General features: G+C 34.8%; 3 protein-coding genes across 3 annotated transcripts; 1 reads left to right on the top strand and 2 right to left on the bottom strand.

The window, feature by feature from the left end:
* Positions 1 to 13,456: 13,456 nt before the first annotated feature.
* Positions 13,457 to 15,049, bottom strand: LOC131164064 (AT-hook motif nuclear-localized protein 24). Its single transcript, XM_058121006.1, has one exon. It carries the CDS (start codon positions 14,545 to 14,547, stop codon positions 13,636 to 13,638), a length of 912 nt encoding a protein of 303 aa, XP_057976989.1. The 5' UTR covers positions 14,548 to 15,049; the 3' UTR covers positions 13,457 to 13,635.
* Positions 15,050 to 57,251: 42,202 nt separating this feature from the next.
* On the bottom strand, positions 57,252 to 114,145 carry LOC131163489 (uncharacterized). The gene is made up of 4 exons (XM_058120085.1): positions 114,047 to 114,145; positions 101,177 to 101,439; positions 100,946 to 101,087; positions 57,252 to 57,739 (listed from the first exon to the last, which is right to left on the bottom strand). The coding sequence occupies exons 1-4, from the start codon at positions 114,143 to 114,145 to the stop codon at positions 57,674 to 57,676; spliced, it is 570 nt and encodes a 189-aa protein (XP_057976068.1). The 3' UTR covers positions 57,252 to 57,673.
* On the top strand, positions 58,594 to 62,980 carry LOC131164063 (protein DETOXIFICATION 56). The gene has a single exon (XM_058121005.1). It carries the CDS (start codon positions 61,206 to 61,208, stop codon positions 62,673 to 62,675), a length of 1,470 nt encoding a protein of 489 aa, XP_057976988.1. The 5' UTR covers positions 58,594 to 61,205; the 3' UTR covers positions 62,676 to 62,980.
* Positions 114,146 to 144,179: the final 30,034 nt, after the last annotated feature.

Genomic DNA, 144,179 nt, shown 5'->3' with positions numbered 1-144,179 from the left:
AGACTGTGGGAGGGAGATAGTCGATTGAGCTTCAGTGTAGTGCAGGTGCCCTTTGACAGTTCGGACTAGGCTGGGCAAGCCAATTGTACTTACAGACTTACAAGTTTGACCTAGCGTCATAGGCCAGCCATTAATAGGTCCCGCTTACAGGCTGCACAATCCAGTCTTGTGGGAGTAATACATGACATCAGCTAGCTATCCATCCAGGGTGTGATTTCAGTATTATACAGATATAGAAGATGATTTTTATGTATATAGAAATTTAGTATGTCACAATATGTTATATGAAATATGATTTATTCAAATTTATACAGAATAGTTTTTATTGGCTTTATCAAATGCAGTTGAATTATGTACATGTTTTCCTTATTTAACAAATATAATATACCATGTATAGTATATGTTTATAATACAATGATACTCATGTTGCCACACACTGATATTAGTTTATCTCCCTTACTGAGAGGTGTCTCATCTTAGTATTTATAAATCCAATTAGACAAGCAAATCAGGCTCGAAGTTAAAGGAGACCCTTGTACTGCCTTGTCTATAGAGTCAGTGATTTAGGGAGATGAATTTTTTGAGTAGTTCCTAGGGGTTTTGGTGGATGATTTTGGAGAGATGTGTATGTATGTTTGGAATTACTGAAACTCTGGTATTGTAATTTATGGTGATGTAAATTATGTTTTTTCGCTGCATAGGTGTTTTGTTTTTATGAACAGGAATTCTCGATATCCACTTTGAGTCTGAGACATTATAGTATATTTTATAAGGGGTATCAGAGTAATATAATTTTACAGTCTATATATATAGGAAAAAATGGTATGAATTTTGAGTCGTTACAATTTGGTATCAGAACTTAGGTTGCTAGGTTTTATAGACTATAGTGTACAACTAAGAACAATATCAGAGTATAAAAATATATTTGGGAGAGGATGGAAATTGGGATAGATCATAATTTCAGTAATTTAATGTTGGGAAGTTAAGATGAGAAGTTAGGGTTTTGTCTCGCGGTTTGGAGATAGGAACTTCGGCGTGGTTTATGTGATTTTCATGGGTGACAATTCTAGGAAAACCATAGTAAACTATCGTTAGTTTCTATTTTCGGATGGTAGGACTGAACCTTAAATTATAAATAAGTGGTATGAGAATATCTTAGTTAGATAAAGGTATTAGTTATATTATGAAAATAGGGTCCTCAGACTATGTTTTCTAATTTCAGGATGGACCCTAAGAACAGCAACATGAATAGTGGAAGTAGTGGTTACGTGGAGGCTTCCAATGTGGGTGACAGTGACTTTGAACAGGTGCTGCGTAATGCAGGCCAACAGGTCATGGTAGGGATTGTGCAAAATTTTAGGGGACATAATTGCTCACTAGATGACCTGAGCTACTCTATTAAGCAATTTACTTGTATAAATCCCCTGACTTTTACGGGAGGAGCCGATCCAATTATTGTGAAGGAATGGATCCAAGAGATGGAGGGTATATTGGCAAGTCTCCGCTGTGCACACGAGCAAAAGGTTTTGTATGTTGTTTTTAAAATGACTAGGGAGGCCAAGCGTTGATGGATGTTGGTGAAGTTACTCAAAGAATAAAAGCTAGATTCAGCAACCTTGACATAGAACCATTTTAAGGAAATTTTCTATGATCGATACATTTACGCTTCCACTAGAGATGCCCAAGCGGAGGAGTTTATGAACTTGAACCAGAGGAAGAGGCCTGCACCTCCGGGGTTCCAGGTAGGGTCCAGCCAGGGCCCTTGGAGTGGAGACAGATACGGAGGAGTTCAAAGGCAAGAGACTGGGAGATGGGAGGTTCAGGGCGAGTAGGCTTATCCACTTTGTTCAACATGTGGAAAGAGACATAAGGGAGAGTGCCGAGTGGGGAGAAATGTCTACTACCGATGTAGTGGACAGGGTCATGTAGCATAAGACTTTCGGCGCAGTACAATACTGCTTCTGCACCCAGACCATTTCGAGGAAATATTTAGGCACCCCGTGGAGGCCAGCAGAGGAACACAACCCGGCGAGGGTTTATGCATTGATGCCAGGAGACGCCAAGGTTGCAAGTGATGTTATGATAGGTATTCTTATTGTTTTATCATATAAAACTGTTGTTTTATTTGACTCAGGTGCCACTCATTCTTTATTTATGTAATTATGACCGTTTAATTGGCTTAAATGATATTTTAGAGAAAATTACGTATATTTAATTATATGCGTGATCTACAGTTTACAAATATAATTTTTAATAAAGTAAAATTATTGAATATATTTTTATACTGTAAAGCTCATGTTAGCTACACACTGATAATAATCTTGTCTTTACTTATTGAGAGGTATCTCATCCAATTATTATTCAATATTTTACATACCTTGAGGAGCATAGCCGAAATCAGAGTAGCGCAACGGAAGCGTGGGTGGGGTTAGAAAGAGCAGTTTTGATTAAATATTAAAATTGTTATTTTTGGTATATCTTAGAATTTTTAAGGATGTATTAAATTTGATATTGGAGATATTGTTTTAATGAGGTTATTAAGTACTTTGGTATAATAAATTTGAGATCTTCCGCTATATAAAATTATTTATAGGTTCGGGTTACTACAAGTATCACCTTTTTCTATATATACGTTGTGATTGCTTAATAGCAATAGCTCAAACAAATGATAATACCTATAATGGCAAAAGTAGACATATGCACCTAAGACATAAAATAGTGAGAGAATTCATCTCACTTGAAGTGATCACATTGAGTTATGTGAAATGAGAAAGAAATTTAGCAAATCCTCTAATGAAGGGACTAGTTAGAAAGCTAGTAGAATAAATATCGAGGGGGATAGGTCTTAAACCGTTAACATAAACTATTAAGTACGTTAACTCAACGTATGTGATTTGAGGTCCCATGAATTAGGTTCAATGAGAAATAACAAGTCATTGAGTATTTTGCTAAGCACTATTATTTGCTTGACCTTATATTTTTCTTCTTATATATGTCACAAGAGGCAATCATCATAGACACACTATTGCATGCCATTAGCTAGAGAAATGCATGAAAACTAATTAATATTAGCTTTTTACAAGTTTTTTGAAGTTGATACTTATGGGAGCATACATTTTATTTTTGTATCTTACTAATTAAATACTCCTCAAGTTGCGAGGTTAAGTTTATCTTTAACAAATTCAGAACCTTTTTTAGGTGGTGTGTTAGTTGTAATTACACACTTGATGGATTCACCTATGCGAGTATGGATGTGGGGTCGCTTCATATGAAAGTTTAGTGGGCTAAAATTTTCTAGAGCATTCGTGAAAATTCAAGTATTGTGCATGACCTCTTCGTACCAACCTGAAGGAGTCTTGTACTTTGAAATGTCATGTGGGTTGTGTGTTTAGAGAGGATAACACTAAAAGAAGTTGGTTCAAGAATATAAAATTCATCAAGTTCTTGTAACTCATAGTACACATTCTCTAAGTGCAATTCAAACCAAAGGTATTGTCACCCTTTGCATGACTTTTCATGGTTACCCAAGTTCTATCTTTATTTTCTTTTTTTATTTATTTAGTTTCATAATTTGAAACATGTAGGGGATTATGGGAGATTTTCAAATTCTCCCAATTTTTCCTGGTTTATTTTCTAATGGCAATAGTTTTTTTTTTTTTTCTTTTTGTGTTACTTCAGTAGTTTCTTTTTTTCTTTTTTCTTTTTTTCAAACATAGGTAACATGTTCCTAGCTACCTAGCTCCTTCTGCATATATATTGAAAATGTGCTTAAGACGTCAGAATTGTATACATGTAAATGGTGGGTATCAGCCTGCTGCTGGCTTTCTACGGATACGGTACGTAGCAATAGATGGAATTTAGCCATTTCTTGAGCTCTGGGTGATCAGTCTGCTTTGGTCTTAGCGATTTTAACCTGTGTAAGTGGTTATATATGAAGATGAAATATATATTCTAATCCCCACAAGAAGAGAGAGAGAGAGAGAGAGAGAGAGAGAGAGAGAGAGAGAGAGAGAGAGAGAGAGAGGTATGTATAAAATTTTAATCAAAGGATCTGGGCGGATGAAGACACAATTTGTTTGGAGGCAGTGATCTTTGGATACGGTTTTGAAACTCACCCAATTGCTGTGATGTTGCTGCAGGCTGCGGCATATGCATTACAGAAGAATATGGGCTTCTATATATGTTTGGAGGAAATTGAATATGTGCATGAAAGTGGGGCTTTCCCCTTGGATATTTTTGGGATGCTGCTTAATTTGGGACCTCATGATCACGCACATATAAATGATATATATCTCATCTCATCATGTCATGCCATATCTAACCAACAACATTGCAATCAGACTGACAGGGCAGCCCATCCCCATTAGCATGGCACCCTCCCTCATTCACTGCATGCCTTTCAAATTATAGATACACTTCTTTCTTTTTTGTGATCTTATTTCACTATAAAGCCAACCAAAAGCTTAATGGAGTGGTATGGACTTGAGCAATGTTATTGTTTTTTTTGAAAGACTTAAGCAATGTTATTATTGGCCAAAAGCAACCAATAGAATTGAACAAAAGGTAGTTTAGTGATGATGGGAACTTTTTAACTCTCATATATATATATATATATATATATATATATATATAGAGAGAGAGAAGGAGAGAGAGAGAGAGAGAGAGAGAGAGAGAGAGAGAGAGAGAGAGTAGGTAGTTGTGTGATTGGACTTAATTACCAGCTCATGGCATGGTCCCTTGATCTTGAGTGACCTTCATTGATTATTTATCATTATATTCTGCCAATTTAATTCAATTTGAAAATAAATACAATTAATTATTAAGTTGGTGATCTAAAGTTTATACTTTTGTACTTTTGAGAATAGAAATTTATCTGATTCGGACCAAATTAATTGTAAGGAGACCAACTACCCACCTAATACCAAACAAAAGCCCGTAGATTCTTTTTTTTTTTGGGTACGTCCGGGTATCCACCTACCGTCAACGACGTCCGTTTTACGGTCCGTCGCACCGGCCAGTGACTAATCCCACGCCCCGTGGATCCGGCCCCACATCACCACGAGGAGGGTAAACCAGGAGCCCAGGGGAGGAATCGAACCCGGGAGGCGCATTGCTGACCTCGTGAGAGGCACACCCAGAATTCGCTCGACCACCTGAGCTACGCCCTGGGGGCAAAAGCCCGTAGATTCTTGTTAGTATGTGAAATGTATGTACTCTTCTTACACATGTTGTTGTATTTACATAAATAGTAGGTTTTTAAAAATTTTCTCTTGCATTTTTCCATGATAAAACTACTTGTCATTAGATCCATACTATTAAGCATATCTATAGAGATTAGGATTATACATTGTTGATCAGTGGTTGTTGTTTATTAAACAATCTACAACATGTCTCATATATATATATATATATATATATATTTGAACAAATTATAATCTATAAGAAAATGACCATGAGTTGAATGGGGATAAATTAGAACAATGATAACCTAACAAGAATGATTTGTCAATTTTTAGACTTGAAATGTAATTCAAACTTTTAAAAAATGGAAGACCAAATGCAAACCCTATTTGGGCTTTAGTTTGAAGAGGTTGGCCCACCACCGCAATTACAGCTTGGTTTTGAAGTTAATCCTTCTATAATATTAATATGTTGAAAAGGATACTTATTACGCATTTGATGTGAGTTAATGACACATAATTATTAATATTTATGCTTTGCATGCTTAAAATTTTGATACATGGTAAATAAGTCCTTTTTCCTCACATTATTTAATCTATATTAGTGTTATGATATTATGTGTGAAAATTTTAAGCATGCAAAACACTGGAGTGTCATGAGGTCGTGCTAGAAAAGGATTTAGAGCCATTCTCCCCATTGCCAAATCCCTCATATGCTACATTTGTTGGGAATTAACAACAAATTCCTGATACCTGTGAGAAACAAAATAAAGAAAGAATACACACTAAATAAAAATCAATCACACGCACAAGACAGTATTTACGTGGTTCAGCAATTTTGTCTACATCCATGGAGTTGCAGGAATTTCACTATTATCATGAAGAAAATATAGAGAGTGCGGTGGTACAATACTCTCTCTCTCTCTCTCTCTCTCTCTCTCTCTCTCTCTCTCTCTCTCTCTCTCTCTCTCTCTCTCTCTCTCTCTCTCTCTCTCTCTCTCTCAGTGTGACGGCTTAACCTAATCACTCAAAAAATAATCATTTTATATGTTGTGCACAGGGTTCCAAATGGGCTACAAAACGGGCCCAAAAAATGTTCCTAACAGCGTTGCCCCCGGACCCCCATGAGTACGGCTTACGACTCAAGCCGTAGCACTCATGGACTAAGCCTTAGGATAGAAATCTCTCATTAAAGAAACGTTGGGTCATCATCTAGATTGAACGCAATTAGGCTCCACAAAGCCTAACAAATCTCCCACTTAGAGACTAGTTCAATCACCAATATTAATCACAATCCTCCAAATGAACAATCCATCATCCTTGCAACTCATCCTCCCGTCCTTAAGTTAGAAGACCAACTGAAGCTGCACCGAACTTTAGCTTCTCAATAGTGACACCCTTAGTTAACATGTCTGTCGGGTTCTTAGATCCACAGATCTTCTCAAGTATTACCAGCTTATCTTCAACAAGCTAATAGATAAAGTGATATTTTTTCTATATATGCTTCAACTTTGAATGAAAAGCTGAATTTTTAACAAGAAAAATGGCACTCTGACTGTCACTGTGTAGAATTCTCATCTTCTGCTTCTTACCCAATTCGTCTAAGAAACCATGTAGTCAAATCATCTCATTTCCAGTTTTAGTTGCTGCAACATACTCGGCTTCTGTAGTAGACAAAGTAACAATCCTTTGCAAATTTGAAGCCCAAGATATAGTTGTACCACCCAGAGTAAATACAAACACAGTAGTATTCTTTCTACTATCATTATCACCAGCAAAATCAGCGTCTACATAATCCTACAATTTCAAACTTGCACAAGTGAAGCAAAGACATATATCTAATGAACTCCTCAGATATCTTAGAATCCACTTGACTGCCACCCTATGTTGCTTTCCTGGCCTACTCATGAATATGCTCACAACTCCGACGGCATTTGCAATGTCTAGCCGTGTACACACCATAACATACATCAAGTTGCCAATAGCTAAGGCATAGGGCACCTTGCTCATATGGTCCCTTTCTTCTTCTGTCTTCAGTGACTGTTCTTTGCTTAGTTTGAAATGACTATCCAAGGGTGTGCTCACTAGTTTAGCTTCATTCATATTGAACCTACTAAGAATTTTTTTCACATGCTCTGACTGTGAAAGGTTCAATGTACCATTAGCCTTATCTTTAATGATTCTCATTCTAAAGATTTGCTTTGTAGCTCCCAAATTCTTCATTGCAAACTATTTTGACAATTGCTTCTTCAGATTATTAATCTCCTCAACATTAGATCCTACAATGATCATATCATCTACATATAACAGTAAAATGATGTAAGAATTGTCAAAGAACTTAACATAACAATAGTGATCAATTTCACATCTCATGAACCCAATTTTATGCTTCAAACTGTCAAATTTATTATACCACTGTCTTGGAGCTTGTTTCAGACCATACAAGCTCTTTCTCATTTTGCAAACTAAATTCTCGTTCCTAAACAATGAACCCTTCTAGCTAAACCATGTAAATGTCTTCCTCCAAGTCATCATGAAGGAATATCATTTTCACATCTAACTGCTCAAGATATAGATTTTTTGTAGTCACCATTCTCAGTACCAGTCTAATTGTCAACATCTTCACAACTATAGAAAATATTTTTATGAAGTCAATGCCCTCCTTATGCTGGAACCCTTTGAAAACTAATTTGGCTTTGTAACACTTGCTACCATCATGTTCATTCTTTATTCTGTATACCCACTTGTTGTGCAAAGCCTTCTTCCCTACTGGTAATTCAATCAGTTCCCATTTCTGATTCTCCAATAAGGAATCCATCTCATCCTTCATGGCTAACTCCAATTTGCTTGAATTTTTATCCTACAAAGCTTCAACATAATACTCAGGCTTAACACCAGATAATTTAAAGTAGGTTAATAACGTTATGGAGGTCTAATGGTCCTGGAAGATCTACGGACTGTAGTTACAGGTGTACTCTGATTTACCTGTGATTCTACATTCTCCTTATCCTCTTCACCCCTTTCCTAAACAGTACTTTCAGTCAACTCATCTAAGTTAACAAACTCAGATTTCTTTTGATCTATCTCTATAACATCTGACACTACAGTTGACCTGTCCGTGTACATAACCTATTCATTAAATATCATATTTCTACTTCTGATGATTTGCCTATTTTGTTCATCCCAAAACCGACAGCCAAATTTCTCATCACCATAGCTAATGAAATAACATATTTTAGACTTTGTATCAAGTTTACTATGAGCATTAGAATCAATATGAACATAAGAAACACAATCGAAAATTTTTAAGTGAGAAAACTTTACCTCTTTATTGCTCCAAACCTCATCAGGAAGTTTGAACTCCATGGGAACTGAAGGTCCTTGGTTTATCAGGTAAGCTGCAGTGCTAATAGCATCAACCCAGAAAGTTTTTGGTAGTCTAGTATGCAACCTCATACTCCTAGCACGCTTATTGAGAGTTCTGTTTATGCGCTCATTCACACCATTTTGCTGTGGTGTCCTAGGAATGGTCTTTTCTATTCCATGTGAAGCACAATACTCTCTGAACCCTCCATCTATGTACTCTCCTCCATTGTTCGACCTCAAACACTTTACTTTCAAACATGTCTCTATCTCAACCATAGTCTACCACTTCTTAAAAGTTTCAAATACATTAGATTTATTTTTGAGAAAATAATCCATACCTTTCTGCTAGAGTCATCAATGAAAGTAACATAGTACCTTGAACCTCCAAGGGATGCAACGGGAGAAGGTCCCCACAAATCTGTGTACACTAACTCTAATTTTTCAACCTTCGGTGTCCTACCAATTTATAAGAAACTCACCATTTTCTACTTTCCTAAGATGCAGCTTTCACAAGTCAATATTAACGGATTTCAATTCTGGTAGTTTCCATTTTGACAGTAGCATCTTCATCCCTTTCTCACTCATGTGACCAAATCTGCGGTGTCATAATCTTGTATCAGTACTTGCTTCAGCAACTGCAATTGTGTCTCTTGGACTTGAAGTCATGTATAGAGTACCAGATTTCTTTCCACAAGCCAATACTCTGGCTTCCTTTGTAACCTTTCATGTGCCACCAACAAACAACATTGCATGCCCTTCATCATCAAGTTGTCCGAAAGAAATCAAATTCCTTCTCAGGTCAGGAATATGTCGTACCTTCTCCAGTAACCAAATAGACCCATTGGGCAACGACGTCTAGACGTTTCCCATATCCACAATATCCAAGGCTATACCATCAGTCAAATACACCTTACCAAAATCTCCTTCTATATAGTTCTGTATGATTTCATGGTGTGAAGTGGTATGAAACAAAACTCTTGAGTCCAAAACCTAATCATCAAGTGGATTGTATGCTGCAAGAAGTAATGCATCTAGTACCTCTTCTATTACAGCATTAGAAAAATCATCCTAATTCTTCTTCTTAAGACTTTTGCATTATCTCTTAAAGTGATCCATTTTCCCACAGTTTCAGCATTATCCTTTTTGGCTAGATCTAGATTTATTTCTGCTCCGATTATAATTTTTGGATTTTGATCAGCCCCGATCTGAATTTCGGTCATTACCTCTACTTCTTGTCTCAAGGTTTAGGGTAGAACCGGATCCTGAGGTTTCACCCGCATCTCTTTTGCAAATCTCCTCAACAAAAATTAAATCTTATATATCATTGTACTTCAGTTTTTCTTTTCTCGTAGAGTTGGTTATTGTCATCCTAATTGCCTCCCAACTGTTTGGCAACGAAGTCAAAATGATCAGTGCACGAATCTCATCATCAAAATTAATTTCTACAGACAACAAGTGATTTTTTATAGTGTTAAACTCATTCAGATGTTGTGTTACTGATGCATTCTCTGCCATCTTCAAATTAAACAGTTTTTTCATTAAATGTATGTTGTTATTTGCTAAAGGTTTTTCATACAGACCAGACAAAGCCTTTATCAGATCTTCAATAGTCTTCTCATTGACAACGTTGTTTGCAACACACCTAAACAAAGTTAATCTGATAACTCCTAGTACCTGTCTGTCAAGGAGAATCCATTCCTCGTCCTTCATAGTAGTAGGTTTTTCTCCTAAAAGTGGTGGATGTAACTTCTTTCCATTAAGATAATCCTCCAGAATCCAAACCCTGTGCCATCAAACTTTTATATTCCAAATGCCTTTCTTGCTTCCTCAGCCATTGCTCCCACTTGAACCTAACCTAGCTCCTATGCCAGTTGTTGGGAATTAACAATAAATTTTTGAAAACCTGTGAGAAACAAAATAGAGAAAGAATATATGCCAAAGAAAATCAATCACACGCACAATACAGTATTTACGTGATTCGACAATTTTGTCTACATTCACGGAGTTACAGGGATTTTACTATTATTAGGAAGAAAATATAGAGAGTGTGGTGATACAATTCTCTCTCTCTCTCTCTCTCTCTCTCTCTCTCCTCTCTCTCTCTCCCTCTCTCTCTCTCTCTCTCTCGCGAAGTGTGATGACTTAACCTAATCACCCAAAAAATAATCGTTTTATATATTGCGCACAGGGTTCCAAATGGGCTACAAAATGGGCCCAAAAAATTTTCCCAGAGGCAACCCCTACAAGTACGGCTTATGGCCCAAGTCGCAGCGCTCATAGATTAAACCTTAGGATAGAAATCTCTCATTAAAGAAAAGTCGGGTCATCATCCAAATCGAACACAACTAGGTTCCACAAAACCCAACAACATTAATTGTTGCTCTCTCTCTCTCTCTCTCTCTCTCTCTCTCTCTCTCTCTCTCTCTCTCTCTCCTCTCTCTCTCTCTCTCTCTCTTCTATACTCCTACCATGTTTCATATATACATCCCTTAAATGTGTCATTCAGAGCAAACAATGTGAAATGGATATAAAATTGCAATATTTGAAGGCTATAGCTCATCCTCTACTTTGTGTGAGTAGGGACAGAGGTGATTTGCATGCTTAAATATAGACAACATAATAATAGCAAGATAATAATATGGACCGAGTGTTATAGAACTCTTTTGAATGAGATCTTTTTACCTATTATGCAACGAAATCAATCTTAACTTGCAAAGTATCATGCCGCCATGCAGGAATCTAATGACATCTTAAAAATAGAAAAAATTATTGTTTTGTTGCCATGCTAAATAGCTCATAGACAATTATTGATGTTAGTGAATTTTTGAATATATTTATGTATAAATTCTTTGCTTGTCAATGTCTTGAATAGTGTGACTATAACCATAAAATGTAGTGTAATGTTACAAATTTTGCTACCCAAAAATCTATAGAATTATAGAAAGAACTAAAGTAATTAATTAACGGTTATTTTACCTGGCAAATATCATTAGGCAAACAGAAATTTCCCACCTTCTATGAAGCATTATGAAGATGACCCAAATACCATGGATCGAGTGGCCGAGCACCCTTTTGCAGAACAACCTAGCTAGCTAGCTCCACAGTAGTACTCTAAACCACCATGCATGGTGAGTACTTAATCAACACAAATGAATATATTTAATTATCATATTACGTATATGACCAGTCCATATATATCACACACAAACACACGCACATAAATATAGAAGAAGAAGAAGAAGAAGAAGAAGAAGAAGACCCAAAAGAAAAGGAAAAAAAAAAGAAAAAAAATAGGAAGAACAGAAAACAAAGTGTACAAATTATTCAGCAGAGATAAAAAAAAAAAAAGGCAAAGTCAATACGTGTATGCATACAAAATAAATGAAGGACTTAGCTAGCTTTAAGAAGCTACCTGATCAGATTGGGCGCAGCTGGTATAACTGATGGATGGCCAACAATAGGAGAAGAGCAGAGAAGGTATAAAAGATAAAAAAGCAAAAGGTAAAAAACACCTAGAAATATCCAGATTGGGAGAAGGAAGAATTCGGATAAGCATAATGGGCTGTACATGAGAGAGAGAGAGAGAGAGAGAGAGAGAGAGAGAGAGAGAGAGAAATACTGGGGTTGGGGGGGAAAGGACAAGCAATGGGGGAGTGTAAAAAGGAGTTTCAGTGCAGAGAATCTGAGCTGGGTTTGCGGCCTTTTAGCTTGAATTTTGCACGGTTGGCCAGCCCCTCTTACCCCCAAAGTCCTGCAGACTGCAGAGAGAGAGAGAGAGAGAGAGAGAGAGAGAGAGAGTTATAAGGCAAGAGCCCACCTTTATCATGGTTTTTGCCTTTTTATGGAAGTGTTTGGGGGGGTTTGCCTCGAAAAGGAGCTTGTTCAGAGCAGTGCACGTGTAAACCAGCACTCTCTCCCCGCCCCCACTCCAAAATTGTATTCATTCAATTCATTCGTATTCACGCACTCAAGCCACTTCATGTATCCAAACCCTAGCTACCCTCACTTATACTAAAACACTACTCTGATCAGTCTTCAAATACGATCTCTGGTCTAAAGATAGAAAACATGTTGAAGCCCATACCCCCAGCCCCCGGGCGCATTACTTTTCTTTCTCGTAAATGAATCAATGTGGGGGGTTTGCCAGCTCCTTTCCAATCCAAACCCCCCCATCCATCCAAACCGTATTCTGGCGCTTTAATGGACCCCCTTTTCCTCATTTTGGGGGGGGGGAATATTCGTCCCCTTGTCAACGACCCCCACATACATGCTATTTAATTTAATCCCCTCTTACCCAAAATAAGTGTCACCATACAATATCATTAGTATACCTTGACTTCTGCCAAACATATTTCGTGTGAAATGAGCTGTGAATGGCCAAATATGAGGAGAGAAAAAAGAGAGAGAGAGAGAGAGGGAGGAGAGAGAGACTGAGAGAGAGAGAGAGAGAGGAGACAGAGAGAGAGGAGACGAGGGCGACGAGAGAGAGAGAGAGTTTTTCCCGCCGATTCTAACGCTTGCTGATCAGTGGGGGGTTGGGGGTTTTTAATTTCCTCTACTAATCGAAGAGGGTGCTTCCTATTTTAACGCTAATTACTGATAGCGGGCACAGAAGTGAGCGATCAAAGTCGACATTTGGAGTGATTAAGAATAACATTAATGTGAATAAGCTTCAATCTGCTTGACCAAAACAAAATAAAGACAAAAAAAGCTTCAACCTGCATCAGAAACCGTAAAAGCTAGCTAGCCAGGCACAGAGAATACTATAAGTTCTTCAAATGTTTTGGATCTTGCTTGACCTTCTGCCTCCTTTCCAAATGCTACAAATTACTTATTAAAATAAAACTCACCCGGGAATTCACGAATTTACACAGCTAGCTCTTCAATCAACAGCCACTGCAAGCATACCACCACCACCATCATCATCTGATCATAATCAAACGTGAATTAAAACAAAAAAAAAACAAAGCAAAAGAGAATCAAAAACCCCAATGTCCCATCACCCCAAATTCCTCTACCTACAAATTAAGTTCCTAACACTTCTCATCCATCGACCCATCGGTCTACCAAATCAAATGAAGTTGGTCAATTAGTAAGGTGGGCGACCAGTTGCCCAATAGGCCTCGTGAGCAGCCGCTGGTAATTGAATTGAGTTTAGAAGGTTCGGCGGTATCCCATGAAATAAGGAAGCGTTTGGATCTCCACCCAAAAGTTGCTGCTGCTGCTGCTGCTGCTGTTGTCCAACTCCTCCCGGCGACCCCATCGACGACCCGCCTTGTATTGGAAGGGACGGATCTTCTTCCTCCAACGGCAGCCTCTCGTACGCCGCATTGCTGAACGAAGCCGCCATTATCACCACTGGTCCCGCCGCCAGAAGCGTCCCCACCACGCTCCCCCCTACCACCTGCCCTTGCCCCCCCGCCAAGTATATGGTCAGCCCCGTCGCGGCCGGTGGTGCGGGAGGTGGCAGAAACGACCCGGACAGCGACAAGATCTCGAACCGCCCGTGCAGGGTCACAATTGCACCGGGCGACGCAGGCTGACGCAGCGTCACGTTGGTGACGGTGCCGGTGCCGCTGAGAATGCAGACCCCTCTCTGGCGGCGCCGCGCGAAGGTGGAAACGCTCTCGACGACGTCGCAGCCGTCCGCGACCTCCATGACGTGGGTGCGGAGGGCGTTGGCGCTGTCGCGGGTAATGATGATGGGGGGCTTAGGCTTGTTTTTGGATCCGGCGGGTCGGCCGCGGGGTCTGCGGGAGATCTCGCCTTCTGCGGAGGAGATGGCAAGGATGTCGCGGCCTTCGGAGCCGTTGTTGGGGTTGTCATTGATGTTGGGTTCATCGCGGTCGCGCTTCTGGCCCTTGTTGAGGCCGCTGCCGCTGCTTTGTTCGTCTTCTGAATTTTGGTGGAATTGGTGTTGGGTGTGGTGGTGAAGGTGGAGATCTCTGGTATGGAAGGGAGGCGGGAGGGAGTGGCCGTGGGCTGTTACTGATGGATCCATTAATTAATGTTCTGCTCCCCTTATCTCGATCACTTCACTTCTTCAAATGCACAGAATATGATACGACCAAAGTGTAATGAATCCGAGAAATAATAGAAAGAGAAAGGAGTAAAGGAGCAGCAATTACTCAAAAACAAAGAAGGTAGCACTTCTGGGTCGTGTCCCTCTATTATTGTATTTTCCCAGCTTGCTTAATTTAGCAGTCTCCACCATCAAGGGTCAAAGGGGGGGGGGGAGAAGGAGGAGATTTAGGGTGTGAAGCTAGGGGCACAAGATTGTGAGGTGAAGGAGCAGTAGTACTCTTTCTTCCATATCCCTTAATTGGGGAAAGCTAGGTAGCTATGAGAAGTTTGTGCGTGTCGAGGTTTGTGAAGGAAGATTAGCTTCATGGGGTTGCAGGTGATACTGTTGAGGGTTTGGGGGAGGAGGAGGAAGAGAGGGGGGGGGGGGATACTGGTGGATGTGGGGGATGTTAAGTTCATCTAGGGGTGAGTGTTGGGTTAGGGTTAGATCGAGAAATAGATTGATGATGGGTTTGGTTTCGGTAACACTGCGTGCGTATGGGCGGTGGATGGGTCCCCCGCCCCCCGTCTCTCTCTCTCTCTCTCTCTCTCTCTCTCTCTCTCTCTCTCTCTCTCTCTCTCTTTCATGCACTGTTTAACATAAAAATTTATATTTAACATTATTATAAAGTGCGGAGTTCGATGTCATTTTCCCCGAATTCAACTTCACTCTCCTCTCTTCTCTCTTCATTCACCCTCTTCTTCTTTCCATCTGATCTTCTCAAAATTTGCTTTTTCTTGCCAGCAAATTAATCATAAATTTAATTTCATATACATATATATATATAAATAATATGATCGAGATGCAGAAAGAATCAACAGCAGCAGGGCGTGTACATTAATTAACATTGCAGAACAGAAAACATGGGCCAATGATAACCCAAATTAAGAAAAAGAAAACAGAGGCTTCTTTTTTAATTGATATATATACATATATCTTGTTCTAAAGAAATATATGTGTGTGTGCGTGTATATATATATATATACATATTGATGGGTTAAAAAGTCAGATTAATCCATGAGGTTTCCACAGTTAACAGACATATAATTATCAAGGAATGCTTGGACAGAAGCACTAAGTAGTGATTAATTTAAGCTAAGAATGCATTAATATAATGTGTAATGTACGGCTGGAAAGTGCATTAAATTAATTAAAGTCTTGCATTTATATATAAGAAGAGAGACGGAGAGAGGCAGAGCCGGCCATTTTGCTGTTGATGATGATCATCGCGGATCATACATCCTTAAGAGCCGGCCGGCAGCAAACACCACCATGGGCCATGGCATACATAAGAGTCGCAGTGGCATTTCTGTTAATTTTAACACTCACTCTCTTATTTTATTTCTCCTTTTCTTTTTACAACTTCAATTTAGTCTTGGACTCCCGTATAACAAGAGAGAGAGAGAGAGAGAGAGAGAGAGAGAGAGAGAGAGAGAGAGAGAGAATTTTGCAGGGACTCTCTCTCTCTCCTCAATGTTGACGTTAAAGGTCCACATAATGCTGTAAAAGTGCCACGTGTCTGCTCCCCAGCTGCCTCGGGTCTATTCTATAAACATTTTTTTTTTTGATTCAGCAAAATTTTCCTGGATTTCTCTATTGATAAGCTGCATTATTTAAAAATAAAAAATATAATAAAGATATACGAGCTTCATTTTAATAGCCAAATAAACTATTTTTTTAGTCGTATGTGATTTATGGTTTCTTCTTTTAGTTGTTAAATTACGTAATACTGCCATAGTTATAAAAAAAGAGATTATAACAACCGTATTATTATGTAGGATAAGGTTTTATCTCCATTATTGATTTTCTGATTCGTTAAAAAAATTAAAAAAAAAAATAGATGTCCATTATTTTAACAATATGTTACCAAAATATTTTAATATTTAAAATTAAATTTAATGAATTAAACCATTTTCGTTATACAAAATTTTTAGTTAAAATTATAATTAAATGACCTTATACTTTTAAAATATAGTAAAAATAAAAATATTCAAAAAATTGTGATATAATATGTAATATCAATTCAAAATTATATATTGGTAAGCAATTTTATTAAAATTCACTAATATTTCTAAATTTAATTAAGATGAAAAACAATTGCATGAAATTAGAAAGTATAAATCCTTAATTGCACTAATAAAAAGTATAGGGAGTGAAACAAATTTTATTTATGTTGTAATTTTAAAATATTGACAAAATAGGTTACTTGTTTTAAATTTTTAACTTTTATTTTTGGTTTTTAGTTTTTGATTATGGTTTCATTTTTATAAATATTTTTTTGCTATGATATCAAAAGGTTGTTATATCTATAAGCGCATAAATTGGACAATTGTATAAACAAACTTGATCCACAATTTTTCTTACTTGATGCATTTTTAATGCAAGCAAAATAAATTTGGGTAACACCAAATAGGGCATCACAAAATATACAAATATAGGCCTTGGTTGTGTGTATCCACCGACCACTGACTTGGCTCCAGCTAAAGCAATTATGTGGAGAAACGCCAATTTGGAGTGCGCAAGTATCCTCCTATACTTGGCGAGCATTTAATGCAACAAGTAACAATTATTGTGCTAGTGCAAGCTGGGAACAATAAATCACCCCACGTTAGTCACCTACTTTCCAAACTCGGCATCCATACCAAAAATGTAAATTGGACAACTATACAATGATAATATAGGTGCATGTAAGAGAGACCCATACTTTTTCTGCTTACTCATCCATCGCTCATATACTAACTTAAGTGTTCACGAAAGAGAAAAATCTTAAGTCTATTTGATCCTTTGATCTAACAACTTTATGCTATGATAGGACTTTTCCACTTAGATTCAAGGTTCACCAATCTAAACTAGTGATATGACAAATTCCTACAATGAAAATTTGCATCATTTGTGGGAAGAAAAGCACAACCGTGGTAATTCTTTGTTGGGGCAATCATACACACGCCCTCTCATCCCAACTTGACACTAAGGAGGAATCTTTCTCATAAAAAAAAATTAAAAATCAAGGTTGGACTCTGTAGCAGTCACCTACTTTCCAAACTCGGAATCCATACCAAAAATGTAAATTGGACAACTATACAACCATAACATAGGTGCATGCAAGAGAGACCCATACTTTTTCTACTTTTTTTTTTTTTTTAAAAAAAAAAAAGGGCCGCACCTCCATGTATTTATTGATAACCTCTCACTTTTGGCGGAGGAATACCGTGGTTACAAGACAATTTATGGGAGATAACAAAAGACAGACGTTAAAAATCTCTCAAAGAACAACATCAACATCTAGCCAAAACCGGATTACAAGTCCAAACAAAACGAAACAAATCAAGACCTATGAAACAAACCTCACACAACAAAAGAAAACAAAAGATAAACAGCAAAGAGTATAAGTAAAAACCAAAAGAAAATCAGTTAAACATACCTCATATAAGTCATACCCATCTTCGCCAATTTATACAAACCATACTTTTTCTCTTAACTCATCCATTGCTCATATACTAACTTAAGCGTTCATGAAAAAGCAAAATCTTATAGGACTTGTCAACCTAGATTCAGCATTCACCAATCTAAAGTAGTGACATGACTAATTCTTGCGATGAAAATTTGCATCATTTGTGGGAACAAAAACACAATCTGTGGTAATTCTTTTGTGGCAGGAGGGGGTAGGCAATCATACACAAGCCCTCTCATCCCAAGTTGACACTGAGGAGGAATCTCTCTCGTTAAAAATAAAAATTAAAAATTAAGGTTGGACTCTGTATCAGGTGTTGGCACTTTTGGATAATGTCTTGGTGCAAGCAAACAAAACAAATAACCATCTAAGATTAAGTCAAATCTCCATTGAGAGATATCCAAACTATATATGCATGCTAAAAGCAATTAGCAAAACACTATTCACCAAAAGCAAAGTTGTTGAACCTTGCGATGTAGGAGATGACAATGTTGTTTTGACTGACACAAAGACTACCATTTTGCATATCACAGATTCTATCTAGTCAAATTCTAGAGCAAAATGAGGTACATGCCAAGAATATGACTATTATCAAAATAAATAATCCTAATAACGCTAGTTTGATTGATTTAATCAGCACTTTGAAACGTAAGTCACTTTAATTGCACTACATTCGTAGGGAGGATAATTACACAAGGAAAGGTTATCAAGTTGATCATAACATTACCAACAGAGCATATCCATCATATAGGTCATAAGGAAGAAATAGCTAAGGGAGAAGTAGAAAAATATATAATGGAACATGCAATTAGGCTAGTGAGACCTGTTATCATAGGTTGCTCCCCTTTACTAAAATTATTTTGGAGGAACCACTTTCTAAAGCTTGCAAACAATTGCTGATGGAAAGTTCTGTATATGATGGTGTTAAGAAGGATACTAAAGATTTTATAAAGAGCTTTCATTATAACACTGCATATGATCTTGGATGAAATTATATTTGTTCCTATCTTGTATTATAGTGCATTAATTAAGGTGCAACTTTTTCACAGAACCTCCACATCCCCTTACCTCAATTGGATATTTGACCAGCTCAATGAGTTGTTTAATACTCTTTCTATTACTAGCCAAAACCATAGGAAGATATTACTTGACTCAATGGTGATCAAGAAGTATGATTATGAGTCTCTTAAAGGTTATTAGGTTTAGTAGTTCAACATTGAATCCTTTTAAATCCCTAATTTCAACTAGGAAGTGAGAATACTATCGTTCATATATGAGTAAGTTGATGGACTTGAAGTTTGCCAACTTTCAATCCTCTCCCAATCATCCTTAAAAGATAAAAGCATATCTATTCAAATAGACAAGTAAACAATTTCCAAGAGAACCTTAAAGGCTTGATAGGAGGCAAGATAATAAAAAGAGCAAAAATAAGAATGTCTTGAAGACAATGCTTCAATCTTGATTAAGGTCAAAAGAGCAAGGGATTAAGAATAGGACAATGGACAAGAAGCCTTGGTTCAACAGTTACACCTCTTGGTCCAAACATATTATCTTCTTTTGCATTTGAAAACACATTATTTCAATTTTTTTATTTTCAATATCATCCAATCTATCGCATTTGACCAAGGAAAGTAGTTTTTTTGAAAAACACTATACATGTGATGTCATTTTAGTTCTACATTGCAAAACCTAAAATGAAGTTGTTGTATGGTCTATGCTTTTAAAAATATAAAATACGAATCTCTGCCCTATCCAATCATCTCCCTATGTTGTAAAACACATCTTAGAATTATGCTAACACGTGTAGAAAATTGAAATAGTAAACGAAAGAAAGCAAGAGCAACATAATGATTTACATGGTTTGGTAGTGTGCAAATTTCAATAGACCTTCTGCTCAGTTTCCACTAATTGTCAATATACCTTAGGATTTAAATTATATGCTACCAGTATGTGTGTCTATGTGCGCATGCACATGTATGTATCTATTGTATTATGCATGTCTATAGCCCATATGAGAAAACTCAAAAATACACTCATACAACAATACGAAGACACTACTCCTTGACTCGAAAAGAATATTATATTGTTGGGGAGTTATGGTCCCTTGCACAACTAACACACTCCTGCTAAGTATTCCCTATCCTTGGGATCGTGAAACCTTTAAGTGAAACCTTCCATTTATAGCATGTTCCATGTGGATAACCTTCTAAAGATAAAGTCACAACTCAATAATTTCCACATTGGCAAATATTCACCCCTAAGGCTTTCAAACCTATACCTCCATCTCAAGTTGTTGATAACTAATTTAGCAACTAGCAAAGTTGCTAGTTTCAGTAGTTGAATCTCATTAGTAGTAATCAACTCTCATATCTTGTCATAATTTACTGAAACATGTTTTGCTATGGCATGATAAACCTAACTCGTTGCTAAATGAATGGATTTCTAATTGTCAAAATTCAAATGATTGAATAGCATGTTGCTTATTTATACCAAGTATAATTACTAATCCTTTCAACTATATAAAAATGTAGATGATTGAATAGTCTATTGCTTATTTGTACCAAGTTCAATTACTATCCTTTCGACCATATAAAAGTGCAGATGATCAAATAGCCTACTGCTTATTTGTACCAAGTATAGTTACAAACCCTTTCAACCATATAGCCTCCTTTGCGTCATCTGCTATTGCCATATATTCTGTCTCGATGATAGGTAATACAACAATTGACTACAACTTGGATCGCTAAAAAATTGGTCTGCCTACCATAGTTTAGACATATTGTGGTGGACCTCGGGTCATCCACATCTCCTATACAATCTATAATAGCAAACCCCTTAATTAAAGCTAAATTTTGTTATGTATCAATTCACAAAGATGTTGAGTTACAACAAATAATTTATCACAATGAAAGATCTACAATTTGAAGTACAAAACTAATTAACTCTTAAAGAAATATGCAAAAAGAGCACAAATAGGGTTTGAGAGAGAGGAAAGTGTTTGATTTTTTGACAATTCAAAATAGATAGCCTAATTGATGTTTCTTAGACTTAAAAGAACATATTTTAAAAAGTTACGAGTAAAATTAACCATTTTCTATTTGTTAAGTGTTGGTTTTCTCCTCAGATTGGTCGATCAAGTATTAATTGTTTAATTATAAAATTGGCCGTTGGAGTCTTTCAAATTTTGAATTTTTCGACCATTTACTTCGACCAATTGACCAAAATTTTTCTATTTAGGTTGGTCGATCTGTCACAATGGAGCAATCGCTTAGTTGGCCATTTTTTCTGGACCACTCTAATGCTCCTAGAAATAGCTCAATAGAGTCCTTTCCTGTGTTTGCATTTCTCAATTTGAATCCATTAGTGTCATGATCTAAGTATTCCACAAATATACAATGTAAAACTCAGTTCATTTAATAGAAATAAAAAATAAATAAACAAGAAATAACCACTTCAAATTTTCTTAATTCTTAAATGCTTAATGACTTGAATAGTTGAATGACAACTTTAAACATAAATCCCATAGTCCAAAATAGTTTGTTATTATCAAAATCAAATTAATAAAATAGCAGGATTAGCAAAATTAAGTACTCCTGTTAGTAAGTAAGTGGTGTTTGATTACTTATTTCAAAAAATATATAAATATATTTTTAAAATAAATTTTTTTTTAAAAAATACTTATCTAAAAAATTACTTATAATAAATAATTTTAAAATGCTTTTACATAAGTATTTTTTAAAACAAATACATTTTTAAAAACATGCTTCCAAATCAGTTCTCATCTATCACAAGATGAGGAATTAGAAAGTGTTGAAGAACCGATTAATAGGTGGTGATGGAAGGAGGAGAGAGAATGTTAGCTCTTCCCATGGATGTGAAACAAGAAATTAATTAATATTATGAAAAAGTAAAAATTGTACGTCTTTCCCCTGCGCTATCTACTTAATAAATAATAATAATAATAATAATAATAATAATAAGTCCACAAGCCAAATGTATGATATGATTAATTAAATGCAATATTGGATTTAACTCGGCTTACAACTAATTAAGGCATATCCTAAAGAAAAGCATAAACAAGGAAAATAATAGTATTTTTATTTCAATACTAAGCCGTGAACACTACATACTTTAGAAAGGATACAAGCATAAGTGTTTACAGAAGATGAATGATACGGTTGTGATAATTTGAATTTAAAAAATTTGGCTCCTTGAGACTCCTTGAAGATTGGAATCAGATTTTCAATAAGTGTGTAACAATGGTTTGAATGTTTGAATTCTTCTTTACTTGGTGAGAAATTTGCTGAAGTTTTTTCATGGATGGAATTGAAGTGCTTTCATGAGTGAAATTGATTTTTTCATGCGGCTAGAACTGAAGTGTCTTCATGGGTGGAATTGTTTGAGAGGAGTGTGTTGCTAATATCCTCTTGCAAACTTCGTCGGAGCTGGAGGAAAAGTTTGTTGCGAAATATAATGAAGAGCAGCCTTTGAGGGTGTGGAAATGTTCAACTATTGTTGTCTGATCTTTTTTCCGAAGGTAGTTGATGACTTTTACATCTGTAATTAAGTCATGTTATGATGTAGCATTGAGATGTAGTATACATAATGGTGATATGGATAATACAATGTTGGGTTTTTATTTTTATTTTTTTTTGACATAGTGTTCACAATGGCTCTGATACCATAAAGAATAGCATAAACACAAATATCAATAAAGTTTTTCAATTTTGTAAAAAAAAATATAAACACAAAGAACAATAGTATTTTTATTATAATATTAAGTCGTGAACACTACATACTTTAGAGAGGACACAAGCATGAGTATTTGTGAGGAATGAATGATACAGTTGTGCTATTTTTAATTTCAAAAATTTGGCTCCTTGAGACTTTTTGAAGATTGGAATCAGATCTTCAATAAGTGTATAGCAACAGTTTGAATGTTTGAATTCTTCTTTAATTGGTGAGGGATTTGCTGAAATGTCTTCATGGATGGAATTAAAGTATCTTCATGGGTGGAATTGATTGAAGGGAGTGTATTGCTAATATATCCAAACATCAAACCATTGCTGCAAATTATCTATTCATTAGATTTGGAAATTCTTTGCCCCCAATTAGAAATAGAATTTGTTTGCATGGGAAGTTGCTATAGCTTTGATCTACCTTTTCTTTTGTTTAATAGAATCAGCTAGCCAAGTTGACAAAGCTTTTAGCTTGGAATAATTCAAATAATATTAAAGAATGAAATAATTCAGCAAATAGTCATTGGGAAAAAAAATTATTGTGAAAAAATACACCCAATTAAGAAATTAAACCAACCTTTTTTGAAAACAAAACACAATGATTCTATGTTTAGAGAGATCTTAAATTTGACTTTATATTAAATTTAGATAAAATATAATATATAATTATATTAAATTTATCTAAATTCATTATATCTGAATCCAAAATTTAAAATTTATGCTCCCAAATCTACCTTCACGCAGTATTTAATAGCATAAATTTTATACATCAAATATGAATTTTAGTAAATTTAGATAAGTTTCACTTATCAGTACCACTCATTCCCTAAAAAATAAATCAATCAACCAATGATGGAAAAGGTAATCATCAAATAAAATTGTAAATAGGATGTTAATAACATAAAGTGCATTTATTACTCCTCAGGTAAAAGAATGATAACTTTCACAGCCACCCTGTCGTTATTACAATGGATATGAAAGTTTGAGAGAAGAGTCAAAAAAGCACACACTAGAGTGCATGAAAAAAAAAAAAAAAACAAAAGATAGATACTCCAGCTTCTATAATTGAGGAATTGACTTGAGCAATAAAAGAATCGTCATATCGAAACTATATTAAGAAATTATACTTTTGCTCTTTTTAAGGTTACTATGCACTTATGGAGCTATACTTCAAAACTAACTTCTTGTTAATACCATTAAATTTAATATAGAAGTTCACCTCAAATTTTTTTTTTTTTATATGTATTACAAAATGAGAGGAGTAGGATGATTTTTTATGACTATCATTACTAGACTTTTGAAGCAATGATTTTTCAAAACTATCATTATTAGACTTTGAAGACACGACTTCATATGATTAGTAGTGAGCAAAAAAAGCAAGATAAAGAAGACAACAACAATGACTAGAGAAAAAGGAGGAAGCTAGAATAGTATATCTAAAAATTAAAGGAAATGAAGAGAATGGAATAGTGTAGCTAGAGATAAATATAATTGAAAGAAAAGTAGAAAAACAAATTTCAAAGATGTACTAGACTTAGAAAGAGTACTACAATCTCTTAGGGATATTCCATTTAAAGTTAGGAATTTTATGCACATGGTCTTATGTTTGAATCTTGAAAAGAGACACAAGGGTATGGATGGCAAATGGATTACCTAACCTATCTCCACTTGTATAACCCAAGCCTAGTGTGAGCCAAAAGGTTTAATGGTATTGAAAATTTAAAAGAAAGAAAATTTGACCTATGAATATGTACCCTAGACAACCAAGATTGAATTAATATATGATAAATGAGATAAAAGGTCACTAATCATGAAATGCAACTATTATAGCAACACTAATGTAATTGAAGTTTATTTTAAATATGACGACTGCCACAACACCAATCTAACTAGTGCACTAAATATTGATTAAGCATTATTTATGGGAAGAGGTGAAAGGTAAAAGGAAGTTTTATTGGTGCTCTTGGAAGGAAATTTGTAAACCCACCTCAGAAGGGGGTATGGGCTTGAGAGATCTTAAAGAAGTCCAAAAATCACTTCTCATGAAATTTGCCTTTCAACTGCTTACTTCTAACAATTTATGGTCAAGTTTTTTCAAAGCTAAATATTGTAGAAATGATCATTTATTAATAAAGAATGGGAGACCAAATGTTTCTCTGTTCTAGAAATCAGTGATGGCCATCATTCTGAAAGTTATAGATAATGTTAAAATTTTGATGAGAGGTGGGAATTCTTCTTTTTGGTTCGATAGGTGGCTTACATCAGGCCCGTTAGCAGTGTGCATTGAGGATATTTTGAACAAGAAGTTGTGTATTAAGGATTGCTAGTTGAATAATAACTGGAACTCTGATTTATTAATGAAATTGGTTGGGGCCGACAGAACAATGGAAATCTTGCATAATGTGTCAACTGGTAAAAATGGTCAGGATATATTCATCTGAAAGCTTGCCCCTGACAACAATTTCTCTACAAAGAGGGCATGGGAGGCAGTGAGGAGCAAAAGTGATAATTTTGAATAGAATGACTAGTTTTGGCATTCTCTATTGACTAGAAGAATCTCAATGTGTTTATGGAAAGTCTGATTTAGATGATTGATAGTAGATGATAGAATTCAGGCAAAAGGAATATCGATGGCTTCGGCTTGTGATTGTTGTATGCAGAGAAGATAGGAAAACACTTATCACATTCTTTCTTTCGACGAGGTAGCTTCAGAGGTTTGGCATCAGGCTAATGTTGTGTTGGGGATTCCTTTCCAACGGTTCCTTCCCTGGAAAAACAGAATTGCAAACTGGTTCCACTATGCTCAAAATCATCTATTAAAGGTATTTTAATCTGTCTGATTGTGTTTGATTACGTGGTGCCTCTAGAATCGAAGATGCAAAGTGAGAATGGAAGGAGTTTACTAAAGTGCGGATCAGACGTGGAGAAGTGTTCGATACTGGGTTATCTTGTAGTAAACTCCTTCAGGGCGTTTACACCAGGCCTGCAGAAATTATCTTGTGGGTTGAACCTCCGGCAGGGTGGATAAAACTTAATTGTGATGGGAGTTGTAGGGGCAATCTGAGTACTTCAGGAGGTGGAGGAATCATTTGGGACTTCCATGGCATGGTAAAAGCAGCTTTTTCAAGGTATTTTGGTAATGTTACGAACAATAGTGCCGAATTAAAAGCAATCCGAGAAGGAATTCATTTATGCAAACGACTTCATTATTTTAATGTGATTAGTGAAAGTGACTCGAGAATTGTTGTTGATTGGTTTCGGAAAGGTAGATGTACCTTGTGGTATCTTTGAGATTTTTGGGAGGACCTCGTGGCGGAGCTAAGAGGAGTGAACTTCATGGTGATCCATCAATATAGGGAAGGCAATAGTGCGGCTGATTTTCTCACTAGAGAATGAGAAATGGGAAACAATGTCATCTACGAAAAGCAACATCTTTTACCACGTTCTCTGAAAGGTATCCTTTTGATGGATAGGTTGGGTCTCACTTCCCTTCGTCATTAGTTCATCCTCTCGATTTTTGTTTAGTTGGTTTAAATTATTTGCTTTTAGTTTATTTTATTTTGTTTGTTTTTTGCTAGGCTTGTTTAGATTTGTTTCTTATTTAGCTTTGTTTGGATTTGTAGTCCTGTTTTGGTTGGTTGTTGGAGTTGTTTTTGGGAAGCCTTTAATGTTTTTTTTATCGGTCATCTAACAACGCTTGTCTTGTAATCACGATATTCCTCCGCCAAAAGTGAGGATATATCAATAAATAATTGGAGGTGTCGTCCCCCTTTAGTTAAAAAAAAATATTATTTATAAATGCTTAAGTTAGGTAGTGAAACACCAAACACCTCCATGCTCAAGCCTTTTGTTTCTTTCAAAAATGCAAAACCACAACTATAAATATAAGAAAAATATAAGAACATACTTACAAGACCTAAAAACCACTACAAATTGTCTTCTCTCTGTCACAATTCACTAGTGTTGTGTTTTTCTAGCTTTTATATATACTTTATGGAGTGCATAAACAAAGGAAGAAAACATATTTGAAGACACTTGTGCAGAGCAGTAGCAGGAAATTGTCGTGAATTTGTCGACTAAAAGATACCGAGAGTAGATAAAATTTAGTCTGTCTGAATTCATCGATGAATTGACCCAAATCATCAACAAATTGACCCAACTCATCGACGAATTCACTTGAGGCTATGAGGATGTTTTCAAATTTTGAATATGAACGTTAAAACGATTGGGTGCAGTTTGGAGGGAAGCCTCCATGGTGTTTATAAATATATCATTTTGGGTATATTCAGAGTGTGGATAGATTATTATATTGATTGTATTGTGTACTTTGAGATTTTCATAATGAAAACCTTTGCCAATTTCTCTCGTGGATGTAGGCTTTGCCAAATCACGTAAATCTTTGTGTGGATTATCATTGCTTTCAGATATACTCTGTGTGTGTGTGTGTGTGTGTGTACGCGCGCGCGCGCGTGTGTGTTTTAATTTGGTTCTTCATTGTTTGTTGTGTTTAAATTCCGTTGTGCAATCCCAAGTTCTTTCACAGAAATTTGTATTAGAGCGTTGTTGTTATGGCATCGACACTTCATCAACAAAGTTTGATGTTATCAAATTTGATGGAATCGGAGACTTCGATTTATGGTAGAGGAGAGTGAAAGATTTGATTGTGCAGCAAGGGATGGTGAAGGCCTTGTATGGTATTCAACCGAAAGGTATGGATGAGGCAAATTGGAGGAAATTAGAGGCAAAGGTTGTTGCTACAATACGATTGTGTTTAGCCGACGAAGTGCTCTATCATGTGATGGAGGAAGATTCTCCTACGGTTATTTGGCAAAAGCTTGAAAGTCGGTACATGTCCAAATCCCTTACTAATAAATTATTCCTTCAACAGCATCTTTATTAGCTTAAGATGGTTGATGTTTCGAACTTAAATCAAAACATCAACGCATTTAATCAAATCATAAGTGATTTAATGTGTGTTGATTTAAAATTTGAAAAGGATGATAGGCATTGATGTTACTAAATTCCTTGCCAGCAACTCATACATATGAAAATTTAGTTACCACTCTTACATGGGGGAAAGAGACCCTAAACTTGGAAGAGGTGACAAGTGCCTTGTTGGATTTTCATCAAAAGGCTGAAAATCTGCGATGAAAACTCACACGAAGAAGGACTTGTGGTGAAAGGTAACTTAGATCGTGGGAAAAGAATATTCAAAAATGGATCGAGTCAAAAATCTCGTACTCAATCCAAGAAGAAAAAAACTATCCGGTATTATAAGTGCGGTAAAAAGGGGCACGTTAAACTGGAGTGTCCGTGTAGTAACCTGCATAATTATAGAAATTGAATAACAAAGAAATGAGAGAGAAAAGAATTTTTCAAGGAGGCTTTGCAGGGGCACATTGACAAACACATAGAGTTTGTCAATGAACAATCTTCTTGGGCTCATCGACATGGACACGTGTCTCGTCAATGAGAACTTACTAAAAGGATTGATTTCAAGGCTTGAAACTCGTCAACGAGGGTTGAGTGTTCATCGACGAACTCCCTTCCTGGACTTGTCGACAAGGTGTCTTGCCTCATCGACGAGGCCACGTGGCTAAAGGTCTATAAATAGCCGAAAATCACATTTCAGCGAGGCAAAACATTTTTCTCTCTTTTTTCTCTCTCTCTCCAGTTCGGTTCCCTCCCCTTCTCTCTACGTTTCTGGCTCCATTTCTCCCCGTTTCGACGATTAGAAGCTGCCACGTTGATCCTAGGGAAATTCTCTACAAGTCTGTTGGTGTAGATTGTTGGTTTAGGCAATTTGGGCACCATCCCAAAATTAGGGTAAGAAGATTATTTTGATATTTTTAGTATTATCAGGTTTATCTGAGCCTAAATTTTGTATGGTATGAGGATATACTAGAGTTTTGTGAAGTAACATTGGGGTGTTGTATTTTTAGGATTAAGGTATTTTTGGGACCCTGCAGGTATGGGTTAAGGACCCCAACGGGGATCTTTCTAGGAGCCCAAGTAAATTATAGTTTAGAAATTTTGGATATGTGGAGTTGGGAAAAATATGAATGTGATAATTATTATAGTAAATTTAGTTGTGTGACTTGGAATTATATAGGTGTTATTTCAGGGTGTTGAAAATTATGAACGCCACATGCATGAGATTATAAAATAGTATCTAGAGCTAGATAGTCAAGAAAGGGGAATACATGTTATGCCAGCTTTTTTAGACATTTTACCAGTATAACATAGTATTTGATCAAAGCATGAAATTATATAGCTTTACAGAATATATTTATAAAGTTTTATTTAATTGTGTGGCATGAGAAATAGTAGAATAATATAGAATATTTATACAGATTTACAGAAACATGATTATATAGTTTTTACAAAGTTATGAGATACAACTTATACAATTTTATTTATAGGGCTACGGCCATATCAAGTTTTATAGATTTACAATTACATGATTAAATATGTTATGTTTCAGAGCATGATTATACAGTGAATTATAGAACATGATGATACAGTATTTTTATAGAACCATGATTATATAGTAATTATACAGTACCATGATTATATAGAACATAAAACCATGACATACAGAATTACAAAGTTACAAAATATACAAATATACAGTCATTACAGCGTCATGGCTATATAGTGGATACAGAATCATGGTTATTACAGAAATACAAAATCATGGTAAAACAGCTAGATTTATATAGAAAAATTAATATACAATATTAGACCCCGATAGAACACAACAATTTACAAAGCATGATACCGTTGCTATACAGTATAGACAATGCAACCATATGTCTTAGATAGAGCATGGTGTAGCCGATTGTGCCCTCGGGTGGAGTTGTGAGCTCCCTGGCGTCCGGACCAGGTGGAGCGGGTCTTTCGTGTTATAGGCATACAGATATGCATACAGTTAGGCTAACACTAGAGGGCCAACCAGTGTTTAGTCCCGCCTACGGGCCGCACAACCTAGTCATGAGAGGGTAAGTCGTGACATATAGCCATCTAGGGGTAATTTTACAAATTTATGTATATGTATAGTGCACATAGAAAGCAAAAATTACTTATTATAGATAGAAGTACTTTCGGATAGATAACTCAAAAATTTTCATATTCTAAAGGACATAAGCATGTGTTATTATACAGATGTTTTTCTTTTTGACGTCAATTGAGAAGCCAATGGAGATTCCTTTTTTATGTCAAAATCCTTGGTCCACTTGAACAACCGCAAAGAATTGTCTTCCATAGTTTTACCTTCCCTTGCCCACCCATGCAAAAAATCACGTTCATTTTTCATGTGAATTAACATATGGTAATGATCCATGACACTGATCGTTGGAATTTTCGTCAAGCCCCATATTTTCACAATTGACAACCGAATTTTATCAATGGATGGTCAATTCCTCATAAATTTCATCACTAACGCAAAATGAAACTCTTCCTCAGCCTTAACCATCTCCGCTTCTGAGAAAATAAATCTCAATTCACCATTTATATTAATTGGCAATCTCATAGGAATTTTAAACGCAGGTATCTCCACTTTTTTATTCACGACTTGCGCATATGACTGCACCCTAGAACTAGCCTAGACGACATTCCCCGCCGACAGTGAGACCATCAGAGGGAGGACAACACCTTCCCAACAAATCTAGTGTAGAGACCCAAAGAATTTATAGTAATTAAATAATAAGAAAAGGGAAATTTCACAAAAAAAAAAAAAGGACAAGGTCATGTCAACAAACGCTTCTTAGAATCGTCAATGTGGATGCGTGTCTCCTCGACGAGAATTTACCAAGAGGCTATTTTTAACGTGGCCTTCATAGACTCGTCAACGAGGCGACGTGGCTCATCAACGAGGTCACATGGCCAGCCATCTATAAATATGCAAAAATGAGTTTTTCAGAGAAAATTTTTTCTCTCCCTCATTTTCTCTCTCTAGAAAATGGTTTCTCCCACTTCTCTCTAGATTTTTGGCTCCAATTCTTCCCAATTCAATGATCAGAAGCTACCACGATATCTTGGGGAGTTTCTTAACAACCTAGCTGGAGCAGAAATTCAATTTGAGCAATTTGGGAACCATCCTAAAATTTGGGTAAGTAGATTTTTAGGTATTTTCAGTATTACCAATATTATTTAGGGTCAGATTTTGTATCCTATAAGAATATACTAGTGTTTTGTCAAATAAATTTGGGATGTTATATTTTCAAGAATAAGGTGTTTAGGGCCCCTATAGTCATGGGTTGAGGACCCCAACAAGTATCTGTTCGGGAGCCAAGTAAATTATAATTCAAGAAATTATGAATAGGCAATCTTAGGAAATATGAGTGTATTGATTTGCTCAAGAATTTGTATATGTAAATGTAGGTTTTTGGGTTTGGTACATCGAAGGTGCGAAAGTTGAGTGGAGGCCAACCTCCCAGTCATATAGGTAAGGAAAAATACGTTATGCTAGAAATTTCAGAAATTACATCGGTAGTATATATGTGTTTTGGGGTGAATTCTAGAAGGTATAAATTATTTTTATTATCAGAAAATACAGATTTTATTACAGGGGTTTTTTTATTTAATTGTGTGGCATGAGTTAATATTGGATTAGTTCAGGATTTATACAATTTTCAGAATAACATGATTTACAGAGTTTTTGCATAGAAACATGTTTTAATAGATTTTACAGAATGATGAATTGCAGCGTATATGTATGTACAGATATAATTTACAGATAGGTATTATACAGACAGATATATTTTGCAAATAGATATTTATCAGACAGATATTTTACAGATATTATAGAGACAAATATTTTACAGTATATTAGAAGAAAATATCAATATGCAGTTTTCAAAAAATATGATTTATAGTATTCTTCAGAATGCCATGACTTCAAAACCATAACACTCAGTTATTCAGCCATTTAGTCAGATGTTCAGATTATGCAGATCAATTTAAAGATGTTATAGTTATTACAAAATCATGGTAAAAATAGTAAGATAATTATAAGTATCTGTACTAAATATTATCAGACTCTGATGAATTATTCATTCAGATTCAGACAGCAAAGCACGGTACCGTTGCTATTTCAGATCAGAGTGCAACCACATATCTCAGATAGTGTGTGGGTTACTGTCTACTGTGCGTGGAGAGATTGCAGTCTCCTCAGTATTCTGGGTTGAGGAGGCTGGTTTGACGAGATAGAGGCTAGTTATCGTGCTCTGAGAGATTGTAGTAGGTCAGATTGATGATTGGTAGAGTTTCAAATTGACTTACCTGGTGGGTCAATCAGTGTTAAGTCCCGCCTACAGGCCGCACAGCCCTGTCATGAGGGGTTAAATCATGACATTCAGTTTTTAAGGTATTATCATAGTTGTTTATATATATATATATACAGATTTACAATACAGCAGCAAATTTATTATAATACTAGAATTATGTGCAACTAAAAAACTCACATGTAAAGTTGTATTTTAAACTATAATAAATGTGATCTGTGTGATATACTAAACTAACAGTTTTATAGTTTCACTATTATATCAGTATATTAAATGTATAACTCAGTTGTCACACCCTAGTAATAGCATATCTTCTTTTATTAAGCGTTGTCTCATCCCAGTGACTTACATTTTTCAAGTGATCCAGCTAAGCGAGCAAATCAGACTCGTAGGTTGTTTGGGTAGGTCCTAGGGTTTTTGATGGATGTCACTGGAAGTTTTGTAATGTGTATTTTGGGATTTTTTAGATTTCTGGTATTGTAAATATAGTTTACAGTTTTATGTTTACCACTGCTTAGGAATGTAATGTGAACAGAGTTTTCTCATTGCTCCCTTGGGACATGAGATATTTTTAACAGATAATATAGGTAAATTTATATATATGTTTAAGTGAAAAAAAAATGGCATGTAAAATCAGGTCGTGACATCTAGACTCCCTGTTTTCCATAATGAAAGCCTAAAAATAAAAAACCAAAGGAAAGAGTAGATAGAACCTGAGGTGCGATGGCTATGGCAATCTCCTTCTAGCATGCGGTGTCCCCCAAATCTTCAATCTTTGGCAGTAATGGTTGCAGGGAGAGTCTTCATAGCTGAGCTTTGAGGTTCTGTTTTCAATAGCGTCTGATTCAACAGTGTATGTTGGAAATTGACACCGCGACAACAGGCAGGTAACTTTGTTGCAAGACTCTCAATGGTGTGATTGAAGGACACAAAAGCGTCAACGATGATGGCGACGATTGTGACCTTATCGGGAACAACAGGAGAAAACTGACAGGGAGAGCAGACTGCGTGAACCAAAAAAGCTTGGAACTTTGAGTTTTGTTTCAACAGCGTTCGCTTCCACTTGCGATGGCAGGCAGGCGATGGCGATATGCTCCTGTAGATAGGCAGGCAACAGTGCAAAGCGACGGCAGGCCGGCGACGTTAGAACACAAGCGGCCATGCGAGGCTATGAGATGCGACAATGATATTTGTTGTAAAATCATTGGCATTGGAAGTGTTAGAATTAAAATGTTTGATAGTGCTGTGAGAACCTTCAGTAATGTAAGTATTGAAATTATTGTGATCCCAAGATGGGGGTGAATTGGTTTTTAAAAACATTTTGATCAAATTAAACATTTACGCCAATTCACCACATATCATATCTCAATTTAATGTACATGCGTGTATGTAAAATAAGTTTAACAATGAAAGCAAACATACACGTGTGTAGTATATCTTATTTAAATCAAATGTATGTATGCAAATAACTATGACATTAAATAAACATTCATACACATGCTGAAATTAAAGTGTATGAATTTAAATAAGATAGAGAGAGAGCGACATAAGATTTGTTATCGAGGTTCGGCCAAACCAGCCTACGTCCCCACCTTGGGCATACCCCCAAGGATTCCATTATCCATGCTCACTTAAACAGACGGAGCAGAAGCCTTTACAGGCTCTCCTTACTGGGTAAGGTAAACCTCAGCTTAATTACCAGGCTAAACCCAACTAGTCTGCCTTATGGAGCGGAGACAACCCAATTCAATTACCAGGCTGAACCGAACTTGTCTCCCTTACGGGGCGGAGACTCCCCAATTCAAGTCCGAGCTGAACCCAACCGATACATTAAAAAATATTTTTGTACATATTGCATGCTTTAAACAATAAACTTGGAAGTACACATTTAAACTCATAAAATGTACACTCTAATATGATATGAAATATGCTCAGTAGAGTAAGAGTACTTATCAAATAATTTTTGCACAACAAATATATGTGTGTGTATAAAAGATATAATCTCCAACAAAGATTTTTGCAGATAAAAATATTTGGAAAATCTGGAGTTTAAGTTCAAGAAAAATATTTGTGAAATAAATAATTTCTCCCAAAAATATTTTTCATGAAAATAATCAGGAGAAACTCAAGCAAAACTCTCAAATATGATTTTCAAAAATAAATACTAAGTGAGAGTATATGCATGTGAGATGATAAAATAAGTGCCTAAATAAAAATACTCACTTCAAAGATGATTTTTGAAATAAATGAATGAAAAAGAGTTTGAGATATTTGTTTGAAAAAATTGCCCCAAAGAAATGATTTTAGCAATAAAAATTGGTTTGGGAGAACTTTAATTAACAAAGGTTTAGAGAGAATTTGGAGTTAATCAAAGTTGTTAATAAGTGGTATATATAGAGTTTGGAAAAACTATGACCGTTAGGGACGCGCTTGGTATTTTTAGATTTGTTTAATTAAAAAATTAAACTTGTTTAGCACTTAAAATTACCGCAACCTAAGACGTTCGATTGACTTAAGCATGGATCAGTTGACCGAACGAAAGGCAACATGGAATCCTTTGTAGGTTCAGTCGACCAAGGCAAAAGGTCGGTTGGCTACACTATGTAGGATGGTCAACCAAGGGCATTTTGAACTGGGAGGCTCGTCGACTGAGGTAGGTGAAAAGTCAAATTCTTAAAGGTCAGTCGACCATGAAGGCTACGTTCAAGATTGGGTCGGTCGATCGAGCCTTGGTCAAAACTTTGACTTCGGTAAATAGTGCAATCGGTTGACCAAGGGGTATAAGGCATACGTAGGTCGGTCGACCGAGCTAAGGCAAATGTTTGACTTTTGGCCTGATGTGTGGCCGGTCGACCTAGGCTTTTTAATTAAGCCTAAAAATCCAACGTCAGTTAGCCAAACTTTGTAAGCCCTAATTTGACCCTAAAGTTATTCTAAAAACTTTGTATGATTTTAGTCTTTTTAGAAAAAGGTTTTTGGTAAAATGTTAGGTGTCCTATGGTCAACCTATGGTCATCTAAGCATTTAATCATATCATGCAGATGCATGCATCATTACAGACCAAAGATAAAAACTTAAATGCAATACAAATAAAATTAAATGTCTTTTTTATCTTCTTTGCTCCTCTTTACGGAAAACGCCGATGTATGAGCCTTATGCGTCTTTATGGCTTCCATTTTCGCTCCCTTATGCGTGATTTAAATTAATGAATATGTTCACGTGCTAAATACACACATAAGTAACTTGTGCTTTGTCAACATCAAAATAGGGATTCGACTCAAAAGACCAATAGTAAGACACATACCAGAACTACAGAAGAGTCTAATTTCACTTGGCACCTTGGATTGTAATGGATTTAATTACAAGTTCAAAGGTGGGGTTATGAAAGTATGGAAAGGCAATCTGACGATGATGAAAGGGCAAAAATTAGATGAAAATATTTACACACTGCAGGGAACTACTGTTGTAGGTGGAGTTGCAGCCGTAGATACTGAATTTGATGAAACAGTTATGTGCAATATGCGTCTTGGGCATATGGGTGATAATGATATGAAAGAACTTCACAAAAGGAAACTATTGAAAGGTTTGAAAACATGTAAGCTGAATTTTCGCAAGATTTGTATTCTTGGGAAACAAAACAGGTCAAAATTCAAATCACTTATTCACAAAACGGAAGGTATTTTTTATTATATACATTCTTATGTTTGGGGTTTGGTTCGGGTAGCATCAAAAGGTGGACATGTTTATTTTGTGAGTTTTGTTGACAACTACTCACAGAAAGTCTGGGTATACTTCATGCAGCATAAGTCTGATATGTTTGCTAGGTTTAAGTTGTGGAAAGCTAAAGTGGAAAACCAGACGAGGAGGAGAATCAAATGCCTCAGGTAAGACAATGGGACTGAGTACGCTGATTCTAGTTTCATGGAGTTTTGTGAGCAGCAGGGCATTAAGAGACAATTTCACTGTTCGCTGGACACCTAAGCAAAATGGTGTGGCTAAAAGGATGAACCAAACTCTAACAGAAAAAGCTTGGTGTCTTAGGCTTAATGCAGGGCTACCAAAGAACTTTTGGGCGAGGTAGTTAGTATGACTTGTTTCTTGGTAAACCAATCACCAAGGGCATCACTAGAGGGGAAAGTGGTAAAAGAGATATGGATGGGAAATATAGTAAACTATTTCAGATTGAAGGTATTCGGTTGTCCAGTCTATGTTCACGTGTCTAGTGAGGAGAGATCGAAACTTGACACAAAGTTTAGACGTTGCATCTTTTTGGAATATCAAAAGGGTGTGAAAGGGTTCAAGTTGTGAGATCCAATGGCAAACAAGGTGGTGATTAGTAGAAATGTAGTTTTCGATGAGAAAGTTATGGTGAAGCGTGCTCAAGAATTTGATGATCAGAAATAGAAGCTAGAAAACTGGAGCTAAGATAAACATGTTGTGCATGTGGAGTTAGAAGCTCAGGGCAACGACAATGATCTTAATCCTTTGGTTGCAGGGAGTTCTAGTTCGGGAAACCATCAAGTCAAGAATATTCCTATACGAAGATCCAGATGCACTATCAGACCACCGCCAAGGTATGGATATGAAGAGTTAGTATCTTATGCTTTCATTACTAGTTGCAATGATCCAACTACATTTCAAGAGGCAGTGCACGACCAAGAGAAAAGTAAGTGAATGAGTGTAATGATTGAGGAAATGGAATTGCTACATAAGAATCAAACTTGGGAGTTGGTGGAGCTTCCAATTGAGAAGAGGGCGATAGGTTGTAAATGAGTATATAGGAAGAAGGAAGCAATTTCAGAAAAGGAATGAAAGAAATTCAAGGCACAATTAGTGGCAAAAGAATACTCATAAAAAAGGGAATAGATTATGATGAAATTTTTTTACCTGTGATCCAACACACTTCTATCAAGATAGTGTGGGATTGGTAGCTCATTATTATATGCATTTGGAACAAATAGATGTGAAGACAGCATTTCTCCATGGTGACTTGGAGGAACAGATTTATATGGTACAACCAGAGGGATTTAATGAACCAGGGAAAGAACACTTAGTTTTCAAGTTGAAGAAATCTCTTTACGTGTTGAAATAGTCTCCAAGGCAATGATACAAAATATTTGATTCCTATATGATCGAAATTGGTCACAAAAGTTGTGAGTATGACTACTGCGTGTATGTAAATAAACTTAATGATGGTTCTCTTATTTTCTTATTATTTTATGTCGATGACATGTTAATAGTTGCAAAATATTTAACTGAGGTAAATCAGTTAAAGGATTTGTTGCATAAAGAGTTTGACATGAAAGATCTTGACCCAGTCAAGAAGATACTTGGGATGGAGATTCGTCGGGACAGAATTGCAAGGAGGTTGTGGTTATCTCAAGGCGGTTTTGTGGAGAAGGTGTTGAAAAGGTTCAGCATGGCTGATGCTAAACTAGTATGTACACCTCTAGAGATTATTTTAAATTGTCTACTACAGAATGCCTAAGTATGGATGATGATATCTGGGACATGTCAAAGGTCCCCTATGCTAGCGTCGTGGGGAGTTTAATGTATGCCATGGTGTGTACAATACCAGACTTAGCACACGTAGTTAGTGTGGTGAGTAAGTTTCTTTTTAATCCGAATAGACAACACTGGGAAGTCGTCAAATGGATTTTCAGATACTTATGGGGTACTTCTAGTTATGGCATTATATTTGACAAGCAATAGGATAATTCATCAGCTGTGGGGTTTGTTGATGCTGACTATGCTGGGGATATGGATGACAAAAGGTCTACAACGGGTTATGTTTTTACCCTTATAGGAGGACCTATATGTTGGAGGTCCATGATACAATCTCTGGTGGCATTGTCTACAACTGAATCTGAATATATGACAGTTGTCAAAACTGTAAAGGAAGCCTTATGGCTTACTGGTTTGGTCAAAGAGTTGGGTATACAGTAAAATGGGGTGGTACTATGTTGTGACAATTAGGGTGCTATTTACTTAGCAAAGAATCAAGTGTATCATGGTAGAACCAAGCATATTGATGTAAGGTTCCATAGGGTCTGAGAATTGATTGCTTCAGGTGAACTTGTATTAGAGAAGGTTCACACATCTGAAAACCCAGTGGACATTTTGACAAAACTGGTTACTATTGAAAAGTTCAAGCAATGCTTAAACTTACTTCATGTCTCCAAGTGTAAATCAAAGATGAATATTTTATCATATAAATTAAAAGAACTTGAAAAAAAAACTCAAAATGAAATTAAATGTAAATCAACGCAAACTGTATCATAGTGGTTTCCTTGTTCTATTTTCTAACATGCCTTTGCTTCACAAAATCACACCATATGACTTTCAAAGATGGAGAATAAGAAGGAGTTAGATACAACTTAGACAAATATTTCTCATAAACTTACTTTATATCTCCAAGTGCTAGAAGGGAGACAAACTTAATCTAATGTTCTAAGGTCAAGGTAGAACAATTAGATATGTTTTCAGGTTCTCCTAAGGGGCGTATAATCATTAAAGTGGATATTGTTGTGTTTTTGTGGCTCATATACTTGATGGAGTATATAAACAATGGAAGAAAACATATTTGAAGACACTTGTGTAGAACAATAGCAGGAAATCATCGACGAATTGACTAAATTCATCAGCTAAAAGATACTGAGAGCAGATAAAATTCAGTTTGTCTGAATTCATCGACGAATTGACCCAAATTGTCGACGAATTCGCTCGAGACTCCGATGATATTTTTAAATTTTGAATATGAACATTAAAACGGTGGGATGTTTGCAGGGAAGCCTCCATGGTGTTTACAAATATACCATTCTGGGTATATTCAGAGTGTGGAGAGATCATTGTATCGATGTATTGTATACGTTGAGATTTTCATAATGAAAATCTTTGCCAATTGCTCCCGTGGATGTAGGTTTTGTCAAACTACGTAAATCTTTGAGTGGATTATTAATGCTTTCAGATATACTATGCGTGTGTGTGTGTGTGTATTCTAATTTGGTTCTTCATTGTTTGCTTTGTTTAAATTCTGTTGTAAAATCCCGAGTTCTTTCACAACAATTAGTCTAGGCGACGAAAAATCATTATCAAACACTTTCCATTTATTTTTATATAGTTTGAAGACCCACGGCCTAAAATTTGTGCATGAGCTCGTGGATCTATTCAAACTACTAAACAAATTTTCATATCAAACCTACAAATAATACATACTTTTTGTTGAGAGATAATTAAACCTGAGGACCACAAAATGAAAGCAACCAACTCCCCCTAATTAAAATCTCTTTCCACACTATTCTAAATTCCAAAACCAATACTATTTTTTTAAAACTTCTATAAGATGAAAATGGCATGGGTTATCCAGTGCACAGAAACGTGTGCAATAGAGGCAGGATTTTAATTAAGGCTTAGCGTAAAAAACAATGGTGTCGTGGTTTACCAAGATTGGAATGGGCTAGAGCTCATGTAATGTGCAGCACGAATTTGGAGGAAATAAAGTTTGTCCCCCCCAAGAACAGAGAGAGAGAGAGAGAGAGAGAGAGAGAGAGAGAGAGAGAGAGAGAGAGAGAGAGAGAGAGAGAGAGAGGACAGGGTTTGACCGCATAATACAGAGTGTAAGTAAGTGGGCGTGGTGACGCTGACGCTCCTTTCCCCCCGCCCGCGGCACGAGCGCCCTACCCTCTGCTCTGCGCCTTCCCTGCCACTGCTTCCCTTCATCCCCTCCCTTTACTTCATTATTTATTTATTCATATTATTTATAATCATTTAATTTGTTAAATATTGTATAATAAATATATTTACGCACTGTTAAATATCGATAACTTAAACTATAATAAAAATTAATAAATTATAAATATTTATGATTCGTTTTTACTATTTCTAATTGGATTTGCTCATTCAATGTGATTAACTTATATTCCAATAAATAATTAAGAGGAAATTATTAATCTTTTTGAAAACTTTATAAAAATCCAAATGTAAAGTTATTTTGGGTTTGCTACAATTATTGTTCTTTATAAAATTTTTAAGGGTGCTACTATTAAATGATAGCATGTATCTTAAAATGCATGTGATTTTTAATAACAAGTTTATAATTAAATTAGTTTATATATAGCTTTTAAACAAAATATGTAATTAACCTATACAGCTAAACACTCATTTAATGAATATACTTTTTTAAAAAAGACCTAATAAATATGTAACTTAAATTTTTGATGGTTAATATAATAAAAATAATCCTTCCATATATATATATATATATATATATATGGAAATGAGTGCAATAAATGTATTCTTAAATTGTGTAAGGTATTATAATAAATAAATTATTTAATATTTATTTATTTAATTATTCAAAATATTCTTGCTTGGTTCTTCAAATGAAGTTGTTATTATTATTATTATATTGCACAAAATAATTTTTTTCCAACTTTTCTAAACTTGGCTTTCATTTCTTATAAACCAAAATTATAGTTGCTTAGCACTCTTTTTTAATTTAACCTTTTAATTTATATCTTAATAAGAAAAACACAACAACATTTTCAAAAGTTTGACTACTCGCTCTTCTTAAAATTTCGAAATTTTTATGGAAATCTCCTTTTAAAAATCTTACAAATCTTTGATGACATTTGATTTTTGGATCACTTATACTCTTCAAAATATTTGTATTTTTGCAAAATATAATTGAAAGTTTATTTCTTTTCAGTAAATCTAAAGGGAAGTTTTTAAAAATTTTTAAATCTCAAGATAGGTCATATCTTTTAATCAAACCTTAAGGGAGATTAATATTGTTCACCTTAATTTTATAAAAAAACATTTATCCTACTTTTGGAGAGCCATTGAATTTAAAATTGTATTGGATTTAAATAAAATGTAATACAAAATTATATTAAAATTTATTCAAATTCACCCAATCCAAATTTAAGGTCCCGAAATTCATGCTCTCAAAACGTTAATGTTGTACTTAGACATAAATCCTACAATTGTCATTATTTAATCACCCCCAATCAAACAAGTCATAAGTGTTTACAAACTCACTCAATGAGTAAGCCTTGAAAATGTATTCATCTTATTATTATTATTGTTATTATTATAAAAATCTTAACATATGTATAAAATTTTTGACCTCGGATTATTATGTCATACTTATTTTTAGATTTTATTTTTATTTTTATTTTTTTATGGGGGTAGGGAGAGGGGTGTGAAAATGGGAGGGCGTGGCGGAGGACCCGGTGGTGGGCGAAAACCCATGAATAAAAGATGCTGTTTGTCGGGGGGCGTCTTACTCTCTATGCTCCCTCATGGTGGCCCCCACCTCCCCAGCACATTCTTCCCCTCAGCAATCAGATGCCATTTGGCTGCAATCAAATTTAATTTTACTTTAATTTTAATTCTTTTCATAACTATTTTTTTTAATTTAATTTTATTAATTAAGTGAATTGGGTTCGGTCTAATTCGATCATACTGGGGCATTCATTTCTTAATTAAATTGACTTAAATAAATAGTAAATGAGTTATGCCGTTAATTTTTTCATAAATAAGTTTCTTAGAGAAGTCGGCAAAAATTAAAATTTGAATTTGTGTGTAAAAAGTCTATAGTCTTACATAGTGGGTCAATTAAAGACTATTGCACACGTATATTATTGAATTTATAAATTAGTCAATTTGCAAGTCATGTTATTAAATGTGTTATCTTGTAGATGTATTTGAAAAATCAAGTACAACCCTATTTGAATTTTTAAAATTTTATGAGATGTTTGTGTGTTTTTATTAAACTAAAGAGAAATAATTATTCTTTGCTCTTAAAATCACAAATTACTCGCTGTCCTGAGTTAAATTCAATATGAAGGGAGAGAAAGGGAATGAGGAAATGTTGGGTTAATTTATTTTTTGAATAGCTGGTGGAAAAGGAAATGAAAAGAAAGTAATAATCAATTGGCTCGGTTGAATGAAGGCAGCCTCCCTTTAATTTGGAGCATCAATAAATTAAAAGTCCTGCATCGTACCAGCGGCAGAAATGGACTCACGGGCGCTTCCAATTATAGTTCCCCCTACGATTATATTTCCCCATGCATGCCCTTCCATTCACAAATGACGTGCGAATAACCATTTGGGTTTTCGAGAAATCACACACACACACAGAAGAAGAAGAAGATGATGATGATGAAGAAGAAGAAGAAGAAGATGATGATGAAGGAGATGAAACTAATGAAACCTTGGAAACTGCACTCCCAGTTTTTGATTATTTTAATATTTAATCACCTAAAAACCTCAATTTAATCTTCTAATTTTCAATAAACAAACCACTCCATTCACTCCCCCGGTTCTCATAAAAACAATTATATTTATTTTGAGAGAGAGAGAGAGAGAGAGAGAGCAGTGGCATGTGAGGATCACCCATTTAATTGCATGGAATCTGGCATTATGTTTTATTAGGAAGGGTAGCTAGCTCTGCTACCATCTCATCTCATCTCATCTCATCTCATCTGCATTTTGTGTTTATCCGCGCAGGGAAGACCTAGTGGAGATCCAGTACAGTGCACACCAAGGCACAGCTTCCCCTGTTGCATATAATTTAATTTAATGGGTTAATTATGATTAGTTTTATAATTACAACGATGCAGATTACAATTATTAATTAATTAATGTGTATTGAGCATCGGGTGATTATTTTAATGGAGGTGGGGAAGCGACAAAAATGGGGTGCCCATGTGGTGGATGGCTATGCATTCATTTGGGACCACACGGTCATGGTTTACCTGCTTCCCCAATCTCCAGTCTCCAATCTCCATCCATAATATTTCAGCTATCCCCTTGATGGAGGAACCCAACTCTTTTTATCATTTATTAATTCTAACATTTTTAATTCCACCACCCCCCCCCCCCCCCCACCCCCTTATTTTATTATTTATTTACTGTGTCAACAGTTCGGTTTCCCATTTTGATTATCAAATGACGCAAAGGCGAAACTCTTATTCGGTGCTCCTTGTAGTTTATGTCAAGCATATTATCACCGTTGATTCCATGTGTTTTTTATGATTAGACCTACTAAATCAACGATGCTGATGCGCTTGATATAAGCTATTGGAGTATTGAAGAATGTCTCGACAAGAAGGCCCTAATTGTATGGTCTTTCTAGCTACCCTTTTTATTTTATGTTTTTGTTTTGTTTTTTATGTAGGGTCTCCTATTTTTATTTTTTCCTCTAGAGAGATTATTTTTAATTCATGTCTCCTCCTAGTGGCACGAGCCGAAGACCCATTTCACTATTCAACCTATTGAAGTTGTGTACCCTTCCGGACAACAATATAATGGGGTTAATGCATTTGTGGTGAAGAGCAATTTTAACATGTTCATTATTTATTATATTTGAAAAGAGTTGAATGTGTCCTAAGTTCACTTGTTATCATGAAGTAACAAGTGAATGTATACTAAGTTCAAGTAATTATTCGGTCGAATAAACAAAATTATCGTCAATCTATATTTGCATAAAATAAAATAAAAATAAATTTGTTGAAAATATCTAATGAATATAATGGAATGTACACTTGTGAAAAAAAAAATTATTTTTCATTTCTTTCTTTAAAAAAATCCTAAAACATAAAAGGTTATTTTAGTTTTTAGCTTTTCAATATTTATACAAAAAAATTAAAAATTAACTAGTAATTTTATAATTTTTTGCAATAAAAAATAATAATTAATTACAATTTTATATGAGAGACCAATGAGATTTTTGAGTTCGTAAAAGTCAATTTTATAGTCTATTTACAAACTCAATAATGTTCGCTGAAATAATCACAATTTTTTACTAAACATCCTTTAGTACTAATTTAATTTGTTTCCAAATGTTACATTTTTATTTGGATATACCCTTTGATAGAGCTCTTAACTTTTTGGGCAAACACATTCTTTAAAAACATAAAACAATATAACTTATTTTTAAATTTTGCCTATAATCTCAATTTCTACTTATATATATATATATATATATATATATATATATATATAGAGAGAGAGAGAGAGAGAGAGAGAGAGAGAGATTAAGTTTGGATTAAATTTGGTTAGTTCATTTATAAGAAAATTTATTCATTAATTTATTTAAAAGATCACTTGTAATTATCTCAATAGGATGTGAGATTAATGCACAAATGTACTAAATTATTATTTTTAATACAAACTTTTATATATATATATATATATATATATATATATATATATATATATGTATGTAAGTGCAAAACACCCAAGATAAGGTGTGTCCAACCCATATATGCAAAGAATTACCACTATTGTGGTTCTATTTCACTTGAAAGATTAAAAAGATTGCATTGATTAAGAAATTGTCTGTTACCGATTATACTTTTATATTAGATGTCTTATAAATTTAACTTTTAAAACATGATAGTAAGGAATATGAAATAGAAAATGAGTTTCCTTTTTTATGTAACCCAAGTTCAATCAAACTTAGGTATGCATAAGCAAACACGTAATTAAGGAATTGCTAGTTGAAAACAATTAATATGCCTTAATGATCATGTATCAACCAGCCCAAAAACCGCAAAATTGTGATCATAACAATAGTTCTATAATCAAAAATCATCTTTCAAAATACCAAAGAAAAAACAACCTTGAAACCTTTAAATCATTAATTTCATCCTAGTCCAAGACAGGAACTTAGATATTGGAGAATTATAGTTGGAGCACTATTTGGTCATTTTTGTTTTACATATCTTTTTAAATGAAAATTTGAAGATCTAAAATTCGCTATTGACTTTCTTAGAAATTCGTGTAGTATAGAATCCAAAGTTAACAATTACAATATAATTGTTTGAAAATTTGGCAATTCAATCTATGTAGAGACTAGGCTAGTTGGTAGAAGTACAAGTGGGACATGAGGCATGTATACTAGGCACGTCTAGCCTTGTATAGCTATATATATAAAATAATTATATTCAAAATATACCTTAGTCAACAAATGTACTAAGAGTTTAAATACAATATGTGCTTGTCATAAATAGTTTTCCTTGTTAGAGAATTGTTATTTTGACAGTCAAATGAGCTGCAACCATAACTCAATATTTATAAGTTTTACCACTTCGATTACAATGGTTACATACCAATTTTATTTTTATACCCTATATTTGAAGAGTCTTGAATTTAGATTTATTTTAAATTTGGATAAGATGTGATTAATATAAAATTGTACTGAAATTTATCTAAATTCACTCAAATCTAAATTCAAATTGAAGGTCCAAAATCAATATTTCCAAACGCAGTATAATAAAATTTGAAGTACAGACAATACATTCATAGAACATGCACATATAAATCATCATAGGATTACCCTAAACAGTGCTATTATTGGCAAAATGCCAAACTAATATATGATATAATAGATAGTTTATGAATTAGTTTTTACTTAAATATCTAGAATTCAAATCCCTATTAAAAATAACATGGTTGGCACACTACTTTTACAATACTCTTCAAGTGTAATGAATTATACTAACCTCTCTCATAAGAGTTATTGGTCGTTTAAAGAAAGACCAAATTTAATTGAAGTTTTGGCACATTAGATCAGACTGAGATTCCAGTATCATTAAATTAAGAGTTGTGAAGGGAAAAGAATCGCCAAACATTTGACTTGCAGCAGCATGAAAAACCTTGAAAAATTCACTATTATTGTTGTAGAAAAAGTAGAACACTTTCATTGATATAGAGATGTCTTATACATAAGACTTGTACAAGGTATAATTGTTATAAATTCAAAAACATTTACATACCAAAACAAGAAAACCTTAGACTATCAAATACAAACAAATATTCAAGTAATACAACTGAAAAATCCCACATTATCGCAGGCTATCAGATATCAATTATTTTTCAATTACAAGGATTCTCGACAATTTAGCAACCGACAAAACCATCGACAGTTTGCTGAAATCGTCAACAATTTGCAGTAATCCATTGACGGTTTGAGGAATTCGTCGACGGTTTTCTCCTAAAAAACTTTCTGTCTAAAACCGTCGAAGCAATCATCAAAGGATATATTGAGAGATATAAAATTATATAAACTTTTTTCGCCATTATTTTTATAACTTTCATCATTTACAAGTTTTGTTTTTTTTTGGTAAAAGAGGGCAGCACCTCTATTTATTTATTAATAAACTCTCACTTTTGGCGGAGGAACACCGTGGTTACAAATTAAAACCAACCAACCAAATTAGGACAAACAAAATTAAACATAACTAACAAAGTAGATAAAAACATAAAAATAATCAAAAACAAAACGAAATACACCAAATGAACTCTAGAGATGAACTAACGATGAACGGAAACAAGACCCCACATATCCATCCGAATGATACCTTTCAGATAACGTGGTAGAAGGTATTGTTCTTCGTAAATTACATTATTTCTCATTTCTCCTTCTTTAGCAAGAAAATCAGTTGCACTATTGTCTTCCCTATATTGATGCATCACCATGACATTCACTCCTTCTAACTCTGCCACGAGCTCCTCCCAAAATTCCTAAAGATACCACAAGGTACATCTACCTTTCCGAAGCCAGTCAACTACAATTCGCGAGTCACTTTCAATAATCACATTAACATAATGCAAACATTTACACAAACGAATTCCTTCCCTGATTGCTTTTAATTCCGCACTATTATTCGTATCATTGCCAAAATAACTTGAAAAAGCCACTTTTACCATGCCATGATAATCCCGAATAATTCCTTCACCTCCTGAAGTACTCGAATTGCCCCTACAACTCCCATCACAATTAAGTTTTATCCACCCTATTGGAGGTTTAACCCATGAAATAATTTTTTCAGTCCTATCGCAAACTCTCTGATGCTTAATTTGAAACTCATTCAAAATTTTAATGTCCGGCTTCTTCAATTTTTGAAAAGAAATGGTGCTCTCAGCAATAAAACTAACCCAGAATCGAACACTTCTCCACATCTGATCTGCACTTTGATAAACTCCTTCCATTCTCGCTTTACATCTTCAATTCCAGAGGCACCACGTAATCAAACATGGAATCAACTCGATTAAAATACCTTTAATAGACGATTTTTTTGCATAGTGGAACCAATTTACAATTTTATTTTTTCAAAGAAGAGATCGTTGGAAAGGAATCCCCAATGCCACACTAGCCCGACACCAAACCTTTGAAGCCACATCTCCTAAAAAAATAATATGATCAATGTTTTCCTGACTTCTCTGAACGCAGTAATCACAAGCTAAAACTATCGATATTCTTTTAATCTGAATTCTATCATCTACAGTCAAGCATCTAAACCAGACTCTCCATAAACACATTGAGATTCTTCTAGGCAATAAAGAATGCTAAAACTAGTCATTCCACAAAAAATTATCACTTCTACTCCTCACTGCCTCTCAAGCCATTTTTGTAGAAAAATTATCATCCGGAGCAGGCTTCCAGACAAAAATATACTGCCCACTTTTACCCGCCGGCACCTGTTTGCAAAATTTCCCTTGTTTTATCAGCACCAACCAATTCCCGTACTAAATCAGAGTTCCAATTATTATTTAGCCAGCAATCCTTAATACACAGTTTCTTGTTCAAAATATCCTCAGTAGTCACAGTTTCTTGTATCTTGTGCGAGTGGTGCTAACTCTCCATACATGTTTCTTTCGCTTGCAATCAAGTTTATTTACCTCTTTTCTTAAAAGGTGGTACAGAAAACATTTTCAATATGAATAATTGGTGAAAAGAATTTAGTATATTAAATTTCATGATTAAAAAGTAAGAAATGACTTGGGAAATGAGCTTTATGACTTTCAATTGATGACAAAACCAAACAAAGCACTAGGTACTTAACTCACTATGCTTAATTTGACAAAAATGAGCTTTGACAACTCTAAAGTTCAACCATATGCATTGTTTCTTAAAAACTATTGTACTTGACTTAGTGCCTAGCATGTACCTAACCCGGCCTTAAACAATGTACGGAGGAGCTGTACACATTAGACACTCTCATACTTAACAATGGATATGGAACATTAAATAAGTAAAAATGTTTTATTTATTTAATAGAAAAATTAAAAAGAAACTACTATATACATATATATACTTTTTAACAAGCCTTAAAAATGATGCATGCTTGCCTCCTTAGAATATTAACAATGAAATAAAATAAAATAAAAAATGTTGGAGTTGCTCGCACCATAACATATAAATTGATTATCAAAATATATATATATATATATATATATATATATATATAATTAATTGAGAACGATCCATATAGCAAAAAGAAGAAGCTAATTATTAATCAAATGGAAAAGGCCATCAAGCTCGATCTTAGTGTTTCGTGTGCGATCCAAGCAGCAAGCAGGAACAAGATTCTTACCAAAAATAAAAAGTAATAACAACATTATATATACATCCCAAATCTCTGGGTATGATTTTTATATACATATGTTAGGCTTAAATATATAAATGTCTATGTTTTGTAGTACACAGCAGGGTGTTGCTTTTCCAACATTTTTGGGTACAGAGTTATTAAATTAATAATCCTCTATATTTTCTATGTATATATACGAGCGAATTAGGGCACTGGTTAATGTTTTGAAGGGCTGGCTGATGATGATCTGATCAGAACTACTCTTTTTTGCTTGCAACTAATTAATATAATTAAAGTTATTATATATGACACACGGCATGAGAGTTTGTGCATATATGTATGGGTGATTTGTTAATTTCCTCTTCTTAGGTTTTAATTTTAAATCCCCAGTTGGGTATCACCAAATATAAAGCAATGATTGGATTTGGTATGAAAAAGCTTTTATGGGTCATTCAATTATACTTGTTTCTGCGCCAAACACTTCTTCTTCCTAAGTTGCTACGCTCCTAACCTTGCCACCATTCCGTTAAAGTATGCCCCTTTTTTATCATGCAAATAAAAATAGGACAGAATTGTAAGTATACACTTGATTTAGATTCATTCCGCTCATAATTCATTTCATTATGCGAATTAAACATGACATTACATGGATCCCAATTTTCGATATCTTTGATTTCAATCTAACTCTTCAATGGTTTTCTATTTTAAAATTTTCAAATGAAGGATTATAACATAAAAAATTGGTTTTGGGTGGAAATGGAAAACGGGGTTTGCGTCCTTTTTGAAAATGCATCACTTTTCAACTAATTTTTTATATGCTTCCTTAGAAGTTATTATACTTCTTAAAATTATTTTCTATTTTGAAGGGTCTATTTGGTACCGCTTTTGGTTTTTGTTTTTATCTCTAAGCAGTGAAGAAATAGGTTATACAAGAAAATTTGTTAAAAGACATGGGTCCATGTCCCCATGGTAAGGTATTAGTGGATGAAGCACCACTGCTTCACTCACTAATACCCTGCCATGTTATGTATAACAGTGTCATTTACACTGTTTCACCCACTGATACCCTGCCATGTGGATCTGTGTCATCACGGACCGCACAACATAGCATTGCTCATCATAAAAATGCATTTGTTTATGTTTCCGAATTTTTATTTCTGTTATTGGTATTTTGATATTTGCGAAAAAAAAAACTAAAAATCATATTTTATGATGTTCACTTATTTTTGCAACATGTCAAAAATTTTAATGCCTAGAAATTGTGTTTTGAATTAAATAATTTGTTTTATATGTACTTTTTGATTAAATTAAAAATAAAATGATTGTATGAATCTAAATACAATTAAAATAAAAGTATTCATAATTTTTTTAAAAATAATAAAAGCCAATTAGAAAAATATTTTTACTATTTTCCAAATTTCATTTACAATAACTCGAATTGGACTCCACTAAAGCTTAAACGAGCCGAGCTCAAACTTAAACTTGACTTGAATGAAGCTCGTTCCAAATTAATAAAAGAACCAAATCACTAAGCTAATTAAATTGATTGATAATTAATAAATATAATTTGAGAAAAATATTTTTTAAAGTAAAAATTTAAAATCAAATATTTAATGATATTAATATCGAATTTGTTCACAAGCCCAATACGGAACTATTTCACAAGCCCAATATCGAGTTAGTTCACGAGTAACTAACAAACTAGTAAACAAGCATGTAAACAAGCTGATAAACGAGCTGGCTTTCGAGCTTAATAAGTCGAGTATGAACCAACTCAAACTCGACTTGTTTAGTTGACGACCTCGAAATTTGGCTTTGAGTTTGACTCGTTTAATTTGATAAATAAGTTTAAGCCATTTGTAGCCCTACTAATTGGTCCCGATTCGTCCATATGCCCAACTTACGTTTGCTTGTAAAGATGCCCTGGAATTGATTGGGCTGGGGGCATTATTGTTTGATTTTGAACAAGTATAAACCGAGACCCAAAAGTTTTTAATAGAAACGCGGCCCACTTAGATTTCGATAGATACATGACTCGCAAGCTGGCCATGTTCTTTCAACAAATACTTCCGAGTCCACAAATAGGTCTCTCCCATGTAGCCCATCTTTCACACATGTTTGCACAATTTAAATTTAAATTAGGTAGTTCTTGGTAATATGAATTTCAAATTTAAATTTAAATTTATTTATTTTTAAATATTTTATTAAATTAAAATTAAAAGGGATAAATTATTATACATAAAAAAAAATGAAAAACATTCAATATAGAAGTGGTCAGATTCGTGAGAAAAATAAATTTTGAACCAATAAACACACACACACACACACACACACACACATACACAAAGGTGACACATTTCATAACATAAGAAAGTTATTAGAATAATTTTTGTAATACTAGTAATGCATTTGTAATATATTTCTTATTAATGTTTCTATAATTAAATAATTTCATATTTTTATCATTTATATAACTTAATCAAATGTGTTTCTTAGTTCAATAATATTGGATTATGATGATACTATATTATACAGGAAAAAAGATACTAACCTACCTTAAGTTTTAATAAAAAAACATACTGACGTTGCCTAAAATTTCAAAAAATTTAGAGATCTGAATTGAAATTTCAAGAATTTTGCAAATGTTACTTAAATTTACCAAAAGACACTAAGTGTCCCTTATATTTTGCAAAATGACAAGAGTTTTGAGAGGGTACAAGTGAGATATTCCTCCATCAAAAGTGAGAGTATATTAATAAATAAATGGAGGTGCCCCAAAATTCAAATGTTAATGGAGGTTTTTAGAAATTTTAAAATCTCAAGAGAGTGTCTTTTAGTCAAATTTCAAAGGAGATCGACATCTTTTACTTAGACATAGAATGTCCTAATAAATGTTTATCACCACATTAAATATAAGGCAAAAGACATTAACCTTTCTTAAGATTTTATAAAAAGACACTCAAAGATTTCAAAAATTTTATGTTCATTTTGCAGTTTAATGGAGTGGCATATTGAAAATCAATGTAACATTTTTATGGTGTAATTGAGTTCAATTTTTAGGGTTTAGTTTGGGACTAGGATTTAATTTTGAAATTTGTGCTCAAAGTCCCAATTTTGGAATTAGGGTTCCATTGGGCCATAGTTTTGGAACTTGGGGCCAACTGATCTTAAATTTGGGACCAAGGGTTCAGGACTTTGGTGAAATTGGGCTTGTATTCATGTAATTAACATAATGGATTTGGGCCTTGATTTGAGAAGAAGGGTATACAACTGGGTTCCAATTTGGGTATTAGGGGTGAAATTGGACTTGGGTTTTTAGAAACCTCTTTTAAAAATTTTCACAAACATTCCCTAATATTTGATTTTTGGGACACTTATTTTTTTCAAAAGATTTATTTTCTCGTAAAGTATAAGATGAAACTTGGAGTTTTTTCTTGTTTTATTATTAAAAAGAAATAAAATATTAAATAATACTTTCATTAGGAAAAAATTTCCTAAACTGATGCTCACGTAATCTCGCAGTACCAAGCTGCGAGATTTAAATGGTCAACGAATGAGAAGCTGACGCGTGGTACGGTGACAGAGCAAATCTCGCAACTTGGCGCTGCGAGATTTAAAGGCCCAACGAGTGAGAAACTGACACGTGGCAAATCTCGCAGCATCATGCTGCGAGATTTAAGCATTCTTATTTTCTTTCCTTTTTCTTTTTTTCAAATAAAATCCTTCCAAAAAAGTAATATATATATATATATATATATATATAATCTTATTGTATTAAATTTAATTCCAACTTAATTAATAAAAGGATTTATTGATAAAAGAGATATTTTTAAGATTAAACATTTAAGATTTAACATATATCATATATTAAAATTACTAATTTATATTTAATTATTAATTAATTAGTAATTTGGTTAATTCAATTAACCAAATTAAAGACTCCCCATACCTGAATCGAAAATCGAATACTCAAAATTATCTAAATCTAGAATCGAACCAAACCAATTGAAATGTTATATATATAAAATAACCCACCAATGATGAATACAAATAAAAAAAAAAATCTAAATGTTGTATTACTATTCTTTTTAGATCAGAAAATTAAACTCATTTCATTTACTCTAATGGAACAACCTACTTATAGATTACCATCTAAACAAAACTATTAATTCAATAATCGAATGTTCATTTTATAAATTTAAAAAATATTTTTAGATTTTTAAAAAAGATTTTATATATATATATATATATATTATATGAAAAAAAAAGTCATTTAAAAATTATATTACTATTTGTCAATGCATGTACAATAAGATTGTTCCTATATCACTAATTAAAAAGCAAGTTTTGAAATTAAATAATTTATATTCTATTAAAATTTTATTTTTTGTCTTTTGGGTTATGTTAAGGATTATTTATTTATTCAAGGATAAAAATGAGCATTTATTCGATTAAAATTTTAACTTGTATTAATTTTATAAATATTTTTTAAAATACTGATTTTATTTTTTTATTTTTTTTTTTTGAATCTAGTTTTAGTATTTCATAATTGAATTAACCGAATTACTAATTAATTAATAATTAAATATAAATTAGTAATTTTAATATATGATATATGTTAAATCTTAAATATTTAATCTTAAAAATATCTCTTTTATCAATAAATTTTTTTATTAATTAAGTTGGAATTAAATTTAATACAATAAGATTATCTATATATATTATATTACTTTTTTGGAATGATTTTATTTGAGAAAAAAAAAAGGAAAGAAAATAAGAACGCTTAAATCTCGCAGCATGATTTGCCACGTGTCAACTTCTCACTCGCTGGGCCTTTAAATCTCGCAGCACCAAGCTGCGAGATTTGCTCTGCCACCATGCCACGCATCAGCTTCTTATTCGCTGGTCATTTAAATCTCACAGTTTGGTGCTGTGAGATTACGTGAGCATCAGTTTGAAAAAAATTTTCCCAATAAAAGTATTATTTAATATTTTTTTTTTTAATAATAAAACGAAAAAAAAACTCTGAAACTTGCATCCTTTTACCAAACCTTAGGAGAGGTTTGTGGATTCTTGAAACTCGAAGGTCTCTAAAATTTTTAAAACTCGAGGAAAGTAAGTGTCTTTTAACCAAATCTCAAAGAAGATCAATGTTTTGGTGGTATTATAAATTGTTGGACAAAATATAATATAATAAAAATTAAAATTTTCATTTATAGGAATATTTTAAAATATTGAAAAATCAAGATCAAAGAAAAAGATTGTGGTTTTGAGTTAGTTATTAATTAGTGAAACATATTTTTATATTAGTTCTAATTAATTATAAATTATTTAATATTCTTTGTATAACATTATTTTTACTATTCAACTAGCGTTTTAGTAAAGGAATTCTAGGAAACGAAAAGTATACACTAAAGTGGGAAATCTCCTTTTTCATATTTGATATATAATAGATAAATAGCAACGAGATAAATTAAAACCAACGATTTTACTTAAGAAAAGTAAAAGAAAACAAAGAATTATGTTCTTTAGATAACAAACTTTGTCAAAATCTAAAATTTTATTCTATAACAATGAAATGTTTTTTTAAAAAAAAAAAAACTAAAATAATGTGTAAAATTAATTTTTTTAAATGATGAAAAAATTTTAGAATATTAATAATAATGTGTAAGTTTTATTTTATTTTTTTTAATAATTTACTGTTTATATATATATATTGCATTTCTTAATAAGCAAACATTAAAAATAATAATAATAAATTCCATTTATATTTCTATTCTCTATCTTTATAATATGTTCAAAGGGGCTACACAGTGCACATCCTGCCATTTCTAGTTCTGCTGATTCCACATATTAAGAAGATTCTTCAGCATACACCTTACAGTCACCAAGCACCCATATAATTTCTCCTGCAAAAGAAGTACACCTCTGATCCCACTCAAAACAATTAAAAGAGGATTCTACCGCTGAAAGGCACTTTAGAATTCTCAATCTATTTTTTTCAGAGCCATGCAGTCTTAAAGCAACATGTTTGGAGGTAATGGGCATTGTGGGTGTGGACATGATACCTAGTATAGTAAACTTGGTACATGTGGAAGTGACTCCTATTGGGAATGAAAGAGTAGATGTGAGGATTCAAATCCGAGTGAATTCCTACATATAAATTTTCAAATGAACGCATATAAATTTAAGTTATTTTTATTATCAAAGCATTAATTAGTTTTATTATAAATAAATATCTCAACAATTAAATGAAAATTTTTTAAATTCTATAATACACTAATATATTTTAAATTGTATTATGATAAATTTTTATTTTATTCTACTTTTTCTATTCCCGTTCATGCACTTGTTACGTCAAATTTTTTATATATTTTTAAAATTATTTGAAATATAAAATAACGATTGGGGTGACACAACGTTCAGTAAATAAATAAAATTATTATTATTATGCGACTAAAATAAGTTTTTATAATTTCGTAAAATAATATTTAATATTATAACTTCAAAACTACTTTTAAAATAAATGTAATTTTAAAAATTTCTATATAAAATTTTTACCATCAACTACAACAGTAAAATTTTATAATCATATATTATAACTGATAAATTAAACTTTTAACTTTAAAATTATAACTATAATATTTAATTATATATATATTTCCTTATACGTTCCTTTAGATCATCATTTAGGTAAAAAAAAATTACTCTGTTCACATAAACATATATTTTTCCTTTAAATCATCAATAATTTCGTATACGTAATTAAATATGTATATACATATAATGTAAAAAAATCACCCTTATGCCTATTAGTCATAAGTCTTGTTTATTCTCATAACTGGGTTGTGCGATCCGAAAACTGAACTTAGGTGGTTGGTCAGTCAAACTAAATCAACGTACATAATCATTAAGTAAAATTTTTCCTATTAAACTCTGATTCGACCCAAGAGTGCACTTGGGAGAAATTCACTATCATATAAAATCACTTTGTAAACAATGTAGGTGCACTCTGATCCATTTAAACTTTAAACTGTAATACCGAACATTCGTAATTTTTTATATCGTCTAAGTCATAAGGAATTTTGAAAATATCTTATTATATAATTTATACAATTAAAATAATATCATGAAAATCTCATTTTTATTCATATTTTCGTGAAATATGTAACATAAAAATAAACTCATACCACACAATTTTCGTGTCAAAAATATTTTCTTGAATAAAAATTAATGCTGTAAAATACTCAAGAAATTTAAAACATTTATTAACTCAAAAGTAAACACAAGTATATTAAAGATAAAACTGATATAATTAAATATACGTAAAAATAAACTCGAGAGAATTTTATGAAAATAACTAACATAATCAAAAGTTACTTACCTTCATCAAAATTTACTTACTTTTGGATGGATAGGTTGGATCTCACTTCCCTTTATTATTAGTTCATTTTATCGACTTTTGTTTTGTTGGTTTAGATTTTTTTGATTTTAATTTATTTTATTATTTTTATTTTTGTTATGCCTATTTAGATTTATTTCTTATTTAACTTTGGTTGGATTCGTAGTCTTATTTTGGTTGGTTGTAGGTATTGTTATTGTGAGGCCTTTAACGTCTTTTTTATCTGTAATTTCTCAATGATTGTTATGTAACCACATTATTCATCCGCCAAAAATGAGGGTATATCAATAAATAATTGAAGGTGCCGCCTTCCTTTAGTTAAAAAAAATCAAAATTTACTTACAAATAAACTCATATATAAATTTTAAATAAAAATCTAATATAATCAAATTTACTCACAAATAAACTCAGGTATAAATTTTAATAAAAATCTAACATAATCAAATTTACTTACCTCTTACTTAACCTTATAATATGGTCACAACAAATATCTCTAAAAAATAAGATTGAAAAGAGGGAGTGAGTGAGTGAGTGAAAATTTTAATTATAACAAAAATTCTTCTTCCACCACTGATTCTTTCGTTCACTAATTCTTCTCTTTCTTTGGAAATTTTTTGTAAAAAATGAAGGTTGAGAGTTTCCTATTTATAGGAAAATTTTAGGAAAGAAAATAAAATTTGTAAAAGTGCGGGGAGATAAGTGAGATTTTAATTTAATTTTTTTTTTTTTTACAAATAAGGAAATGGACAAAGAATTGGCATTGGATGAGCTTGGAATGAGCTTGGGGGGAGAGATACGGGATTGGGATGGGGATGAGGGTAAATGTGAGGAAAATGAGAGTGTTTGCCGACACTCCCATTTATTTTATTTTTTTAAAATCATTATTATTGTCATTGTTATTATTTTTAAACTATATTTTAGTGTGTTTGTGTGTGTGTGTGTGTGAAAAAAAATTAAATTCGAATATCGAAAACTCATGTGAACCCCACATAATCTTGTAGACTCCACACAACTTCAAGACCCAAATGGATCCTACATAACTCTAATAGCCCTTACAATTTTATGAGTCCTACATAGTTACGGGACTCATATGGACCTTACACAATTTCGGGACTCATGTAAGTCTCACACGGTATATTATTATTATTATTATTATTATTATTATTATTATTTATCATATATTTTTACAAATTATGTAAATTAAAATATTATTTTATATATATGTACCTATTTACATGTACAAATAGTGTCTATCCTATCTATTTTATGAAATTTCATTTTGATCAGGTCAATCTTCAAGGAACGACTAAGCCGCAATGGTATTTGAACACTCGCTAAAATAAAGTTTTTCTAGACATCAAACATAGAATCAAGAATCCTACAAAAAAAAATCATTGTATTAATATTTACTTAATGATCATTATTATTATTATTATTATTATGTATTAATCATATATATATTTTTCAGGCCATTACAGTAGAGACCAGAGAGAATGGCTCAGGAGTGGAGGCACATTAAGAGAGAGAGAGAGAGAGAGAGAGATAAAAACTGGTGACCCCTCTCCCCTTTGCTAATGGCATTGTACTTCTCACTGTCCTGAATGTTTACTTAAGATCCTTCCTTCAGTTGTTCAAAACAGAGCTAGCACTTATCACTTGTCCTAATAAAGCAGGTAGGACTGGTACTACTGGCATTCCACTCTACTGGTCATTAGAGGAGATTTCTTCCATTATTATCCTACGTTGCTTTCATGTGAAAAGTGTCCTGCCCAAGGCTCTTCATATCGGCTAAAGCTCTGCTTTTAGGACTACTCATCAGTCATCACCACCAATGGCCTCTCCAGCCCCTCCAGGGTCATCACTGACACCCTGTCCTACAGCCATATAATGGAGTTGGGACACACACATGTTATATTTCATCTTTTCCTTGGAAAACGACTCTGGGTGTAAACCATTGCACTTTCCTGTCCACTGCCCAAAATTTAGAATTCTTCATGCTGTGTGATGCAGTGGATAGAGACCAACAATGTTTGTAGGACTAATGCATTATGTAAATTATTGATCATGGGACTCATTTGAATTTAAGGGACCGTTTAGTATTAGTGTCAAAAATTAGAGAAACGAAAACCAAATATTAGAAACGGAAACTATAAACTAAAAATCAACAATCTATTTAGTCAATATTTATAAAATAAATACAAATTAAAATTTTAATTAAAGAAATGCTCATTTTCATCTTTAAATCAAAATATTGTAAAAATATGATTAAAGAATAAATATACAAATAATACAAATTAAAAAAAATAAAAGTTATTATAATTATTTTACTTAATTGTTCTAATTTCAAATTTTACTTTACAATAAAAATTTTATTAGACATGACAATTCAAAAATAGTAAAAGTGTTTTATAATTGATTTTATTGTTATTTTTTTAAAATTTATGTATATTTTTCTTTTAATTATATTTAAATGTATATGATCATTTAATTTTGATTTAATTTAAATGTGTATAAAATGAATTATTAAATAAAAAAATATTTCTAGATATTAAAAATTTCTGACAACATCTTGTCAAAACAACTAAAAAACTCTAAAATCTTATTTTCAATTTTTTGGCAAACAACGGAAATAGAAAATTGACAGCAGAAACAAACACATTTTTATACTTTGTTTTTTCACTGTGGAGAAGCAGAAATGGAAAACAGGAAACACCATCGATACCAAATAGGTCCTAAGTTAATTTAAACAAAATTCAAAGCAAAATTGTATTACATTTTGTTGTTTAAATCTACACAAATTCAAAGCCAAGACCCAAATCATGCTTCTAAATACAATCTGCAAGTAATTTTTCTTTCAAGATATTCAGTAAGCACATCCTTGCAGGTGTTAATCATGCTTCTAAATCGTATTATTCTCGTGCCACTAGAAATCTAAAGGTGAAATCATCACCCAATTGGGTCTCTCAAGTTGAACATTCCAATTTAGTATTTCCTTGGATCATGTTCCCATTGAAGTGCTCTGCTTTAGCTTGTCTTGCTTTCCTATCTCTCTTTACATTCAATTTCCAATGAATATTCCTACTAAATCTGCAAAACAAATATACTCTTATTCTCTAGTGGAAACTTGAACTAAATTCCTTGCTCTCTAAAATCATTTTTATACAAGTAGAATATTTTGCCTTATCTAAATTAGCTATGTTCCTAGACCCTAAGCATCAATATTAACATCGGCTAAGGAGCACGATATACAGAATCTCATGCACCGCCCTCACCCCGACTCCACACACACCAAAAACTATCCTCCAAAAAATAAAAATTAAAAAATAAATCTTCCAATCCTCTCTCATTCTCTCTTCCCAAACTCAAGATCTACGCGAAGGTCTGCTCAATCATTGAGCCATTATAAATAGACATCACTAACAAGAATTTAGAGAGAGATGCGTGCTTTATAAAATGGGGAACAAGTGGAAAGCAAAGAGAGCATAATAAAAAGAAAGAAGAATATATAATGGAATAATGGTGGATCCATGAGTGTCACCATCCTCTAGTAATTCTGTACGGGTGCGTCATTTTTTCTTTGAACATGAGTAAGGTTTCTATCGTCCTGAGGTATGAAAACGAAAAAAAAAAATCTTTTTAAGGGTCATATTTCTAAAGCTTTGGGGTACAATGGCAATCACTAGCATAAGAGCATTGCTGGACACATTGTTTTTCTAGTAAACACACACACAAAGACTCCAGGGGCATAACTATGTGATCTCTCCTAAATGGCTCTGAAATTTATTTTTGTCATTTGGAGGCATACAAAAATGCCAACGAACATGTTAAGGCACAAGCTATTGACATTATTTGATGTTTTTTTTTCTTACCGATATCATTAAGCACACTCCATCATGACGGAGCAAGATAAATATTACAAATCAAGCATATAAATTTAAAAGCCATGCAAGAACTGAAATTCTATGTTTTAGGAAAACACAAACTCATTTGAATGAAAACGTTTGCATGGTTTAGTTTGTGTTTTCCAGCACTAGTTTTTTTAGCCCTTTCCCTTGGGCTATGTTTGGAACCCGGAAGATATTAGAGAAAGGGAAAAAAAATATCAAGAAAGTCACACTTTCATATTTAGTTATCAAGGAAAATGAGAAAGAAAATAAAAAATATACTACAACAATAAACAAAATTTTAATTGATATTCAATTTTTAGTGATAATAAAATAAATTTTTATTTTTGATAATATTTAATATAGAAGAAAAATAAATGTTCTCCTTATTTTCCTTTCCCCAAATAAAATCCTTAATCCAAACAGACCCTTTAAGGTCTTTTGGCAAGGACTACATATTTTTTTAATTTGCTGAACATTTTTGTCAGTGTTTTATTGAAGATTTTTTTTTTTTTTTTTTTTATTCTCTCATTGATATTGTATATTTTACAAAATTTTCCCAATTTCTTTCTTTTTCTTCATGGTGTTTTATTGCCGACCTGTACTCTGCATGTCTTGTGATCTATAACAAGTGACTCAAATTTTACTAAAAACTTTGGAAATGACAACAAAAAGAAAAGGTTCTTTTACGACTCAACTTCAAACATCAATTAGCCATGCATACATTGTAATGACCTTTTTCCAAGTAATAAATTTAATTTATTCCATATCTACCAAACATATGAGAGGCGAGGCCAGGAGAACCAGAACATTATTGTGTACTCATCTCTTCAAATCGGATCAACCTTTTGCATCTTACCCCTTAAACTATTCATTTTAAGGAACCATTCCTTGGTTTCTGGGAATAAAGCTGGGTATTTCATTCTGACTTGAAAAATATTTAAAATATAAAAGATACTCAAAAATAATTCATAAATTAACAACATAAATTAATATATATATATATGATTTTCCCATTTTGCTACCAAAAAAAACTTCAAATAAATAAATAAAGCACACAGCAATCAGTAATGACTCAGTAAATTAGTTCTAGAAGAGGACAAAGGCCTCAAGTGTCCACAGGGCCACAACTTTTTCCCTTCCCAACCTAACTTGTTTTTTCCCATGTCATGTTCCGCACCTTAATCTTAAGATACTATAAAAATATTATGCGGGAGATTTCATGATTTGTCTTTGCATTCTCATCACGCACTTAAATGCACCACTTCTGTCTCTCCTTCCTTCATTGGCCGTTACAAAAAGCCATCATTTCAGCCTTCAGAAACCAACACTTCACGAAACCCTTGCACCCAAAGCATGATTAATCTTTATCTGCAGTGCTCAATATATGTTATCTCAGTAAAGAAAATATACATTTTGAAAGAAGAGAACCAGTAATCCATTTTGCTGAGAAACAATGTCTGCAGCATCGAGTCCGAAAGAAAATTCAAGAGAGGAAGTCCCCCACTCAGCTTCAGATCCACCTCTCACTCAGAAATGGCCAGCCAGCTTCATGCAGATGACCCTCTTGGAGCTCAAGAAGCAGAAGGGAATAGCCTTCCCATTGATGGTGATGAATTTAATGTGGTTTGCCAAGATAGCCATCACAACAGCGTTCCTAGGCAGGCTTGGAGAGCTCCCACTGGCCGGTGGCACTCTTGGTTTCACCTTTGCTAATGTCACTGGTTTCTCCGTCTTGAATGGGCTCTGTTGTGCCATGGAACCCATATGTGGTCAAGCCTATGGAGCTAAAAATTTTAGGCTGCTTCACAAGACCCTTCTCATGACAATCTTCTTACTACTCCTAACCGCAGTCCCCATTTCTATATTGTGGCTCTGTGTTGGCAAGATACTCATCCACTTCGGCCAGCAAGAAGACATATCAATCACTGCAAAGAACTATCTTCTCTCTCTCCTCCCTGATTTAATAGTCACTTCATTTCTCTGTCCTCTCAAAGCCTACTTGAGCTCGCAAAGGATAACAGTTCCGATAATGTTCAGCTCAGCTCTGGCACTGGCATTTCACATCCCTATCAACATCCTACTTTCGAGAGCTAAGGGTCTCGAGGGAGTTTCCATGGCGATCTGGATAACAGATCTTCTTGTTGTCATTCTACTCCTTGTGTACGTGCTGGTGATGGAAAATGGGAAGGAAGGGAGGTGGGCAGAAGGAGGGTGGTGGGATCTAAGGGCTTGTGACTGGATCGGATTGCTCAAACTCTCTGGACCATGTTGCCTGACCACCTGCCTCGAATGGTGGTGCTATGAGATCCTAGTCCTCTTAACAGGGCGTCTAGCGAATGCTAAACAAGCAGTGGGAATATTTGCCATAGTCATAAACTTTGATTATCTACTCTATTCTATAATGTTATCTCTGGCCACATGCGCATCCACTCGTGTATCAAACGAGCTGGGTGCGAACCAAGCCGGCCCAGCTTGTCAGTCGGCATGTGTTTCTTTGGCAGCAAGCATCCTCTTGGGTTTCATTGGCGGAGCAACAACAGTAGCAGCCAGAGGCAATTGGGGAGCCTTATTCAGCCATGATGAAGGCATTATAAGAGGAGTGAAGAAGATGATGCTGCTAATGGCTTTGGTGGAAATTGTGAACTTCCCATTAGTTGTTTGTGGGGGCATAGTTCGAGGCACAGCCAAGCCCTTGTTGGCTATGTACGCCAGTCTCGGGGGGTTCTATCTGCTGGCCTTGCCCTTGGGTGTGGTTCTAGCTTTCAAAATCGGGCTTGGACTTGGGGGACTGTTGGTAGGGTTCCTGGCTGGGACAGTTGCATGCTTAACTTTGTTGTTAGTGTTTGTTATGAGGATTGATTGGGTTGAAGAAGCTGGCAAAGCACAAATACTTGCCTGTAGTGTACAGGAAATTGGGATGTAAGATGAAAAACACAAAATTTCAGAGAGTAGAAGATGCCCAGGTATGATAATCACCCGAAGTCATCTGTTTACGTGGGGAAGCTAGAATACTTGAATGTAAATCACAAACTAAGGAAACCCATTCTGTCTTACACAGTTACAGACATCTCTCTTGCTAGCAGAAATGATTGCTGAGACTAGAAATCCAGGAAAATGGTGTTCATAGAAGTAACCCCACTAAGAAAACACAATAATAGAGCTACATTTCTGTATCAACTTGCACATTCAATGATAATAAGGGCTACGGCACAAGCCATATATTTTTAATAGTTGCAGTAAATTTGACAACACTGGAATGAAATCATTAGTGTTTTCACCATAACTACATCATACTGTAGTGGTAAATTTATATGTTTTCTACCGGAAAAAAAAAAAAAAAGGGGAAAATAACCAGGAAAATAGACACGTGTGCCCATTTAAGAGTCCATTGCATTGAGGAAATCCAGTTGAGAATTGAGTTCTGTTGGCCTAACATGGCTTACTAATCTTGTTTTGATGATAACAAGGTTATTGAACATGTTTTGTTGTGAGTAAAAATATTTCAGGAAATGGTTGTTTCAAGCTCAAGTTCAAGTATACAGCTCATTGCAAGACTTCATGCGAAAGGAATATGAAAGCTCAAAGAATATGAGAGCATGAACACCAATGAGGAATTGATGAAAGTTTAGAGATTTGAAGCTCAAAGACAAAAATGACTCAACAAATAACAAATATGAAGACTTCAAAGCTTAGAATGTGTTTAAAGTCTTGAGTCCTTATGTAAGTACTTCATTCAAATGATGATTTGATTGGGTTTGAAGCTCATTAGGAAATTTATTGACTTAGAAACCATGTTTTGAAAAACCCCGAAAAATTCTTTTCAGAAGTCTTAAAATATTTTGGGGAAAGCAAAAGAGCAAAATAAATTTGGAACTAAATTGAAAAATCAGTTGTTGGTCTTTCCAGGCGACTGACAAGAACTTCCTAGGCAACTGACAAATAAAATACCTGATTTTGAAACAACCCGAGAGGACCCAGGCGACTGACTCGTGATTTCCAGTCAACTAACTCCTTCTGTATTTGAAAATCTCTGTGTTTTAATGTTTCCAGGCAACCAACTCCTACTTTCCCAGTCGACTGACTCTTCAAGATTTTAAATTTTAAACATAACGGGAACTTTCCAAATTTGACTTTTTGAATTCTAAACGTTATGTAAACTTGGGAAACACTCCAAGTCACTTGGGGAACATGAAATACTATTGAATAAACATCTTATAAATAACTTCCCAAGGCTAAGGATTCAAAAACACCAAGCAAATACAGCATTCAAGCTCTCTAGTTCTCAAAATTCTCAAAGCTCTCTTGTGCAATCAAATTCTGAATTTCTTTACTGAGGTTTGTTGGGGAATCTCTCACAAAATTCTGAGCATACTATGAATTCTTTCAATCAAGAAAGAAAGCTCACGGTGATATACTTCTAAAGGCTTCAAACTCTTTCAATTATTATTTTGAATTGAAGTATATTTTAGTACTGAATTATTGTACTAATCTGCTCCTGTTGAGAGTGTCTTTGTATACCAAAACTTGTTCTTATTTTGTAGACTGTTCAAGTTCTTGAATCATTGTTCGACCAAGCGTGGGGTATCGTTTGGAGAGACATACTCTAGCCTATTGAAGGATAGATTGTAAGGTTGCTCTTGCCTGTAAAGGAGTGGTTATAGTGGAATCCTTAGGTGGTGTTGCCTAAGGCGAGGACGTAGGCGGGAATAGCCGAACCTCATAAAAACTCTCGTCTCACTCTCTTCTCTACTCTCATTTAAATTTTTGTTCATATTAACTGCGTGATTGTGTTGACTTTTTGAGTCCTATCTCGTTTTTTATAATGACAAATACAAGGTATTTAATGTTTGCCGAGTTTGTGTGCAGGATCATATTGGTGAAATCATAAGGCGACACATATTGACTTGAAGAAAAAGAAGACCCAAAGTGTTTAATTTTTTTGTATTTTTAATTCGGGTCTGTAATATTGTTTAAGTTCCAACGGTCTATAATAATTAATGCATATCATGCATGTAGGAACCTATAAGCTCAAGACCGTTGAATGACCTTACGGATCACCCTTCGGGGTCGACCGACACTGAATTTTTGGGTCTAGGTAAAAAGACCTTAGAAAGATCCTAGGACCTTGCACAGAAACTTAGAATAAGTCCCCACTATCATGTATGCAATCAAGGATACAAATTTAACTTATCCTAAAATGGTAAAGGATTCGGGCGACCGAACCCTGGCATTGAAAACGTCTCGATCGACCGAACAATGAAAATTCAAAATGTTGATTGTGGCTCAAGTGACCGAACTTATTTGAACTAAACTTCCACGGTCGACCGAACCCGAGTCTTGACTTTTCTCAGCACCCTTGGGCGCCCAAACTTTAAGTTCATTTTGAGCTCGGGCGACCGAACTTAAGTCCTAGTGACTAAATCTCAGATATTTTGAAAATCGCCTAGTTCAGCCACTCGAACCATTTTTCAGGCACCCGAATTTCAAAAATAACTTTTCTTCATGTGTCTATTCGAGTGACCAAACATATGGCTCAGTCGACCAAAACTCTTGGGTTGGCCTAATTTTTACCACTGTTAATTGGTGTAAAACGGGGTTAATTTTATTAAACACATTCAAAATAATTTTAATAATTACCCTCGTGTCCCAATGGTAATATTTTTGAGTGCGCCTATATATATATATATATATATATATATATATATATATATATATATATATGTTCATTTGCACGAATTAAGCTAGGATTAGGGATTTTGATTAGCAAAATTTCCTCTGAATTTTTTAGAGTTATTTCTTCACATTCAAACCCTAATACTCATCCTTTGTTGATTCATTTGAAAAATTTTATTTCTTGAGTGATTTTACAATATTCCTATTTGCTAAAAACTCTCTTTGAGTGATTGCTTGATTATTTTATTTGAGAGTTTAGCTAAGGTTTTCCCCCAATTTAATTTAATAAATCTATTGTGCGGGAAACCTTGTAGCTTGTGGATCTTGACATTTGAATTGCAAGACACCTAAAGCTTGTGTTTTGATTGTGCAAGTATTATTTTCACAAGTTTATTTTTTTCAAATATCTCTTGTGCAAGAATCTTGAGAAATTATTTTTAGAGATATTTTGATTACACTTGATGAAAATCTTTAAAACCCTAAATTGTGATTGAGATATATATCTATATATTGTTTCAAAGATAGGCTTGATAATACACTCTTATACTTGATTGAATATTGACCTAAGATTGAGTGTTAGCACACATTGCACTGAGCTTATAGTTCTTATCATATTGAAGTGCATTGATTATTACATGTGCGTATCGGTACATAATCTGCTTGTGATAGAAGCAATTTGAATTGTACAAAAATTTGTATTTCATTGTTGTATTCCAGTCGTGGCCTGAGGGGGTTTGATCTAACCCATAAGGATCAGGTTGGGGTCAGCTCTGTGAATTTGACCCAGGGCCTTCTCCGCCCCGCAAGGAGAGTTTGTAAAAGTTGAGGTCAGCTCTGTAATTTGACCTGGTTGTAATCAATGTCGCTCCACCTGTTAAGTGAGCAATAGTGATAATCATCGGTCTTGCGAACTGAGGCGAAAACGTAGGCAGTATTGGCCGAACCCCGATAACATATTGTGCGTGTATCTTATATTTCCGCAATTTATTTTCTGCACTTTCATTTTCAGCACATGTACGTTATATGTCTGATTCATTATATGTTGTACATGTGTTGATTGAGTTTACAATTATATAGACAGACCCTAGGTTGTGTATTACTGCTGCTAATTTGAATAAACCTAGGAATAAATTTTTAATACCCAATTCACCCCCCTCTTGGGAACACACCAATTCCAACAGGTTAGACTTTAATTTTTCAGCTATACTAAGTGGACTGGATTATAAATAAACTGAAAATTAATTTGGTTTTGGGATTGCAGAAACCAAAAAGGGAGTACGTTGGTTAATCAATACTAATTACGGAAACCATAAGGGAGTACGTTGATTGGTTAACACTCAAAACTCATTAATTGAAAGTTTAATTAAAATCTGAGTTTTTGGAAGAGTGTTGAAGGTTTAAATTATACTTCATTTTGAAAAAACTGGTTCACCAATACAGGGCTCTTTATCAACAACATACATAAACTCTACCTTGAGTTACTAAAGTGCTGAAACTTTGAAAGCATTGCTGGGATTATTGCTTATTGTGGATTGTGCTGTGATTGTATTCGTTGGATTGTATTAAATTGCTGAAAGGAATATTCAACTTGATATATTCATTCATAAAGGTTTTAACTAAGTTAACTTTCCGATGAACTTGTAATTGAAAAATAATTTTGCTTGTGTGGTGGCCGAACTTAAAAGTTAAGAAAGAATCAATCAAAGAAATTTTAAAATCCCAATTCCCCACCCCCCCCCCCCCCTCTTCTTGGGCATACACTTTACTTTTTAAATGGTATCAAAGTCAGGTTATAGCAAAACTTAATTAGAAGCTATATAAATATCTAAATGACACACTTAGGTGTATCCCCTTTTGCTGAAGGACAATCCTCAACTAGACCCCCTATTTTCTGTGGTGTAAACTACACCTTTTGGAAACAAAAAATGAGAATCTATATTCAAACTATGAATTGGAAAACGTGGAAAGTTGTCACACATTGTGACCACACTCCTACTAAATTAGTAGATGGTAAAGAAGTGCCTAAAAAAGAACGAGATTTGACTGACAATAACTATAAAATGATGCAAGTAAACTCAAGTGTCATGAATGCACTATATTGTGCTTTCGATGTAAATGAATTCAATAGGGTCATGGCATGTAAGTCAACTAAAGAAATATGGAATAAGTTATAGGTAACCTATGAAGGAACGGTAGATGTTAGAGACAGTAGAATCAATATGCTCACTAGCGAGTACGAAGCCTTTAGGATGAATCCTGATGAAACTATCACTAGCATGTATACCAGATTTACTCATATAATAAATTCCTTAAATGCATTAGGAAAAAATTATTCAACATATGAAATGATTCGAAAAATCCTTAAGAGGACTTCCTCCGATATGGGAACCTAAGGCCACAGCAATCACGAAAGGAAGAAACCTGAAAAATACCTCCCTTGATGAGTTGATCGGATCCCTTCTCACTTATGAGATGGCGATAAACGAAAGAAACCCAGAGAACAATAATAAAAATAAGAAATCTATAGCCCTTAAGGCTGTCAAAGAAAGTTCAAATGATGGAGACAAAGATAATGAATTAGATGATGAAAAACTAGTCTTCATTACTAAAAGACTTGGAAAATTTTTCAGAAAGAATAGGAAATTCCCTCAAAAGTTTAAAGGATCAAAAACTAACAAAGGAGAAACAAACACAAAGGAAACTAAGAATGAACCACCTACATGTTATAACTGTAAGAAGGTCGAACACATTAAACCTGATTGTCCACAACTGAAGAAAGAAAAGAAGAAGAAAAAGAAGACAATGAAAGCTACATGGGATGATATAAGCTCAAACGAATTGGAGAATGAATCAAGTGAACAAAAAGTTGCCAACATGTGCTTTATGCCGCACAATGCTAAGGTAAACTCTTACTATAGTTCATCGGAAGAATCCAGTGGAGAGTCTTGTAATGATTCATGTGATAGTATGCCTTCATACAAGGAAATCCAAGCTGAATTATTCGCCTTACACAATAGGTTCATTAAAGTAACTAAAAGGAACATAACTTTGAAAGAACAAAATGAAAATCTTAAGAATTAGTTAGAATCCTCTAAATCGGCTAAAAAAGAAAAGGAATCTCATATTGATGACCTAATGAAGAAAATAAACATGTCTCAAGAATTGGTGAAACTATAAGTAAACGGTTAAAACAAGAAAAACTTAGAAATAAGTAATCTTAAAAGTAAAATTGAAGATAAAGACAAAATCATTTATAATTTTACTAAAGGAAAAGAGAATTTTGAAAAGATAGTTGGACAACAAAGGATGATTAGTAACAAAGAAGGATTGGTTACAATGGAATTGAAAACGAAATGAAGAAGAACTTATTTATGAGATATTTTGTAAAAGAAGCAAAATACTATGCTAGTACATCTTCTACAAATATTCATGAACACACTAATTGCTTCTTGTGTAGGAATAAGGGACACATAAAGTTTAATTGTCGACTTAAAAAGAAGTATGTCAAAATCAAGAATGAATGCAAAGTGAACACTAAAAATAAATATGACTTAAAAAGAATTAAAAAGCTTTGGGTTCCAAAAGTAACCCCGTAAATCTTTCCTTGTAGGTATGCTTTAGGACCACTCCATCAAAGGAAAAATGGTACTTGGACAGCGGGTGTTCAAGACATATTGCCGGGGTTAGAACAAAGTTCACCACCCTAGTTCAAAAAGATGGAGGGTATGTGACCTTTGGTGACAACGCTAAAGGTAAAATCGTCGGGATTGGTAAAATAGATAAAAAAACCCTCCCTTACAATTGATGATGTTTTGTTAGTTGATGGATTAACGCATAATCTTTTAAGCATAAGTCAACTTAGTGACAAAGGGTTTGACATAGTCTTTAAGCAAGATAAGTGCATAGTTCAAAACCCAAGAAAACATGAAGTGTTATTTACAGCTTATAGAGTCAATAATGTATATTGTATAAACCTTGAAAACTTAATCTCTCAAGATGTAACATGCTTAGCTGCCATGAATGAAGCCAATTGGCTTTGGCATAGAAGACCAGGACATGACCAGCATGAATCTATTATCAAACTTATCTAGAAAGAAGTTAGTCAAAGGTTTACCAAGCACACAATTCATAAAAGATAAAATTTGTGATGCTTGCCAACTTGGAAAGCAAATTAAAACAAACTTTAAAAAGATGAAACATATTTCTACTAGTAGACCCTTAGAAATTATTCATTTAAATTTGTTTGGTCCTACTAGAACTCAAAGCATAGGAGGTAAGCAATATGCTTTTGTCATAGTTGATGATTACTCTAGGTTTAACTGGGTATTATTTTTAGCTTCCAAGGATGAAACTTGTAACATGTTAATAAATTTATGCTAGAAACTTCAAAGTGAAAAAGGATATAGTATTTCAAATGTAAGGAGTGATCAAGGAAGAGAATTTAATAACAAAGAAGTTGAAAAATTTTGTAATAAATATGGAATTCATCATAATTTTTCAGCACCTAGAACTCTACAACAAAATGAAGTTGTTGAAAGAAAGAATAGAACTCTTCAAAAAATGGCAAAAACGATGCTAAATGAACACAACCTACCAAAGTATTTTTGGGCTGAGGCGGTAAATACCACATGCTATATGATAAATAGAGTATCTATAAGATCAAATTTAAATAAGACTCCTTATGAATTATGGAAAGGTAGAAGGTCTAACATCTCTTACTTTCATGTTTTTTGATGCAAATGCTTTGTATTAAATGATAAAGACGATTTAGGTAAATTTGACGCAAAAGCTAATGAAGGTATATTCTTAGGGTATGCATTAAAGAGTAAAGCTTTTAGAATCTATAATAAAAGAACTCTACAATTGTAGAATCAATTCATGTAACATTTAATGAAGAAAATTCATTTAATAAAACAATAAATGTTGAAGAAACTAATCAAAATTCAAAAGACTTAGAAATTATAGAAGTAAAAGAAGAGAAAAATGAATCAACTTCAAATGATGATGCTACTGAAAATTCTGAATTACCTAAAGAACGGAAATGCGAAAGAAATCATCCTAAAGATCAAATAATAGGAGAACCATCACAAGGTGTAACTACTAGATCTTCACAGAAAAATCTATGCAATCATTATGCATTTTTATCTCAAGATGAACCTAAGAATGTTGAAGAAGTTCTAAATGATGATTCATGGATAATGGCTATGCAAGAAGAATTAAATCAATTTGAAAGAAATAAAGTATGGAAATTAGTTCCTAAACCGGATAACCATTCAATTATTGGAATTAAGTGGGTATTTAGAAATGAAAAGGATGAAAATGGTATTGTGGTAAGAAATAAAGCTAGACTTCTGGCTCAAGGATACAACCAAGAAGAAGGAATAGACTATGATGAGACATTTACTCTCGTAGCTAGAATGGAAGCAATAAGAATGCTACTAGTCTATGCATCTCATAAAGAATTCAAATTATATCAAATGAATATAAAAAGTGTCTTTTTAAATGGTTTTATAAATGAAGAGGTATATGCAGCACAACCACCGGGCTTTAAGGAGATTCAAAATCCTCATTATGTGTTTAAGCTAACAAAGACTTTGTATGGATTAAAACAAGCCCCTAGGACTTGGTATGAAAGATTAAGTGGATTCTTACTAGAAAAAGGGTTTTCTGAGGAAAGGTTGATAGTACCTTATTTATCAAAACTAAGAAGGAAGGCATGCTTATAATCCAAACTTATGTAGATGATATCATATTTGGTGCAACTAATAATGATCTATGTAAGGAATTTGCTAAATGTATGCAAGATGAATTTGAAATGAGCATGATGGGAGAATTAAACTACTTCCTAGGATTACAAATCAAACAAGCCAAGAATTGAACTTTTATAAATCAATCCAAATATATAAAAGACATGCTTAAGAAATTTGACATGAAAAGTAGCAAGCCCATAGGAACTCCCATGAGTACTTCCATAAGCCTTGACAAAGATGAAAAAGGAAAACCGGTAGATATGAAATATTATCAAGGTATAATAGGAAGCTTGTTATACTTAACAGCTAGTAGGCCGGACATAATGTCTAATGTATGCATGTGTACACAGTTTCAATCAGCACTCAAAGAATTTCATCAAATAGCTGTGAAAAGAATCCTAACGTACTTGGTAGGTACAATTGATTTAGGACTTTGATATCCTAAGGACACCGGATTCAAAATGCTTAGTTATTCGGATGCCGATTACGCAGGATGTAAAATTGATAGAAAAAGTACAAGTGGTACATGTCACTTTCTAGGAAGTTCCCTAGTATTTTGGTTTTCCAAGAAACATAATTCTGTGGCCTTATCATCCGTTGAAGCTAAATATGTAGCAGCAAGGAGTTGTGCACAAACCTTGTACATGAAACAACAATTAAAAGACTTTAACTTAAAATACCCAGCTATTCCAATTAACTATGATAATACAAGTGTAATAAACATCTCTAAAAAAATCCAATATCACCCTCAAGAACTAAATACATTGACATAAGACATCATTTTCTAAGAGATCACAAACAAAAAGAAGATATACTACTTGAGTTCATAAATACAAATGACCAATGGGCTGACATCTTCACAAAACCCCTTCTAAAAGAAAGATTTATATCAATTAGAAGAGAACTTGGTCTATTGCACAATAGGGAAGCGGTTTAGAAAGAATACGAGAGGAGAAAAGAAGAAAAATTAAAACTCTTGGGAAGTCAGGCGATTGAGTCAGTTTTCCCAGTCGACTGACATGCCTCTGTCTGCTGATTTTTTTTTTTTCTTTTTTTTTTTTGTCACTTAAGCGGCTGACTTCTGAGATTTAGTCGGCTGGATCATCGGGGTTTATAAATTTTTTAGCGCAAAACCCTAATTTTTGTCTTTCCAGTCAACTGGACTCTGCTCCTTCACTCAACCGAAACCTCCTTTCATTCCCCTTGCTTCTAAACTTGAAATCTTTCCATCAAACGAGTAAAGATCATCTTCCCACATTCTCTCCTTCGGATTTCTAGGGTTTCTGCTGAGATTCATTCATCAATATGCCATGAACTAAACGAGCTACAAATCGAGGTTCTACCTCCAGCCAACAAGAAGATGATAACCTTGATCAATGACTTGTTACTCCCCAAGCCAAACAAAGATATCGGCTTCATCTTCGAGCAACTAATCCTTTACATGGTAAGATTATTGACACAGCTTTCTTTGAGGACGATTTTCCAAATACTCTACCTATGTTTAGGGCAATTGGATGGAAAAACCTTGTGGTCTTTCAAGCAAAGGGTCTATACCCTAATCTTGTTAAGATTTTCTATGCCAACATGACTCAAAATCAAACGGCACTCACCACCGAAGTATGAGGTCATAGAATTTCGTTAACCCCTCAAACCTTGGCCCCCATTCTTCATATGGAAGCATTCTCATGCTTTGTTTTCTCATCTAAGTACCATCAGTCCAACTGAGTTGTTCATCAAAAGAACTCGATATGATCTTTTCAACTCTACAACTCTAAAATAGATGGGCTATGCAAAGTATGAACAAGGCTGGTTTCTGAGAGGAAGAAGACGAACTCCTGAACAAGCTCCACCTCCTGAATAGCAGCCCGAACCACAGCTTGATGCTCCTACATGGTTCATGTCATTCCATCATCAGTTCACCACTTTCAGTAGTGATGCACGCTTAGGTTTTCAAACTCTTAAAGAAAAATCATTCCTCCCTTTAATCTAGTATTTCCTCCATTGATTAGAGACTTAACCGTTTAAAGCAATATCAAGCTAGTTCCTCACGTTATCCTAGTGATGATGCTTCTAAGAGCATGAATACCAAAAAGGAATTGATGAAAGCTTAGAGATTTGAAGCTCAAAGAAAAAAATGACTCAACAAATAAAAAGCATTGAGACTCCAAAGCTTAGAATGTGTTTAGAGTCTTAAGAGTGTCTCTATGTAAATACTTCACTCAAATGATGAAGTAAGGTGTATGCCCAAGAGGGGGGTAAATTGGGATTTTAAAATTTCTTTGATTGATTCTTTCTTAACTTCTTTTAAGTTCAGCCACCACACAAGCAAAGTTATTTTTCAATTACAAGTTCAGCGGAAAGTTAACTTAGTTAAAACCTTTATGAATGAATATATCAAGTTGAATATTCCTTTCAGCAATTTAATACAATTCAACCAACACAATCACAACACAATCCACAATAAGCAATAATCCCCACAATGGTTTCAAAGTTTCAACACTTTAGTAACTCAAAGTAGAGTTTATGTATGTTGTTTATAAAGAACCCTGTATTGGTGAACCTTTTTTCTCAATATGAAGTATAATTCAAATTTCCAACACTCTTCCAAAAACTCAAATTTTAATTAAACTTTCAATTAATGAGTTTTGGGTGTCACTAATCAACGTACTCCCTTATGGTTTCCACAATTAGTATTGATTAACCAACGTACTCCTTTTTTGGTTTTCGCAATCCCAAAACCAAATTAATTTTCAGTTTACTTATAATCCAGTTCACTTAGTATAACTAAAAAATTAAAATCCATCCCCACAGTTAATATGAATAGAAATTTAAATGAGTAGGGAAGAGAGTGAGACGAGAGTTTTTACAAGGTTCAGCTATTCCCGCCTACGTCCTCGCCTTAGACAATACCACCTAAGGATTCCACTATAACCACTCCTTTACGGGCAGGAGCAACCTTACAATCTCTCTTTCAATAGGCTAGAGTACGCCTCTCCAAACGATACTCCACGCTTGGTCGAACAACAATTCAAAAGCCTGAACCATCTACAAAACAAGAACAAGTTTAGGTGTACAAACACTCTCTCAACAAGAGCAGATTAGTACAATAATTCAGCACTAAAATATACTTTAATTCAAAATATTAATTGAAAGAGTTTGAAGCCTTTAGAAGTATATCACCGTGAGCTTTCTTTCTTGATTGAAATAATTCAGAGTATGCTCAGAATTTTGTGAGAGATTCCCAACAAACATCAGTAAAGAAATTCACAATTTGATTGCACAAGAGAGCCTTGAGAGTGTTGAGAACATGAGAGCTTGAATGTTGTATTTGCTTGGTGTTTTTGAATCCATAGCCTTGGAGAGGTATTTATAGATATGTTTATTCAAGAGTATTTCGTGTTCCCCAAGTAACTTGGAGTATTTCCCAAGTTTACATAACGTTTAGAATTCAAAAAGTCAAATTTGGAAAGTTCCCGTTATGTTTAAAATTTAAAATCTCGAAAAGTCAGTCGACTGGGAAAGTAGGAGTCAGTCGCCTGGGAACATTAAATCACAAAGATTTTCAAATACAAAAGGAGTCAGTTGACTGGGAATCACGAATCAGTTTCTTGGCTCCTCTCGGGTTGTTTCAAAATCAGGTATTTTATTTGCCCGTCGCTTGGGAAGTTCTTGTCAGCCGCTTGGAAAGACCAACAACTGATTTTTCAACTTATTTCCAAATTTATTTTGCTCTTTTGCTTTCCCCAAAATATTTTAAGACTTTCGAAAAGAATTTTCCGGAGTTTTTCAAAACATGGTCTCTAAGTCAATAAATTTTCCTAATGAGCTTCAAACCCAATCAAATCATCATTTGAATGAAGTACTTACATAGAGACTCTCTTAAGACTTTAAACACATTCTAAGCTTTGGAGTCTTCATGCTTGTTATTTGTTGAGTCATTTCTATTTTTGAGCTTCAAATCTCTAAGCTTTCATCAATTCCTCTTTGGTATTCATGCTCTCATATTCTTTGAGCTTTCATATTCCTTGCACATGAAGTCTTACAATGAGCTTTGTTTACACTTGAACTTGAGCTTGAAACACCTGTTTCCTGAAGTATTTTTACTCACAATAAAACATGTTAAATAACCTTTGATTTGTTATCATCAAAACAAGATTAATGAGTCATGTTAGGCCAACAATCTACCCCTTTTTTATGATGACAAATAAGGAGCAAAATATGAGTGAACCTTGAAAAGGTTCCCCCTTACAATAAGCATATTTTTAACATTGTTTTGAAAGTACAATAATCATTCAATAATATCAACTTCTTCAGTTTTATGTAAGTTCATATTGCAAAAGCTTATATTCATCATATTTCATATATCAATATTTCATCATATTTCATCATATATCACTTTCAATCATCTCAATGTTACATTACAACTTTATGCTTAATTTTGCACAAACTTTTCTTCCCCTTTTGAGATCAATCAAAAAGAGAAAATAAATAGCAATCAAAGTCTAAGGTAGACACAAAGTCATATACACAAGATGATATTTGTAGAAAAGCATAGGTGTACATAGTGCAACTTGAGATACATATCAAAAACAAACTGAAATACAACCGAAACATAGATAAACTGAATACATATACAAAGAGAGAGACCACAAAAACAACTGATGGAGCACTGAAATACATAGCATAATAATGAAATCAAATCAAGCATCAGCAGCAGCTGCATCATCATCATCAAAGCCTTCATCATCTCCTTCATCTTTCTCTTCCTCAAAAGCATCGTCACTAGGATAATGTGAGGAACTAGCCTGATATTGCTCTAAATGGCTAAGTCTCTGATCAATGGAGGAAATACTAGATTGAAGAGAGGAATGACTTTCCTTAAGAGACTGAAAACCTAAGCCTACATCACTACTAAAAGTGGTGAACTGATGATGGAATGGCATGAACCATGTAGGAGCATCAAGCTGTGGTTCGGGCTGCTGTTCAAGAGGTGGAGCTTGTTGAGGAGCTGGTCTAGGTGGTCTTCTTCCTTTCGGGAACCAGCCTTGTTCATACTTTGCATAGCCCATCTGTTTTAGAGTTGTAGAGTTGAAAAGATCATATCGAGTTCTTTTGATGAACAACTCAATTGGACTGATGATACTTAGATGAGAAAACAAAGCATTGAGAAGGCCTCCATATGAAAGAGTAACCCTTCGTGCTTCCAACCTTGTCCACATTCATTTCAAAACCAGGCTAGGCAAGTCAAGCTTCTTTCCTTTCAAAAGACACCACATGATGAAGCAGTCCACATATGACAAATAATCATGTGATCCGACCTGAGGTGTGATGTTATATGTAATGATTTTTTGAAGGATTTGTACATGACGGGTCAGCTAAGTATACTTAGGAGTCGTCCTAAATTCTTCCGGTGCTTCTACCATAATTAAAGGTAAAAATTCTTCTAGGTATCCTTGATCCATGATCCAAGTACGTGAAAATGCAGGACACTCAAACTCACCTCGATCAATATGAAGAATGGGGGCCAAGGTTTGAGGGGTTAACGAAATTCTATGGCCTCGTACTTCGGTGGTGAGTGCCGTTTGATTTTGAGTCATGTTGGCATAGAAAATCTTAACAAGATTAGGGTATAGGCCCTTTGCTTGAAAGACCACAAGGTTTTTCCATCCAATTGCCCTAAACATAGGTAGAATATTTGGAAAACCGTTCTCAAAGAAAGTTGTGTCAATAATCTTACCAAATGAAGGATCAGTTGCTCGAAAATGAAGCCGATATCTTTGTTTGGCTTGAGGAGTAACAAGTCATTGATCAAGGTTATCATCTTTTTGTTGGCTATAGGTAGAACCTCGATTTGTAGCTCATTTGGTTCGTGGCATATTGATAAATGAATCTTGGTAGAAACCCTAGAAATTCGAAGGAGAGAATCTGGGAAGATGATCTTTACTCGTTTGATGGAAGGATTTCAAGTTTAGAAGTAAGAGGAATGGAAGAAGGAGGTTTCGGGTGAGTGGAGGAGCAGAGTCCAGTTGACTGGAAAGACAAAAATTAGGGTTTTGTGCTAAAAAATTTATAAACCCCGATGATCCAGTCGACTGGATCTCAGAAGTCAGTCGCTTGACTGACAAAAAAAAAAAAAATGAAATTCAACACACAGAGGCAAGTCAGTCGACTGAGAAAACTGACTCAATCACCTGACTTCCCAAGAATTTTAATTTTTCTTCTTTTCTCCTCTTGTATTCTTTCTAAACCACTTCCCTATTAAGTAATAGACCAAGTTCTCTTCTAATTGATATAAATCTTTCTTCTAGAAAGGGTTTTGTGAAGATGTCAGCGCATTGGTCGTTTGTCTTTATGAACTCAAGCAGTATATCTTCTTTTTGTACGTGATCCCTTAGAAAATGATGTCTTATGCTAATGTGTTTAGTTCTTGAGTATGATATTGGATTTTTAGAGATGTTTATTGCACTTATATTAACACACTTAATTGGAATAACTGAGTATTCTAAGTTAAAGTCTTTTAATTGTTGTTTCACGTACAAATTTTTGTGCACAACAACTCCCTGCTGCTACATATTCAACTTCAGCGGTTGATAAGGCTACGAAGTTTTGTTTCTTGGAAAACCAAGATACTAGGGATCGTCCTAGAAAGTGACATGTACCACTTGTACTTTTTCTATCAATTTTACATCTTACATAATCAGCATCCGAATAACTAATCATTTCGAATCCGGTGTCCTTAGGATACCAAAGTCCTAAATCAATTGTACCTACCAAGTACCTTAGGATTCTTTTCACAGCTATTTGATAAGATTCTTTGGGTGCCGATTGAAACCGTGCACACATGCATACACTAAACATTATGTCCGGCCTATTAGCTGTTAAGTATAACAAGCTTCCTATCATACCTCGATAATATTTCATATCTACTGGTTTTCCTTTTTCATCTTTGTCAAGACATATGGAAGTACTCATGGGAGTTCCGATGGGCTTGCTACTTTCCATGTCAAATTTCTTAAGCACATCTTTTATATATTTGCATTGATTTATAAAAGTTCCATTCTTGGCTTGTTTAATTTGTAATCCTAGGAAGTAGTTTAATTCTCCCATCATGCTCATTTCAAATTCATCTTGCATACATTTGGCAAATTCCTTACATAGATCATTATTAGTTGCACCAAATATGATATCTATGCATAAGTTTGGATTATAAGCATATCTTCCTTCTTAGTTTTGATAAATAAGGTACTATAAACCTCTCCTCTAGAAAACCTTTTTTCTAGTAAGAATCCACTTAATCTTTCATACCAAACCCTAGAGGCTTGTTTTAATCCATACAAAGTCTTAGTTACCTTAAACATATAATGAGGATTTTGAATATCCTCAAAGCTCGGTGGTTGTGCTACATATACCTCTTCATTTATAAAACCATTTAAAAAGACATTTTTTACATCCATTTGATATAATTTGAATTCCTTATGAGATGCATAGGCTAGTAGCATTCTTATTACTTCCATTTCTAGCTACGGGAGCAAATGTTTCATCATAGTCTATTCCTTCTTCTTGGTTGTATCCTTAACCACAAGTCTAACTTTATTTCTTACCACAATTCCATTTTCATCTTTTTTATTTCTAAATACCCACTTAATTCCAATAATTGAATGGTTATCCGGTTTAAAAACTAATTTCCATATTTTATTTCTTTCAAATTGATTTAATTTTTCTTGCATAGCCACTATCCATGAATCATCATTTAGAGCTTCTTCAACGTTCTTAGGTTCATCTTGAGATAAGAATGCATAATGATTACATAGATTCTTCAATGAAGATCTAGTAGTTACACCTCATGATGGTTCTCCTATTATTTGATCTTTAGGATGATTTCTTATGTATTTCCATTCTTTGGATAATTCAGAATTTTCAGTAGCATCATCATTTGAAGTTGATTCATTTTTCTCTTCTTTTACTTCTATAATTTCTAAGTCTTCTGGATTTTGATTAGTTTCTTCAACATTTATTGTTTTATTAAATAGATTTTCTTCATTAAATGTTACATCAATTGACTCTACAATTGTAAGAGTTCTTTTATTATAGATTCTAAAATCTTTACTCTTTAATGCATACCCTAAGAATATACCTTCATCGGCTTTTACATCAAATTTACCTAAATTGTCTATATCATTTAATACAAAGCATTTGCATCAAAAACATGAAAGTAAGAGATGTTAGGTCTTCTACCTTTCCATAATTCATAAGGAATCTTATTTAAATTTGATCTTATAGATACTCTATTTATAACATAGCATGCGATATTTACCACCTCAGCTGAAAAATACTTTGGTAGGTTGTGTTCATTTAGCATCGTTTTTGCCATTTCTTGAAGAGTTCTATTCTTTCTTTCAACAACTTCATTTTGTTGTGGAGTTCTAGGTGCTGAAAAATTATGATTAATTCCATATATATTACAAAATTTTTCAACTTCTTTGTTCTTAAATTCTCTTCCTTGATCACTCCTTACATTTCAAATACTATATCATTTTTCATTTTGAAGTTTCTAGCATAAATTTATTAACACGTTACAAGCTTCATCCTTGGAGGCTAAAAATAGTACCCAGATAAACCTAGAGTAATCATCAACTATGACAAAAGCATATTACTTACCTCCTATGCTTTGAGCTATAGTAGGACCAAACAAATCTAAATGAATAAGTTCTAAGGGTCTACTAGTAGAAATATGTTTCTTCTTTTTAAAGTTTGTTTTAATTTGCTTTCCAAGTTGACAAGCATCACAAATTTTATCTTTTATGAATTGTATGCTTGGTAAACCTTTGACTAACTTCTTTCTAGATAAGTTTGATAATAGATTCATGCTGGCATGTCCTAGTCTTCTATGCCAAAGCCAACTGGCTTCATTCATGACAGCTAATCATGTTACATCTTGAGAGATTAAGTTTTCAAGGTTTATACAATATACATTATTGACTCTATAAGCTGTAAATAACACTTCATGTTTTCTTGGGTTTTGAACTATGCACTTATCTTGCTTAAAGACTATGTCAAACCCTTTATCACTAAGTTGACTTATGCTTAAAGATTATGCTTTAATCCATCCACTAACAAAACATCATCAATTGTAAGGGAGGGTTTTTTACCTATTTTACCAATCCCGACGATTTTACCTTTAGCGTTGTCACCGAAGGTCACATTCCCTCCATCTTTTTTAACTAGGGTGGTGAACTTTGTTCTATCCCCAGTCATATGTCTTAACACTCGCTGTCCAAGTACCATTTTTCCTTTGATGGAGTGGTTCTAAAGCATACCTACAAGGAAGGATTTACGGTGTTACTTCTGGAACCCAAACCTTCTTAATTCTTTTTAAGTCATATCTATTTTTAGTGTTCACTTTGCATTCATTTTTTATTTTGACATACTTCTTTTTAAGTAAACAATTAAACTTTATGTGTCCCTTATTCCTACACAAGAAGCAAGTAGTGTGTTCATGAATATTTGTAAAAGATGTATCAGCAGTATTTTGCTTCTTTTACAAAATATCTCATAAAATAAGTTCTACTTCTTTTTGTTTTCAATTCCATTGTAACCAATTCCTTCTTTGTCAATAATCATCCTTTGTTGTCCAACCATCTTTTCAAAATTCTCTTTTCCTCTAGTAAAATTATAAATGATTTTGTCTTTATCTTCAATTTTACTTTTAAGATTACTTATTTCTAAGTCTTCCTTGCTTTCACCGTTAACTTGTAGTTTCACCAACTCTTGAGACATGTTGTTTATTTTTTTCATTAGGTCATCAATATGAGATTCATTTTCTTTTTCAGCTGATTTAGAGGATTCTAGCTAATTCTTAAGATTTTCATTTTGTTCTTGCAAAGCTACATTCCTTTTGGTTACTTTAATGAACCTATTGTATAAAGCAAATAATTCAGCTTGGATTTCCTTGTATGAAGGCATACTATCACATGAATCATTACAAGACTCTCCACTAGATTCTTCCGATGAACTATAGTAAGAGTTTACCTCAGCATTGTGCGCCATAAAGCACATGTTGACAACTTCTTGTTCACTTGATTTATTCTCCGATTCGTTTGAACTTATATCATCCCATGTAGCTTTCATTGCCTTCTTTTTCTTCTTCTTGTCTTTCTTCAGCTGTGGACAATCAAGTTTAATGTGTCCGACCTTCTTACAGTTATAACATGTAGGTGGTTCATTCTTAGTTTCCTTTGTGTTTATTTCTCCTTTGTTAGTTTTTAATCCTTTAAACTTCCAAGGGAATTTCCTATTCTTTCTAAAAAAATTTCCAAGTCTTTTAGTAATGAAGGCTAGTTCTTCATCATCTAATTCATTATCTTCGTCTTCATCACTAGAACTTTCTTTGACAGCCTTAAGGGCTATAGATTTCTTATTTTTATTATTGTTCTCTGGATTTCTTTCGTTCATCGCCATCTCATAAGTGAGAAGGGATCCGATCAACTCATCAAGGGAGGTATTTTTTAGGTTTCTTCCTTCCGTGATTGCTATGGCCTTAGGTTCCCATATCGGAGGAAGTCCTCTAAGGATTTTTCGAATCATTTCATATGTTGAATAATTTTTCCTTAAAGCATTTAAGGAATTTATTATATGATCTGGTATACATGCTAGTGATAGTTTCATCAGGATTCATCCTAAAGGCTTCATACTTGCTAGTGAGCATGTCGATTCTACTATCTCTAACATCTACCATTCCTTCATAGATTATCTCTAACCTATCTAATATTTCTTTAGCTGACTTACATGTCATGACCTTATTGAATTCATTAACGTCCAAAGCACAATATAGTGCATTCATGGCACTTGAATTTACTTGCATCATTTTATAGTCATTATCAGTCAAATCTCGTTCTTCTTTAGGCACTTCTTTACCATCTACTAATTTAGTAGGAGCGTGGTCACCATGTGTGACAACTTCCCATGCTTTTCAATCCATAGTTTGAATATAGATTCCCATTCTTTGTTTCCAAAAGGTGTAGTTTACACCGCAAAAAATAGGGAGTCTAATTGAGAATTGTCCCTCAGCAAAAGAGGATACACCTAGGAGTGCCATTTAGATCTTTATATAGCTTCTAATTAAGATTTGCTATTACCTAACTCTGATACCAATTGAAAAGTAAGGTGCATGCCCAAGAGGGGGGTAAATTGGGATTTTCAAATTTCTTTGATTGATTCTTTCTTAACTTATTTTAAGTTCATCCACCACACAAACAAAGTTATTTTTCAATTACAAGTTCAGCAGAAAGTTAACTTAGCTAAAACCTTTATGAATGAATATATCAAGTTGAATATTCCTTTCAGTAATTTAATATAATCCAACCAACACAATCCACAATAAGCAATAATCCCAGCAATGCTTTCAAAGTTTCAGCACTTTAGTAACTCAAGGTAGAGTTTATGTTAGGCCAACAAATGAACTTACATAAAACTGAAGAAGTCGATACTATTGAATGATTATTGTACTTTCAAAACAATGTTAAAAATATGCTTATTGTAAGGGAGAGTCTTTTCAAGGTTCACTCATATTTTGCTCCTTATTTGTCAACATCAAAAAATGGGAGATTGTTGGCCTAACATGGCTTACTAATCTTGTTTTGATGATAACAAATCAAAGGTTATTTAACATGTTTTGTTGTGAGTAAAAATACTTCAGGAAACAGGTGTTTCAAGCTCAGGTTCAAGTATAAGCAAAGCTCATTACAAGACTTCATATGAAAGGAATATGAAAGCTCAAAGAATATGAGAGCATGAATACCAAAAAGCAATTGATGAAAGCTTAAAGATTTGAAGCTCAAAGACAAAAATGACTCAACAAATAACAAGCATGAAGACTCCAAAGCTTATAATGTGTTTAAAGTCTTAAGAGAGTCTCTACGCAAGTACTTCATTCAAATGATGATTTAATTGGATTTGAAGCTCATTAGGAAATTTATTGACTTAGAGACCATGTTTTGAAAAACCCCGGAAAATTCTTTTCAAAAGTCTTAAAATGTTTTGGGGAAAGCAAAAGAGCGAAAAAAAAAAATGGAAATAAGTTGAAAATTCAGTTGTTGGTCTTTCCAAGCAACTAACAAATAAAATACCTGATTTTGAAACAACCCGAGAAGACCCAGGCGACTGACTCGCGATTTCCCAGTCGACTGACTCCTTCTGTATTTTGAAAATCTCTGTGTTTTAATGTTTCCAGGCGACTAACTCCTACTTTCCCAGTCGGCTGACTCTTCAAGATTTTAAATTTTAAACATAACGGGAACTTTCCAAATTTGACTTTTTGAATTCTAAACGTTATGTAAACTTGAGAAACACTCCAAATCACTTGGGGAACACGAATACTCTTGAACAAACATCTATAAACACCTCCCCAGGCTAAGGATTCAAAAACACCAAGCAAATACAGCATTCAAGCTCTCTTGTTCTCAAAACTCTCAAAGCTCTCTTGTGCAATCAAATTTGAATTTATTCACTGAGGTTTGCTCGGAATCTCTCACAAAATTCTGAGCATACTCTGAATTCTTTCAATCAAGAAAGAAAGCTCACGGTGATATACTTCTAAAGGCTTCAAACTCTTTCAATTATTATTTTGAATTGAAGTATATTTCAGTGCTGAATTATTGTACTAATCTGCTCTTGTTAAGAGTGTCTTTGTACACCAAAACTTGTTCTTATTTTGTAGACGGTTCAGGTTCTTGAATCATTGTTAGACCAAGCGTGGGGTATCGTTTGGAGAGGCGTACACTAACCTATTGAAGGAGAGTTTGTAAGGTTGCTCCTGCCCGTAAAGAAGTGGTTATAGTGGAATCCTTAGGTGGTGTTGCCTAAGGCGAGGATGTAGGCGAGAATAGCCAAACCTCATAAAAACTCTTGTCTCACTCTCTTCCCTACTCTCATTTAAATTTCTATTCATATTAACTGTGTGGTTGGATTTTAATTTTTCAATTATACTAAGTGGACTGGATTATATATTAATTTGGCTTTGGGATTGCGGAAACCAAAAAAAGGAGTACTTTGGTTAATCAATACTAATTGCAAAAACCATAAGAGAGTACATTGATTGGTTAACACCTAAAACTCATTAATTGAAAGTTTAATTAAAATCTGAGTTTTTGGAAGTGTTGGAAGTATGAATTATACTTTATATTGAGAAACAGGTTCACCAATACAGGGCTCTTTATCAACAACATACATAAACTCTACCTTGAGTTACTAAAGTGCTAAAACTTTGAAAGCATTGCTGGGATTATTGCTTATTGTGGATTGTGTTGTGATTGTGTTGGTTGGATTGTATTAAATTGCTGAAAGGAATATTCAACTTTATATTCATAAAGGTTTTAACTAAGTTAACTTTCTGCTGAACTTGTACTTGAAAAATAACTTTACTTGTGTGGTGGCTAAACTTAAAATAAGTTAAGAAAGAATCAATCAAAGAAATTTTAAAATCCCAATTCACCCCCCCTCTTGGGCATACACCTTACTTTTCAAATTCCACAAAATAACTTACAGAATAAGTACAACAGAATTTGGTCTCTGCTTTGGGCCACTAATGCATCTACAATTCATTCAAGATATAAGCCCGTGGTAAGAATGGCTTCCACAAATGAACTCAACCAAATGCTGAAATCTATCTTTAAGTCCAGTGAAAAGAAAAAAAAAAACACCATCCAAACGCAACCCATCGGAGTACCAAACCGATGAATTAGGATTAACGTTTCATCAAACCAATCGGTTTGGATCCGATTAGAATTTTGGGCGCAACCCAATCCATGAATAGCCTTAAAAGTATTTCAGTTAGGGAAGAAAATATAAAAGAATGGGTCTGAACTTATTTTGATAAGTTGTGCTTAAACTTAGAAAAAATTGAGGAAAAGGCTAAAATTTGAGATGCCTCAACAAAATTAGAATCAATGAGGTTAAGTATGCATTAAAGAAGATTAAAATTGAAAAAGTTGGAGGACCAGATGATATCCCAATTAAAGTTTGGAAATGTTTAGGAGCTAACACACTCCTCCATTTTATCCAATAATCCAATTACATCCTCTTCAATTTCCCCTTTCACTTGTATAATAGATCCAAGATAACAAAATCTGTAAGTGTTATTAATTTCTTATTATCTAGCTTAATTTTCTCTCCACTACTCCTCCTTACATTACTGAAATTACATTTCATATATTTTGTCTTATTTCTCCTTATCCTAAAACCTTTAAACTCTAAAAAGGTTTTCCAAAGTTCTAACTTAGATTCCACTCCACTTCTACTTTCATCAATCAAGACATTATCATCTACAAACAACATACACCAAGGGATCCCGTTTTGGATATTCTTAGTGAGTTTGTCAATCACTAAAACATACATCAATCAACTATATAAGCATATGTTTTCAAAAAATCATTTTAATATTATACTTGAGAGAGAGCTTAATTGTATTAGATATATATCAATTAAGAATAGTGAAAAAGTTTAAGGAAAACGTGTGGGACTCACACATGGTTTTTATTTGCCAAGAGAACTGCTATCATAGACCCTATAAGGAAGTTTTATGGTGGGTTTTTTAGAATCAAAAAAAAAAAAAAAATAGAAGTAGGTATTGTTGACCTTATAAGTTATTCCCGGTTTTGATAATGACAAATACTTTTTGTAGTTGATGGCTTTCAAGTTTGTGTGTAGGTTCTTATTGGCAAGTTCATATTTGATGGCGCGTGAAAGCTTAAAGTTTGAAGACCCTGAAGATTAGTTAATGTTGTAATTTATATTATCATTTAATTCGGGTCTGTAATAGTAAATAGGAAAAAGGTTTGTAATATTTAATCCATATCATGCATGTAGGAACTGCAAGCTCAAGATCTTAGAAAGACCTTAGGGAGCACCTTTCGGTCGACCGACACCGAATTTTTGGGACTATCTCAAAACGGCCTTAGAAAAGACTCTAGGTCTTGCACAATCACTTAAGTAAGTCCCCAATATCACTCTCTATATCAGGGAAAATTAAGTAGGCAAAATTTGGATCTTAATTGAAAATCATGAGAAGTCGGACGACCGAACCATGGCGTGTAAAACACCTCGGTCGACCAAACAAGTCAACATGTTGACTTCGTGTTCGGGCACCCAAACAACTTTTGAGCGTATCTCCCTCGGGCACCCGAACCTGTGTCAGAACACTTTTCAACTACCCGGGCGCCTGAACGATCATGTTCAAAAAGGGATCGGGCGACCGAATTGGTTAATTCAGTTAACCGAACTTGGCTTCGGGCACCCGAACCTCGGACATTTGGCTGACTTTGGTTCAGCCACCCGAGCATAATTACGGGCACCCGAACCTTTTAAAATGATTTTCTGGCTAAGTCTGTTCAGGCGACCGAACTTAAGTTCAGCCAACCGAATCTCTCGGGTAAAATTATTTTGTTAAGAGGTAAATGGGGTTTATTTTTTTTCTAAACCTGTTTTAAACTTTTCTATTATTCTCATTGGGTCCCCAATAGTCAAAAATCATTCCTTGTCTATAAATACCTGTTCATTTGCAACAATTAGCAAGGACTAACAAAATTGATTAGGGTCAAACTCTTTCAAATTCAAAAATCCTTCTTTAGCCTACAATACTCCAAAACACATATACACATCATCCTTCTTGATCTTGCAAGTATTGTGAGTATATTTTGTGCGCTTGTGCTTCATTCATACTTGCTAATACTCTCATTAGATTATATTGATTTTTTGATTTTATTGAGAGTAGAAGCATCAAGTTCTTCCACTGATTTAACTTGATAAATCTTTTGTGGGAAGACTTGGAAGGTTGTGGTACTTGTATTGTCATTGCAAGTTACCTAAGCCTATATTTTTGTGTGCAAAAATCATTTTCAAAGTTTGTTTTCAAACAACTCTTGTGCTTGCTACATTGAAGAAAATATTTTTGAGTTTGTTTGAATATTATTGCTAACATCTTTGAAACCCTAATCTGACATTGAGATTTAGTTTATCTGGTTTTCAAAGAATAGCTTGTTTGATACACTTTTGTGCTTGATTGTTTATAGACATAACATTGAGTGTTGATTGCACACATAGAGCACCGAGCTTATAATTCTTACATCATTGAGGTGCATTGATTATATTGTGCTGAATCGGCACATATCAGCTTGTGTAAGAAGTGTTTGTTTGTACGCATATTTTTATGTCATTTGTATTTCAGGTGTGGGTCTGAAGAGGGAGACTAACCCTGTTGAATAGTCCTGGACTGGCTTAGACCCGGTTAGGAAAGCTAGGTGCGCCATCCTAGTAAGGCGTGTTGGTTGAGGTCAGCCCCGTTAATTGACCTAATTGAAAACGGTGCCGCTCCACCCGTTAAGTGAACCGTAGTGGAATCCTTGTACTGGTGTAGCCAAGGCGCAGACATAGGCAGTATTGGCCCAACCCCGATAACATATCGTGTGTGCACTATTTATCTTTCTGCAATTTACATTCCTGCACGTGTATGTTACAGTTGGTGAATGCTAGGCATGATTTTAATTTCCGCATGTTATATTTATCTGCGCATTTGGAACTGCATAGACAGACCCTAAGTTATGAATGTACTGCTGCTATTTAGGTCAAACCCAAGAAAAAGTTTTAAATTCCAATTCACCCCCCCTCTTGGGAATACACCAAAGCTAACGGGTATGCAGGTGTCATTAAGGATATATATATAGAGGTAACGTAATGTAGCATCAAAGAAGAAGAAGAAGAAAAAGGGGGGGGGGGGGGGAGAGAGAGAGAGGAGAAGGAAGAAGAGGGAGAAAAGGAAGTGGTGAGGAGGAAGAAGAGGATACAAAGGAGTGGGGAGACATAAATTAACTTCCAATTTCAAATTCGCAAAACTTCTTATAATAATACAACCTACTAATACATATAGAAATACTGAATAAGTTTTACAAATAAACCCCTTATTAAATGAAAAAAAACCCTAAGACACATAAATTAAAAACAAACCCCCACAAAAGCATAATCCTAATTAATTACTATGAAATCTATTGGGCTTGGGACCTAGTACTTCCTTAATCCAATTATTCTAAACACAAAGAAACTCCTTACTCTTAACTATTTTAAATCAAACTAAAACAAGAGTCTAAGCATGATCTAAATTCTTTTCTTTTTAAAAAAAAAAAAAATGAAAAAGAAGAGATATTATTAAAGAGAACAAGAATTACAAAGAAGAAGCATAAGAAATCATCCTCAAATAAACAAAGAAAAACAATAACACTGCTGCTGATCACGTTGTGCATCTGAAAAGAGTCTTCTTTGAAACAGCCTGCAAAAGCCCACAATAAGGCCAAATACTAAATCCTATCCCATGGTCTAGCATCTTGTTGCACATGACATCCCCCCCATTGGCCTCAATTTTTTGAAATGTTAAGAGGATTGAAGACAGAGAGCAATGACTTGGCCAATTTTGGGAAAAAAAAAAAAATTGAACTCGGACTCTTTGAAAGCTAGTGCCCAAGTGATGCACGAAACTTTGTTCTTTTGATAGCATCAAAGAAACCAAGAATTTGAATTGAGAATTGGCATCAATATATACATTAAGATGACAAACTCAACAATTGGAATGATTTGAATATTTTGGATCTCTTCAAGCACATCCACGACCTTGCTTGTATCGTTTTCAAGTTGAGTAAACTTGGGCATGATCAATATTGCCCGATTCTTTTTCTTGGTTAGTCACTTGAGCAGGTTTCAAAATAATCTTCTCACCATTATAGTGAAAGACGTGTATTTGTCGACAGTCATTTTTTGACCAAACAAATAATAACTCAGCTGAAGAATAAAAATTTTCAAGATAAATAAGAAGGAAAATAAAATTTTTCAAGGCAGTTGACCAGTCCCCTTTTCCCATGCTTTTCCTTCACACATGCGTGAAGCAGTTGGCACCAACCTGATAGGCAATCGACTAGCCTCTCGAAGGCAGTCCACAAGTCTTGGCAGTTTTCAAATATGTGCAGCTTATCTTAAATTGGTTGGTTGCCCAGTGTCACCATGTGTCCCTGACCATTGACAGGTGTCCTGTAAGTCTGTACCGCCAGGACAGTGGTAACTACCCTTTCACAAGGCATTTTTGTTGGTTGTTTTTTTGAACTTTGAATTCAAAATTCAAACTTTCCCCTCCCTTTTGATTGGTCTAAACATAGGTCATGTTGGGGCAAGTTTTGGGCATGCATAAGTGGGGAAAAGAGAGAACACTTGGAAAATAGGAGGAATTTGTGCATTTTCTTGTTTTGAGTTTCAAACAATTGTTTTGTGAAAGTTGGTGTTTCTACCATTTCTCTTCTTGCCATCCTTTTCTTTACCATTTCTTTGTGAGATTCTTACTTTCCCACTATCCCTACATTGGATAACACTACAAGTCAGTCTCCTATACCATCTTCTTTAAGTTTCCAAGCATGTTCCATTACATGTTTTCATATGAATGCATGTATTTGCATGTTAATGTTGTTTATGGTTTAGGATGTTAGATTTCTGTATTGACAAATTATGTGGTGAAATATGACGAAATAGAGTTTGCATATTTTAAAATTGAAATGTCTTTGGTGTTGTTTTTCAAAAGAGAATTATGTGAATTTTCAACATATTTTTATGTTTGCATGTGTGAATTCTTGATTTGCATGTCATTTAGGATCAGTTTAGAGTAAAGTACTGTTTTGGTTTGGCGAAAATTGCATGAGAATGTTTTGTAATTTGAAATTTACATGCAGGCAATCAACCAGCCTTGAGGGCATAGTCAATTGAGCTTTATTGTTAGGCGGTCCACTGGCCACTAAGGGGCAATCGACCAGCCAGTCCAGAGGCTATTTTTAGCCTTTTTCTCGACTATTTTCAGGATTTTTTTTTTTAAGTGTTTCGACGATTATAGTTTTCTGTGATGATTGGTCGAGTGTTTTGAATTATTATTTTAATCAGTTTTTTGGTTTTTTGGTTTTTCCTCTTCAAAAATCAAAAAATTCTATTTTCAAAAAAAGGGAGGGTTTAAGTTGTTGTTCATGAAATGGCTTTTGAACAAATTTTTAAAATGATCCTTTTCTGAAAAGTTCAGCATTTTCAAGGTTATTTGTTTTTTTTTTTTTTTTTTTTTTGCATGTTAATTATTTTTTCCCAAAAATTCCATTTTTAGGAAAAAAAAAAAAAAATGAAGGTGTTGCCCATGATACAGCTTTAGGGTAGATTAAAAAGGCCTTTTTTTTTTCTAAAGAAACCAGCATTTTCAAGGGTATTTCTGAAAAAATCAACTTTTTCTACAAAAATTATGATTTTTCAAAATTCAAGATTCACTTGGTTTAAAACCCAAAAATATGTTTCTAAAATCACTTTAAAAATATTATTTGGGAACTACAATGGCTAGATCCCTCTTTGAGGGAATGTAAGCAGCCTGTGCAATGTGCAGGTCCAGTCAAAACTCCAAAAAAAAAGAGAAAAAAAGAAGAAAAAAAAAAAAACTCTCCTTTCTTTGTTGCAATTTTGTATCTAAATAAAATTAATTTTAAAAAAAATGGGAAGGTAACAAAGTAGTAGGGTCTACATGAGGATTTTTCCTCAGCATAGATCCTATGAAATACCTTTCATGGGTATGAGAACACTTAACATTTTCTGGAAAAAGAATAAACTGAATTTTACAAACTGCTGTAGGCAGTCAATTGCCCACTATAGGCCAGCCAACCGGCCTAACTCGAGAGCCGGTGCAGTCAACCAGTCCCTAGAGGGTGTTCGACTGGCCCTTGTCCTTTTCCATTTTTTTTTTTTTTTTTTTTTGGTGCAACTTTTAAAAAATAAAAGTAATTTCAGAAAAGATTTTCTAAGGGAGACACACACACACACATATAACTGCAGTAACCGGTTCTTCGAACATGTGGTCATGGGGTGCATAGCCAAATAATTCCCTATTAGGGCATTAATAGGTTACTTTCCTTACTCACAAATTTATTCCCCTGAACTCAAACTCTTAAAAGGTTTTTCCTTTGTTTTTAACCTTTTCAAAACTAAAAATAAAGTGGCAACTCCTTTTTCAAAATAAAAAAAGGTGAGTTAGGAAACTGGTTGATTGGTTTTATACACTTTGCTTATTTTTAAAAAATGGTCACTAAATATGTTGACTGAAAATGGATATTGCCTGGGTCCAATGTCGACAGTATTCTCATGCCCTTCAGTTACACTCAAATCATCCGGCTGAGGAGAACCAAGGAGCATATAGCCATAGATATGATATCACAGGAAATATCAAAGAAATGGTCACCCATTTGGGTAAGAATTGAACATCTTTCACAAGGCCATGGATGGGGTGAGGTTCAAGACGAAGTTGGATATGACACCATTTCTAGAAACCACATCCATAAGGCCACTGATGGGTGAGGCTCAAGATGAATTTGGATGACACCATTTCTAGAAACCACATCTAAAGAGCCTTTTCCATCAGTGATGATCTTGCATATATTCTCTACACACTTGATAAATGCGTTCAGAGGCTTGATAGTGTGCCCAAAGTATGACAAAAGGCCCTCTTTTTAATATTTTGTCCCCATATAGCTTGAGTTCTTTTTTTCTTTTGCAGCTGTCTGGTGAAAGTTAGGACACAATTCTGGGCGAGTTTCTATATGGATCAATATGCTGACGTGTCAGGTATGCTGATTGGCACTTTATGTGGCTGGTCTGCTGGTATGTTAATGATATGGCAACAGGAAGCAGTTTATGTGGCAGATGATGTTGTGTGAAGACGTGGCAACATGGAGACAGGCTTGGTTTGGGTATTGAAAAATAAGGACCTGGCATTTTGATGGTAGGTGGGCTTCAGAATGAAAAGAACCCCACTTTTTTGGTAGTAGTGGCTGGACTCGATGGGTTATTAAGCAAAGATGGGTTGGGACCATTATTAATGGAACCCGAACAGAAAACAAAGGGGCAGAAACAGAGGGAAAGAAATGAACCTAGAAAATCTGCTGCTAGAGTGGCCACAAGCAAGTGCCAGTGCATGCGGCATAAGTCACTAGAGGAGACTTTCCAGCAGTGATTTTAAGTGAGAAGGCAGATCAAGGGAAGATGATCCTATTGGTGGTTGCAACTTGTCCTGACAATTCCAGCAGAGATGGGAAACCAAAGAGGCAGCAGCCAGGAAAAGTTCAAAGTCTGCGCATGGGAGCGCACACACTGTTGTACAGCAATGAAATTTTGGGGAAGACATTTTGAGGATTTTTGTTTTTGATGATGATGAGAGAGAGAGCAGAGAGCAGAGAGCAGAAGAGAAGAAGAAGATGAGAAGATATAAATATACATGGAGGTGGAGGGTAACATACATTAACTTCTAAATTCAAATTCACTTAACTGCCCACAACAACACAACCTGCTAGATATTGTTAATGGTTATTTTGGTCATTTAGCATTATTAGAGTGTGCTAGTGTTATGATAGTAAGCGTAAGCTAGAAAGGGTATTATGGTCATTGGGATGTACATGACATACATTATAAATTGAGGGAGAGACCTATCATGGTGATTAAATTTTCAGTTTTACTCAATACTTCAACATGATATTAGAGCAAGCTCTGACCTAAACCCTATCACCAAAGCAAACCCTAAGCTTGATTATCCCGTGCACATCTGCCATTTAGGAGGATCAGCTGTACGATCATAAACAAGTCCAGAGGTCGCCAGTAAACGCAGCAGTTTCCAGAAACTTCCTACGCAATGTTGCCCTTCCATATTTAGCAAAACCAACACCATACCTAATCACAAAACCATCCAATTTATAAGTAGAATGTCATCACCAAAGGAGGCCCTACGCGCTACCATGCACCAGCCAACTACCAGCAGATCCGTCCCCACACATCAGCGTGTGAGACATCCTCCTGACCTGTTTTTGTCAGACTTTATCCAAAATGACTTAAACCCTTCCATAGACCATAATATCAAGTCGTTGGTCATGCATTTTCTTCAAAGATCCAGCCTTTTTTTATCACACACTCGCTCATGGCAATTCGTTAGTTGTTGTTCCATGCCAATAAGGTCATTGGTTGGTCCCTTGGGGCAGTGGCAGTGTTTATATGTTAATTTTGGGGGGGCTATGGCAATATTATGTCAGGTTGTTGGCATGGTTATTAAAATCGCGATCTGGATTGTCCAGATTCACCCAAACGATCCAAGTCGCAACAAAAATCGATATCAAGTAGAATCGTGGTAGAATTGTAAAAGAATCAGTTAGAATCTCAAAATCAGAATTAAAGAATCATAAGTAGAACCGTACGGATCCTACTTTGTTACTTGAATTGGGATTTTTTTTCCTTTTTGGGCTTCAATAATATGGCCCAATACATGTTTTTATTGGTCCAAATGCCCCAAAAGGTTTAAGTTTGGTCCAAAGTCCTCAAAAACTGGGGCAAAATAGCTTCCAGCCCCTCATCGATGAACAGATTCAGCAGAATCTGCACCTGACTTCCCTGGGGTTCAACATCTCAGTCCTCTACTCCTCATTGAAGTTCAGCAACACAGCACCTAAATTTCTCTCCTGTTCAACAACCAGAGAGCCCTCCATATGGTGACTAGTCTTCAATCAGCAGCAGCCAGTTGTCTCACTGTTTGATCAGCAGTTCTTTGGTGCTCAACAACCCGAATTCTTGAGGTTCGACAAGACCTCAGTCCTCAGTCCTCTTCCTTCTTTGGCGTTCGACAAGAACACCTCAGTCCTCGTCAAAACAGAGTTCCTGTTTGATTATCAGCAGCCAAGAAAAAAGCCAAGCCAAGCAGGCCCAGCAGAACTGCAGAGGTATGCTTCAAAACAGATCTACTTCTTGAAAAGACTCAACAGTGAGCATTTCTTTTCTCCTTCTTTTCTTGCTCTTCTTCTTTTTCTTCTTTTTATTGTTTGAACTTTTCATTGTGTTTTTAACTTCTTATACTTTTAAGTAACTAAAAAAATTTTTAGTATTAAGACTCGTCATAAAGTTCCACATATATAATTTTTTAACATTTATTTTACAATGAAAGTAGAATCTTACGATTTTCGATCTGATTCTATGATTCGATCCTGCAGATCCCTCCAAGGATCCCACTTAAAATTTCGAATCTAACAACCTTGGTTGTTGGTGAACCATTCATGGTTGTTTCAATGGCTCACCTTGTTTGTGGTTGTTCTAGTTGTCCTGACCGTTCACCTTGTTTGTCATTGGTCCCATTTGTGAGAGTTGGGATGGAGTCCATGAATCTCAAAATGTATGTTCCCTTTATCACAGCCACAGAACCAAAAAATTGGATGGGAAGACAATCTAGGCTTAGAATGTTCTATTAAGATCTATTTGATAGGGTTAGGTAAATCTGAACACTTGGTCCAATCCAGGTCCTCTAATGATAAAAGGAAAGAAGTGTGGATTCAAGAAGATGCATTCATTGTCTCCCTCTTGTGGAACTCAATGGAAACATAGATTGCACGGATGTGAATGCATCTGGATGTGTCAAGGAGATTTGGGTTATGTCAAAATCCTATATTCTAGTAGCATTACTCAAATGTATCATCTATCCTTGGAGTACTTTTAGTTACAACAAGGAGACGGGTGCCATAGAGTACTTTGCAAAGGTGAAGCATATTCATAACTTAACATCATGCAACCATAACTGCCAATGTCCGCAAGATGCAAAAGCAGAGGGAGCAAATGATAGTTCTTCAGGTTCTAGTGGGCAGTATGGCCCCAGATTCTTGGCAGTTCAGAGTTTCCTTTATTTGCTGATGTTTATTCTTGCATACTTCATGCTTCCTTCAGTACACATTCCCTAGCCCGTGCATCTAGTGTTTCAACCCCTAGCTCTAAAAGGATTGCTTTCATAATGCAAGGTGTTTCTTGTCTTCAACTAAGCAATCGCAAAAGTTCTCGAGGTGGCTCAAATGGTTGTGGTGGAAGAGATGGACAAGCTAGATGACGCCTTCCTAGCAAGTGCACCCATTGTGGACGAAGAGGTTATACAATTGAAAAGTGTAGGGATTTTACAGTAAACGGCCTTGCATTGCCAACGCAGCCATCATAGATTCCACACCTATAGGCTCAAGCGGGAGCAGCATACCATATCTATGTCAGAGGAAAAGCAGTCCAAATTCCAGCAGCATCAAGCATCGCAGCAACTAGCAAGCTTCCCTTTCCATTGCATCTCTTGCTCAAACAAGCAACCCTACAACTTGCCTATCATCTAGTATTTCTTACCCTAGTCCTTGGGTCATAGATTCAGCCACCACTCATCAGATACCAGGCATACGTAATTTCATTTCTACTCTCCAGTATTCTGAAAGCCTGCTTCCTGTTAGCTGACGAGTCTGCTACTACCATTAAGGAAATATTGACAGTAAATCCCACTTCCTCTCTCTCTTTCTTCTATTTTGTACAAGTTCCCTTTCAATCTTATGTCAACTAGAAACACTACCAAATCCATGAATCGTTTACTGTTTAATAATGTCGTCCTTCATTAGAAAATTTAAAATAACCAATCCCTACTTTGTGTTATGTGTCTAGTCTTGAGTGTGAGTCTTGTCAGACAGGAAAGCATTATTGTGTTCCAGGCAGCAAGCCCTTTTGTGTTAGTCCATTGTTTGAGGTCTTAGTTGGGTTGCCTCCAATTTGGGGGTTTCGATACTTGGTGACTTCTATTGATGATTACTCAAAATGACTTTGCTCTGTTTAATAAAAGATCATTCTGAGTTATTCATATCTTTTGTTCCTTTTGTTCTTAAATAAACACTCAATTTGATTTCCCTTTAGATACTTTGGAGTGGTAATGCTAAAGAGTACTTCAACGCCCAATTCACTACTTATACGACTCAATCTAGTATTGTTCATTAGTCATCCAGTGCCCACACTCCACAACAAAATGGTGTTGCGGAGAGGAAAAATAGACATGTCCTTGAATTCACCCATACCTTACTTTAACAAATGGTTCCTAAAGTATTTTGGGAGTGATGTTGTGCTCATTGTCTGCTATCTTATCAGCAAAATATCATCCTCTATTCTTGGTGGTAAATTCACTATTCCATTCTCTTCCCAAATGCTCCTTTATTCTCTTTACCTCCTCATATATCCGAGCGTGTGCCCTTTGTTCACTAGTTAACCCCTTGAGCGGATAAGTTGGGACCTTATTCTATAAAATGTGTCTTGCAGACTACTAATGTACCCAAAAGGGATATCATTGTTATAGACTTATAATCCTACTATGCATCGCTTTTTTGTCTTTGTTAATGTTACCTTCTTTGAGTCAACACCATACTATTCTTGGCCCCTACGTGCTTCTAACCTCAATGAGTCTCTTCCACTGTCTAATCTTCTAGATTCTAGCTTAGTATCTCTAGCCAATCATCCATTTGTGTCTCCATGTAGTTTGAGTCCTTCTTGTTGTCTCGATCATCCTAATTTGTAAGTGTATTCACAACAGCGACTCAGGGGAAGAGAGTCCCTTCCAGATTCTACTATTACCTTCAATTTCCTCGTATGATAATCCCATTTCCCATTATGTTGATCCTCCCATTGCTATCCAAAACGGTAAATGCACCTATACAAAGCATCTCATCTCTAACTTCGTTTGCTATGACTTCTTGTCACCTTCTTGATTTGTTAGTACTTTTTTTATTGCTCTTCCTAAATCTATTTTTAAAATCTTATCCCACTCTGGACGGAGGACTGCAAGGGTTGAAGAGACGAATGCATTACAAGAATACAATACTTGGAAATTGGTATCTCTTCCTCTTGATAAATCTATGATTTGTTGTCACTGGGTATATATTATAAAAATCAATCCTAATGGTTTTGTTGCTTGTCTGAAGGTTTGTCTTGTTGCTAAGGGGCATACTCAAGTGTACGATTTGGATTACTCAAACACATTCTCTAGCAGTGAAACTTGTCTCAATACTTTTGTTCGTCTCTTTAGTCACCATTGTCATTGGCCACTACATCAATTATATGTGAAGAATGTCTTCCTACACGATACCCTTCAAAAGGAGGTCCATTTGGAGCATTTTGTTGCTCAGGGAGAGTTAGGCTTAGTGTGTGGCTCAAGGAATCATTATATGGTTTAAAACAGTTTCCAAAGCATGGTTCAGTCCATTCAGTGTTGTAGAACTTGAGTTTGGCCTCCAATGGAGCACAGTAGATCACTTTATATTTTATCATCATACTCCATCTGGTAGGATTCTACTCATTTTGTATATGCATGATATTGTGATTACCGGTGATGGTCATCAAGGTATCTAGGGCCTAAAGCATTTTCCAAATAAGGGTGACTTGTTGCCCAATCCAGGACCCTACCAGAGACTTGTTAGAAAGTTGAATTATCTCATAGTCACTCAATTAGATATATCTTTCACAAGTGTTGTGAGTTAGTTTCTTATTTCCCGATAACAAGTCACTAGGATGCAATAATTTGCATCTTAGAGATATCTCAAAGGTGCATCTGGGGAGATCTCTTATATTAGGATTTGGGTCACACTTACATTCAAGGATATATAGATGTAAATTGGTGGATCACCTCACGAAAAAAGGTCCACAACCAAGTACCGTAACTTTGGTGGTGGTAATTTGGTTTCCTCGAACAATATGAAACAAACTGTGGCGGCCAAATCAAGTTCTAAGTCAAAGTATAGGACCATGGCTCACACTAAATTAAATTTTTTGGTCAAAGAACATGTTTAAAGAATTGGGTTTTCAACATTCTCGGACTATAGAGTTGATGTGCAATAATCAAGCTTTCGTTTGTATTGCCTCCAACCTAATCTTCCATGAGCTAACAAAACACATTGAAGTTGATTGCCACTTTGCTTGGGAGGTACTTTGTGCAGAAGCTCGTTACAACCACTTATTCAAAGTTTGTTTTGCAACTTGCTCATTTATTCACTAAAGCCTTGGGTGATGCTTGTGTTTAATTCATTTGTAACAAGCTAAGAGTATGTGACATCTATGTTCCAACTTGAAGGGGAGTGTTAATAGTTATCTAGGTCATTTAACATTATTAGTGTGTGCTAGTGTTATGTTGGTAAGCATGAGTTAGCAAGGAAATTACGGTTATTGGTATGTCATAAATTATAAATAGAGGGAGAGACCAATTCTAGTGATTAGGTCTTTAGTTTTACTCAATACTTCAAAATGCACACACAAACAAACACACACATATAGATAAATAAATAAGATCGTGAACAATTTAAATAAACTCATTACCAATTAAACTAAAAAAAACCCCAAGACACATAAGTTAAAAGCAAACCCCCACATGAAATAATATTAATTAATTACTATTAAATCGCGCTCAAGACCCAATACCTCATTAATACAATTATTTTGAATCAACCTCTAACAAGGGCCTCCCATGATCTAGCTTCTTGTTTTGCATCATATTGACTAGTGGTAGGACCACTAGTGGAGAATCTTTCTTATTATAGTTTGTGTATATCAAGGGTTTGCTTCAAGTCCTCATCTTTTCACTTTAGTTATGGATGAAGTAACAACAACAACAGCAACCCAAGCTTTAAGTCTGACTAGGTGGAGTCAACTACATAAATCATTTTCTACCAATTTCCATGATCATGGGCAATTTCCTCCAACAAATTCAGGACTATTATGGATGAAGTAGGCATATCCAAAATGAGGTTCTATAGTGTATGTTGTTTGTAAATGATATTATCTTGATTGATGAAAATAGAGTTGGAGTAAAATCTAAGTTGTAATTATAGAGAGAAGCTTTAGAGTGTAGAGCTTTTACAATAGATGGATTAGTAGAAGCAAGATAGAGTACATGAAACATAATTTTAGTCATTTTAGGAGCAATATTGGAGAAAATATTAAACTTGATGGTCAATAAATTCTCAGCACTAGCACATTTCAATACCCTACATCTATCGTGCAAACTGAAGGGGAAATTAAAGGTATGATACATTGAGGTTAAGTGAGTTAGGTAAAACGGAAACATGTTTTTGTTGCGTGATCATAGAATACCATTAAAATTTAAAAAAAAAAAAAACAAAAAAACAAAAAAAAATCTATAAGATCAGCTACGCTATCATGCCAACTAAAGGAAAATTTTAAGAAGATGTAACACATTAAGTTAAAACAGGTTAGGTAAAATGGAAAGTGTGCCAATTGCATTGGGTGATTGTAGAGCAGCATTAAAATTAAATTGAAAATTCTGCTAGGTTCATAGTAGCAGCAGAGATCCTTTCTGCATTTTATAAATATTTAAGAAGAACAGTTCTCAATTCAACACCAAAAGCATTTACACACACACGACCCCCACTAAACAACTGAAAAAATCCATATATGAAGAAAATAAAACTATAGGCTTGACCATGCAACCCCATCTCCAACTCGAGCACTCAACTGATCTCATATATCCAGGCAGTCCTTTTCTGCACATTCTTTTTTAAGTTCTCAACTTCGTTCTTTTAATCACAATGCTTCCACATAGTCTTCAATTCATCACTGCATTTTAATTGTAGCATTGTGATGCTACCACCATAACTGTTTAAAAGCATCTGCTCTTGATTTTAAAAGTTTAGAAAAGAAAGATCTGTCTTGACACATCAAACTCAATGCTGCAAGTGAATTCCACTATAAGACTAGCCATATTATAGGGATCAGAATGTTTAATCTAAAAAGTACAGTTACACAAATGAGAATCCTAACATGAAAGGGTTATGGGTGGCACAACTCTAAAATATGAATTGAAGAACGAACACATCTGCAGTAAGCCACATGTAGCACCTGGAGAAGATAAATACAGGGGAAGGGTGGTTAAGATGTTTTGGCCTTGCTAGTTGCTACGAATGCCAAATAGCATGATGGGGGAGGGAGGAATTAGTTGCTCATGGTAGCATAAGGGAGAGGTAGACTTAGAATATCTTAGATAGAGATAGTGAATAAAGATTTTTGACAGCACCCCAACATTCAAAAAACATTACCCTTAATATTGTGGAATGGCGGAGGAAGATTGTAGCTGATCCCACGTAGTAGGACTTAAGGCTTGGGTAGTTATTGTTGTGGCCGTTGTCTCTGTTGTTTTCCTCAAAAAAGAAGAATGAAAACTAAGGAAATTTTCAGAAATCTACTTTTTTACACCCTGTGTTGTCATTTGACTTCTTATTAAGGTGTTCCCAAGTAAATCCTAGGATCTTGACTACTTTTTTCCCATCTCACTTATTATGTCTACTCCATGATTTGTGGCTAATCTCTCCTGATGTTAGTAGGGCGGCACACTGTTCAATAGCGTTTTGCGATAGGCATTAAAAGATTGTCTAGTAGCATCACACAACTTTTTCTTTTGGCCTGCAGCGTCACCTAACAATTCAGTACATATAACTCAATCACCAATCTGTCAAGAGGCCTAAAACTACAAAGATACAACATGAGCAAGCCTACCATCTAAAAGCTTATATTATACATGACACTGCCAGTTTCCACCCATCATGCCAAAGCAACTCCATGAAGGAAAGCAATTGTATGAGATTTTTTATTGTGACGCCCAAGACAGATACCTACTGAATCTATGAGATGCAACTATTTTATCATTTTCTTTTTCCCTTTATGGGCGAGACTATGAGAGATTGAGAGGATGTAACCATTGTGTCTAACAGCCTTACTAAGAAGCAATAAGAACCATGATATTGATATAATGTATACCACACCAAATATGTACAATTTGCTTTAGGAAAAATGAATTACATATACAGGCAAGAAAAGGAAAATCATTCGAGCTAGAAAACTCACTAACCCTCAAAGAGGAACCCCAGAAGATGAGCCTCCGTCCCAGTGGTTGGGTATTTAAGCTTTCTTGCATCCAATTCAGCCATAGAAAATGCCTTTGGTGCTTTTGAAGACCATTTGCTTTCACTAACCCAGAGCATATTTCAATCCTAAAAACCCAAAAACCAAACCAACCCGATGAAGAACACAGGAAAGATGCGAAAAAAGACAAAATTCAATCGCAAAATTATAGCTTTACCCCTTTGCGTAAGATCTCGATACCCAACACTGGGCTTCGTCGGGGGTGTGATGATGATGGACAAAGCGGGTTGTGTCCCGTGTTATCTCACTACAGCAATTCGAATTGACGACGCTAGTATGAACTCTCAAGAAAGCGTGGAAGCTATTTGCGAAGGAGAGGTTGAAAACGTGAAAATGAGTTTGAGGGCTTGGGGAAAGAACGGCGCCGTTTGAAAGGTTTATGTTACTTTTCAGGTTAAATACTTGTAATTGTTTACGTGGCTTGTTTAAACATTGATATTAATAATCATATATCATTTGAATGCACACTTCAATTTGTTTATCATTTTAGTGCTCAACTTATCTCTTACTTTTCAATCTTAGTATGATACATTATTTTGAGAGAGTTGTGGAGGATAGTATTATTTCAAAGAACAGCTCAATCAAGGAGCATTGTATTTATAATCGTTTTCTTCTATTTGTTGTAAAAAGGGTTCTTGATGAACCTAGTTCAAAGGTTCTTGGTGAACCAAAGTGTAAGGGTACTTGGTGAACTGAATTGGAAGGGTTCTTGATAAACCTTGCTAGAAGGCTCTTGGTGAGCAAAAGAGATTTGTTCCCATGGTGTAAAGGATTCTACGCCGGTGAAGGAGGGTATTTAGTGGATTGTGGAAACCTTGGGTGTGACTCAAAGCGTGGATGTAGCCAAGGGGCCGAACCACGTTAACATCAATGTTGAGCTTTTCTTCCCTTCTCTTTAATTTATATCTTGTGCATGATTTATATTTTATATATTGTGATATAATCATTTGTATCTTTGCAAAGATTTTATATTTTGTGAAGAAAAACGAAAATACACAAAAGAGACTATTCAGCTCCCTCTAAACTTGACTCTAGGTCTAACATTTGGTATCAGAGCAAGACACTTACATTATCAGTGTAACTTCTAGAGCAGAAAGATCAAAATGGCGTATATGGTGAACACCTCCTCCATAGGACAATCCGTGAACATACCACCGGAGTTCAACGGCACCAACTACCTCTCATGGAAAAATTGAATGACCGTCTTCATTCAATCATACGATTTAGGTATGTGGGAGATCATCTCAAATAGAGACTTCTCCTTCATAAAGAAAAATGACAAGAATGAGGATATTTTGAAGACGAGAACGAAGCTATCAATTAGCGAAAAAAGGTTAGTAGAACTCAATTTTAAAGCAAGACATTGTCTAAACTGTGCTTTGAGTGATAATGAATATAGTCGTATTTGTGGATGTGAAACTGCAAAAGAAATGTAGGATATGCTTCAAAACACCTATGGAGACACATCTTAAGATAAACAATCAAAAATATGCATGCTAGTTAGAGAATATGAGGTGTTTAGAATAAATGATAGTGAAGAAATTACATCCATGATCACTCGGTTCACACACCTCATAAAAAACTTAAAAGCACTTGGTAAAACTTATTCATTAGAAGATTATATTCAAAAAGTTCTCCAGACTTTACCCGAGTCATCAATGATCATTAAGAAGTCTAAGAAAGATATAGGTTCTGCCTTAGATTCTTCCAATGCTACTCACCAAGACACATTAGAAGAAGATGAAGATAGTGCGGATGATATAGAATTCTTCACAAGAAAACTTAAGAAACTCTTAAGTAAGAGAAGGTAGCTAGGTAGGCAAATAGGAAGAGAAGAGTCAAGCAATAATAGCATTAAATGTTGTGATTGCAATAACACTAGGCATGACATGATAATTTGCCCTCTAAATCAAAACAACGGGAATTTTCAAAATGGAGATTATGATGCCACAAATGATGCTGCTTAGGATAAAATCAATGGATTATCCACCGATGATGAAATTGAGAAAGAAGCACATTCTTACTTCATAGCTAACGAACAAAAAGAGATGAGCTCTAATGATGATGATGATGGTGATTATACTTATGAGGAATTAGTAACTAAATGCACTAAATTATTTGATCAATTAGTTTTAGTCAAAAGAAGGAACAAAAATATTGAAGAAAAATTGTCAAAATATAAACAAAAGGAACCTTATCTTTGTTCCCACCTAAAAGAAGAAATTATCTTCCTGAAAATGAAAATTGAGGAGCTTACCTCAAATGCTCAAAAAGACCATAAAATTTTTCAAGAAAAAGTAAAAATTTGAAAAATAAAATTAAAAATATTTTTAAATAAAATATTCTCTTAAAAAAGGAATATGAAGATCATAGTAAAACTATTAAAAATTTCACAAGAGGAAAAGAAAACCCCAATAAATTCTTACGAGTGAAAAGAAAGTATCTTTACAAAAAGAATTTAAGTTATGGTTCCTCTTGTAAATCACATGGTAATGCCTCATCAAGTACAAATAGGGTTAATAAGACAAAACCTTCACGTGCAAACAAAACTTGCTTGTATTGTGAAAGAAAAGGGCACATTCGTTATTTTTACCCTTTTAGAGGTACTAGAGGCAAAGAAAAGAAGTTAGAATGGGTAATTAAGAAAACCAACCCTTGGCACTCAAGGAAGAATGGGTACCTAAACAAATTACGTAATCTTGTTAAACTATTGCTTCCTTAAAACCTAAGATTAGTAAATAGGATGTAGGTAGATTTAACCATACCTAGGTAAAAAGGGATTGTGATGACTAAGTAAGTTTATATAGTGCTAAATTAGAATCATTTGTCACAATAGCGCTCAAGGTATAAAATCCTAGATTACGCATAATGATTGTTTGATTACTAGCTGGAGACTTTAGAAAATTAAGTTAATATGATGAGTTAAAATGATAAAATCCAATATGATCTTTTAACTGTGTTTGTCTTTGTTGATTGGTTAATCTATGTTTAAAGTACTATGTTGACTTTACTGTAATCCTAAAAGGGGGGGTGAATTTGTATTTTAAAAATTTTCTCTCCTAGGTCAGATATCCAACAGTAATATTACACAATCTTAGGGTCAATCTAAGACAAATAATAAGATGAATCAATAAATGTAGCTGAAATTAAATTTCAAAAGTAAATTACTCAAGCATGCACAATAGAACAAGTAGGACACCAGATGTGTTATCGAGGTTCAGCAAATGTGCCTATGTCCCCGCCTTAGCTCACAAGCACAAGGATTACACTACGTCTCACTTAATGGGTGAAGCGGCACCGAAATACAACTAGGTCAAATTAAAACAAGGCTGACCTCAACCTTTACAACCAATTCTTCTGGATTGGATTAACGCTGCCTCAGGCCACGCTTGGAATACAACAGATTCACAATACAAGTATCGTGTACAAAATATATGCTTCTCCAATAAACAGATTTATACCGGTATAATCAATACACTACAATATGATAGGATATGATAAACCCAATGTAGTTTAAATGTGTACTCTCAAAATAATGCAAGTATAGTAATTAGAGTGTGAAAGTGTATGTGTTAGGATTTTTGAATCAAGATAACAATATCAATCACAAAGTGCAGTATCAAAGATCTTAAGCTCACAATCAAATATCTCAAAAATGTTTTATCAAAAATCAAGCTCAAAAGATATTTGAAACCAGTTTGTAAAAATATTTCACAAACAAACACAATACAAGCTCTTGAGTTTTGCAACAATAATGCAAGACTCACAAGTTATAGAGAGTTTTCCCAAAGAAGACTTATTAACAAAATCACAAGGGAAAAACCCAAAGTTTACTCTCAAATAAAATCAATCTCAATCAAATACAAGCAATGAGAGTGTAAGCTTTATAATGTGAACTCTAAAGCACTCTTACTAAATAATTTTAACAAGGAGGATGAGTAAGAATGGAAGTAGTAGGCTTATAGGTGAAAATGAGTATTTGAAAATTCAGAGAGAATATTGCTAATGATGTCTGCTAATTAGTTGCTAATCAAACCAAATGAGGGAATATTTATAGACACTCCAAAAAAATATAACCATTCAAGACTCATTCGGTATTTTTGGAAAAGTTTAAGTATGGTTAAGTAAAAATAACCCCACTTTTACCTCAATAAAAATTTGCAACCCGAGAGTTTTCGGTTGACCGTACTACGGGTTCGATCGACCACTTTATGAGCTTTGGTCGACCGTAGAGTTTTTCAACAGAGAATATGATCAACTGTATTCAGGCGATTTTGAACCATTTACGGTTTGGTCGACCAACAAAGAGTTTGGTCGGCCATTCATACAATTTGATCGACCGTGATCTAATAGAACTGAAAATTTGGTCGACCGAACAATTGGGGTGTCAGACATGTGGTAGTTCGGTCGACCAAGGACATTGTGTTAAAAAACATATGGTCGATCGTACTTAAGTCAAACTGTTGACTTCGTACGGTTCGGTCGACCGAATTAATTACACTGCAAAAGTTCGGTCGACCGAAGCCCAAACAATGTTCATTTAAGGTCCTAATTTTTACCAAAAGTCACCTCTGTTCATATGCGTATAATTTTTAAGTTATGGGGGACTTTTCATGTGATGTTTACGGACCTAAAGTCAGTCTATGTTCACTGAGCTTATCTGTCCTATCATGCATGCAATGCATTAGTTATTACAGATCGTGACTTAAATAAATATTATAGACCCAAATTGAATGAAATGGAAATTATAACAAATAAATATGTTGGGTATTTATTTTCTTCAAGTCACCACTTGCTTTCATATAACTTTGCCAATATGATCCTCCACACAAACTAAACAACCATTAAATATCACAGGTATTTGTCATGATCAAAATGGGATATGACCTATAAGGTCAATAATCTCCTCATTTTTTTATGATGAGAAATGTCTTATACAAAAGTGGGTATAGCCAAGAAAGGCTCTTCTTGAAACTATGCATAAGGGAAATGTAAAGTGCAAGCATTTTCCCAATTTTTCCAATTACCCTGTTTTGCCTACTTCTCCTCCTTTTGGCAACAGAAAAAATGGGCAAGGTAAGACATTGAAATTTACAAGCAAGTAAAGGGTAAATTTCATTTAAATACAAGATATAGTTAGGGAAGATTTTTAGAAAATTCGGCAGCATGCCGTTTGAAAAAAGAGCATTGCCCAAAAAAATATGTATAGAAATGACTTGATTGAGTTCAAAAATTGACAATTTTTCCCCAACAATCAACTCAAACAATTTAGTAGGAATCAAAACGGGAAACATAAGTATAATTATCAACATGCAAGAGATATGATAGTCATGCATTACAACACAAACAAACTTACAAAGAATAAAGCAAAGATGGAGTTAAACTTTTCAAAGCCGTAGTTTTTTAGAACAAGTAGCTCCCCCTAAGTTTGTGCACTCAACCATTTTTCTAAGTGGTCTCTCTACTATGCATTAGACCTAACTCACGTCTAATCTGTATGAACTTATCTTCTTGAAGAGGTTTGGTGAAAATATCAGCCCACTATTCATTAGTACACACAAACTCAAGAGCCATAACCCCTTTCTGCACATGATCACGAATGAAATGGTGTCTAATCTCAATATGTTTGGTTTGTTAGTGTGAGATTGGATTTTTAGATATATTAATTGCACTAGTATTATCACATTTAATTGGAATTGTATCATAGTACAACCCAAAATCCATAAGTTGTTGCTTCATATAAAGCGTTTGAGTGCAACAACTTCTAGCCACAATATTCAGCTTAGGCTATGGATAAGGCAACTGAATTATGTTTCTTGGAAAACCAAGAAACGAGAGATTGTCCTAAATAATGACAAGTGCAGCTAGTACTCTTCCTATCTACTTTACTACCGGCAAAGTCAGCATTTGTGTAACTAACAATCTTAAACGATGTGTACTTAGGGTACCACAAACCTAACTCAGTAGTCCCAACTAGGTACCTAAGTATTCATTTAACCTCTAACAAATGAGGCTCCTTAGGAGCGGCCTGAAACTTAGCACACATACACACACTAAGCATGATATCTGGTCGACTAATTGTAAGGTATAGGAGGCTACCAATCATCCCACGATACAGTTTTACATCAACAGGGATGCCTTGCTCATCTTTACCAAGTTTTGTGGAAGAGCTCATAGAAGTTCCCAAAATTCTACCGTCTTCTGTATTAAATTTCTTGAGCAAGTCTAACATATTTAGATTGACATATAAAGGTTCCATGTTTAGCTTGTCTATTTCGAAGTCCTAAGAAAAAACTCAGTTCACCTATCTTGCTCATTTCAAATTCACTTTGCATGCATTTGGCAACCTCATTGCACAGTTCATCATTAGTTGCTCCAAAAATAACATCATCAACATATATTTGAACAAAGAGTATATGATCATGTTTGGATTTGATGAAAAGTGTAGTGTTAATTTTGCCCCGGGTAAAACCATTTTCTAAGAGAAAACCACTAGCCCTCTTATACCAAGCTCTAGGAGCTTGTTTCAATCCTTACATGGCTTTGGACAACCGGTAAATATGATTAGGATATTTATGATTTTCAAACCCTGGCGGTTGTTCTACATATACTTCTTCATTTATATAACCATTTAAAAAGGCGCTTTTGACATCCATTTGGTACAATTTAAAGTCCTTAAAAGCAGCATAAGCAAGCAACATACGAATGACTTCCATTCTAGCTATGGGAGCATAGGTTTCCTCAAAATCTATCCCTTCTTCCTGATTATATCCCTAGGCAACTAGTCTAACTTTGTTTCTAGTTACTACCCCACTTTCATCCTTTTTATTCCTATAAACCCATTCAGTTCCAATAACAATATGATCATCAGGCGTAGGAACTAGGGTCTACACTTTGCTTCTCTCAAATTGGTTTAGCTCCTCCTACATGGACATTACCCGAGAATCATCCTCTATGGCTTCCTTAATATTTTTGGGTTCTTCTTGAGATAAGAATGCAAAATGACTCACTAGGTTTCTTAAGGAAGACCGGGTAGCTACACCATGTGAAGGTTCACCTATGATTTGATCTAAAGGATGGTTCCTAATGAATTTTCAATCCCTAGGCAGCTCCTGAACCTCACTTTCAACTTTATCATTTTCAATTGATTTATCATTAATTTTTAAATTCTTGTCCACATTATTTTCAATAGATAGTTTATCTAATCCTTTTCTAATTTTAATATCATCTTCGTCATCTCTTTTGGAAAAAGGATTAGATTCATCAAATACAACATGGATAGATTCAATAACAGTTAAAGTTCTCTTATTAAATATTATGTATGCTTTACTGTTAAGTGAATAACCTAGAAGAATATCTTTATCAGATTTAGAGTCAAATTTTCCTAGGTGCTCATTATCCCTAAGTACAAAGCATTTGCAACCAAATACATAAAAATAAGAAATATTTGGTCTATGACCATTCCATAATTCATATGGTATCTTATTAAAAGAGGGTCTGATTAATACTCTGTTCATTACATAACAAGCAGTCTTCACTGCTTCGGCCCAGAAGTATTTGGGTAATTTATGTTCATTAAGCATGCTTCTACCCATTTCTTGTGAGGACCTATTCTTTCTTTCTACAACACCGTTTTGCTGTGGGGTCCTAGGTGCAAAAAGGTTATGTGATATGCCCTTTAAGTCACAATATGTTGACTTTTTGAGTCCGATCCCTGTTCTGATGCTGACAAATCATATGTATCTTACCTGTGCACTGAGCTTATGAACAGGGTTAATTCTTTGCATGCATGGATGGTAAAGATACAATTGATGTCATAAAGAACTCAATGCTCACACCATATGATGGTGTTTGGAGAAGCAAAAGGAATGAAGACAACTATTGTCAATTGTATTTGCATTGAATTTTGTTGGTCTATAATAATTTCATTTCAAATGGGTTTGTAATAATCACTGCATGTTATGCATGTAGGTTTTGTAAGCTCAACATGACCATAGACTGACCATAGGGAACCGAATGTTATTGGGGCACCCTTCCGTCGACCTTTGGTTTACCGATGCTAGATTTTTTAGGCTAAATTAAAATAGTCTTGGCCTTAGAAAGACCTTAGGTCCCTACACAAATGCACAACATAGTCCCCATAATCACTTGTACTATCAGGGGATTGAATTGAAATAATATGGACTTAATAAGCAATTCTGTGAGATGTCAGGCGACTGAACCTAGGTGTTCAAAACACCTCGGTTGATCGAATCGCTGAAAGGTCAGCAAGTTGACTTGGTTTCGGGTGACCGAATGAAAACTAAACGTAACGTCTATGGGTGACCAAATCCCTGACCTGACACCTTTTCACCAACCCGAGCGCCTGAACCTCAGTGTTCAAATCATGCTCAGACAACCAAACTTCAAATTGGGCACCGGAACTGTGGACCTTTTGAAGAATTGCCCCATTTAGCAAATCAAAGTAAAATTCAGGCACCTGAACCATTAAAATGACTTTTTGTATAAAGTCTATTTGGGCGACTGAACCAAGGTTCAGCCACCCGAAAACTCTCGAGTTGTTTATTTTTTATCGAGGTTAAAATTGTTTAAACATGGTTAATTTTTCTAAATGGCTTTTAAACAATTCTAATAATGCCCTATGAGTCCTTAACAGTCATAATTTGGGCAACTTCTATATATAGGGTCTCATTTGTGTTGATTAGAGAGAGATTAGTGAAAATCATTAGCCAAAATCCTCTCAATCTCAAAAATCTTATTTTGCCCAATCTTTTTCAAATACTCTCATACATTCATTCCTTTGATAAATCTTAATATTGTGAGAGTGCTTATTGTGCTATTGCTTTGTCATAGATTGCTTAATACTCCCATTACTTGGCTTGATTGATTGGTATTAATTTTGGGGAGTTGAGCAAGGTTTATCCCATAGATTTTATTTGATAAATCTAGTGTTGAGAAAAACCTAGTAGCTTGAGGATCTTTGCATTATCATTGCAAGATTCATATAGTTATATTTTTTGTGTGCAAAATATTTTACAAGCTATAATTTTTTTCAAACAACTCTTGTGCTTATTTCATTGAGGAAAATATTTTTAGTTGGTTTGAATGTTTAATTAGCATCTTTAAAACCCTAATCCATTATTGAGATTTGTTATACTGTGTTTCAAAGAAATAGCTTGTTAAAACACTCTTGAGCATATTTGTGATTATACTTTGTTGAGTGTTTGCTTACACAAAGTCACATCATTGAGCTTACAATTCCTATACTGTTGACGTGTGGTTGATTGATTATCATTGGTACATATCTGCTTGATTGAGAAGCATAATCAATGTACCCTGTTTTTATTGTGAAATCTGTTGTATTCTAGGCGTGGCCTGAGGGGGCGGCAATCCAGCCCGTAAGGATTGTTAGGGTCTTCTCCACCCCGCAAGGAGAATTTGTAAAGGTTGAGGTCAACCCTATGCTAATTGACCTAGTTGTTTAGGTGCCGCTCCACCCGTTAAGTGAGCTTATAGTGTAATCCTTGTGCGGGTGTGCCAAGGCGAGGACGTAGGCAGGATTGGCCAAACCCCAATATCATATTCGGTGTCACTTTTACATTTTCTGCATTATATTCTACTTTGTGCTTGATTTAATTTTCATACTGAATATATTGCGTATCTGATTGACACGGTATTGTATCTTGTTAAGAAATACTGAAATTGTTGTGCATGTACTGAATTTGGTTAATATATCATATCTACAATTTCATACATACTTAGATTTCCCCTAGGTTGCGTAATACTGTTGCTAGATTAGTGGATTGACCTAGGGAACAAATTTTTAAAATACCAATTCACCCCCTTTTTGGGATTACACCAAAGCTAACATAATAGTTTTCTATGCCATCATTTTTAAATTCAGTTCCCCTATCACTTCTAATGTGTGTTATTTTGTAGCCCTTTTTCATTCTGAATTCTTCTGCACAGTTTAGTAAATTGATCACATGATTCATCTTTATGTGTGAGAAATAGCACCCATGTGAATCTAGAATAATCATCCACAATAACAAAAGCATACAATTTTCCTTCTAGGCTTTGAACTTGATTAGGACCAAACAAATCTAAGTGTAGCATTTCAAGTGGTCTAGTGGTGGATAGGATTTTCTTTTTCTTAAAACTTGATTTAGTTTGCTTATCCATTTGACATGCATCGCAAATTTTATGTTTCACAAAATGTGTTTTTTGGTAAGTCCTTAACTAAATCCCTTTTCACTAGTTTTGATAAAAGATTCATACTAGCATGACCTAGACGTCTATGCCACAACCAACTAACTTCATTTATAGCGAAAAAATGAGTTACATGCTGTGAAGCTAAATTATCTAAGCTAGTGGTGTACACATTTTCATGACGTTCAGCAGTAAAAAGTACTTTGTTATCAGATTTACACTCAACAATGCATTTATCATTTTCAAAAGATATTTTATAGCCTTTGTCACATAGTTGGCTAATACTTAACAAATTATGTTTCAAGCCATCAACAAGTTATACATTATCAATAACAAGGGAAGGTTCCTTACCAACTTTACCTACACCGATGATTCTCCCCTTTGCGTTGTCCCCGAATGTCAGGAACCCTCCTTCCTTGGGAGTAATGGATGCGAACTTGGCCTTATAACTAGTCATATGACATGAGCACCCATTGTCCATATACCATTTGTCCTTGGAAGAGAACGACCTTAAGCATCCCTGCAAAAATATTTAGATAACTGATGCTAGTCCCCAAATTTTGTTGGATCCAAAGGGGTTAGTTCTTGATTCACCTTTGACTCTCCACACCTTTTTAATTCTTACATGCTTATTTCTAAAGGGACTGTCAAACTGAATATGACCTATCTATTTGCATTTATAACATACTTGCCTTACAGATTCTTTAGGTGAAATGTAGGATTTTGATTTACGAGTAAAATATCCCATATAAAGATCATTTCGCCTAACATTCCCAATTCCATTAAATCCTAGACCTTCTTTACTAAGCGAGTTTCTTTGAACCCTGAGAAGTTTTTCAAATTTATTTTGGCCCTCGGTAAATTTGTAGATAATCTTGGAGCTATCCTCCAATTTTATTTCAAGTTCAGCCATTTTCAAATTCTTTTCTTCTTGCCAAGCAAAATGAACAAATTTTCCCATTTCAACAAGCTTTGACCAATTCTCACATTTCTTTTTCAAAACATCATTTTCCTTAGTCATTTTGTTTAAAAATTTTGATACACAAATATATTCATATTACAATTCTTTATATTTAGGCATGCTATCAGAATCACAATCATCATCATCAGAATAATAGGAAGATAAAGAGCAGGATAATACCTCATCACCACGTGCCATCAGGCACAAGTTAGCAACCTCCGAATCACTGCAGTTGGAATCTGAATCATTGCTATTTTGTTTATCCTATGAGGTGCTTGTTTTCATAGCTTTCTTCTTTTTCCTAAACTCCTTTTTTAGCAACAGGCTGTCAGGTTTGATATGCTCGACCTTATTACAATGGTAGCACATGGGAGCATTTGATTTTTCTTTTCTTTTACTAGGCTCTCCCTTCTTAGATACTAAATCTCTAAACTTTCTATATGACCTATTGTTCTTTCTGAAGAACTTGCTGAATTTTCTAGTAAGCATAACCATGTCATCTCCAGATTTAGGTTCACTGCACTCACTTGAAGTACTAGTTGATGTTTTCAAAGCAGTCACCTTCTTTATTCTATTTTGCTCATTTACTCTCTCATTAATGGCCAACTCGTATGTGATGAGTGACCCTATTAGTTCATCTAAGGACATAGCTTTTAAGTCTCTACCCTCAGTAATGGCAGTAGCCTTAGCTTCCCACACAGGTGGCAAACCCTTAAGAATTTTCCTAATCATCTCATATGTGGGATATGTCTTCCCTAATGCATGCAAAGAGTTAATGATATGAGTGAATCTTGTGTACATGCTCTGAATAGACTCACTAGTGTTCATCCTAAATGCTTCATATTCACTAGTCAACATATCAATCCTATTATCTTTGACATCTCTAGTACCTTCATAAGTGATATCTAACTTATCCCAGATTTCCTTGGATGTAGAACATGACATAACCTTATTAAACTCATTTATCAAGTCCACAATATAAAATATTCATTGCAGTTGCATTTATACTAACAACTTTCATATCATCATCAATGTATTCTTCTTCTATCTTAGGTACTCTAACTTCATCTTCAATTTTCAAGGGAACAAAATTTCCTTTAGATACAACTCTCCACACCTTCCAATTAAAAGTTTGAAGGTATATGTGCATCCTTTGTTTCTAGAAGGTGTATTTCACACCGCTGAAAACAGGAGGACATGTGAAAGAGGGTCCCTCAGGAAAAGGGGTTATAGTATGATGAGCCATTTTGATCTTTTTGCAGAAAAACGGTTAGGTCTAAGCAGTTAGGCTTTGATACCACTTGTTGACTTTACTATAATCCAAAGAGGGGGGTGAATTAGTATTTTAAAATTTTTCTCTCCTAGGTCAGATATCCAGCAGCAGTATTACACAATCCTAGGGTCAATCTAAGACAAATAATAAGATGAATCAATTAATGCAGCTGAAATTAAATTTCACAAGTAAATTATATAGAACAACAACACCAAGATCTATTTTGAAGAAGCGATTGAAGAGATAACACAAAGTTTTATTACAACAATCGGATTACAACAATCTGTCTAACCATGCACTCACTAAATAAGCTTCAATTATGAAAGGACAACAAATAGAAAAACAAAAGATGACACAATCTTGCAGTCGAGATGTGTGTGTTGCTCCAGTGGGGGGTCTTATTTATAGCCTCTGGTCTGTGGAAGAAGCACATGGGTGGCTCACCTACCATAATAGGTGGTGGTAGCTCACCTACCATGGCCAACTTTGACATTAGTAATCATCTTTGACTTTAGTGGCCATCTTTGACATTAGTGGTCATCTTTGACATTACATGCCTACTATTCACACTGGATAGGTCATACCGTCTCAAGGGGCGTTGCCCCCATACCTCCCCCACTAGGGGCGCTGCTCCCGAATCCCCGTGTCTCGGAGGAGAATGTCTTCTGTCTTCGTAGTACCATTACGGTCTGCCACTTTGACCTCATCTGAACCATACATTAGGTAAGTGTACCAATTAACTCATGGGAGGTGGGCATTGCACACATATACACCAACACCCCCCTCAATGTCCACCTACGCTCTTGAACCAATACCAAGAGCATCCCGATGCTTCTAGAAGTCGGAACTACCCAATGCTTTGGTGAAGATATTTGCATGATTATCTTCTGTTGGGCAATACTCCATCTCAACAACCTCATCCTCAATGAGTTCTCGTATGTAGTGATACTGAATCTCAATGTGCTTGGTTCTTGCATGGAACATCAGGTTCTTACTAATAACTATGCAACTTTGATTGTCACAGTGAATCAGAGTTGCAGCATTTGTCGTAATCCTAATATCAGTAAGAAGTCTTCTTATCCAGAAAGCTTCACATGAGGTGAGACAAGCTGACTTGTACTCAACTTCCGTGGATGATAGCGACACTGTTGGCTACTTCTTGCTTGTCCACGAGATAATTCCATTCCCAAAAAGAAAACAATATCCATAAACTGACTTTCTAGAATCAATATCTTGTGCCCAATCGGAGTCACAATATCCAATTAGGGAGTTACCTGATGTATAATAGATGCCAAAATGAGGAGTCCCTTTAATATACTTGAGGACCCTTATTCTAGCCTTCCAGTGAATTTCTTGTGACTTATTTTCAAATCTACTGAAAATGGCAACTGCAAAACTGATATTGAGCCTTGTATTATACAAGTACACCAAACTCCCAATTAAAATTTTGTACCTCTTTGTATCAACAAGTGGAGAAGGATCTTCAATTTAGACCTTAATGTTTACTTCCATTGGAGTAACCACTAGAGTGAATTCTGCCATCCCATATGTCTTCAATAACTTTTGAGCATATCGGTTCTGAGAAATAAAGATTTCTCCTGGATGCTGCCACATTTCAATTCTTAAGAAGAAGTGGAGTAGCCCCAAGATTGTCGTCTTAAATTCTGAGCATAGGCCTTCACGGATGTCATTGATCTTCTCCTCGTGGTCACTTGTAAGTACAAGATCATCTACATATTGTACAACTATTACATACATTTCATTCTCCTTTAGTACATATAAATTTGCATAAGAGGTACTTCTACAAAATCCATAATTAGTGAAAAAAGAATCAATCCTTTGGTACCAAGCTCTGGGGGCTTGTTTCAGCCCATACAAGGCTTTCTTCAACTTGCATGTTAGCTTTGGTGTATTCCCAAGAGGGGGGGTGAAATGGGTATTTAAAAATTATTGCCTAGGTCAATTGGTTTAACAGCAGCATTACTCAACCTAGGGTCTATCTATGTAATTATAAACTCAATCATTCACAATAGTAAAATATAAACATTCATGTGTTGGAATTTAAAATGTAGAAATTAAAAGCACGCACAAGAAATGTTATCGGGGTTCGACCAACTGTGCCTACATCCTCGCCTCTAGCTCGTAAGCCCTAGGATTCCACTAAAGCTCACTTAACGGGTGGAGCGGCATCAGTTACAATCAGGTCAATTCACGAGGCTGACCTCAACCAACACACCTTACCAAGATGGCACACATAGCTTTCCTAACCGGGTCTAAGCCAGTCCAAGACTATTCAACAAGGCTAGTCTCCCTCTTTAGGCCTAGGCCTAGAATACAAATGACATAAAAAATATGCGTACAAACAAACACTTCTTACACAAGCTGATATGTATCGATTCAATACAATATAATCAATGCACCTCAATGATATAAGAACTATAAGCTCGGTGCTCTATGTGTGCAATTAACACTCAAGGTTATGTTTATAAACAATCAAACACAAGAGTGTATCAAACAAGCTATTCTTTGAAAATCAGATAAACTAAATCTCAATGTCAGATTAGGGTTTCAAAGATGTTAGCAATAATATTCAAACAAACTCAAAAATATTTTTTTCAATGTAGCAAGCACAAGAGTTGTTTGAAAACAAGCTTTGAAAATAATTTTTGCACAAAAAAATATAGGCTTAGGTAAACTTGCAATGACAATGCAAGAACCACAACCTTCCAAGTCTTCCCACACAAGATTTATCAAGTTAAATCATGAAAGAACTTGATGCTTCTACTCCCAATAAAATCAAATAATCAATATAATCTAATGAGAGTATTAACAAGTATGAATGAAGCACAAGCACACAAAATATAGTCACCACACTTGCAAGATCAAGAAGGATGATGTGTATAAGTGTTTTGGAGTATTATAGGTTAAAGAAGAATTTTTAAATTTGAGAGAGTTTGACCCTAATCAATTTTGCTTATCCTTGCTAATTATGACAAATGAACAGGTATTTATAGGCAAGGATGATTTTTTGACCATTGGGGACTAAATGGGGATAGTTAAAAAAGTTTAAAACAAGTTTAATGAAATTAACCCATTTTACCCCTTTTAAAAAATCAGTAAAAATATTTTAACCCAAGAGGTCCGGGTGCCCGGCCTGAGGTTTGGGTACTCGAACAGATCCAGTCACAAAACCATTATTTAATGGTTCGGGTGCCTGAATTGAAGACTGGTTGGCTGAACCAAAGTCAATAGCATTTTGGTCGTAGGTTCAAGTGCCCGGTTAGTGGGTCAGTAGCCTGAACTTAGAGGTTTGGTCGCCCGAGCCTGTTTTGAACGTGAATGTTTGGCAGCTCAAGTAGTTGAGAAGTCCCTTTTAGAGGGTTCAGGTGCCCAAGGGAGATAGGGACATTTTCTGTTCAATCACCTGAGAGCTGGTCAAATTGTTGACTTTTAACCATTCGGGCGCCCGACCTTTTTGCAATTTAGCCCAATTTCTCTTCAATTAATTCTCCAGATAATATATGTGATTATGGGGACAATCTCAAGTGTTGTGTAAGGACCTAGGGTCATTTCTAAGGCCATTTTTCTTGCTAAAAAAATATGGTTTCGGTCAACCTAAGGTCTTGAGCTTTATAGTTCCTATATGCATACTATGCAAAGACTATTATAGACATTTCCTACTTAAATATTATAGACCAAATAATAGTGAAATGAATTACAACATGAAAATAGTCTTCAGGATCTTCAGTCTTCAAGTCTTCACGTGCCATCAAATGATCTTGTTATTATAAACCTGTACACAAACTTGACAGACATTAAATACTAGAGTATTTGTCATTATCAAAACTGGGAATGACCTGCACACTTTGTTGTCTAAATTTGGCAATTCAAATTCTGGTGGTTGTATCACATAAACCTCCTCTTTAAGATGACCATTGAGGAATGCAAACTTCATGTCCATTTGAAATAGCACCCAGCTTCTGTGTGCAGTAGTAGCTAAAACCAGAAGGATTGTTTCCATGCGAGCTATTGGTGCAAAGGTTTTAGTAACATCAAAACCATCCATGTGAGAAAATCCTTATGCGACAAGGTGTACTTTGTACTTCTCTAAAGTACCATTAGGGGGATGATTACCTTCCTATGAGGGGGACGATTCACAATCTCCCAAGTATCATTTTTCATGATACTTTCATATTCAACTTCCATAGTCGTTCTCCACTTTGGATCAGCCAACACTTCATCTAGGCTACTTTGTTCCTTAACTGTACTGGTTATATCAACCTTAAGCCATTAAGGCCATGTTTACCAAGTGTTCTGCTGATCGTTGTTGTTCCTCTATTCTCTTCGACCTTTGAGGTCCATCAGGTTGTGAACTTTGATTCATAGGTTTTGGATTGCCTTCGTCAAAGAGTTGTTGTACCCACATGGGGTGTGGCTTCTGAATAGGTGCTACTGGTACAACAGGCTGGTTTTAAATTTCTTCATCATTCACCTCAATCTGCTGCTCTGAGGCACATGGTGGGTCACTTTATTGGTTAATGATAAAGTGGGTTGATCTCTATCTCCCACTGAGTGTGGTCCTTCATCAAATACCACATCTCGGCTTGTGACGATCTTCTCTACCTCTACATCATATAGACGATATGCCTTTGATTCTATATTGTATCCCAAGAAGATGCACTTTCGACTATTGTCATCTAACTTCCTTTGACTGTCATCTGGAACATGCACAAAACATCTGGAACCAAATGTTCTAAATAAGAAATGGAGGGTTTCTTACCAAAGTAAGCCTCGTAAGGTGTTTTTTTCCCCAAAGCTTTAGTGAAGCATCGGTTGAGGATATACACAGTTGTATTAACAACTTCTACCCAAAATGATTTTGGAAGGTCTTGTGCCTTCATCATTGCTCTGCCTATCTCCATCACAGTGGGTTTTCGCCGTTCCATAAAGCCATTCTGTTGTGGAGTTTTTGGTGCCGACAATTGGCGCTTAATGCCAAATGCACTTCAATGATTGTTAAACTCCCCTAATTTGAACTCGCCTCCTCAATCTGTTTGAAGTTTCTTTAACTGCAAACCTGTCTCATTTTCAACAAGTTTATGCCACACTTTAAATTTTACAAAAGCCTTAGTCTTATCACGAAGAAAGTATACCCACATATTTCTACTATAATCGTCGATTAACAGTATAAAATAGAAAGATTCTCCCAGTGTAGGAGTAGTCATTTTACCAATGGGATCTGCATGTACCAACTCTAGAGGAAGCTTTGATTTGTTGTTGCTCTCTTGTGGAAATGACATACCATATTGCTTGCCCAACATGCAAGCTTCACAAGGCTCTGCAGTATCAACTACTATAGGTAGATCAACCACCATTTCCTTTTTTTGCATCTCCTTCAAAACTGTATAGGAGATGTGTCCAAACCTTTCATGCCAAAGTGTTCTTGTTGTATCTCTAGTTGTTGCAGCAAGTGCCACAAACTCATACAGGTTATTCTTTCGAATACCTTCGCCCACAATGATTCCATTGCTATCAATGATCTCAGCTTTTGTTTTTATAAATCGTACTTCATAGTCACGGTCAGTGATAACAGCTATAGATTAAAGGTCCCTCTTAATTTGACGAACATAAAGGACATCTAAAAGAGTTTTACCTTGGCCATTCGTGGTTTTTAAGGAAATGGATCCAATGCCCTCTACTAGACACTTTGCATTATTTTTGACAATCAAATTCATAGGTTCATGTAGAGGCTTAAGGAAACCATACCAGTCCTTTTTGCTGGTCATATGTTAGGAAGCTCCACTATCAAGTACCCATGAGCAATCTCCTGGTACTGTTTGAGCAGTTGAGCACATTTCTTCTATAACCATGAAAAGATCTAATTCTGGTTCAGCACAATTTGCTACCTGTCTGACATTCCACGTAGGCTTCAACATACCATTCTTTTCATTGTGGATGTGTTTTCTGCAATCCTTGGCTGCATGCCCTTTTTGTTGCAGTAGTAGCACGTACCAGAAAATCTATTCTTGTTATTTCCCTTCTTCTTTTCACCATTATTGTCCTTGCCTTTGATATGCATGGTGAAAGCACTACTACTCTCATTTTCTTTGGTTCTCAGCCTCATCTCCTCCTCTAGCAGGAAAGCACATAATTCCTCAAAGGTTAGTGCATGAGTCCTAATCTGCGTGTTAAGAGCAATTACCAGACTTTCATATTTTGATGGCAACATTCGAATACATCTTTGAGCTAACTCCTCACTGGTCTTTGCTATGCCCACTGCTGCCATCTGATCACACAGATTTTTTATTCTGGTGATGAATACTTCTGCCAATTCTTCGTCATGTAGCTTTCCAGTAGCAAGTTGATTCTTCAAGTTCTGAATGCATGTCTGGTTTCTTGTTTCATATTGATTCTTTAGACCATTCCAAGCATTTACAACCTTGGATGTATACTGGATCAATGTAAGTACAGAATCAGAGACACTTGTGACAATAGCACAAAGTGCATCTGCATTCTACCTCTTCCATGCTTTGACGAGGGCACCATCTCGAGGGATGATAACATTAGGATTGGTAGGATCAGGCATGCCAATCAGTTCTGGATCCATACCTTGAGTTGTATCAAGTAGTTCATATGAATCCAGAATAGCACTTATCTTGAACTTCCACAAAGTGTAGTTCATGTCGTATAACTTTCCTTCTATGAATGCTGGTGGACGTATCCGAAGAATTGGTCGAGATGTAGTAGTGAAAGATGAAGTTTCTCACATTGTAATGTCTCAACAATTATAGTTGTTTCTCCTTAGTAGCCTTCAACTCTGATACCATGTAGAATAACAACACCAATATGTATTTTGAAGAAAAAATTGAAGAGATAACACAAAATTTTATTACAACAATCATATTACAATAATCTGTCCAATCGTGCACTCACTAAATGAGCTTCAATGGAAAAAGGACAACAAATAGAAAAACAGAAGAGGACACAATCTTGCAGTCGAGATGTGTGTGTTGCTCCGGTGGGGGGGGGGTCTTATTTATAGCCTCTGGTCTGTGGAAGAAGCACATGGGTGGTTCACCTACCATGGTAGGGGGTGGTAGCTTACCTACCATGGTCGACTTTGACATTAGTGGCCGACTTTGACATTAGTGATCGTCTTTGATATTAGTGGTCGTCTTTGACATTAGTGGCCATCTTTGACATTACGTGCCCACCGTTCACACTGGATAGGCCATATCGTCTTGGGGGGTGTTGCCCCCATAACCCCCACCAGGGGTGCTGCCCCCGAACCCTCGTGTCTCGGAGGGGAACATCTTCTGTCTTTGTAGTACCCTTGCGGTCTACCGCTTCGGCCTCATTTGAACCATACGTTGGGTAAGTGTGCCAATTAACTCGTGGGAGGTGAGCATTGCACACATATACACCAACAAATTACTTAAATATGCATAGTAAAGCAAGTAGGACACTAGATGTGTTATCAAGGTTCGGAAAATGTGCTTACGTCCCCGCCTTGACTCATAAGCATAAGGATTACACTACAGCTCACTTAACGGGTGGAGCAGTACTGAAATACAACTAGGTCAAATTAAAACAAGGCTGACCTCAACCTTTACAACCAATCCTTTCGGACTGGATTAATGCCGCCTCAGGTCACGCCTGGAATACAACAGATTCACAATACAAGTATCGTGTACAAAATATATACTTCTCCAATAAGCAGATTTGTACCAGTATAATCAATACACTACAATATGATAGGATATGATAAACTCAATGTAGTTTAAATGTCTACTCTCAAAATAATGCAAGTATAGCAATCAGAGTATGAAAGTGTATGTGTTAGGATCTTTGAATCAAGATAACAATATCAATCACAAAGTGCAGTATCAAAGATCTTAAGCTCACAAGCAAATATCTAAAAAATGTTTTTCTCAAAAATCAAGCACAAGAGATATTGAAACCAGTTTGTAAAAATATTTCACAAACAAACACAATACGAGCTCTTGAGTTTTGCAACAATAATGCAATACTCACAAGCTATAGAGAGTTTTCCCAAAGAAGACTTATTAACAAAATCACAAGGGAAAAACTCAAAGCTTACTCTCACATAAAATCAATACAAGCAATGAGAGTGTAACCTTTATAATATGAACTTTAAAGCACTCTTACTAAATGATTTTAACAAGGAGGATGAGTAAGAATGGAAGTAGTAGGCTTGTAGGTGAAAAATGAGTATTTGAAAATTCAGAGAGAATATTGCTAATGATGTCTGCTAATTAGTTGCTAATCAAACCAAATGAAGGAGTATTTATAGACACTCCAAAAAAATATAACCATTTGAGACTCATTCGGTATTTTTGGAAAAGTTTAAGTATGGTTAATTAAAAATATCCCCGGTTTTACCTCAGTAAAAATTGGCAACCCTAGAGTTTTCGGTTGACCGTACTAAGGGTTTGGTCGACCACTTTATGAGCTTCGGTCGACTGTAGCATTTTTCAACTGAGAATAAGGTCGACCATATTCGGGCAATTTTGAACTATTCGCAGTTCGATTGACCAACAAAGGGTTCGATTGACCGTGGTCAAATAGAATTGAAAATTTGGTCGACCGAAGAGTTGAGGTGTTAGAAACGTGGTAGTTTAGTCGACCATGGACATTGTGTTAAAAAACGTACGGTCGAACCTGCTTAAGTCAAACTATTGACTTCGTATGGTTTGGTCGATCGAATTAATTACACTGCCTGACAATGTTCATTTAAGGTCCTGATTTTTACTAGAAGTCACCCCTGTTCATATGGGTATAACTTTAAAGTTATGGGGGACTTTTCATGTGATGTTTAGGGACCTAAAGTCAGTCTATGGTCATTGAGCTTATTTGTCCTATCACGCATGCAATGCATTAGTGATTACAGACCATGACTTAAATAAATATTACAAACCCAAATTGAATGAAATATAAATTACAACAAATAAATATGTTGGGTCTTTATTTTATTCAAGTCATCACTTGATTTCATATAACTTTGCCAATATGATCCTATACACAAACTCGGCAATCATTAAATACCACAGTATTTGCCATGATCAAAATGAGATATGACCTATAAGATCAACATACTAACTATAACTTATGGGGTAAAGTAGCATGCACACCCTCACAAGCTCTATACTTAGGCCTATTCTTTGGGACTAGAAAGGAATGAAACAATATTTGCTTTTGGAGACATTAGTTTTCATGAGATATCATTCCTCCCAATTATACAAGGCAAAGGGACTCAACTAGCCTATTTTTGTGGTAAAAATAGAAACCTTGTATTTCTTATATGAATAAGTTAGGTTTTGAGTAAAGTTTTAGAAGCATGCTTTAGTAAGTAAATCCATCTCTTATGGACAAGAGTTGTCTTCCTTAGTTGCATAATTTTTGGTGATATATGCTTAAATTTGGATACATAGTAAGAATTTCTAAACCATAGCATAACTTATCACATACATGAAGTTGAGTTTTAGTGGAGTAAATCATAACAACATTAGTGTTGTGTGCCATACCAACCCTAAAATCATCTCTAAACCTAGATGTCAAATGCTTGATCAAATCAAAGGCATTCTTAAGGCATGAAAATATAGTCATCACCTATGATTAGTATACCCAACTTTAGTAGTGTAAAACCTTCTCAAACTCTAATTATGATCATTAATAGATGCTAAAGTAGTAGTCTACCTGTGTATCCTTAGAAGCATCCTTTCATGCTAAATTTTGAGGCATTTACTAAGGAATTCACATTTTCATAGTCTCGAGATAGAGTCTTCCTCACTTTATGCTTTACCTGCGAGAAAACCCCTTAACCAGTAGCATTCCCTTCCATAGGAAAACTTTACCAAATCATAATTAATTTGGTAAAGAATTTATATTCATAGTATCATATTCTAGCTTAAATTGTGAGCATACTTTTAGTTTTAAGGCTACCCTCCCATTAGTGCCTAATTGGGAGAACATGTCTCCTATTACCAAGAACATTGTTCAATGAAGTTTCGTATACTCCTAAATACTCACTGTCAAGTAGTAAGGACATACTTATCATGCTTCAATCACAAGCATGAACTCTTTATGAAAAAAGTCCACTTTTGATTACTTTGAAATCATGATCATACTGAAATAGCAAATAGCTCTTGGACTACACTTAAATTTGATAAGCATCTTATGCCAAGATATATATATATATATATATATATATATATATATATATATGACTTATTATTTGGATGCCAATCTAGGATCAATACCAAAGTAATTCAGAGAAGGAGTATTTTAAAATAGGAATTATCTTCCTCTTATCTAAGATTCACTTTGTTGAGATATTCGCTCAAAAAAATGCTTAGGAAAATTCAATATCATATATTTTGCTATACTTATATGGATATATCCTAGAGCTGCTAACTTGCCACATAAATCATCGTCTCTTACCATTAGAGAAAAATTTGTCCTCTATAGTGACAATAATGGAAGACTCTGATTGCCATGGCAGAGGAGGCCACAGGAGCTAAATAGCCTGGCATCCATGATGAAGATATGGGTGCAACTAAGGCTACTAGATCACCTAATGACTCAATTAGACAACACCTTGATGGGATCGATGCACACATCGGTTCTATGGAGCAAGGGATGAATGCATGTCTCAGTTCACTAGAGCAGGGGTTTATCACTCGCTTTGACGACATTGAATCTTGTCTAGATAGGATATTCGATCTTCTTAGGCAAAATGACTAGGACTCTCTTTTTGATGATGATCAAAGGGGGAGAAGCTTGTTCTAATTGCTATTCTGTCATATGTTATGCGGGGAGTATTATCTTGTTATGAATATGGAGAGTATTTTAATAGTGGTATCAAAATTTATTAGGTATATAAATTTTGGTATTTCAGGTACAAATCTGTAATGATGCTCAAAATGTTCTTAATGAATTTTTCAGATTTGTTGCTTAAAATGAAAGTTTAGTGAATGATCTGAATTGCTGCTCACTGCATTATATTAAATGAACTTTCTAATCATTGCATGTTATAGCTCCAATGAATATGAAATATAGAGTTAAATAATTTAATTATGCTTTATATGCATATAGTAAGGGGGAGTGAATTTTTCATCCTATTAAAAAATATGCTTAAATTAAGGGGGAGCTTGTAATTATATCTTGTAAAAATATCAATGGTTTGTCATCATCAAAAAGGGGGTAGATTGTTAGCCATAGTGGCTACATAATCCAAATTATCATATTTTGATGAAAACAACTCATTAGTGGTTCTGGGTAAACTAATCTTTGCCAACAACCTATGACAGGTACAAATTAAAATACAAAGATCAAGTAAATACTTAACAGGTTAGACATCATCAAAAAGTGGGAGATTGTAAGTCTTAGTGGTTACATAGTCATAATTGATATTTTTTTATGATATTAACCTAATTTATAGTTTCAAGTTTAACTTATTTTTGCAGATCAAGTTAGTAAAGGTACAAGTGACAAATACATGAAGGTACTGGATCAAGTGCAAAGATCAAACCAAGTGGACATTCGAGTAGGAAAGATCAAGGTGGACACTCACTCGGAAGAACTCAAGCACATCCAACAAAGTCATAGTGTAATAGGGAGTGTTCTGAGGTAGGAACTACTATAACTCTTGCGGTATTGTTTCATGCAAGACCATTGAGCAAAAGTTGATCAAATGCATTTTATACTAGGTTATAAGTATATAGGATATCACTAAACTCTTAGAAAAAAACTTAGTGAGTTTTCAAAGAACAAAAACAAGGAGTTTTATACAAATATCCTATACTTGCCATGTTTTTCTGAGGGACAAATTTTAAACAATCTTAGTTTGATAAACTTTCATAGACTTGGCCCTGGTTGGGTTAAAACCTTATTTATGCACCTTAAAATCAAGAAATTGAAGAAATAAGGCAACCCGTTGACGGTTTGGCTCAGATGCATATGTCAGTTTCAGGCAAAGAGCTAAATGGATTTTTGATAACCGTCAGCAGTTTGGAGGAATCCGTTGATGGTTTGTGTCAGGATTCTACACCCAACGGCTATAGACGACTAGTTTTCAAATTAAACAATTTATATATTAGCCCAACGACCATAAAATGGCTAGTTGGTTAGTTTGCCTATATATACAAGTCCAAAGGCTTGTTTAAACATTGATCCTAGTAATCATATATCATTTTCAAGCACACTTCAATTAGTTCATCATCTTTGTGCTCAACTTCTCTCTTGCTCTTCAATCATAGTGTGATACATTATTTTGAAAGAGTTGTGTGAAGATTTTATTATATCAAATATCAGCTCAATCAAGTAGCATTATATTTGTAATTGTTTTCTTCCGTTTGTTGTAAAAGGGGTTCTTTGTGAACCTAGGGTTCTTGGTGAACCTAGTTCAAAGGTTCTTGGTGAACCAAAGTGTAAAAGTTTTTGGTGAACCTTGCTGGAAGGCTCTTGGTGAGTAAAAGGGATTTGTTCCCGTGGTGTAAAGGCTTCTCCCTTGGTGAAGTAGGGTATTTAATGGATTGTGAAAACCTTGGGTGTGACTCAAGGCGTGGACATAGGCAAGGGGCCGAACCACGTTAACATTAGTGTTGAGCTTTTCTTCCCTTCTCTTTAATTTATATTTTGTGTATGATTTATATTCTATATATTGTGATATAATCATTTGTATCTTACAAAAATTTTATATTTTGTAGAGAAAAGTGAAAATATGCAAAAGAGTCTATTCACCCCCTCTAGACTTGACTCTAGGGCCAACAACCCCTAATGATACTCGTTCGCAAAATGGTTACCGCAATTACATGTGTTGTTTTCTAAAAGAAAAGAAACAGAAAATGAAAGGAAGTGACTCATTTTGGTCCTTCAATAATTGAATCACTATTTGAACACTTAAACATAGTTTCAAGAGGCTCAAAATATTGCTATTAAAGAGGTTGGTCTCAAAACCCTAAATTTTGATAAAAACATTATGGATAAGATGGTAAGGGTTAATAGGTGAAGAAAACAGTTGACTTAAAAACATTAAACTCGTATTATCGACTTGAAAAACCAACATTTTAGAAATGGGGAACCAAACTTGTATTGCTGGTATTTTAAAATGGTGAGTGAAAATAGTGATTTTGAAAGTAGGAGTTTGAGTTTGAAAAAGTATGGTAAGATGCATGAGTTTTGAAAATTCTAGAACTTCATCATTGGTCTTTTAAAATCAGAAAAAAAAATATATTGAAAAACACATATTTTGAGATTTTTCAAAAAAAAAAAAAAAGTTTCAGAAAAAGGTATACTTTGACACTAAATGGACAAGACATGGTTCCCCCCTTTATCCCATCTTTATCCTATCACCAGCCTAGACTATGGGAATCAATTGACCAAATTCAAGTTTTTGGGGTTTTCCCCAATTTTTATTTTTATTTTTTGAGATTCTCAGTAAAGACCAAATAAATACATACTAACACATAAGTTAATACAAACACATACATACATACACATACACAGACATACATATCTACATATTTACATGTGTACACTTACACACACACACACACAGATATATATATACATAACACACATGCCTATATACATACATCCATGTAACCATACCCCCTACTCATGCATGCATATATGCATAATTCATCATGCATCCACACACATTCACATGCCTTCACTCATGCTTACATGCATCATACCCATGTCATACACACATTCATGCATCCATGCACCATCATTCAAGCATATCATCATGCACCCATGCATCATTATCCATGCATATCATCATGCACTCGCATGCACACCATCATGCATCCATATGCATATACATATAGGCATGCACACACACACTCACATGGATACACACACTCACGTACACACACATGCTCACACACAGCTTGACGAGGACAAAAGAAAAATAAAGGAAAAGAAAAAAAAAAAAAAAAGGAGGAGGAGGAGGAGAAGAAGAAAAAGGAGGGAGAGAGAGAGAGAGAGAGAGAGAGAGAGAGAGAGAGAGAGAGAGAGAGAGAGAGAGAGAACCTCTGAGAGGGAGAGGACCCCATCCTCTTCATGGTAGCAAGAGAAGAAGAAGAAGAAGAAGAAAGAAAGAAAGAAAGAAAGAAAAGGGAAAAGTGAGCTGGTACCCATGGAGCCCCTCGAGCCCCCAAAATTGAGAGCCTTTTGGGCTTTAAATAGAGAGGGAGAGAGAGGGAAAAAAGGAAAAATAGATGGAAAAATAATTAAAAAAAAAAAGTCAATGTGGCGTCGGGCAAACTACCAGGCGGCGACAAGAAGGCAGGGAGGGTGAGATGGAGTGGGGAGAGCGTGATAGAGAAAGCATGGGAGACACGTTGCATGTGCCAAACAAGAGAGAGGGAGAGAAGATAAGGGGGAGGGGGCCTTATTGCCAAAAATGGCAGCCCTTTCGAAAAGAGAAGGAAGAATACGAAAGGGGGAAAGCGGTCAAATGATGCCAAAATGGTGTTGTTTTAGGTTTTTTTTTTTTAAATTAAAATATCCAAAATAGCATCATTTTAATTAATGATAGTAGCATGTGCATGCGTATGCACATGGGTGACACGCACGAGCACATGCATGCACGTGCCCACCTATTTTTATTTAATTTTTTTATATTTTCAAAAAACCAAAATGGTTTCGTTTTGCCTGGCACGTGCCCCATATGAACGTGTGCATGGCCTCTCGTACGCAAGCATGTGTGGCCACACGCTAATTTCTTTTTCTCATTTTCATTTTTTTGAAAATTAATTTAATTTTCAATATATTTTAATATTTGAATATTAAAATATTTAATCAATTTTTTCCTGTGGAAAAAATGTAATTTATTAAAATAAAGAAAAAGGTTCGAGATCCACTAAAAATGGCAAACAATTTCAGAAGTGTTCAAACATAGCAAAAAATTACAAAAAAGCCAAAATTATGCCTAGATTTTTTAGCAAAATGCAAAATTACAATTTAATCCCTCTTTATCATTTAATAGTGTTTTGGTCACGTGACAAAATTAGATTTGGCAAAAAGATAGCTGAAAAGTTAAAAATGATGGGGCTTCTGTTTTGATTTTCACTTTAAAGGGTAAAATTACTAGAAGACACTATCTTATCATTTTAAACTACTCTAGATCACCCAGTGCAATCAGAATTAGTGGAAAAAGACTAGAAAATTAAGAAATGATAAGATTTTGCCTCAATTTGAGTATCCAAGGTCAAAATCACAGTCAAACCTCGTCTTCCCATTTTAGACTACCCCTAATCACTCGGTGTAGCCATATTTGACAAAAAGTGTGCAAAAAAGCTTGGAATGGCAAAGATTTTGCCTTAATTTGTGTGTTAAATTTTAAAATCACTGTGACACATCTTCCTACCATTTTAAACTACTTTGAATCACCAAATGTAGTCATATTTGGCGAAAAGTGGACAAAAAAACCCAAAATAATAAAGATTTTGCCTCGATTTATGTGCTCAAATTTAAAATCACTATCAAACCTTTCCTTACTATTTTAGACTATTTTAAATTACCTAGTGCAATCATAATTGGAAGAAAGAGAGCGAAAATGCCTAAAATGACAAAGATTTTGTCTCAATTTACATGCACAAAGTCAAATGTCTCAATTTATATGCATGAGGTCAAAATCACTATCAAACCCTACCTTAACTTTTTGGACCATCCTAAATCACTCGGTACAACTAAAAATAATAAAAAAATGCAAAAAAAAAAAAGAAAAAAAAAATTAAAAGGTAGGAAAATGCAAAAGACTTTCCAACCTCTATTTTGGGCATTTGGTAGAAATAGTCATCGATGGTTGCCTCTTTTTAGTCGATACCTTTGACAAAAGGGATCAAACAAAGATAGTGATGTCTATTTTTACTAAATGCTAAACAGATGTTAGACTAGGGAAGGCCAAATAAGAAGAAGGGGTGAAGTGATCGATCTTAAATGTTGCTAATCCAAAACTGTCAAGTCACTAAAACACATTTAGGAAGATTGAGTGAAGCCATTGGCCTCAGGAGTTGTTGATCCTAAATTTTCAAATCACTAAACCCTTATAGAAGAGGAAAAAAATGTCTATGGGGACACAACCCATCTCAAACTAGTTGGAGGAAAAAAAAAAAAAACACTTAACAAAGGGGATTATATGAGCCTCTATGTTGTAAAATCACTTGGCACAAAGAACTATCCATGGTGACACTACCAATCTCGAATTAGTTTAAGGAAAAAAAAAACATTTGACGAGGGGGATTATATGACTCCTACGTTGTCAAGTCACTTGAAACGAAGAATTTTCCATAAGGACATTACCCATCTCAGACCAGCTTAATGAACGAATGCTTGAAAAAAAGGAATTGTATAACCCCTATGTTGTCAAGTCACTTGGAACGAAGAACTGTCAATGGGAACATTATCCATATCAAACCAATTTGATAAAAGAGTGCTTGATGAGTGGAATTGTGTGACCATATGTTGTTAAGTCACTTGGAATGAAGAACTGTTTATGGGGACATTACCCATTTTAGACCAATTTGATGAAAAAAAAAATGCTTGATGATGAGATTTGTATGATACTCTATGTTGTCAAGTCACTTGGAATGAAAAACTATTCATGGGGACACTACCCATCTTAAACTAGTGTGGTGAAAGAGTGCTTAATGAGGGGAGCTGTATGACCCCTATGTTGTTAAGTCACTTGAGGATTGACGTGAGGATTGACTACTTGGTGAAAACTATTTTGTAAATGAATAGGACTTATGTGCATCTTGCACACCCTGGATTGATTGAAAGAAAAGACACGACTTAGATGCCTTTTATATAACCTAAATTGATTAAAAAAGGAATAGTACTTACATCAACTTGCATAGCTTGGAATGATTAAAAGAGGAGATAGGACTTACATGCATTCTTGCACACCTTGGATTGATTGAAAAAAAAAAAAAGGATTTACATGAACTTGCATAACCTGGAATTGTTGAATGGGGAGATAGGACTTAGGTGCCTTTTGCATGACTTAGATTAATTAAAGGAAACAAAACATACATGCATTGTATTACCTGGATAATCGAAAGGAGACATGACTTAGGTGCCTTTTGCACAACCTGAATTTATTGAAATGAAACAAGACTTACATGCATTGCATTGCTTGGATGATCAGAAGGAGTCAAAACTTACATGCATCTTGCACACCCAAAATTAATTGAAAGAAACAAGACTTATGCAAACTTGCTTGGAATGATTAAAAAATAAATAGGATTTATGTGAGCTTGCACGACCTAGAATGATTGAAACAAGAGGCAAGACTTAGGTGCCTTTTGCATGACCTAGATTGATCAAAAGGAAACATGATGTATATGCGTTACATCACCTAGATGATTGAAAGGAGACATGACTTGTATGCATCTTGCACAACCTAGAATAATTAAAAGAAAAGATAGGATTTGGGGGCATTTTGCAAGGCATATATTGATTGAAAGGAAACATGACTTGTATGCGTTGCACCGCCTAGATGATCGAAAGGAGACAGGACTCACATGCATGTTGCGTAACTTGGAATAACTGAAAAAGAGGACAAGACCTAAGTGAGCTTGCACAACCTTGATTGATTGTGGATAAGACTTACATGCACTTTGCATAGCCTAGATTGATTGAAAGAAACCAAGACTTACATGCGTTGCATTGCCTGGATGATCAAAATGAGAAAGGACTTATGTGCATCTTGCATGGCTAGGAATAATTGAAAAAAGGGATACGACTTACGTGAGCTTGCACAACCTAGATTGATTGAAAGAAGATACTGGATTTACATAAACTTTGCACAGCCTAGATTGATTAAGAGGAGGCAAGAGTTACATGCGTTGCATTACCTAAATAATTGGAAGGAGACAAAACTTGTGTGGATCTTGCATGACCTGAAATAAATGAAAAATGATTACAGGACTTACGTAAGCTTACATAGCCTGGATTGATTGTGGACACGACTTACATGCACTTTGCATAACCTAGATTGATTGAAAGGATAAAAGACCTACATACATTATATCACATGGATGATCAAAAGAAGGAAGGACTTACCTGCGCCTTACATACCCTAAAATGATTGAAAGAAGAGACGGGACTTAGGTGCTTTTCACATAGCCTAGATTGGTTGAAGGAAGACAAGACTTATGTGTACTTTGCATAACCTGAAATAATTGAAAGGAAAAAAGTAATTAGGTTCTTTTTACATGACCTGGATTGATTGAAAGGAAACATGACTAGCATTGCCTGGATGATTGAAAGAAGACATGACTTGCGTGTGTCTTGCACACACTCAATTGATTGAAAAAAGAGATAGGACTTAGGTGCCTTTACCATGGCCTGATTGATTGAAAGGGAACAAGACTTATATGTGTTGCATTGCCTAAATGATTAAAAGGAGATAAAACTTACTTGCATCTTGCACACCCTAAAGTCCTGGAGAGAATAAGACTTATGTGCGCCTTACGCAACTTGGAATAATTGAGAGGAGACAAGACTTATGCAAGCTTTGCACCACCTGGGTGATTAGATGTGATGTAGCAAACCTTAAAATTAGGAAAGTCAATAAGTCCCTTTGTGGATCTCCATTTTTAGTGACGAGTTATCTTCACGCTTTAATCATCTGGTCATTCCACTTTAACAACCTTCGACACTTTGCATGCTTGAATTGACTTGTTGGTTGTCTTAACTTTTGGCATTTATGCCTTCTTGCTTTAAAGGTTTCTTCAATTAGATTGCCTCCTTGTATTTAAGGATGTGGCTGAGAATACCTTTTTTTTTAATACCAAATTTTGATCCCTCTAGGGATTTGTGTGATATGCTCAACTTGACTCACTTATTTTCTTTCATGGGAAATAAAGATTAGTATGAATTTGTATAAATTCAAATCTTGAAATGCAAATGAGCTCAAAATTATGCATTTACTTTGAAAATGCCCCTCCCAAAAAGGGCGAGAAGGTAAGTTTCAAAATAGAATTGAGATCAGTCCAGGTATTTGGAGTTAATAGCTAGAAGTAAGGGAAATAATGGGTTATTTATAAGGATGAGGTGGCATAAGGTTTTGAGTTGTTTCATAGCCAATAATATTGGACTGATTGTAATTTTAATACCCTAACCAAATACTTTTGGGGTTCTCTTGGATCTATTCTCATTTGTGCTCTAATGGGATATCCCTTTTAGAAAAAACCTACCCTAGTATTGAGGGAACAACTTCTCACACATTTACTCAAAATCTGCCCAAGTGTCCAAGGTTGGGGAACAAAATGAATTGCTCTAACTTAGCAACATCTTTACATGTCAATCCTAAAAGAAAGCAACCCTAGTATAAGAGTTGGGGTGCAATGTTGTCTTGCCTTTTCACGCTTGATCCCTTTATTCAAACTGCCCCAGGTTGGAGTGGACATGTCTCTTTGGGATAGTGCATTTATTTCCTTTCCTTCTTTCCTTTTGTTTTGTCTTTTTTTGGTGCCTATATTCCCCAATTGGTATCATTCTTGGTTTTTCGTTAAGGGTTGGCTCCGTATGTATACTACATTTTCAAGTTTTTACTGTGCATGTAGATGTATAACATATTCTAGGATCGTCTAAGAATTGCTATACCCAAGGGACTATATATATGTAGACACACCAATTTTATCTGGCCCTCTTTTTAATAGGATCTCCATACTTGTGCCCTCATCTCTTGAAAAATGAAATAAACCTATGGGGTCCTTTGTAACCATTGTTATATTTTTTATTTATTCCAGGAATGTAAGGGCCCTTGATGACATTTTACTTCATTTTATTCCATTTAATATTATTTTGTCTCATGCCCTTGTTAATAATATTTCTTTATTAGGTCCCTTATTTTGATTGAAGACCCTATCTGATTGTCCCTTTTGCATGTTATTTAATCGGGTCTCAATGACCATCAAATGTAACCAATACTGGGTATTTGAGAAAATTTCTTTTATTCATTGTTCATAGGAATATACATGAAAATACTAAAAAGTACAGATACACTGAAATACATAAAAAACGCAAAATACATTGAGGGAATTACGAGGGAGGGGTAACAAATACACAAAATATGGGATCAAAAGAAAAAATTTCAGCTGCTACACAGAATATTCCTTGAATCTGCAAGAACCCACCATTAGTACCTGCACATCAATTCATAAATAAATCAGGCATTAAAGGAAAACTTTTTAATAAAATAATTGGCAAGATTGATACCTTAATTCTTGGAATTAATTTGGAAAAAAATCTACAAGATTTGATCTGAATAAATTCTTTGAATTAGTTGGAGGATTCTTATGTTTCCTATACAGTCTGAAGCCCTAACCCTATAAATAGGGAGGAGCCTTCATTGAGCAAGGACAGAGAAGGTAGTGTGTGAAAGAGATAGTGCGAGAATCACAGAGAGTGTGTTTTGACAATGTTCACATAGCAAACATAGTGTGTGAATTATTGTGAGAAATCCAAGAAAGAGGCACAATGGTGTTCAAACAGCAGCAAAGACATTTGTTGGTGCATTCATAAGGTGAAGGAGCTCATACAAGGAGCAATTCAGAAGTGTTGACTTTTTTATGCTAACAAAACATAAGTATCTTACTTGTACACTAAACTTGTGAACAGGGTTAATTCTTTGCACACATGGATGGTAAGAACGCAAGGAAGCCATAAGGACTATGATGGGGATCAACATGCCTTATGTATGGCTTTTACTGATATGATGGCACATGGATGACCTCCCGATGTCCACTCCTTTGTTGACGTGGTGACACGTGGACGACCTTCAGATGTCCACTATTGTTTATATCCATTTTGCAAGAACATATGGGATTAATTGAAGATCTTCTACTTCTTTGATGGAAGACTTTTTTTATGTGAAGACTTTGCTATTGTGTTAATTTATATTTTTCGTGGATATGTTATTTCAAGATTATTAGGTGCTTGAAGACCATGCTTGAAGACCCAAGTGAAGTATTGAAGCAAATTCCAACTCAAAACCCATGTGGGCCCCACATGGCTCCAATGGGTCCCACATGATTTTGGCCTTCCTTTTGGAATATGTTTAAATTTCAAATTTGAATTGTAATAATGTAAGACAACTAAGCTTGACTTGTGTGCTTATAAGTTGAAGTTTCTTGTATTTTTAGTAAGTATTAATTGTGTTAGGTTAATAGTTGTTGAAAGTTGTTGAGTGTTTAGTGCTTCGTTTCCTAGGCTATGCCTATAAATAGCCTTCTTATCGTAAGAACAAGATACATGAAGTTGAAGTTGAATATTGAAGAACCATCTCTTTGCTTGAGCTTGTAAAGCTTGTTCCTCTCCTTGTGAGTGAGTAGTGTGAGGCTACGACTTTCTCTTCGGAGATCAAGTGGTGAGAGATGACTAAACTATCCAACGACTCCATCAAACCCTCCTCCATCTAATACTCTCACGGCCCCCATCAACACCACACGACCAACATCTTCATACACCCACACGACGATCATCATCTACACTTCATTGCTGCATTCATCTTGTGATTCAAATCTTGTATGAAGGACCTATGGTGTGATCTAACTACGTGTGGAACAACGTCAAGTCATCCAAACCAATCTCTTGGTAACTTCAGGACTTGTGTTTGAATCCTTTGCTATATTTTGCGAACCCTTGCTAGTAGATTAAAATCACATCTTTGAATAGTCCATTTGATCCTTAGATTGCAATATTGGTACTTGTTAGTTAAAATCAATTGTATGAATATTAGTTTGCTAATATAGAACTTTTATTCTTGAATCTTTGAAATAATAACTTTTCAGCATATAACTTGATTCCTTTGTGAAAGAACCAATTGAGACTTAATTGCTAGAGCGGTCATACACCTTTTGGAAATTCTTGAACATGTGAAATAAAGTATGATTTATTGTGTTTATGTTTGGATAATTAAATTCTTAAATTAAAGTGTTTAAGTATATGCACTTGTGTGAGGGTTGAATTGTAGGACATAGGCTGACAATTCCCGTCCTACATCAGACTACAAAGATTATACTTCATGATGGCTTAATAGGAGGCAAAAAAAAAAAAAAAAATGAAGACATTTTTGTGTTGTATTGTAATGCATTTAATTTTATTTGGTTTATAATTTATTATGGTCTGTAATAACTGCATCACGCATGCGCCGAATTTTTTGGGTTAGCTCAAATGACCATAGAACGACCCTAGGTCCTTACACATCACTTGGAAAATTCCCCCTATCTTACAAGTCATATCTATGAAAACAGGGGTAAATTTTTAATCTCAAATAGGACAAAAATCGAGCTTCAAGCGACTAAACTTAGAAGGTTAAAATAAGTTCGTGTGACCGAATGTGTAAAGGTCAAAAAATTGACTAGGGTCCGGGCGACCGAACTGAAAATGAATTGAATGTCCACGGTCAACCGAACCTTAGAGATGACACTTTTCACCTTCCTCGAGCGACCAAACTATTAGTTCAAAATAGGCTCGAGCGACCGAAGTGTGTGGTTTGGCAGACCGAAACATCCACCGGGTGACTAAACCTCAAACATTTGGAAAATCGCCTTGGTTCAGCCACCCGAACTTGTCCTTAGGCATCTGAAGTTGAAAATTCAACTTTTCTAGTTGTAAGTGTTTAGGCGACTGACCCTGAGTTTCGGGCGACCGAAACTCTTGGGTTGCCAAAAATTAACTGCGGTAATTAGGGTTAAAATTTAATTAAACTTTTTAAAATCCCCAATATGTCCCCAATGGTCATATTTTCTAGAAAAACTATAAATACCCATTTCATTTGTTTAATTAGCAACTTTGATTAACTTTAAAATTCTCTCAAATATTTTTTAATCAAAGTTCCCCCATTTTAATTTCTATTTCAAAATCGTTTATGGGGTAAATTGTTATACTCTCCAAACTCTCTTTATTATTCTTTGGAAAATCTTTTGAAAGAGAACATCTTTATTTTAGGGCATTTACTTCTTGCATTTATGCTTACATAGAAAAATTTTATCTTGCAAGAATCATTTGAAAAACCAAAACCCTAGGTTCTCCGATTATTCTTTGAAAAATATTTTTGGGAGAATATTTTGTTAGGGTCAAAACCTTTGAGCGTTCATCACACAAATTACTTTCAAAGGTTGAAATATTATTTGGAAAAACACCCTTACTCTACTTGAGCATTAATTTCATATCATATGAGAGTGTATTAAAGCTTTTAATGTGTACATCCATGCTTGTATTTAGAAGAATTTTAATATGTACAAAAATAAATTTTATTGTATCGGTTGGGTTCATCACATTAATTGAACGGGAGAGTCTTGGTCCCGTAAGTGAGATCGGTTCGGTTCAGCCCGAAAATTGAATTCAGGAGTTTCAGCCCTGTAAGTGAGACAAGTTGGGCTCAACCTTATAATTGAGTTGAGATTTTCCTCACCCCGTAAGGAGAGGATGTAAACGGTTTTTACTCCACCCGTTTAAGTGAGCAGGGATAGTGTAATCCTTGGGGGGTATGTCCAAAGCGGGGACGTAGGCTGGTTTGGCCGAACCTCAATAACAAATATTGTGTTGCTCTCTCTCTCTCTCTCTCTCTCTCTCTCTCTCTCTCTCTCTCTCTCTCTCTCTTTCTCTTTCTCATTTAATTATTGTACTTTAATTTCCGCACGTGTATGCTTGTTTATTCATAGTTCTAATTATTTGCATACACACCTTTATTTAAATGAGATATGCTACACGTATATGTTCACACTTATAGTTTAATCATTTTTCATACACGACTATAATTAAAATGGGATATGATATGTGGTGAATCGGCGTAACATTCAAATTAGCTGAAAAGTTTTAAAACTCAATATACCCCTCTTGAGATCACACCAATTCTAACAAGAAGAAAGCCCAGAGATTAGAGTTCATGTTTCAAAGTGAAAAGGGGACTCAAAGGTGAAGGAGTTTAAAGACCAGAGGTAAGTGGTAAATGTTGGCCTAACAAGGCTTAATCTTGTTTTGATAATGACAAACCAAGGCATCTAATTGTGCTATTAAGTGTATTTATAGGTATTTCAATAGAAAAGAACAATGAAAGATGAATAATGGAAAGTCGTGAAGAATACAAGCATATCAAATATGGCTCTTGAAGTGAAACTTGGATGAAAATCAAGTTTAAGGATATGAAGACCTAGTTAGTTTATAATGAGTATTGTAAACTAGGTTTCATGTAAGTACTTTTAAATTGGTCTTTTTGTGAAGCTCTTAGGGAACTTAGTTGGACCTTAGGTATTTTTAAATATCTTGAAAAATATGTTTACAGGGTAAAAAATTATTTCAAAAGGCTTAAATCATTTTTTGGAATGAAAAACCCCAAAACAAGATTCTCCAAATCCCCTTCTTTTTTCTACAGCCACAATTTTCTCTATCTATATATTCTCATCTCCAAAAGTCTTCAACACAAATGTTGTAGGAGTTTTTCTTAACTTTTTCTTTTATACCTAGATCGCCTTTTTTGGAGTTTTTTAGCAAACGTTATGCTCCAAATGCTAAAAGGTGTTTAGGAATATCGTGGTAGAAATTTTCCAGCAGTTCAGGCGATCGAGCCTCAGGGTTTAGTTGACCAAACTGGTTCAGGCTACCGAACTCAGAGTTTAGGCGACTGAAGTGCTATTAATTTTCAAAATTTACATCTCCAGGTGGTCTGGGTAATCGAACCTTCAGTTCAACTGACCAAACATCGCGGAAGAAAATCGTAATGGCTAGTTTTCAAAATGATTAATTATCTTTTAAAGCCCAACTATCATAAAATGGCTAGTAGACCATTTTTCCTATAAATACAAGTTTCTAAACTTGTTTTAGATGATGAAAATAGAGATAATACATTGATTTTATATTGACAAATTTGTTGTGCACTGTTCCCCTTGCTGAAACTAATTCTCTGGTTTGTTCTTCAAGTTCAAAGCTTTTAACACCCAGAAAACCTGGCCTATCACTTTGAGATTTATAGTAATACCTTTATGAGAGTGCATTAGATTTTATTGTGTATGAATCCGCTCTTCTTAGAGAGTATTTTATTGTTTAAACTCTACAATTGATTTATTTGTGAACTGACGGTTCGAGTGTGAATCGTTGATAAGCAAGAGGGTTGTTCTCGCTTGAGAGGTGCTCCACCTACTAAAAGGAGAGAGGTGCTCCACTTACTAAAAGGAGATAGGTACTCCACGTATTGAATGGAGAGAGTTAGCAAAATCCTCACAACGGGTTGCTTGAGGCAAGGACGTAGGAACATAACCGAACCTTGTAAAAAATCTCGGTGTCATTCTTTTCCCCCATCTCTTTACTTTCAAGCACATATATATTGATTTTATCTGTTGTGAATGATTTAGTTTGATTTGGGAATGCTGCGAATGAATTAATTTGATTTGTGGATGCCTTGGATGATTTAGATAATCTTATTAATCAAAATCTTTTGTAGCTACTAATAATTTATATAATAACTTAACTAATTAATGAACAATTTCAATACTATTTCCAATTACTAAATCACAATATATATCTATATATATATATATATATAGGTAGTCAAGCAAACCGTTGTTATTATTGATTTGATGCAAGTATTGTTGATAGGGTATAATTGATCACATATCAATATACAAGTTTTAGGTTATCTCATATTTAGGATTGTTGATTGGTATAGTTGTTTGCTGAATAGATTTTTGTGGTGAATAAAATATTTAAAGTACATGTTAAATAAGTTTTAAAATAAATTAAGTTTCCGCATAAATTTTTAAATACCCAATTTACCCTCCTTTTGGGATTACACCTTCACTTTCAGTAAATTCATTGGGGTTTTCTATGTTCAATATTGCATAGGATGGGTTGCATATAGGATCCAATCCGGTGACCCGATTTAGTGACCCAATCCAAATCAAACCCGATTCATGGATCTGATCCACCTACCTGACCCAAAAGAGGACCCGAATCATGGGATCCCCGAAGGCCTAGGTCCACTAGCCCACCTTCAAAATAATCCAAACCCTCCCCCCCCTGGACCTATTTTGAAAATGACGTTTGTGGGCTCAAACCCAAACTTTTAAAACCCTAAGCCCAACTCTTTCTTTATATATATATATATATATATATAAACTAGTGCCCAATCATCTTTATAACTCAGGCCCAATTTTCAAAATGGGCATTGGGCTAAAAAAAATTTCAAAAAAAAAAAAAAAAACCACAAAGACCACTGAGCCCATCTTTGCCTAATCAGACCCCAAAGCCCACCAAAGCCAAGCCCATAAGTCCAATTAGACTCTGGTTTGTTCCCCCATAACTCTGTTTCTTGGGCTCGGACCAATTAGCTAAACATTATTCAACCTAACTCGAGCCCACAAGACCAAGCCTAGACTACTTAAACCCAAGCTGTGGGCTGAAGCACAAAAGTGGGTCAAAGCCCAAAATTTGGTCCAAGCCCAAATCGCAACCTGAACCCATACGAGACCTAGCCTTGAATACTTAAGCCCAAGTTGTGGGGTAAAGCATCAAAGTGGGCCGAAGCCCAAAACCTGGTCTGAACCCAAAGGGCATGTAACGACCCAAAATTTCATACCATTATATATATATATATATATATATATATATATATATATATATATATATATATATATATAGGCTGATAATCCTTTTACTCTGATACCCCTGTAATGACTACTAGAAAACACTTATGTAGCGGAAAACATAAAACTGTACAAGCATTACTACAATACCAGAATTTAGTATTATCTCAAAACATAAATACACAAATACACGTCTTCCCAGTAACAACTACCAAAAACCCTTGAATGCTATTAAAAAATACATCCTTATGAAAACACTTACCCTACAGACAGGGCAGTATATATGACCTCTTTACCTCCGAGCCTGATCTACTCGTCTAACTAGATCACCTAAAAAATGTTAAATTACTAGGATGAGACAACTCTTAGTAAGAAGAAAAATGTTATTACCAATGTGTGACATTTGAGTTTACATGAACTATAAAATAACAAATAATCTGCTAATTTTTGTATATATACACAACTGTGAAACTTCCCTGAAAAATTGTATGTCATGATTTAACCCCTCATGACAGGGTTGTGCGACTTGTTAGTGGGACTTACCACTGATTGACCTACCAGGATAAGCCAACTGAAACTCTATCAATCATCAGACCGGCCACTCTGCAATCCCTCTAAAGGCTCGGTAACTGACATCTCCCTCGTCAAACCGGCCTCCTCAACCCAGATTTCTAGGGAGTATGCAATCCCTCAAAGGCACGGTTGACGGAAGTTCACACACTATCTGAGATATGTGGTTGCACTCTAATCTGAAATAGCTACAGTTGCGTGCTCTGCTGACTGAATCTGAACTGAACTAATTCATATATATAGAATATTATTATACAGTATCAGATCCCTAATGAATTAGTTCAGTTCAGATTCAGTCAGCAGAGCACGGTACTATAGCTATTTCAGATTAGAGTGATATATATCTTACTATTTTACCATGATTCTATTTCTGCTGAAATAAATTATAACGTTGTAATAAATGATCTGAATATACTGTGTAATCCGAATAATCTATAATATCTGAATATCTGAATAATCTGAATGTTATGGTTCTGAAATCTATATATCATGGTATTCTGAAAAATGCTGTAAAATATATGTTTCTTTACATATATTATAAATCATGATAATCTAAAAGCTGTATAACTGCTATACTGATCTGATATTAACTCATGCCACATTGCTAAAATAATTAAATATCCCATATCCTAAAATCTGTATTTTCTTGTAATAAAATTAATTTATTATCTGAATAATAAACCTAAAAATCATTTAATTTAATATCTGTAACCATCTGAAATACATATACCAGAATACATATACTTTACTGATAAAAATTCCTAATTTAGCTGACATAGCATATTTCCCTTACTTGGCTAACTGAACTCGCCTACTAATTTTAACTCACGCCCATGGCGTTCATAATTCCATAATTCGGAAATTATATACATACATATTTCCCTGTCAATTCAACTGAATTTTCAGAATAATTTTCCTACTCACATTTCCTGAATTTATAAAGTATTTATCATCTTACCTGGGTTCCTAGAACACCCACTTTCTAATCCTTAGCTTGCTTGCGGCATATACACCAACCCTGAATTTACAAAATCCCATTTTCTCAATTTAACCTTAGAAATACATTCACATCTAAGCTTATATCTTCAATAATTATATAATCAACCCAAAAACACCCAAAAACACCCTTAGCTTAGTTTTGGGATAGTGCTCCAGAACCCCAAATTGAAATTCTGCTCTACCTACATTGTAAAGAATCTTCCTAGGAACCCTGTGGTGGTTCCTGATCGTTGAAATGAGGCTTAACGGAGTAGAAATTGTAGAGAGAAGTGAGAGGTTCGTGGGTTTTACAGAGGAGAGAGAGAGAATTTGATTTTGTTTTAAAAATGAAGCTCTCGGTTCTTTTATAACTTTCAACACTGGCCAGAAAACCATCGCTGGTTTTCTATGCTTCTCAGAAAACCGTCGCCGATTTTCTATTAACCGTTTCCAAAATTACCATTTTACCTTTACCCAGTCGTGGTTAAAACCCAAAACCGTCGCGGATTTTCTGGTTCCTTCAGAAAATCGTCGCCGATTTTCTCCTGCCTTAGTCCCTTTTTTTGATTTCTTTTATCGTTTTATTTTCCAGGTTTCTACATTCTCCCCTCCTTATAAAAATTTCGTCCTCAAAATTTGCTATCTGTGCTATACACCATCATGTGAGGAAAAATTAGTTACTTATTTTATTAATTACCCTCACTTGTGGCGGAGGAATACCGTGGTTACAACTAGGGTTCTAGGAGATTACAAATATATACATAAAAGAAAATTCTCCCAAAACCAAAAACATTACCTATCCTATATTCTACTGTACAACTAATACATTAAATACTCTATATAATATCAAAATAAAACTTACTCTGTCTGAACTGTTGTTGTTTCTTCTCTTACTAATACTAATCCCCACTGAATAAATGTGGGTACTTTTGTTGTATTTCCTCCTGTAACTCCCACGAGGCCTCCTCCACTGCATGATTCATCCATAGGACTTTCACTGATGGTATTTTCTTGGTGCGCAACTTTTAATCTTTTTTGTCTAAGATCTGCACTAGCGTCTCCTTATATGCTAGTGTATCTCTGAACTCTATCTCTTCATAATTGATCACGTGGGAGGAATCTGTGACGTATTTCCTCTGCATGGAAACATAAAACACGTCATGTATTTTAAATAAAACTGGTGGTAAAGCTAGCATGTAAGCCACTGGACCCACTCTTTCTAGTATCTCAAATGGGTCAATAAACCTAGGACTCATCTTACCCTTCTTCTCAAATCTCATAGCTCATTTCAGTGGTACTACTTTTAAAAATACTAGATTTCCCACATCAAACTCCAACTTCCGACGGCGAGTATCTGACTTTTCTGCCGAATCTGAGTTGCACTGATCTTGTTTTTAATTAGCCGGACTTTATTATACGCCTGCTACACTAATTCTAGTCCCAAAACTCGCCTCTCACCCATTTCATCCCAGTATAGTGGAGAAGACACCTCCTACCATACAATGCCTCGTAAGGTGTCATCTCGATGTTGGACTAATAGCTGGTATTATACGTGAATTCAACCAGCAGCATATACTGGGTCCAACTACCCAAAAAATCCAGTACACAAGCTCATAGCATATCCTCAAATATCTGGATCGTCCTCTTTGTCTGCTCATCTATCTGAGGATGAAAAGTTGTGCTGAATAATAACTAAGACCCCAAAACCTCCTATAAGCTTCTCCAAAATCTTGGTGTGAAATGTGGGTCTCGGTCTGGCACTTTTACCCAATTACTCATAGATGTAACAAGTGTTCAACACATACACAATGCACAAGTAATTTAAATACAATGCGGAAATTAAAAAGGAGTTAATGGTAAGAGAGATGCAAACACAATTTTATGAGGTTCAGCCAATCCGGCCTACGTCCTCGCCTTGAGCAACCCACTCAAGGATTCCACTAAGTCCTTACTCCTTTAACCGAGACGAAGCTTCCCTTACAATCCGCTGCTTACAAGATATACAACTTCCTCCTACTCCGCTGCTTACAAGAGATACAACTTTCTCCTTAAACCCGGTTCACGGCCCAAACCATGATTACAATATAGAAGTTACAATTTTTGTAAAAACTCAATATTGCTTCTAACCAAGTTAGTGAGTACAATAGAAAATCCTAACACATATTCATATGATAAAACTTGAAATTCAGTATGAATGTGATGATGAAATCGTTATATGAATGATATGCTTCACAAAATTTACCTTCAAGTTAAATTTTTATCTCTGAAAAAATAATTTATTATAAATAAATGCTTTGGAGATTTTAGGGTTTTAAAAATAATCCACTTGAAGCAAGAATATCAAGATAGGATCCTTATAAAAATAATCTTTAATAACACTCAAATCTAGGTTCTAGCTATCAAGTAATTTGCAAGATTAAATCTTTGAATAAAAATATGACTTGAAATATTGCAAAGATTTAAACAAAACTTTTCACAAGATATTTCTTACGAATATATATTTAGGACCTTTAAACTTTTTAATCAAGCAGATTTCGCAATAACAAAA

The sequence above is a fragment of the Malania oleifera genome, chromosome 9 (assembly GCF_029873635.1).
Source record: "Malania oleifera isolate guangnan ecotype guangnan chromosome 9, ASM2987363v1, whole genome shotgun sequence".
NCBI classification, from domain to species: domain Eukaryota; kingdom Viridiplantae; phylum Streptophyta; class Magnoliopsida; order Santalales; family Ximeniaceae; genus Malania; species Malania oleifera.
The sequence above is the reverse complement of the archived record's forward strand: the minus strand, read 5'-3'. Positions and strand labels throughout refer to the sequence as shown.

Excerpts from the sequence above, each read along its gene's own strand:
- LOC131164064 (XM_058121006.1), bottom strand. The coding sequence starts at position 14,547 with ATGGATCCATCAGTAACAGCCCACGGCCACTCCCTCCCGCCTCCCTTC.
- LOC131164063 (XM_058121005.1), top strand. The coding sequence starts at position 61,206 with ATGTCTGCAGCATCGAGTCCGAAAGAAAATTCAAGAGAGGAAGTCCCC.
- LOC131163489 (XM_058120085.1), bottom strand. The coding sequence starts at position 114,145 with ATGGTACTACGAAGACAGAAGACATTCTCCTCCGAGACACGGGGATTC. Across the intron at positions 101,440-114,046 it reads GGGCAACGCCCCTTGAGACG|CCACGTAAACAATTACAAGT; the intron begins GTATGACCTATC and ends TGTTTAAACAAG. Across the intron at positions 57,740-100,945 it reads TCTGGGGTTCCTCTTTGAGG|GACAGGGTGTCAGTGATGAC; the intron begins GTTAGTGAGTTT and ends ATATGGCTGTAG.